Raw genomic sequence first — 121,896 nt, 5'->3', positions numbered from 1 at the left:
TCTGCAGAGCTAATCAAAACATTTACAAGTTGTTTTCAGTACAAAATGGTCATTACTGTTTCAAATTTACAATCCTGCCGACCTAAGCGGCAAAATAGGGTAGACACCCTAGTTCCTCTGAGAACTCCTTGGCCGTGGTGGCAAGCGGCCGCATATGTACACAACACCACCTAAGCTCTCCACTCAAGGCTAGGTGAGATTTTCTTTCTCTTTACCTGCACCACATAGCACCCATGAGCCAAGGCCCAGCAAGAAAACACAATATAACATGATATGATATCAACAATGATCATAATAATCATTCAGGACTATCAGTCCAAAACAGATAGGTGACAGTCGCAGAAGTCACTGAAATGGGTACAGCCCCCTCTAGCCATGTGACGATAGGGTCACCAGGGCTTAACAGATAATAAACCTTTCATAGATTAAATAGGATAGGTGCATGGTGATTAGTCACCAACATAACCTTCCTCATGACCATAGAGTCATAACCCTGGAACATCGTTCCCTATCCATGTGACAAGCAGTCACCGGGGCCCTGTGCCCTGGCTCTGAGTAACTAGTCATAGACTAGCCATGCGCTTATAAGTTTCATCGACCTTAGGGTCGGTCCAACATTAATGCCATAGAGCCATTCAATGCCGATATCGATTAGATTTAATCTTCATTTGGCCCTGCGTTCATGACGCTATGCCATCTCTGACTCTTAGGTCAGTAACCCTGACTAATCAGTACATATACAAGTATACAACATTCACTAGCATATAATATGCAATCCATGTCCACATTTATCAACCAACATGCCTCAATAACAATCGTGCATGTCATATACATATACAGGGTGCAGTTGCATTCATACACTGTTTGTTTACCTCATATTCGAGCTAGAATGATAAAAAGAACGACCCTTGAGAGCGATCAACCTTTAGTCCTTTAACGGTCACCTAATCATAACCAAACATGGGACATAATTAATAATAATGATCAATATAGGTTTCCAAACCAATATCTAGCCTCCGAGAGATCAATCCAAACTAATCCAAGTAGTAGGGACACTCCCGAGGCCCATAACTAAGTTCTCGGGGTCAAAACGAGCAAACGGGGCAAAAACTGGGCAAGGGCTGCGGCCCTAGAACCTTGGGCCGCGGCCCCCAGAGTTCCCTGAAGCAAGGGCTGCGACACTCTCCATCTAGGGCCGCGGCGCCCAACAGGAACAACACCTACACTTGCTTCTTCAAAGCAGGGCGGCAACACCCCAAGAACAGGGCCGCGACCCTCAACTCTGGGCCACTCCCCAACGTATTTTTAACATTCCAAAGCCTCCAAAATCATACGTAAACATTCCCCAATCATCAAAACAAAGTTCCCAAGCTTCCCAATACTTCACAACCCTCAAAACCCAAGGTTCAAACGAACTGAAAACTCAACGATTCACAAAATCAATTCAAAGCTTAGAAACTCGGAAAAACTCAAAACTCAAACTTCGATTACCATCGATTGGGTTGTTTTCTGTCAAATCCTTCGGTTAAGAAGCTTCTAATCTTTCCTAGGATCGCTATGCCTCAATCCTCGCTTGATTCCGACTCCTAGAACTCAAGATTTCTTCAAAAAGGCTTAAACTGTAAAACGGGCTATCGAAAGGGAGAACGAGAGGTTTTCTAATCGTACGTTATATCTGACAACTACTTCAAGCTTAAGTAACCTCAAATAAAACCTAATGCTCGGGGTCCCAAAAATACCCCTGGGGACATTATAGTCAAAACCTCCGAAATTTCACCACGATCTCAAATATTCCCAATTTATCATCAAATAAACATTTCTATTACCCCAAAATTGACCCCGTTATGACAAAACCGCTAATCCACTCTATATGACCGTCTCATGCCGAATAGCTCAAATATATCTCCATAATAATGGAATCTCATTCACAAATCAAGTTATGCACCCAAATACGCATATTCACCCTCAATGGGCCAAATTAACAAAACAACATAATTATTCAAATATGGACCCGCATGCACGCATATAACATCATATCATAATATAATTCACATATACATGCATATTATCAATTAATGGCATAATTAAACAAGTATGGCCCTCCCGGCCTACTATTCCCGCCATTAAACCATATCGGAGAATTCGGGGCATTACAACTATCCCCTCCTTACATAAATTTTGTCATCGAAATTTACCTGAACAGCTCAGAAAACTGATTCTGCATGTCTGACTCCAGCTCCCAGGTCGCTTCCTCGACCTTGCTGTTCCTTCACAATACCTTAACCAAAGGTATCGTCATGCTCCTGAGGACTTTATCTTTTCTGTCAAGTATCTGGACAGGCTGTTCCTCATAGGAAAGATCTGCCTCAAGCTCCAGATCTTCATAGCTCAAAATATGATTAACATCAGACACATACCTCCGAGAACTAAAACATGAAACACATTATGCACGGCCGATAACGCCGGTGGCAAAGCCAACCTGTAAGCCACCTGACCAATCCTCTCCAGGATCTTAAATGGACCTACAAATCTGGGGCTCAGCTTGCCCTTCTTCCTAAACCTTCTCACCCCTTTCCATGGTGAGACTCTAAGGAAGACATAGTCTCCTACCTGGAACTCCACGTTCATGCGTTTGGGATCTGCATAGCTCTTCTGTCTACTTTGAGAAGAAAGCATTCTAGCTCTAATCTTCTCTATGGCCTCACTGGTCCTCTGAACTGCCTTAGGACCTAAGTATCTCCTTTCACCTGTCTCATCCCAATGAATGGGAGACCTACATTTCCTACCATACAGCATCTCATAAGGTGCAACCCCAATGGTAGACTGGTAACTGTTGTTGTAGGAGAATTCTATCAAAGGCAGATACTTACTCCAAGATCCACCAAAGTCCAGCACACATGCCCTAAGCATGTCCTCTAATATCTGGATCGTCCTCTCAGATTGTCCATCTGTCTGAGGATGATAAGCAGTACTGAACTTCAACTGTGTTTTTTATTTGTTATTTTAAATTATTTCTTTATTTGTTTTTCTTTTTGTTTTTATGTGTTTTTCATTTGTTATAAAATTAAAAAAAAATTATTTTCTTTGATTTGTTTGAAAAAAAAAATATTGGTGATTTTCATAATAAGAATTTTAATTGAAATTGTTCTTAGTTCTTAGAAAAATATAAATAATTAGTAAGCTTTACTTTTAATTTCTAAGTTAGTTTTGTTTAAATATATATTTTTCATAATATGTCACTTTTCTATTCTATTCGAATTTGTGATATTTGGATATAGTTTATTTAAACAGTAAATTCCTTAAATCTCTAAAAAAAAATTTTTTTTTGAAAAATCCTAGAATTTGCTTGATTATCTCTTGAGATTTAATTTATTTTTGTTTGCATAAGCTTGTCTAAATGTTCACATGATAATTTGATGTTTTTGTGTTAAATATCTATTTTGAAAACAATTTTAACTTTTCAAATTAATTACATAAGCTTTACTTTTATTTGTGATTTTCTTTGAACTATTTCCATTATGTAATTTTTTAGTTAAGCATTTGATATCACCAATTAAAAAAAAAATGTGTGTTTTTAATTTTTCTTTTGCTCGAGGACTAGCAAAATATTAAGTTTGAGGGTGTGATAACTCTACAAAATAGAGTTATTTTACCACTTTTTATGTGCTAATTGTTGCTTAATTCTTGAGTTTTTAATTGATTTATTAAGTTTTTAAGTAATTTTGCATTTATTAGTCTTATTGTAATTTTCTATATTTTTATATGTTTTTATAGATATTTTATTGTGTTATGTTATAGTTTAATTATTTAAAATTAATATTGTTAAGTAATGAGTAAAAATATGCAATTTTGAGCTTAAATGTTATGTAAATTAAATTTTAATTAATGTTTTCATGGAATTTATATGGTATATTTTATTAATGAAAATATTTAATTTTAATTTAGCTTATAATTTATTTTGTAGGAAAATTATTTCATTTGTGGCTCTTGAAAAGCAAGGGAATCAAAGAAATTGTGGTAGTTTTGAAAGAAAATAACAAAAAAGTGGCACATAAGCCTCAAAGGCCCAAGCTTATGGCCCAAGCTCCAATCCTTCCTCTTCAATCAATTCACTCAACATGCACTCTTCTCTCCAGCCAAAGACCAATTCACAGCGTGACTCCCCCATGCGCCAACAACAGTGTTCCTCCTCAGCAAAGCTCCATGGGCTTATTCCACTCCTTTGGCCCAAGGCTAATCCAATTGAAGCACCACATAGCTAGCCTTCATTTCCACGCCTGCTGCTTTCCCTGCCACCAGCCGAAGCCACCAAGACCAAAGCAGCTGCCATTTCATTTTGAGCCCACAAAAAATGCTTTTGTACCATTTGTCCCCTATGACAAAAATACCACTTTTTACCATACTTTTTACCTATAATTTATCCTTATTTGCCATATTATAATTAATTAAATTAATTTAATCAATTTAATTATTTTAAATTGATTATTTTAATAATCTCATTTTGGCTATAAATATGGTATGTCAAGACCATTTAGGGTGTCATATTTGAGGAGAGGTTACCATACCAAAAACTCTACACATTTCAAACCTCTCTATTCTCTTCATCCTCTTCTTCTTTTTATTTTTTTCTATGTATTTTTAGAGGAAAAATTTGGGGGTTTCTCCTCCAAATTTTCCTATTTATGTTTGTAATTTTTAGTTTGTATTTGTTATTCTAGTTATGTGTTTCTAATCTTTTTAAGATTATTAAGGTGATGATGAAACAATATGTAACTAGATAGTGTTTATTTTGTATGTTGATTTCCCATTTTATACAACAAAGTTTATGGATTTTTCTTCTACATATATTTCTTTCATCTTAAATACCTTATATTTTAGATTGTTAGAACATATTTACAATTTGTTCTTCATTAGTGCATAAACATAATATTCTTTGTGTAAGATGTGCCATTAAATTGTACACATCCATGCTTAGAACAAAAATATTATGTTTTGCCTTATAAATAATGTTCATTGATTTATTTGTTATTTCATTAGATTGATTTACACTAAATGCTTTGAAATTATAATTTTGAAAAGTGAAGAAAAATCCTATCTTTTTATAAGAAATTTGTGCTTAAAATTATAAATCTTATTGGAAAATAAAGGTTTAAATTATTTTAATTATCACTAAAACTTGGGAATCAATGTACTTTTAAATATTATTAAACTTATATTTTGTGGATTCTAATCCTTAATAATTTTATTTTACTATCTTGATTTCTACTTTTAATTTATGTTATATATGTTGTCTTTAATTTCTTTATTATTATCTTTTATTTCATTTTTATTATACAAAAATCCCATCAATCTTTGGAAATAGGTTAGAATTTATTAATTTTGATTTAAAATAGTTTTATTTTCAATTTTAGACAACTCCTTTGGGTTCGATCTCGTGCTTACACGAAAACTATTCTATAAATACGATTCGTGCGCTTGCGAGTATAAATATTTAAAACATACCCGTTTTGAGTCCATCACTCTGACTGAGAATATACCAGATTGTCATCAATAAAGACGATCACAAACTGGTCTAGAAAATCCTTGAACACTCTGTTCATCAGATCCATAAAATCAGCAGGGGCATGAGTCAATCCAAATGACATAACTAGAAACTCATAATGCCCATACCTGGTACGAAAAGCAGTCTTGGGTATGTCTCCCTCCTTGACCCTCAACTGATGATAACCAGAACGAAGATCAATCTTCAAGAATACCTTCTTACCCTGCAACTGATCGAACATATCATCTATCCTTGGTAAATGATACTTATTCTTAATTGTCAGCTTATTCAGTTTCCTGTAATCAATACACATTCTCAGAGAACTATCATTCTTCTTTACAAACAGAACTGGCACACCCCAAGGCGAAAAACTAGGTCTGATAAAACCCAAATCCAGCAGTTCTTGCAACTGCACCTTTAATTCTTTCAACTCAGCTAGGGCCATTCTGTAAGGCGCTCTAGACACTGGCTCCGTTCCTGGTGCCAGTTCTATCACGAACTCAATTTCTCTATGCGGTGGCAACCCAGGCAAATCCTCTGGAAACACATCCAGAAACTCATAAACTAACCTGGTATCCTCTGGTCTCACTGACACGACCTGGGTGGTATCAACCACACTGGCTAAGAATCCAATGCAACCTCCTTGAAATAAATCCCTAGCCCTTAATGCAGAAATCATAGGAATACGAGGTCCATGCACAACACCAACAAATACAAAAGGATCCTCACCTTCAGGCTCAAAGGTGACCATCTTCCTTCTGCAATCATTGGTTGCCCCATACTTTGCCAACCAATCCATACCTAGTATCTTATCAAAGTCAGTCATAACCAACTCTATCAAATCCACTGACAACTCTCTGCCCTCCACTGTCACTGGCAAAGATCTAACCCATCTCCTGGATACCACTAACTCTCCAGTGGGTAACAAAGTACCAAACCCCACAGCATAAAAATCATAAGGTCTACACAGTCTATCAATAACACTACTAGCAACAAAAGAATGTGTAGCACCAGAATCAATCAACACATTAGCACCAGAATCAATCAACACATTCTTAGCACCGGCGCTAAGAAGCTGACCTGTAACAACTGAGGGAGAAGCCTCAGCTTCTGCTTGTGTCAACGCGAACACTCGAGCTGGGGCCGAGCTATCCGGTTTCCTGGGTTCTTCTTTTCTTGCCTTAGGGGAATCCTTTCTAAGATGACCCACTGATCCACATGAGAAGCAGGCCTTTGCCCTACACTCTCCCAAGTGATGCCTCTTGCATCTAGGGCACTCAGGATAAGACCTCCAGGCTTCACTACCACCTGGAGGACCCAAGGAAATACCACGGGGCCTCCTGTCAGGACCTGGAGCTGGGAAGGTGTCAGGAACCTTCCTCTTCTGATCACTGGGGCCAACACCCCTACCAGAACTCACAAATGGAGGACCTGGCCTCCTGATATCCTTTCTGGCTGCACTGTCACGCCAGATCTTGATCTCTGCACTATCAGCTGTAAGTGCCTTCTCAACCACCTGTGCATAGGTAGTAACCCCTGCCACAGTGGTGATACGTACATCTCAGGCTAATCTAGGTTGTAACCCCAGCAAGAATCTCTCTCTCCTGGTCTCGTCAGTGGGCACCAGCTCCTTGGCAAACTTCGCCAAACGATCAAATTTCAAGGCGTACTCAGTGACTGATAAGTTCCCCTGCAGTAGCCAGATGAATTCCTCAGCTTTAGCCGCCCTGATGGCATCATTATAATACTTTTCATTGAATAGAGTCTGAAACTCTTCCCAAGTCAGGGCATTCACATTCTTGGTCTGGGTAATCACTTCCCACCAAGGCATCCTCCCGAAACATATAAGTGGCACATGCCACCCTCTCATTACCAATTACCCTCATAAAATCAAGGATAGTGGTAATCATGCTCATCCATTGTTCAGCCTTGGCAGGATCTACACTGCCCTCAAATATTGGAGGTTGTTGTTTCCTGAACCTTTCATAGAGAGGCTCTCATTTATTCCCAACCTCTGGCAGCTGCCCAGCTGCTGGCACCAACACAGGAGGTGTCTCTGATACATTGGCCACTGCAGGCCCTTGCTGTTGCTTCAGGAGATGAAGCTCTTCTCCCTGCCTTAATATAGTAGCCTGCAAATCACTGACTATTTGCTGCCAGTTAACAGGAGCTGGCTGTGGAATCTGTGACTGGTCATTTTCCTAACCCTGACTATTATCATTGTTATTCTGGTTGTTATCCCAAAAAATGGAGATTGATGACGTGGCAATAGAGGTGAAAAATGGCAGTACATGGTTCGTAAAAGACACATTAAATAGTCAATAAATACATTGACTCCTCAGAGTTGTGATAAAGTGACCCGGTAGACTGATGAAGAGTTTTGACTGCTTTAGAGTGTCACGTCCAAGCCAAGTACATCTGAGGAGCAGTCCAAGTGCCCGATCGGACCTTGGTCCGATGGAAAGCCAAGGACCTTGGTCCGAGGAAAGCTAAGGAGAGTGCATCCTAGGAGGCTAAGGAGAATGCATCCTAGGAGAGCTAAGGAGAGTGCATCCTAGGAGGCTAATGAGAATGCATCCTAGGAGAGCTAAGGGGAGTGCATCCTAGGAGAGCTAAGGAGAGTGCATCCTAGGAGACCCCAAGGATGTGGTCTGAGGAGAGCCCAAGGGACTTTGGTCCGAGGAGACCCCAAGAGAGTGGTCCTAGGAGACCCCAAGGATGTGGTCCTAGGAGACCCCAAGGATGTGGTTCGAGGAGAGCCCAAGAATTTGGTCTTTATACATATGTCCAACAAGTGCATGGTTGCCCAAATAAAAGAGTGCCATGTTAGAGGAGAGATATGGCATGCTAGAGGAGAGTGCCATGTTAGAGGAGAGGAGTGCATGTCCTACCACCATGCACTTGTCCTACCACCATGCACATGTCCGACCAGCACTTGCATGGGTGGTCAGTAGGAGGTGGATCAACTAGCAAGAGGAGGACTAAGTCAAGATTCCCATAAACAACTTCAACAAGATATGCGGAAATCTCTCATTCTTCCCACAAATGGGGGGTTTGTTACATTTTGAATTTTGAATGTTTCTTTGTAATTTAAATGTAATAAATATAATAAAATATCCCGGTTCTAGGGGATACCGTATGTATGACCCTAAGCCTATAAATAGAGGGCTTATGGGATGAGAGAGGGGCTTCTTCTGCTTCTTCTTTCTAGAGAGAGAAAATTTGGGTCTGAGTATTCTAGAGAGAGAAAGTGTTGATATTTGAAAGGATTCTTGTATTTTTGCAATCTGTACTGAAGAAACTCAGTTGGCTCAGTCCATCTGATCTTGAGTACATATCTATAATCACAACTCTAAGTGGATTAGGCTATTACCGACTGTCGGGGCTGAACCACTATAAAAATCTTGTGTGTTCTTTATTTTCTTTATTATACTGTCTGTGTTGTTTAAATTCTTTTGAAGATTTGTCGTATTTGACGTTCTCACATCGTTGGCTAAAAACACAGTCAACACTGGCCCTGACCACTTCGTCAGCCTTTGTCTCCCACGGCTGAATACCATTTTGCCCACTTTGCACCTATTTTGCAGCCATTTTTCCCACTATTTTGTACACGATTCTACACGTTTTTGAGTCCTATTTACACTATAAATAGAGTACCAAATGGAGTAAAAAATGAGCATAGTGTGGAAGGAAGAGTAGAGAGTGTTGGAGAGAAAAATACTTATTTTTCCTATTTTTCTTTTACATTTTTGTGAGTGAAAACAATGCCTATTTTATACTAAATTCTCTTGTGGAAAGGCTAGAGTGGAGTTCATGTTTAACATTATATTTTTTAATATATTGATTCTTTATTTTATTCTTCATTTCTATATATTTGTTACAATTAAATTTATTTTCTTCTAATTTTTATTCTAAATTTATTATTATCTTTTACATAAGTCTAGTCATGCTCTTCTTATGTAATTTAGGTTTTTAATTTAATTTATGATATTTGTTATATTATATGCTTTTTACTGCATTCTGCCATTGGTATTTTGTCGCTCTAAGGTATATAATATGATAGGTTTTAAAATTAGAAGTTAGTATAATTTAATTAAAGAACATATTTTAAGGTGAGCTTTATTATATATATTTTCCAACTATAATTAATGGTGTAGAATTATAGTTGAGTAAAATGAATCAATTTTATTAAAATATATATATGTTTGCATAAATGAAACTTATGCCTTCCATACTTTCTTTATGATTCTAATTCCTCGATTTTATTCATTTAATGTTTATATTCTTTTTCAAATTTACATTTTTCCAAAGTTTATTATTTTTAATTTACTAATCTTTCTTTTAATTTTGTATTTTACCTCTCTGTGAATACGACATAGCCTGATTACTACTGCGACCGCTTAGGAGTTATTGGGTGAAATCATCATAGGTTTCTAAACCAATATCTAGCCTCTGAGAGATCAATCCAAACTAATCCAAGTAGTAGGGACACTCCCGAGGCCCATAACTAAGTTCCCGGGGTCAAAACGAGCAAACGGGGCAAAAACTGGGCAAGGGCTGTGGCCCTAGAACCTTGGGCCGCGGCCCCCAGAGTTCCCTGAAGCAAGGGCCGCGACACTCTCCATCTAGGGCTGCGGCGCCCAACAGGAACAACACCTACACCTGCTTCTTCAGAGCAGGGCTGCAACACCCCAAGAACAGGGCCGCGACCCTCAACTCTGGGCCACTCCCCAACGTATTTTTAACATTCCAAAGCCTCCAAAATCATACATAAACATTCCCCAATCATCAAAACAAAGTTCCCAAGCTTCCCAATACTTCACAACCCTCAAAACCCAATGTTCAAACGAACTGAAAACTCAACGATTCACAAAATCAATTCAAAGCTAAGAAACTCGGAAAAACTCAAAACTCAAACTTCGATTACCTTCGATTGGGTTGTTTTCTGTCAAATCCTTCGGTTAAGAAGCTTCTAATATTTCCTAGGATCGCTATGCCTCAATCCTCGCTTGATTCCGACTCCTAGTACTCAAGATTTCTTCAAAAAGGCTTAAACGGTAAAACGGGCTATCGAAAGGGAGAACGAGAGGTTTTCTAATCGTACGTTCTATCTGACAACTACTTCAAGCTTAAGTAACCTCAAATAAAACCTAATGCTCGGGGTCCCAAAAATACCCCCGAGGACATTATAGTCAAAACTCCGAAATTTCACCCTGATCTCAAATATTCCCAATTTATCACAAATAAACATTTCTATTACCCAAAAATTAATCCCGTTATGACAAAACCGCTAATCCACTCTATATGACCATCTCATGCCGAATAGCTCGAATATATCTCCATAATAATGGAATCTCATTCACAAATCAAGTTATGCACCCAAATACACATATTCACCCTCAATGGGCCAAATTAACAAAACAACATAATTATTCAAATGTGGACCCGCATGCACACATATAACATCATATCATAATATAATTCACATATACATGCATATTATCAATTAATGGCATAATTAAACAAGTATGGCCCTCCCGACCTACTATTCCCGCCATTAAACCATATCGGAGAATTCGGGGCATTACAGTATCTGACAAAGTAGTCGGGAAAACTCTACGCCAATAATCGACACTTACTCCGAGCAATTCCATCTGGTCCTCAAACTTCCCAACATGTCTGATGGGATCTGCCTTTTCTGTATATATTGGCAGAACCGATGCTTTATATTTTGCCGGAGGATGGGCTGCTCTAATCCGGGCACAAAATGGGCTGCCACTCCGGTGGTCTATCACATCTATCTCGGAAGGTCGTTTTGACAAACCTTGCACTGCAGCTGTTAGCACGTCAAGTTGGGCTTGGATGGCTGGTGCAACTGACGAAGTTCCAAGGTCTTGACCGCCTGGTCGGGCATTACCATCTGGTGCACTGTTGAGTATTTCTACTTGACTGGCAGGGCGGTTCAGATTTTGCCTTTCGACTGGGACGGTCCTCCTCTTGTTGGTGATAACGTCCCTCAGATCTGTAATGCCCCGGATTCTCTATTATGGTTAATGGCTGGATTAGTAGGCCGGGAGGGCCATAACTATTTAATTATGCCATTAAATGTGTTTATGCATGTTTATGAGAATTATATTATAATATGATGTTAAATGCATGCATGTGAGTCCACATTTGCCTATAGGGGTATTTTGGTAATTTGGCCCGTTGAGGGTATACTTGAATATTTGTTTGCGTGATAATGATATATTGTGAGACCACATTATAATGTGGATTGGTTCGAGTATTTCGACATGAGACGATCTTTAAACATGATTTATCGGTTTGGTCATAACAGGTTTGAGCTCGGGGCTCGGGGTGAGTCTCGGGGTGATATTGGTGGTTATAGCGTTACCGGGGATTTTAGGGTAAAGGGATATGAACTGTTGGTGTTTGAGGATATTGAGATTAGCGGGAATTGGGAAGCGTTAATTATAATTAACGGGTTAAGCGGGAAGTACCAATTTTGCCCTTGGGGTGGCTTTAGAGGCTTAAGATGACACAAGGGGTATTTTGGTCTTTTTGGAAGGATATATATGACTTAAGTGGCTTAGAAAGCTGTGGAATAAACAGAGTAAAACAGGGGTTTGCTTCTTCTCTTCCCGTACCTTCTCCTAGCTTCATCTTCTCCATTGCCTTCTTTGAGAGTTTTGAGTTCTAGGTGGGATATCAAGCTAAGGAACTTCAAGGCTGAGTTGGTAGACTTGGTTCTGCTTGTGTGGGAAGTTCAAAACAGGTTTTGAGGTAAGTTTTGATCACTGAACTTAAGCTATGCTCTGTTTTCGTTTTAGCTTTTCAGTCATGAGTTTTGATGTGGAAAGTGTGAATCAAAGGGGGTTTTAATGTTAGTTTGATTGGGGTTTGATGTGAGTGAGCTAAGGGAGTTGTTTGGGGGTTTAATTGTGTGTTAGGAAGAGGTTCTATGAGGGTTTGAAGGACTGGTTTGAGAGAAAATTACACAGGGAGAAAAACTGGTTCGTGTGGCCGACTTAGCCATTCTGGGCTGAGCGCCGCGGTGCAGCAGGGGAGCGCCGTGGCTCTTGGCGTTTGGCAGGCAGGGAACCTCTCTGTTTGAAGGCGCGCCGCGGCGCAGCAGAGGGGGGCCGCGGCCCTTAAGGCCAATTTTGCCAAAATGTGGTTTTTAGCTTGGGGATTCAAGCCATAGTCCTCGGGGTTGAACCTAGAACCCGGTTGGGTAGTATTTGATTTCTCGGGGGCTGGGATTTGGTTTGGGAACCCTCGGTTATCATTTTTATTGATAAATTCTATAATTTGGTTATGACCAGGTGACCGTCAAGGATTTTAAAGGTTGATCGTTCTCAGGGGTCGTTCATATTATAATCCTCACTCGAACCAAAGGTAAGAAAACAGTGTATGAATATAGTTGCACCCTGTACAGGTATATGGCATGTATGATTTGATATTTGAGGCATGCATTGCATATTAAATGCTAGTGAATGTTGATTACCTGCTTGAGACACTGACTAGTCAGGGACCGACTCTAAAGTCGAGAATCATGCATTGAATGGCTCTATAGCATTAATGCCAGACCGACCCTAGGGTCGAGAAACTTATAAGCACTTGCCTGGTCTACGACCAGATGACTATAGCCAAGGTGTATGACCCCGGTGACTGTTTGTCACAAGGCTAAGGGACGTTGTCCATAGTTTCGACTCTAGAGTCGTGAGGAAGGTTATGTTGGTGACCAATCACCATGCACCTGTCCTGATCAAGCTTATGAAAGAAATCACCTATCAGTTAAGCCCTGGTGATCCTATCGTCACATGGCTAGAGGGAGCGATGCTCATTACTGTGACTTTTGGCTATTGTCACCTATTTGTGGGACTGATAGTCCTGAATGGTTATTATGGTCGTTGTTGATATTATATCATGTTTTATTATGTTTTCTTGCTGGGCCTTGGCTCATGAGTGCTATGTGGTGCAGGTAAAGGAAAGGAAAAGCTTGGCCAGCCTTGAGTGGAGAGCTTGGATGATGTAATGTACATACAAGGCCGCTTGATCGCCACGGTCAAGGAGTTCTCAGAGGGACTAGGGGTTTACCCTATTTTTGCCGCTTAGGCCAGCGGGGATTGTAAATTTGAAACTGTAGCAACTCTTTTGTATTACGAACTACTTGTAAACATTTTAAAAGGCTCATGAGCAGTTTATTTACTTAATGAAATGTACCATTTCCTTTTTACCGGTTTTCACCTTAACCTGATAATGATACTTAGATCACGTTTTTAACCAAAGGACTCGGGTAGCGAGTCAAATTTCCAGTTCACTGTTCACTGTAACTGTACTGGGGTAACCAGGGCGTTACAAGATCCTTCCGGGAAGCATGCTCTCCTGCCCGATCGAACACCGTACTTTTCAATTTTTCAGAGGGCTTACTACGCGGGATTTGCGCTCTCCCACTACGCCGCTGGCTGGGGTGCAGTGGAGGCCTTTCGGTACGCCCCGAGCAGTCTTTTCCTCCTTGTTGGTCGTTGCCCTCCTTTTCCTTTGACTGGTCGGTGTGATGACTATCAGCCTCATCACAACCATGCCCATCTTTGAATTGTAAAGTCCTTTTATCTCGAGGAGTCCTGGTCTGATCCTGCCTGGGTGAAGTTCTTTCACTGCCCGATCGGTGACTTCCTGATCTCAAAGTTTCTGATCGTTGGCTCCTAGAGGGAGTTCTAGAGTTCTCCCTCTGCATTGATGTAGTTCTAGAGCGGACCCCATCATCTTCTTGACCAGGGGGGTTACTCCTGCTTCTGTCCGGTCCACGAGAATTGGCTCTGTCAGTGGTCCTCCGATCAGCATTATTATTTCTTGCTCCTGGGAGGCTGCTCGTTCTGCGGCTTGAGCATTGGCTTGGGCCAATTGGGTAGCCGCTTCTAGAGCAAGTGCTGCTTCATAATGTCTCCGGTCGACTTCCTCCTGTCGCTGTCTGAGCTCTTCGCTTCTGGCCTCCATATTGCGCCTTTACTGCTTTAACACAGCTCTCTGCTTGGCCATCTCTTCAGCGAAAGACTCCTACCGAGCATTGAATTGCATCATCTCCTCTTGGAAAGCGCCTATTGCTTCCTGGAGTTGTTCAACTTCTGGAGTGGTCTCCTCGAGAAACACCCTGGGCTCAGTCTCTGGGTTCTGCGGTCCAGGCTCTTTTGACTTGCCTGACTTTTTAGATGCCATATTGGTATTCTTGGGCGCCATCTTGATACGATAGTCGTGTGTTTCTTCTCTTTAGGCTCTCAATGAAAGCACCAAAATGTTGACCACGATTTTGGCCAACGACAAGTAGACGTCAAAACTACAGTAAGCCTTGAAAAGAAAGTAAATAACACACGTAATTTTTATAGTGGTTCAGCCCCAATTTGTTGGTAATAGCCTAATCCACTTGGAGTTGTGATATATATCCTACACTTAAGATCGGATGAACTTGAGCCAACTGAGTTTCTTAAGTGTAAGTAGAAAAATACATAGTTTCCCTCTCTAAACTCTCTTAGAAAGTGCCCCAAGAATCCCCCAATTTACAGTCCCAAAGTCTCAAAACTAGAGAGTTTTTCTCAGTCCCCAAAAGATCAGATCCCCCAAAATGATGCCATGAGCCATTTATTTATAGGCTCATGGATCGTACATAAATATCTCCCTTTTACTGGGTCATTTGTTCTTCCAACAGATTTTAATTAATAAAATATAAATAAATCTAATATTACAACAATATGGCTATTATTCCGGGATATCTGAGAGATTCCTGCGGTAGTTGAGAATGATTCGGGTTGAAGCTGTTACTGAGGAAATAGGCAAGCACCTCTCATAGGCAAAGCACTCCTCTAGCACACCTCTGGTCTAGCAAAACACTCCACTGGTCGGGCAAAACAAATGACTGGTCGGCCATGCACTCCACCGGTCGGCCAAATACTTCACTGGTCGGCCAAACACTTAACTGGTCAGACAAACACCTCATTGGTCGGGCAAGCACATGACTGGGCAGACAAGCACATGACTGGTCGGTCATGACACTTGACTGGTCAGTCAAAAATCCTTATCGGTCTGACAGAATCTCTACCAGGTCGGTCAGATCACTTTATCATAACTCCGAAGAGCCAATACACTTATTGGCTATTAATGTGTCGTTTACGGACCATGTATTGCCACTTGTCACTTCTGATTGCCACGTCATCGAACTCCAATTTTTGGGGATAACACCAATGTTTAATTGGATGTTTATATAATTAAAATTAAGATTTATGAGTTACTTGGGTTTTGAAAACGTTCAAATTGAAAAAGAGAAAAATAGAATATGGTTGTCAACACCCCAGGTCGCTGCTGTGAGCCTCTAACTCCCAGGTCGAACCCTGAGATGCTCTTGGCTGCAGCCTGGAGGCTGTTACAGCCTCCAAATTTTACACATTTTCTCAAAACGTCACATACCTTTCCCACTTGATTTTGTAACCTTCATATACATAATGAGAGTTAAAAACGTATCTTCAACAACCATATCACATTATCGCTTATGAAATCCAATCTCAAAATGCGTAATTCTCAATCTACATATTATTGGGTGATTTTGGAAGTTACAAATTTGTAGCTGATTTTGTAACTCTCAATATTATTATGTTACAATATGTGACAAACACATTTGTCACATTATTTAATCTAAACGTTATATTATATAAAATAATATAACAGCTGTAACTATAACAAACACTGCCATGGAAAAAAATTAGAAAAAAAAATTATCCGACATATGTTTTTGAAAACTGAGGTTGACTAAGAGGTTGAAATAGGATGTTGACCATAACACTATCAAGATGTGAGGTGTCATTTCAACAATAACTCTTGTCATTAGTTCAAATGGCATATCACTATTTTTTTTTTTTGCACGGCCTAATAATAAGAGGCTATTAAGCCTGATATACGATAAATGAATATTTATCATTAGAGATACTACATTTGTTATATGTCTTTACATATGTTGTTTTTGGATTAGCCATTAAGTAAGTAATTTCGATAGTGATAAGTTCATTATTGGTGTTTTGTTATCAAAATGTACCTTCCTATCTTGTCCTCGTGTCGAGTAGCATATTTTTATGCATTTAATAAATACTGAATAGACTAACACGTGTCACATTATTATTATTATATGATGTCAATATGAAGATCGCTATTGTGCTTATCGTTTAGTGTTTATAATGTGTTGAGATCCAAGTGACTGCTATGCTCATTTCTTAGTGCCAAGGTTGAGATGGTTTTTATGCTACTTGTTCTAGTTTCTTCGATATTTATTCCTTATCTTAGAATCCCATCAATTCAACATTTCTTTTTAAGAGAAAATTACATTTTACACGGTAATTTAAAAAAATAATTGTTTTATACAGCAAATTAAATAAATTACAAAATTATGGTGCTTCACTGTGTATGGAATTTTTTGTTCTCCTTAGTTGATATCATTTTGTGTATTGGATCTGTAACTTTTAGTCAACATTTTGCTTTAGTCAAATCAACATTTTATATATATATAAATATATTTTTTTATCAAATCACTCTACATTTATTTATTTAATATTTCTATAAATTATTCTTTTTTATTGAGAAAAGTGAAATTAATCTAAAAGTTTCAAAATTATCACATGCTTTATTTAATTTATTTATTTTTGATATATATTGACAACATTAATTAGACATATCATTTTATATTATTAAAGACAAAATTTTAAGATATGCCTCCAATTATAAAAATGAAATAATTTTGTGCTTATTTGATGATGCCATGAACTTTTGTAATATATATTAATAGTAACAAAAAATATTATATTTTTTTGAATATCATAACTATTCAAATCTCAATACTTAATATTAAACCAAAACCATAATCTAGTCCAAATTTCAAGATTTGTTAGAAAAATATATATTAAAGTTAAAAAATTTAGTTTTGTAAATCTTTGTAACAATCATGTTAAATAAATTTATAAATATTTATGTAAATGTTAGTTACAAGAATAAACTTTTTGGTTGTGAAATTAATTTTGTAAACTATTGTTACAAAAATGCAAAATTTGTTTAAAAAATTATTGTATTTCACCACTCTGTAACTGCATTTTCATATAAATATATATTTAATAAAGTGTTTTATAAACAATGAATATCTTAAATTTATATTTTTTAGTTGTATAGCATAAATATGACGGTTCCTATAATTTTTTGGTACAATATTGTAATAATATAGAAAAATATAATATTTTTATGTATATTTTGGTTATGATTTATTAACTACAAAATATTTTTGTAAATTTTAGTTACAAAATATATTTCTTAGTTGTAAAACTAGATTTGTAAACTATTGTTACAAAAATTAAAAAAAAAAAGTTAGAAACTTGTTTGTAAGTTTTATCTAAAAAAAAATCTACAATTCTATAATTGATTTTTTTAAATATTATTTACAAACATGTAATAGATATTTACAATTTTGTAAGAGATATTTACAAGTTTGTAAACATTGATCACAAAAAATTGTATTTTACCACTGTTATTTACAAATTTACCACTCCATATTTACACTTTTGCCCCTTCTGTATTTTTGTAATGCACCATATTTTTTATATATATATTTTTTAACTTTTCGTGCATTTTTGTACATTCCTCTTCTTTCGATATATATATATATATAAATAATAGAAATGCCAATTCTTTTTAGTTATGTTTAATCTCTTAATCTCTACTATTTTCTGCCTGAACAAATATTATAGTTTTTTATTATAGAAACAATGGTTTGATCATATGTAAAACCAAACATTTTTACTTGGCGAAACATGTGGTTTCCTACAAAATAAAAAAGAAAAGTGGTATAAATCTATACACCCTTCACAGCCGTAGAGGCCACTTCGAAAGATGGGCCTCAATTGGGCTTTTAATAAAGAAACTACGTCGTTTGAATGAGCAAAAATTTCAACCAATTTTCTTCTTCGAACACAGACGCGCACACAGAGAAGAGAAGGAGCTCTCAGGTGCTTTCTTCGCAAACCCATTTCTGAAACTTGAAGCAACTACAATGTTCTACAGAGGGTATGTCTTTTTTCTTCTTCTTAGTATTCTTCAATGTCAACTGTACCCAGATTTGGATTTCTGACTTTTTTTTTTTATGGTTCTTTCAAGTTTTTCCGTATTAACCTCTTTTTTTAATAAGTTTTTGAAATAGATTTTAGGGTTAGCTAACAATCGATTTTGATTCCCCTTTTTTTATTTAAGTATTGGGAATATTGTATTCTATTAAATATTGAGCCTTTACAAGGTTTTTTTAGGGGGGTCTGATCTTGTTGAGGGTATGGTATTTAATTATCTTTTTGTTTCAGTTGGATTGGTGGTGTAATAATGATAATTTGGAACTAAGTATAACGCATATAGCCATGAGAATTGGGAGGTATTTTTATGTTTAATTATGAAAAGAGAAAAGTAAAGAAGAGTAATGAAATATTCTATGAACTTTTAGTAAGTGGATGTAGAATCTATCTGTTTTTCAACATCTAAATTTGCTTTAGGGCCAAAGCCAACTTTTCTAGTAACCAAACCAAACCGTGAATCATCTCTAATATCTTCTGTGTTATTTGTGGTGGTGGTGGTGGTTGTTGCTTATATGATTAGTCCTCTTGCTTTCTTGTCCACATCCGCATGTTCAATAGAATTAAAGCTTTTCTTCAGGTAAAGCTATCATTAAGTTCATGTATAATCGTTTTAAAGTGATATGAGGGGGGCCTGAATAATCTATTTTGAAATTTATGTGAGTATCAGTGTCATCTGCTTTTAAAAGTATCTTTTAAATTGATTAGATTTCTAGAAAAGTTTGTTGTTTATTTGGGAATACCTTGTATTCCTTCACTTGTTTTTTGAGTGATGGAAAAAAGAACAACTTGTATCGATATAATTCAGTGTAAAGGATTTCCATTTTATTGATCTCTTTAGAGTAGCACTATTTATTGATGCTTTCCATTGTTTTTCTGATGTTGATTGATGATTAATGGAACATAAAGTAAATATGCGGACGGTGGGGATGGGCGTGAAATGGGTGCAAAGCGTCAGCGGGTAGTTGAACAGGGCTCTTCATTTTATGGGACTTCCCCTGGTCCAAGTTTTATGTACAACCCAACTCCTTTTGCTTATGTAGGACAACCTCCACCTTTCCCAGTAGTCAAACTTCGTGGTCTTCCATTTGATTGTACAGAAGTTCATGTGGCTGAGTTCTTCCATGGTCTGGACATAGTTGATGTTCTGTTTGTCCACAAGAATGGAAAGTTCTCAGGAGAAGCTTTTTGTGTTTTTGGGTATCCTCTTCAAGTTGACTTTGCACTTCAAAGGAATAGGCAGAACATGGGCAGGAGATATGTTGAAGTGTTCAGAAGTAAGAGGCAGGAATATTACAAGGCAATTGCTAGTGAAGTTTTAGATTCTCGTGGTGGTGGCTCCCCTCGCCGGAGCATCCCAAGGTCTAAATCTTATGATGAAGGGAAGGATACCGCCGAACATACAGGGATATTAAGGCTGAGGGGATTGCCATTTTCTGCTGTCAAGGATGATATTATTGAGTTTTTTAAGGATTTTATGTTGATAGAAGACTCGATTCATTTCACCTTGAATTCAGAAGGGAGGCCTACTGGGGAAGCATTTGTGGAGTTTGCAACAGCTGAAGATTCTAAAGCAGCAATGGCGAAGGATAGGATGACTCTTGGTAGTCGATATATTGAATTGTTTCCTTCATCACATGAGGAGTTGGACGAAGCTCCTTTAAGAAGACGATGACTCCTTGTTGGTAGTCGATACAAAAATGTTTCTTGGTGCCGATATTTAATTTCAATCAAGATGTGGGGTGTCATTTGGACAATGGCTCTTGTCATTAGTTCAAATATGTCACTAAGAAAGTTTTGCACTGCTTAATAATATGAGGCTATTAAGCCTAATGTTTGCTTAATGAATCTTTATCATTTGAGATATTGACATATTGCACTTGTTATCCATTTTTTTGGATTAGCCCTTAAGCATGTACTTACTTTCAATAGATGATGGGTTTACTTGGTTAGAAGGAATTCTACCACGTGTTTGAGACCAATGTATTACAAGAATATTTTTATATATGAAATTCGTCTTTTGTCAAAAACAAAAAGATGTACCCTACATGTTTTTGTGACGAGTAGCATATAGTGCTCATATTTTTTTTTTATGAGAAAAGTATTTAAATATATCAAAATAGTGCAACTATCACCACCCTATTTTTTTGACTTTGTTAAATGCTGATTAGATTGCCACATTGTTATATGGTGTCAAAATCGGGTTGAGATGGTTGTTATGCTCGTCGTTCAAGTTTCCTCGATATTTATTTTTTAGAGTAATGCTAGGGATAATGATGTGACATGTATCCTAAACTTGAAAAAAAATGTTTTAAGATTCATGTCACATAATTGTGTGCATTTTAAGTGTGTAACATGAATGTGTCTTAATCATTATTCATTATCCTTATCTCAGTATCCACTAAATTCATCATTTATTTCAATATTCTCTAGATCATTTCCTATTTTTGAGGCACTCTACTATTTCATGCCTCAACAAATATTATAGTTAATTATAGAAAGAAACAATGGTTGGATTGGATCATTTGTAAAACCAAACATTTTTACTTGGTGAAACACGTGATTTCCTACTAAAGAAAAAAAAAGTGGTATAAATCTATACATCCTTTACATTCGTAGAGCCCACTCAAAAGATGGGCCTTCATTGGGCTTTGAGTAAAGAAACTACGTCGTTTGAATGACCGAAAAGCCATAGATGAGCAATAGTGTTCGACTAAATTTCTCTCTTTTTTCTTCTTCGAACACGGACGCATACAGACAGAGAAAGGAGCTCTCAGGTGCTTTCGTCGCAAACCCGTTTCTAAAACTTGAAACCACTTCAATGTTCCATAGAGGGTATGTCTTTTTTTTCCTTGGTATTCTTCAATGTTAACTGTACCCAGATTTGGATTTCTGACTTTTTTTATGGTTCTTGCTAGTTTTTCCGAATTAACCCCTTTTTTAATAAGTATTTGAAATAGATTTTAGGGTTGAGTTGGAATTAATTACCCTGAAATGAATGAAGTTGAAGTTAAGTTCATGTCTTGTTGTTAATTTTTGGGTTAGCTCATAATCGATTTTGATTACCCTTTTTTTTTTTTTAAAGTATTGGGAATATGGTATTCTATTAAAGATTGAGCCTTAACAAGTTTTTACTGGGGGTTCTGATCTTGTTGAGGGATAACAGCTTTGTACAAGTATTATATACTCATAATTTTTTTGTGGGTATTTAATTATCTTTTTGTTCCAGTTGGATTAGTGGTGTAATAATGATAATTTGGAACTAAGTATAACGCATATAGCCATGGGAATTGGGAGGTATTTTTCTGTTTTTAATTATGAAAAAAGAAAAGAAAAGAAAAGAAGAGTAATGAAATATTCTATGAACTTTTAGTAAGTGGATGTAGAATCTATCTGTTTTTCAACATCTAAATTTGCTTTAGAGCCAAAGCCAACTTCTCCAGTAACCAAACCAAACCAAACCGTGAAATATCTCTAATACCTTCTGTAATTTGTGGTTGTGGTAGTGGTTGTTGTTTAGATGATTAGTCTTCTTGTTTTCTTGTCCACATCCGCATGTTCAATAGAATTAAAGCTTTTCTTCAGGTAAAGCTATCAATAAGTTCATGTATAATCGTTTTAAAGTGATATGAGGGGGGACGGAATAATCTATTTTGAAATTTATGTGAGTATCAGTGTCATCTGGTTTTAAAATTATCTTTTAAATTGATTAGATTTCTAGAAAATTTTGTTGTTTATTTGGGAATACCTTATATTCCTTCACTTGTTTTTTGAGTTTTAGATGTTTCTTAATGGAAAAAAGAAGAACGTGTATCTCGATATAATTCAGTGCAAAGCATTTCCATTTTATTGATCTCTTTAGAATAGCACTATTTATTGATGCTTTCCATTGTTTTTTGCTGTTGATTGATGATTAATGGAACATAAAGTAAATATGCCGATGGTGGGGATGGGCGTGAAATGGGTGCAAAGCGTCAGCGGGTAGTTGAACAGGGCTCTTCATTTTATGGGACTTCCCCTGGTCCAAGTTTTATGTACAACCCAACTCCTTTTGCTTATGTAGGACAACCTCCACCTTTCCCAGTAGTCAAACTTCGTGGTCTGCCATTTGATTGTACAGAAGTTCATGTGGCTGAGTTCTTCCATGGTCTGGACATAGTTGATGTTCTGTTTGTCCACAAGAATGGAAAGTTCTCAGGAGAAGCTTTTTGTGTTTTTGGGTATCCCCTTCAAGTTGACTTTGCACTTCAAAGGAATAGGCAGAACATGGGCAGGAGATATGTTGAAGTATTCAGAAGTAAGAGGCAGGAATATTACAAGGCAATTGCTAGTGAAGTTTTAGATTCTCGTGGTGGTGGCTCCCCTCGCCGGAGCATCCCAAGGTCTAAATCTTATGATGAAGGGAAGGATACCGCCGAACATACAGGGATATTAAGGTTGAGGGGATTGCCATTTTCTGCTGGCAAAGATGATATTATTGAGTTTTTTAAGGATTTTATGTTGATAGAAGACTCGATTCATTTCACCTTGAATTCAGAAGGGAGGCCAACTGGGGAAGCATTTGTGGAGTTTGCAACAGCTGAAGATTCTAAAGCAGCAATGGCAAAGGATAGAATGACTCTTGGTAGTCGATATATTGAATTGTTTCCATCGTCGCATGAGGAGTTGGACGAAGCTCTTTTAAGAGGACGGTGACTCCTTGTTGGAGTTCTGCTTCCATTTTTTCCCCTGTTCGTACTTGTTGTGTCTTTAGTTTCATTTTCTTTGTTTGGAATTTTGCGTAATATCCTGATTTGGAAGTAGTATGTTTTCATATAGTATTAATTTTTTTCTTCTCTTTTATTGTTTGTAATGTTTTTTTTTTTTGCTGGAAGTTTACTTTTAGACTTTTAGTTATTGAGGATATGTAGGATTGATGTTTAGAATTATACAACAGAAGCTATTGCATTCAGTTTGATTGTATTGCATTGCTCCAGTTTCAAAGTGGTGCATTTAGTTTGATTGTATGACAATTGATTAGCCTTATCTTATGTTAAATAGGGTTCTAAAAAATTGGTACAAATTGGTTATGAACAAACTGATGTCGGTTTTGATTTTTTAATTTGAATTTAAGATGCTGAACAAGATTTGGTATGGATTTACTGTATGCAATTTCGAATATTTGTTGCTTAGCATTGTGTGTTTTGTTTGGATTCTCTTTTTAGTCATATACTATTTATATTTAGGCACACAGGCAAAAGTTGGTTTTATTTTGGTGAAGGTATCAAGTTTGCAACTGCTGATTGAGTTTAGTTAGATTCTACATGCCATTTTTTTTTTGAAGTTTACTTTTAATCATTGAAGAGCTGTACGGTTGATGTTTATAATTGCACCACAAAAACTACTTTCGGCTAATCTCTTGCTTTTTGCTATGGCTTGACTAAGTTGAAGTATCTTCTCACATATCAAGTAAAGTACTTGAATTTGTTACTTAGTTGAGATTAATTTGACGTGGGGTTTATTTATTTATTATATATTTGTACCTTATTCCGAGATTAAGCTGCTAAACAGGTTGGCATAGATTTACACTTAGCTGTTTCAAATAGAAAAGCGTTATGGTTTATGTGTGGTTTGTTTAGATATATTTTTGCTACATTCATTTCATGCTGATATATTATTGTATAATTTTCATTCTGCATTTCCATCAGTGAGGCATGACTCATGCATGTGAAGGAGTTGTTCAGCTTCTCTTCTCAGTGTTAGTGGTGAGTGGTGATGAACTCTGCTGATTTTCTTTCAACTCAAGAAAGAAAGGAACCGAAATATATAAGCTTGTCTTGTTTGTTGTATTCAAACTCCGATCTGTGATTCCCCAGAGTGTCTGTTTTTGTTAAAATTTAGAGTGAAAACAATTGTCTCTATATGTTTCACCTCATTGGCCATAACAACTTCATGGGGCCTTATCAAAGCTTGTGATGTACTAATTATCATATACCAATTTAATCATAATTATTGTTTAAAATCCCAAGAACAGATATATCATATTGATTATGCCTTGGAAGTTCTGATGGGTTTTGGAATTTTAAGATGAAAGAAGTGTGGTTTTATTAGTTTTGCTAATTACTTTTGGGAATCTCAAGAACTTTGGTAACTTTGATTAGTTTGCTCTAAAACTGTGCATGGCATTCATGTATGACCAGCCATTAATCCGGCCAGGTGTTATTATTTACTTGGGTTAATAAACACAGCTTGTTATTGTGCAGCTTTCTCGAGTAATTCTTGTGAAAAAAGTCAACCTTGTCCTTAACTTTCCATGCAAAAACTTCTACCACTCTCAGTAAGTTTTGCATGTCTTATAAACAAAAACTATATAATAATACTAACAAAAAGATGTCCTACGTAGAAAACTTTATAATTCTTTAGAAGAAGATTACTAATATATATATATATGATAATTTTTCTATTGGGTATCACTTTTAAGCCTTCTCGGGTCCGTGAATAGTTTTCGGCACGATTTTTTTATGTCCGTGTATATTGTAGATATTTAGACCATTCTGTAAATTTGAAAATTCTGAATAGTTTACAGTACCGAAAATTAGATTCAAACATGTTGCTTTCCACGCGCATAAAAAAAATTAGTCACGCGTGCAACAACATATTTAAATTTAATTTTCAGTACTGCAAACTATTTGAAATTTTTTGAAAATTTGCAGGATTCTCTAAATAGCTACAATATACACAGTTAAAAAAATTGTGCAGAAAACTGTTTACGGGTCGAGAACACTGAGAGCTTCACCGGTAGGGCTTAAAGTAAAGCCCCGATAAAAAAAAATCCCATATATATTTATAGTGAATGAAAAAATTCTTATCCAAAATGAACCAACAATATCATCTAGCACACAACTATTGTCTAAATCAAATACAAAAAAGAATTTTGTTCTGCTATTTGCTATTGGGGTCCTAAAAGTTCTTGTTTCAACCATTTAGAAAAGAAAAAAAAAATTGTGGCATAAAGAATTAGGAATAATATATAAAAACCATTATAAAATTGTGTACAATTTTTTTTAAAATAATTATCTTTCTAAATATTTACATAAGATAGTAGTACTAGCTATAGTGTAAAATTTTCTTATCCAAATACTTGAACCTCTTTTGGGTCTTAAAGATTACTTGTAGAAGAGTGGCATGTGAAACAATTTTGTTTTTTCTTTAATTATTTGGTTGGATGAAAAGAAGAAAACCATTGAAATTAATGCTTATAAAGAAGAAAAAGAAATGCAACTCACTGTCACTCTTCTACAAAGTCTTAAAAGGGTCTTGTCAGAATATGAATTTAATCGAAAAAAAGGTCACAAATTCATTCGACACATCATCTAGAAAAAACTTAGGTTCTATCAAACTAAAATTAATATAAAGTTTAGTAAACCATGCACAAGAGTTGAAAATCAGCAGCCACGTGTTGGTTTCTCATTTTTCACATTTTAAAAAAAATAATTATTATAAATAAGACAATTCAAATTTGTAGTGAAATAAAAAATCAGCCATGCAAAAGTTTAAATTTTTTTGCATTTGCATGTAATGAATTTGTATTTGTTGATCCAAATCTTTGGAAAATGTTTTAGCTAAACTCACTTTTAGGATACTCTGTGGTGAGCAGAAATTGTTCAAAGAAAAGGTCAAAAAAGAAACAAGAAAACAAAAATAAAATAAAAACAAAAACAGCAGAGAAGAGAGATTGTTATTTGTTTATGCATTAAAGTAAAATATTTGTTAATGTAAATGTCTACCAAGGGGATTAATAATACAGACAATTTTTCAACTTTTAAATAGAAAAAATATATTATATATATTTATTTATATAATAAAAGCTAATATAGATAACTATGAATGAGAATCTTAACTATTAACTGTTCCTCGGGCATGTGGCCATCCTTTTGTGATTTCCCCAAAGTATTCTATACATAATCCCTATGTATGTATATAATATACATATGTATCAAATCTCCCAATTTTTGAAATTTATTTTTTCCCTCTTTTTTTTTAATTTTTTAATTATTTAATTGATCACCTAAACTCTGCTCAGGTATTCCCACTTATTAATTAGTTGGTTATTTAAATAAAAAATAATAAACCCAAGGGAACAAGTGGGGTTTTGAAAAAAGAAAAGAAAAGAAAAAAAAACACAATTTTTAGTCTTATAAATAAACCTATACTTACACCAAATAAACAAATAAAAATCACAACTTTTTCACCTATACTTTTGAGACTATTATGGGTAATGAATCAAGTTGATGTCTTTATTATTTTAATCAATATCTTTAATGGAATGTACCAAAAATTTGAACTCTCAACACGGGCAGCGGTCAGTCTGCCCGTATTTATCCCCATATAAACAGCTTTCATACCTAGAATTCCGAAATCTTGGTTTATTATCTCTCTCTGTTTCACCTCGATAGGGTTTTAACATTTCTAATTAGGGCTTTTCAATTTCAAGTGAGCTAAGCTTACACACAACAAGGGTTTTGGGGATTTTTTTTTCTTCAGTTTCAAAGTCATGATTTTGTCAAGGTTTTTGAGTAGTGTTCTGTTCTGCTAAGGTTTAAAGTAGTGACCTTTGTTAGCTTTAACACATATATATATAGAGTCTGATCATCGTCATGATTATGATCTCCAATATGGGTTTGTTCTAAAGTCTCGATTTTTACAGAAGAAGAAGCCTCGAAAGTATATATATATACACATATATATATATAGTCATACATACTATACATAGTACAAGCTTGAGTTTTTTCTGTCTTGGGTTTCTCTCTGTTTTTCTTTTCCTTGCTGTAAAACTAGTCATCTCAAATGGGTCCTTCTGGAAGAACACGAACAAGAACAAGAACAGCCAGAAAGAGCAGCAGCAGCAAGAGAAAAAGTCAGTTGATCAAGAAGAGTGTGGTCGAACGACAAGAGAAAGAAGAAACGACAACAAGTTTTATCCAATCGTCGCCGTCGTTGTCGTCTTCTTCAAACGACGAGTTGCCGAAAACAGAAGGCATTGAGTTCGAAGCAGTGGACGACGTCGTTTCGACAAGCGGTTGCTCAACGCCAAAAGGTCAGAGATATCGAATACCAGATGTGGTGACGTGTCCACCAGCCCCAAAAAAACAAAGGGTTATCTCCAATAATTTCTCCATTCAAAGAACTCCCATTGCTTTCTTTGCTCCACCAGATTTAGAGCTCTTCTTCTGCTTAGCAGTTCGCGGTATTTCAGTTTAAATTAAAATAAAAAATAAAAAAAAAATAGTATATTATTACTATTAATAAAGTGTGTGACTACTCTTCTTAATTTATATATATATCTATATAAATATAATGGTCCATTTATGATGATGATGATGATGATGACTTTAATTAGTCTTTATTTTGATTGATCAAAGTGTTTGAATGTTTTTCTCAAGAGAGAGAGAAATTACTACTACTATTAGCTTTTGCTTTTTTTTTAAATAAATATTAGTTAATTTGAGTAATTGGGTTTTCAAATTTGTAGGGTATACTAATGATCAAGTATATATTATTATTATTATTATTATTATCATTTTCTAATATGTATGGCTGACTATGGTGGTGGGAGTGAGGAAGTGTTTGAGTTTGATTTTTCTTTCTTTTTTTTTTTAGAGCAGAGAGTGGTTTTTTATTAATTGTAATCATATGTTTTTTGGTTTGTTTAATATTAAGACAACATGAAAAAAAAAAAAAAAAAAGCATAGACAGCTTCTTTTTGTGTGTGTACAATATTCTCTTCTTCTTCTTCTTCTTCTTCCTCTCAAGTAGTTAAATTTTTATGATTTATATATATATATTTGTACATAACGTAAGAATATATATAGCAGAATATTTATGATTTAGAGACAAGTCATTGAATATAGGACTGGTACAAGAGTGTTTATACAATTATAAGGGTACTAATAATGTACTTATATATATATAAATATTCTTATCAGATACCCCACCAATAATCATATGATATCATCATATATATATATATATAAATATATATATATATACAGTTTCAATTAGTTTGCATTTGCATTGCATATATATTGCCTCAAATTAATAAGTAAATATCTCAGAGCATTAAGTAGTTATGTATGGTGATGAAGAGGGTTCCACCATAAGAAAGGTGCACCCCACCACACCACACCCACCCCATTGTGTGATGTGTAACTCTGTTGTCTTCTTCTTCTTCTTTCTCTGCAAAAGATTTGCAGAGAAAAAAGGGTTTAGCCATTTTCTGCTTTTTGGTCTCAAATATATCAGAGACAGAGAAAGAGAAAGATAAGGCTAAAAATAGAAAAGAAAAACAGTAGTGAAATTTCTTAAGAATGTCCCAACTTTTGAGTCGAAACAATAGAGAGATCTCAGCTCAAAGTTTTATTTATTTATTTTATCAAATAGAAATGGGAAACACTAAAGGGATCACAATAATATTGACAACTACGACACCTACAACTTCCAATTTAGTATCGGGTCTCATAATTATGATTATTTATCATCTTAAATAAATATAATTGATCGAAGTAATTTTTTATATGGAATAGTGCAAAATTGTCATGTATTTTAATTACAGTATATTTCATCATATGGTGTATGTTATATAAATTTGGTGAGTTTTTGGTTAAATTTATATATATATCTATGTGTTGACTGTGAATTTAGCCAACGACGTAAGAACGTCAATTACGACAAACCTTCAAGAGAATTATAAACGACAACAGATAGTTTTTATCAATGAAAGTAAATAACACGAGATTTTATAGTGGTTCAGCCCCGATGATCAGTAATAGCCTAATCCACTTAGAGATTTTATTATGTATTCATGCTCAAGATCAGATGAACCGTGCCAACTGAGTTTCTTCAGTGTGAAATATTCCAGAATACAAAAAGGGGTTCTCTCAGGGAAAACACTTTCTCTCTCTAGAACACAAGTTAACTCTTGATTTTTCCAAAAGTCCCTTTACGACCCTCCCAACTCTCTATTTATAGACCTGAGATTCTCAACTGATATCCCCTTTAGATAGAGATATTTCATTATTTTCCTAATATTTATATTACAAAATAAATATTCAAAATACAACTGATCCCTAAATTCAAATGAGGATTGAGAGATTCCCGGGTGCTTGGACCAATTCTCACTGAAGTAGTTTCGGGCAGTTTGACGTAGTCTCTCATGCATGTTGACTACTCTTCAAGCTTTACGTAGGTCAAAGGTGGTATGTGCATGGCTCTCCTCGGACCAAGGTCGTCCGAAGGTACTTACTTTGCTTCTTACTTCGGGCAAATTCGAGGCATCCTCCTTCATTGTGCCCGATCGGACACAATGGTTCTCTCCTTGGCTTAAGGTGGTTCAAACCACCCTCTTTGGCTCCTTCAGTCAAGGTCCGATCGGACCTTGCACTCTCCTCCTCAGACCAAGGTGGTCCGAGCCATGTCTTCTTAGCATTTCCTCGGACCAAAATGGTCCAAAGCACCCCATAAGCATCATGTCCGATCGGACACAACTTTCTTCTCCTCGGACCAACATGGTCCGAGCCTTTCTTCGTTCAACCAAGGTCCGATCGGACCTTGGACTCTTCTCCTCGGACCAGAAGGGTCCAAGCCTTCTTTTACACACCATCACCTTGGACCCAAATAACCCAAGGTAGCTCTCCTATGGGTACCTCCGATCGGGCACAATGCTCCTTTCCTCGGACCAAAATGGTCCGAGCCTCCTTTGTTCAACCAAGGTCCGATCGGACCTTGGACCTTTCTCCTTGGACCAAGGTGGTTCGAGCCTCCTTTTACATATCACCTCCTTGGACCAAAATGGTCCAAGGTACCTCTTCTATGAGTATGTCCGATCGGACTCCAACATCTCCTTTTCAACCAAAGCTCGATCAGACTTCAATATCTTCTCCTCGGACCAAAGTGGTCCGAGGTATACTTTTCCTCACCTCATTCAAGCCCAAGTGTACCTCTTCCACATCATACCCGATCGGCCATTGTGTGGCTTTCCCCTTGAGTAAAACTTGAGCCTTGGTCATTCTCTTTGAACTCATTCGAGCCAAACTTAACAAGAGGTCCCCTAAGCTTAGGTCCGATCGGACCTATTGCTTTTATACTTTGAACCAAAATTCAAACCTCCCCTTCAACTTCTTGGACTTGGCTCCAATTTAATTATAAGGGTCTTCAAACTGAGGTCTGAGCCAAGCAACCCCCAGTCCAAATATTCTTTTCGATCGGGCGTATTTGGCTTGACTATCTGTCCAATTCCTTAACTGATGTATTAGGCCATTACTAAGCCAGATCACCCCACTAACTCATGCCATGTGTCAATTTTACTGCCACGTCATTCTTTTCAAATTTTTGGGATAACACTATGTATAAACTTAGTAAATTGAGTGTTGCTTTTCACTTTCTCATAATACTTATTAAATTCAAATATATGAGATCTGATATTAAATTATAGAATTATAACAGGAAAATTATAGTAAATGACCAAAAATAATAGTATGAATAAGTTAATGTCCTCATTTTTAAAATTATAGAGAAATAACTATTTTATATTATTGATTACCTAAAGCTAAAGATGTTAAAGATAGTAAGGGTAAATGTAAAATTTCGCTATATTAATTTGTTGTATTAAGCCGTTTATTGATTTTTTTTTAAAATTGTTATATTTATTGAAATAATAATTGTTTTGGGAACTATTTTGCTCGATACTCCTTAACTTTGTTCCTAGTTGGGCTTTAGCAATTCCCTGGTAAATTAATTAATGAAATTTATTCCTAGTGTAGGTTTCTGGTAAATTAATAATATATGTTCCTAGTATAGGTTTTTTATTTTATGAATATAGAGTGAGTGTAGTAATTAATTAAATGAAAAATGAAGATAAAAAAGAAAAGAAAAGAAAGAGATGAGGTGTTAGTCAGAAATGTGGGTGTCAGTGTGTCTAAGGTTAGGGTGGCATAAGTAAGGGAATCCAATGAAGAGACTCGTGCGGGTTTTGTGTCCATAATTGTCACCTTAGGGAATCTCAAGAAATTTCTCATCATTTTCTTTAATCTCTCTATACATATCTATATCTATATATCTCTATATATTATTATTATTATTGATTTGGGCACTCATTGTATTTTATGTGTGGCTGCCCAAAATGCCATCATTGGTCATATAAACATATCTATATCTTTATATTTAAGTTTCTATGATTATCAAATGTGAAAGAATAATATTTAAACATATATATATATATATATGATTGTGCTTATATATTTTTGTATTATTTGGTGGTTGGATTGGAATTTAATGATCTAGGGAAAATGAGTACCACTTCTCTCTTTCTTTCTTTTTTTTTTGTGTTTTTTTTAAATGGATATATTTTTTATTATTATTATTAACAATCAAATAATTGTCTTACAATCATTTTCAGGAACCTCCAGCCAATGCTTTATATTTTGACACATCATTTTTATTGTGAAAAAAATAAAAAAAATATAAACTCTATCTTCTTCCTTTTAATGATTTAAAATAATGCATCGAAATGTAAATGATTGGAGACCAAATGAAATAATTAAAAAATTGAACATGTAATTGTGTGTTAAATAATTTTGGTCGGGTGACTATATGTAAAAAAAAATAAAAATTTATTGAAAATATAAATTTGAGAAGTTATTTGTTATTTTATATATAAAAAATGTGTTATTTAGAAAGAATTTTTTCATTTAAATGTGTGTTATTTGAAAAAAGAAAAAAAAACAGAGAAATTGCTAATTAAAAAATAAAAAAATCCCCATTATTAAACTCAATGCACAATATTCAATTTCAATCTAATAAATAATATACTATTAAATAAAACAATATAAATCTTATAATTTTTTTTTACAAAATGTAACATACAACTTTAAGTGATCTATTATTGTGTACAAACTTTTGTGATTATTTTCCAAAAAAAACATGATCTAAGGTATATACACCTTATATTCAAAGCCAAATTCAACCTTATATAATTTATGCTAAAAGTATAGTATATACTATTCTATATTCTAAATAAAAATTAAAGAAGTATATACTAGAGTACTAATATATATATATACCCACTCATGTGCCTTAAATGTACATTTAGTTAGAAAGTATAGTATCGATCAAAATTCAAAAGTGAATCACACTCTAATAAATATATATTTATTTATTTAGTGGCAGAAGCATTAGCTTTGAATATCTCATTGATAAATAGAAGCTTTTTTTTTGGAGAATATATAAAATGAAAAAAAAAAGAAAAAGAAAATGTTAGAAGGAATAATATGGTGAAAGAGGGTTCTCTCATTTCATTATATCCTTTAAATGATGTGATTCCTTTTCCCTTATATAAACCTTTTTTTTTCTTCACATTATTGTGGTCCCTTCTTTGTTGGGTATGATCATCATTATAGGCATGTCAATAAATATATATATATATATTTATATATCATTTTTGATTCACGGTTCCTTGACAAAATCCTCTATTTTGTAAAGTTATTTTGCATTATAGTCTAGTTTTAATAATTATTTGCAAAAACCTTTCATAATTTAGACAGCTGGTCAAAAAATTTAAACAGTCGGTCGAAAATTTTAGACAGCTAGTTAAAAAATTTAAACAACTCAGTCAAAATTTAGACATATGTCATTTTGCAAAAAATTATTAAAAGTAGGTCATGGTATAAAATCACTTAAAAAAGAAACAATTTTCACAATTTTCTCGTATATTTATGATTAATATTTGATATTAGGGTACTTGCATTGCATGGCCATTTTTTCTTCCTTGATGATAATTATCATAAAGTAATGATAGTACATGATAGTGATCTAAATTATATATACGTATATGTAATGTTGTATACATCTATATATATAGACCTTTTTCTTATAATAAAGTGTTATATATATGAAGAGACATTATATATCAATTTGTCTGTTTTATATTTCAATCCGACATAAAACATGGGTTGTTGAGTGTATGTTTGTATTTATTGAATTAATTCAATTTGAAATGATAAGTTAGTCCCAATATGTTATATATATTTGGATAAGAATATCTACACATTGACTCAGATAAACTTTTTTCTGACTAATATAACATTATCAGATACATGTATTATATGAACAAATAATTAATTAATTATCTTAAGTATGTGTATATTATTAAATCAAAATGACTAATAATATTCCCTAAAAATCGTTGGAAAAGCATTTGATAAATGAAAGTTAAATATACACTACTAAGAGCACTTCCAATAGAAGAGCTAAAATATTCAATTATTTATAATATAGATAATAAATAGTTAATTAGTTTTCCGATTGGTGATGTAAATTTATATTTTTTTTACCTAAATGAATAATATTTGTCTATATGTAGTGAAACACTATTTTTAAAATTATAAATATTTTATTATTTTTTTATAAACTTTTGTATATATATATATATGAGTGTGATATTATTATATTTAATTATTTTATTTCTTAATATGAATAAAATATTTTTTTTAAAATATAATATTTAAATGATGTAGAGAAAAAATAAAGATGCTGGTGTATGATATAATGTAAAAGTTTGAGGTAAATTATAAAAAAATATATTTTGATGATGTATTTTGTAATGCACTTTCTCTATAATATTTAGCTAAAACTCACAAAAACATATATACATATATTTATAATAGCTATGCACAAATTCCAATTAATTTATATCTACATTTACAAAATATTTACATATTCTTTATATAATATTTTAATATTATTATTTTTCTTTATAAGTTTTCTCTCTTTCATTTAGTATATATTTATTATTTCTTTTTCAATTATTTTATTTTACTTTAATTAATAAAATATGTTTAAAGATATAATATTTAAATAATGTAGAGAAATATATAGAGAAGCTGATGTATGGTATAATATAAAATTTAAAAATAAAATAAAAAAAATGTGTATTTTAAAAAAATATTTTGAAAAATGGAGTTATACATATATTTTTAATTAACTACTTAAAGTAAAAAAGTAAATTTTCGAATTTTTTTATTTGTTTTTAGTTCAAAGATAATTATTTAAAAGTAAAAAAAAATAAAAATAAACTGATGATAGCACAGTGCGTGCGTGTGAAAACTTTTTGTATTTTATTGACTTTCAAAACAAAATTATGAATAATATATGTTAAATATATGTATACATATATATATAGAGAGAGAGTAACATTGGAATGAGGAATGGAAAATAGGGATCTAATAATAATTAATTAATTAATAATAAACGAATAAATCTCATTTTGATTGATGTACCTGATGATCACATCTCTCTCTCCTTAAAGGTGAGAGTTTCTTTATCAATTCCAATGATGGAATATATCTCATCACAAACACAAAACACAAAACACAGACTTTGGTTCATTAATTATTATTATAAAAAGTTAATCTTTTTTTATATCAAAAAAAAAAAAAATTAAAAATTATAATGAACATGCATGGCCATTTGTAACTTTTCTAGAATCCGAGGTTATATATACCCTCTTCTTTTACAATTAGGGAGGTTAATTAATAAAGCCTACTTCTTTAACTTTAGGGTCAAAACTAGTTACTGCCACAGTAATTAATTAAGCCATCTCTTAATCTTTTCCTTAATTTGTTTATTTCTTTTTTCTCTTATTTCTATTTCTTTTTTATGATCTGCACTGGGTGACTTTTAGAAAGGATTTAAAAGAAGTGTCAAATTCAGGGACTTAAATGAGATTAGGGTTATAATTTGGGGACTAAAATTAATAATATATATATGATAATCTAATACATATTTATTTATTTTTGTTTTTCATGCATGGGCCTATTATAAGAATTTTACAATATAAATCAGTAGCTTTCTTGACCATGAACTTTAGCCCTTTCTCTCTTTAATTAAAGGAAATTTACTACTGTCTTGAATTGAAATATATATACAAAAAAAAATAAAATAGAAAAAACTAGATTTATTAACTTAATAGAACATCATGATTAAAATTGCTATTAATCTTAAGTAGTGTACTTAATTAATGTCTTTGATGATTTGAGCTGAGTTGGAGAGCTAGTTTTTGTGGGGCTTTTTTAAAAAAAAAAGTTAATTTTAAAAAAGCAAATGTACAAATCAAACATTTTTAATGTCATTAATTATGAGATGGGAATATATGATTATGTAGAAAAAGACATGTATTATTTGAAATGCATTAATAAATTAATTAATGTAATTATAATAACTTTTTTTTTCAAAGTCTTTAGAGGAGAAGGATGAGGTGGGTATGGTATTAAAAGAATATATTTAAAGAGAATCCTAGGCTTTTGTTAAAAGGGTGTTATAACATGTATACAAATAAATAAATATATATATATATAAATATAAATATAAATATATTATTAAAAGGCTCAAATTCACCCAATTATGTTGATTGATCAGACCTCTACAAGAATCTGCTTTGGACTACAAAATTCATTTTTTTTTGACAAACTTTTATTACTATGTATGATCATAATAGTAATTTGGATATTATAATTATTAAAATGGGGAATTTTGTTTCACCAACTCATCATCAATTACGAACTATATATGTATCTTTTATATTCAAAGTTTGATTATTGTATAATAATTGAAAATCAATAGATATTTGTGTCCATTTTATTTTGTGAAAAAATATTGATAAAAGGAAACAATAATAATAAATACATAAATACAGTATTCAAGTTTCATATAAGTGTGTGTCTATATATATATTTCATTGTTTTTTTTTTATATTTTATTTTTGGATTTTTTTATTAAATTACATCATCAATATATATTTATATACATACTATATATAATATGGGGTGGGGTAAGGATTCAACCTAAGACTAGAATATATAAGTGAAGTACCATTTAGGATAGGCCTACGATCCTAATTTTTTGCAAAATGAATATATTATTCATTTATATATACATATATTATATTATTCATCGATATATATATATAATTTTTTTTTTCTTTTCCTCTCTAATAAAGGGGTGGAGGTTTTTTAAACAGTCAACCTCAATATTGGAAAAGTGATCTCTGTATTCTGTGCTACCGATCAAACTAATTAAATTATATTATCAATCTTCATTTTTTAGAATATTTATATATATATATAATATAGGGGAGACTTAATATTTTGGGTACTTAAATATTTATTTTTAAATTTTTTTTTGTGACGAGGTATATTATAATCATTTAAGATATCTTACAAATTGTCAAGAAATTTAGAATAGTAGTTTACAATACTGAAAACAAAGTTCAAATAGTTGAATTTTATACGAGCATATAAAAAAAATAAACAAGCGTGCAACAAACTATTTAAATTTTATTTTTGACATTGTAAATTATTTCAAATTTATTGAAAATTTACAGTATATCTTAAATGACTCCAATATACACTATATTTAAGTGTTAAAAAAAGCCACTTGACTGCACCCATACAATAAAAAAAAAGTAAGTGCACCGAAATTAACTCCCAATATATATATATATAAAACTCCTAGATTTATCAATATATATATATATGCTACTATTGAGTTCTGATAAAAAAGAGACCATTTAACACAATCGTTATATATATATATATGAAATCATGTCCTTTTCAGCCTATGATTCTCTAACGATATTTTCTCACTTAATAAATCTAGTAATACAATAACTACTTTTCGCAAATTGTTTAATATTATTATTATTCATAATTCTGTTATACTCTAAATTGAATCTGAAATAAGATACCTAGTCTCTGTCAATATACATATTTAATATCCAAATTTTATATGTAAATATATATACAATCTCAAATTATTATTTCCTTTTATTGAAACTAAAGTATATATATATATTATCTCGACCAACTGATCATCATCTTTCTATCACTTTTTTTTCAGCAAATTTATATATACTAACCATAACTATATAGAATCCGTGTGTGTCGGTGTGTATATACATTATACATTTTTTTTTCCTTTTGTGATATAATTTTAATTTATGTATGGATATGTATATAAATGTTGGTCGTTATCAAAAGAGGTCAATAGAGACAGATCAGAGCTTTATTATTTATAATGACTTTTTGGGTGGAACAAATATCAACACTTCCATTTTGCCTACCTTATTAGGGCATGGACGAAACATCAAAAAGTCTCTAACACCCCAAGTACTACTGCATGCACTCTATTTTATTTTTACCACACAAGCTTTATAATTATTCCCTGCACCTACAACCAGTAGTCTCTTTCAATATATATATATATATATATTTATGTATACACGAGAATTTTACTATAGAGGTTTCATTTTAAGCTTTATTAGTGTGCTCTCAGTATTTTCGACCCGTGAACAGTTTTCAGTACGATTTTTTTTATGACAGTGTATATTGTAGCTATTTAGAGTATCCTGCAAATTTTCAGAAAATTCCAAATAATTTACAGTACTGAAAACTAAGTTCAAACATGTTGTTGCACATGTGACTAATTTTTTTTATGCGCGTGGAAAACAACATGTTTGAACCTAGTTTTCGGTACTGTAAACTATTCAGAATTTTCTGAAAATTTGCAGGATGCTCCAAATAGCTACAATATATACGATCATAAAAAAAACGCGCCGAAAACTGTTCACAGGTCGAGAACACTTTGAGCTTCACCGATAGGACTTAAAGGGAAGCCCCTATAAAAAAAAAATTATCCTATACATATATCTATATAGTAAGCTTGTGGTTATGGAGATAGCTATATATATAGTGCATATATGTGTGTATATATATATATATACACTCATTACATATACATATATCGATATATGTAACTAGCATATATATATATATAATATTTTTGTGTAAATTAATTGTTTTTAATTCATGCAAAATATACTATAATATAATATATCTGTTATTGTTGAGAGTTTGATTTTGATAAAATAAGGATATATTCTCAATAATTGAATCAATACAAAACATAAATTCGGCTCTTTCCTTAAAATCCGTTATTGGTGCTACTAGCTACCTAGGTTATTAGTGATTACATATTAATTATTAAAAATTTGAAGTATTCTAAATATATATATATTTTTAAAAATATTTATAGTTGATAATATATAACCTGCTTGGTTTTTCTGAAAAAGAAAATAATATTTATTACAATATACCGTACTATATAGTTTGGAGTAGTGGATATATATGACCAAAAGATGATTAATATTAATTAATACAAAGATTTATGTATATATATATATATATATATAAGAAAGACATTGCTTGAAATTTTCAAGGAGAGAATCTAACTAAAGGTTTGCTTTTGTTTATATCGAAATCTTTTTTCATTTTATGGGAAAAGCTTAATAAATCAGCCTAAGACAACGAGAGAACTTTTTCAAAAATAAGATTCTTTCGAAACTAGCTAACCAATCTTATTCTTTATTATATATATATACACATATATTGGTTTGCTACAACAGAACAAATGGATCATACAGATAAAAAGGAACAATAATGAACAAATTATAAGACCTAAATATATATATAAAAAACTAAGTTTGATCCCCAAAGTTGATCGTTTTAATGAAATCGGTGCCAGCTTTATATATATATATATATATTTATAAGGTTTTTTCTGCTTTGTGCAAAGCAAAGCAAGGAAAGAGAGGGGTAAGGCGATTTGCTTTGTGACAACAAATTGTCTATTTCATGTTAGGAAAAGAGATTTTCTTTGGAAACCTTTAGACCAAGATTACATCTCTCTCTCTCTATATATATATAGTAACATCAATTTCTGGATTCAACTTTTTATTTATATATATATACCAATAATCAACTTCCATGCATGTCTGTTGATATCTTTTTTATTTATTTATTTAAAAAATAATAATTATAATATATGTATATATATTGAAGAAGAATGAATGACTGTTATATATTAAAGAAACTGATTTGGTTTAATTAAATATATAAGAGAGAGAGATCGTACTTATTAATTTTGGGATTTATTGGAATGTGGACTAAGTTGTGATCGATGTTGCATGTAGTACCATGTTGTTATCTTTTCCTTTGACTACTTTATATGTGGCTTTCATAATAAGACAATATAACAATATTCAGTCATGATTAATTAGGTTTTTGGTACTTAATTTGATATAATAACCATAGTTTCCAAATATTTTGTTTTGATGAAGTGAGAAATTGGGTGAATTGGAAGAGTATGTGTGTATATATATAGGGAAATTTAATAGTATGGGGGTACTAATTTAGCTTCTATCGGTAGGGACATTTTTGTTTTTGGCACGTAGATAAATTATAACCTAATTTTTTTTATATGAACGGTGTATATTGTAGTCATATCAGGTATCCCACCAGTTTTCAAGAAATTCTGAATAATTTACGATGTCAAAAATAGAGTTCAAACAATCAATTGCACTTGTGTTTTTTTTTATATACGTGTGCAACTCATTTTAAACTTTATTTTTCGGCATTGTAAAGTTTTTAGAATTGTTTGAAAACTGATAAGGTGACTACTATAACTATAACTAGAATATACATCATCATATAAAAAAATTAGGTTATAATTTTTATACATACATAAAACATAATTGACCCTAGTAGGGGCTAAAGTCATACTCCTAGATAAAATTTCTCTATATATATATATATATATATATGAATGAGTAATGATTGAGACATATTATTAGTGTAGATATGTTAATATTATTAACCACCCATGATGAGTCACACGGGCCCCTTGTGGTTAAAAAAATTGACACATTATTTGGTGTACAAATAATGTGTATCTAGCATCATCACTATATATATGTTTTATACGGCAACCGATTTTGTCTCTTTCTTAAAAAAAAATAAAATATGTTAAAGAATTTTTTTCATGTATTTTTTTTTATAACGGTGAGGGGGAATTTGGACTTGGGACCTTCTTTTTGTGAAGAGAAATATAGTATTATTAGGCTACGACTATGACCACCTCTTTCATGTACTTGAATTAGGGTTTAATATAATCTAAGATTGATTTGATGTATTTAGACTTTCAATAATTAATAACTGTCCAATTAATCTAATAATTATAGAGTGAGCCAGATACATTTTTTATCCGGACATAATCTGCTCCCATGTATACATATATATGAATTATTATGACATCAATTGTTAGGGTTTGAGTAACTACAAATTCAATTCATGTTTACAAATGATATATGAAGACAATTCATTATTCTAAGAAAGCCTACCAAGCTCCCTATTCAATCGAGGAAGAAGAAGAAAATGAAGGTAGTACGTAGACACAAGCCTCTAGTTTTGATCTTTAGTTGTGGGCTGGGCTTCTCTTTATTGAAGGGTTAATTTGGACTTACAAGCCCATCTTGGCCCATGTTTAATTTTTGGATCCATACTAATCGGTTAGTTAGTGGGGAGCTTTTTAAAGCCCATATTGGGGTTTAAAGCAAGGCCCAATTTTTTTCCATGAGTTCCAGCCAAAAAAATTGTTTTCCACGAAATTAGCAGAGAAATCTTATTAATACAGATATGTATGTAAAATCAGTACTTATTATTATTTTCGTTTTTTTTTTTCCTTCAATAAATTCTGATTAGAAAAACTTTGGAAATAAGTAACGAGAAAGAATAAACACATAAAAAGGAAATGTGTTTAGTTATTATTATTTGTAATTCAATAGAATAATGTGTATATATATATGTGTGTGTCTACTATATATGATCATAAATTAAAAATAGAAAATCATATGCCAGCAATATATTATAAGATGAGTCCTAATACAGATACATTTACTAATATTGACCATAATAAATAAGGAAATATAAATTTGAAGATAATATATGTCTACCCATATTGTTAGCAAACAGACAATCAATAATGACTTGTTTATTTATCTATATAATATTAATGATCCTCCTAGGAATATAAATACATTTTTTTTAAAAGGGAAAGGTAATTTCATTAACTTATTTTATTTCAAAAATTTGAAAAAATTAGATTAATTAATTAAATTATTAAATTAAGTGTGAATTAGGTTAACTTACTCTCAAAGACCTTTTTAATTGTGATTTTGATAACTTAATCTATGAAGTCATGCCTAAATATTAAACTTATCGATAGAGATTTAACAAGCAACATACAAACACTAATTCAACAATAAAACAGTCGATTTATGTGACTTTGTGCACCTAAACTCTATTTACGCCAATAATTTAATTTTAAAAAAAATCATCTAAATAGTTTGATTTTAAAAAATAGATATTTGCGGTATAAATATCCAATATATTACATTTGTTATAGTTAAATACTTAATCTTTTATTTTTACGACAAAAATACTCCATATTCAATATGTTAAAGATAAATACCTAATTATTCTTCTTTGCGACAAAAATACCTAAATTTTTTAAAACATTACATTTTTCAATACCTTATCTGTTGGAGCTGTTAAGTATTGACTAGATATGTATAACTCTGTAATTTAGATATTTTTGTTATCAAAATATGTATTAATTTAAAATGTCTTTTCAATTAATTTTTCTAATTTAAAATATATATTTTTTAAAATAAATATGAAATGAACCGAGTGATAAATGCCTGCTTAGTCAATATGCTTAACAGTTTCAACACAGGAGTTATTGACAAAATTAATGTTTTAGCAACTTTAGATATTTTTGCCACAAATAAAAATAATTAGGTATTTATTTTTAACATTGGGTATTTATGCCACAAATACCCTAATACTCATTTAGTTCTCGAAATTTGCCAATTAAAAAACCTTGCAAACTATTTTTTCTTTTATTTTTTTTTGTTTCCATAAAACATTAAGAAATTACTCTTTATTTTAGGTGAGGAGAATCATCTTGACTTAATAAGAATTATACGTGCAATTTACACAGCTGGTTGTTAATAACATGCATAACATACTCAAAAAGATAGACCAACGTGGTTTCCTATTATATATAATTCCTCATAATGCATAATAATTATAATAAATAATAATAATTATTATTATAAATAAATAAAATAAAATAAAATAAAATAAAACGTGGCCTCCAATATTAATAAGAGAATGACGAGAGTCAGAGCTGTTTCTAAAAATTCAGAGATTCTTATTTCATCCAAGACCGAGTCTCCTGCCTCCAACTTCCCCACCAAACAAACCAACAAAAATTATTAAAATTAAAATTAAATTTTTTTAAAAAAAGTCAGACAAAAACATACAATAATTAAAATTATAATATCGAAAAAGAAATTTTATTGTACATTTTTCTTTTCTTGCATTTTCTGCCTTAAGACACAAGAAAAGAAAAAAAATGTCATGTTCTGTTCTCTTACACAACAATTTAAAACAGAGACATAAATTTCTTGCATTCGTTCGTATAATTTTCTGGGGTTAGTTGTTTCTGAAGATTTTTGTGCCAAAAAGTTTTGACTTTTATGGTTGTTTGCATTGACAAAAACCAGAGATATATATATATAGATATATAGATATAGTGTATTGGTGTATATCTCATTCCCCTTAAAAGGGGTCTTGAAAGAGTTGATAACAGGAATGGGAGACATCTCGCCGGAGAGGAAAATTGGGTGTGGCCTCATAAATGCAGTTTTCGGAAGAAAAAGTTTCTGGGCCAAGAAAACGACAACACCCAGTTCTATTCCTTCATCAAACGACAACAACAATGAATTTGCCAAAACGACAGCCACCCCGGACTCTAAACGACGCCGTGGTACCTCCGACGAGATTTCGTTCCTACCTTCCACCGCTCAACAACCCCATCACCCCAAACCCGCCGCCATTGTAAACAGCAGACATTCGACGACGAACAACCAGAGACCGCAACAGATTGTTGCAGCTCAAAACGACAATAGAAAGCAGGAGACTTCTTGTCAAACGCAGAACAAAACGTCGTCGTATCCGTACGTTAACCAAGGTAGAAAGGTCCCTAAAGAAGCCATTGGTATATCTGGGGAGCTTGAGAGTATGATCATTGATTATCAGAAGAACAAAGGTAGCAGTACCCTCGTTCGAGCTTCGTCTAGCAATGTCATGCTTTTTGGGAATTTGGGTAATCTCAGGCAGCAGCCTGGGAATGGAGCTGCTCTCGATCACCATAATCATAATCATAATCATGTTTCGAAGCAGAAGTCGAGAGAGGAGAATCCAGTAATGGCGAATGGGAAGAAATACACGAATGTTAGTACTACTACCATTACTACTGCTGCGCCATCTGAACCAGCGGCTACTGGGTCTTTGTGCCGAGCTATATCGACTAGAATGGACCCTGAAACGTTGAAGATAATGGGGAATGAAGATTACAAGGTTGGGAGATTTGCTGAGGCTTTGGCTCTGTATGATGCTGCTATTTCGATTGACCCCAATAAGGCTTCGTATAGGAGTAATAAAAGTGCTGCCTTGACTGCTCTTGGTAGGCTTCTAGAGGCAGTTTTGGAGTGTAGAGAGGCTATAAGGATTGAACCCCATTATCATAGAGCTCATCATCGTTTGGCCACCTTATATCTTAGGTATATATACTATCTGTTTTTCTGTCAAAATACCATCTTTTTATAGTCTCTGCATTGTAGCACCTTGCCCAGAAAGTCATTAAAATAGTCTATTTTCACTTATTATTTTCTGGGTTTTTGTTGGTTTTTTTCTTTCTGGTTAATGATTGTGTATATTTATATATGTGTGTGTGCGTAATAATAGATTAGGGGAACCAGAAAAAGCTACGTATCATTACAAACACGCAGGGCAAGAGGCTGATAGAGATGACCTTGCTAAGGTGAAATCAATTCAGATACATCTGAACAAGTGCACTGAGGCTCGTAGATCAAGAGACTGGAACACATTGATTAAGGAAACAGATTTGGCCATATCAGCTGGTGCAGATTCAGCCCCACAGGTTAGAACCAAATTTACTTACTTATCGTCAAAGTATTCAAAAATCCCATCTCAACATAATGTTGTGTGTGTGTGAACTACTTAACAATTAGCTGAAGACTTGTCTTGTCTTGGTTGTGATTTTGTTGTTGTGAAGATTTATGCCCTACAAGCAGAGGCTTTGTTGAAACTCCACAGACACCAAGAGGCAGACACAGCACTGTTGAGAGGTCCAAAGTTTGATGTCGACGAATGTACTAAAGTTCTTGGCCCTATTGGCAGTGCTAGCTTGTTAGTGATACGAGCTCTGGTTGATTTGGCTTCAGGCAGGTAAAACTCAATACTTAGTACTGATATACAATGCTGCTGGTTTATCACCAAATGTGAGAAAATATGATCCAAATTGCTGAATAAACAAACTAAATGGATCGAAAACCAGGCTCTTCTAAGCTTTAAAACACTCTAAACAACCGACAATGTAGCTGTCTGAATCAAGCGAATGAACCTAGTATTCGAAATGTGAGATTCACTATGAATTAGTGAAATATATTTGTAGAATTTAATATCAATATGCTCAAAATAGTGAGATTTATTTACTTTTCTAACACATAAACCAAAAACACTATTTATAACCGAACTTCCATAAAATTTTGGTTTTACCAAAACTTAAGATTATTTAGAGTTTAGAACTTAATTAAACATGTTTTGAATTGGTTTTACAGATTTGATGATGCTGTGGAAGCAGCTCAAAGGGCTGCTAGGCTGGATTTGAACAACAGAGAAGCAAATGGGGTGGTTAGAAAGGCCAAAGCCATTGCCACAGCTCGGTCCAAAGGTAATGAGCTGTTCAAGGCATCAAGATTTTCAGAGGCGTGCGTGGCTTATGGGGAGGGACTAGAGCACGATCCTTACAGCTCAGTGTTGCTGTGCAACCGTGCGGCTTGTCGCTCCAAGCTCGGCCATTTCGACAAGGCAATCAATGACTGCACGGTTGCTCTCAACGTTCGACCCTCCTATGCCAAGGCTAGGCTAAGAAGAGCTGATTGCAATGCCAAGGTGACTACTCTCTCCACTTGATCACTTTTCCTTGTTAGATATCATCATTTTGATTAACAAAGAGTTTATCATGTTTATTATATATTCTAATCCAAAATTTTCAATTTACGTATTGTAAATAGTATTATGGGGTACCGCCACTACCATATCGAGATTAATATAAGTAGGTTCTATAATATTAAGATTGTATTAATATATAAATAGGTTCTATAATATTAAAGTCACATATAAGAATTTTATTTTTAGGAGAAATTCATATGTGATTGCTCTATAATATTAAATTCTTATATAAGTTAATTTCTTATAGAATTTTTAAATTTAGCATTTTTCACATATCAAAATGGACGATTCCATCGTCTATAGTCGAAAAGAATAGTTACAAGGAGTTTTTATAATTCAAACTTAAGGAGATGCTTTTTTTCGTTCAATATTTCTACCTTCAAATTTTCTTGATTCTGATCTACTTTTGTTTTTTCCAATCCATTCATTCGTATCTCTTCCGTTTCATTGATTTTGTCCGAATCCTCTTGTTTTTCCGAAAAAATAGTAGGAGAAGGATCTTCTTCTTCAGTGGATCCCTTGTTCCTGTGTATTAATAGTAACAATTAGTAATAACACTGCCAAAATTTCATTATTGTTTTATTTTCAAAATTCTACACTAAACTAATATGGTTGACCCCAAATCGCTATGTGAGTCCAGCTCATGTAGGATTTTGTCCTATTGGTAAAGACAATACTAAGTAATAGAGGGAAGAAAAAGTTGGTAAATAATTAAGATACTTTAATGTTTGAATTGTGTGGTGTGCAGTTGGGAAAATGGGAAGCTTCAATACAAGATTATGAGTCTTTGCTAGAAGAGACACCAGAGGATGAGGAGGTTAAGGCAGCCTTATCTGAGGCTCAAGCACAACTTAGGAGAAGAATAGCTAAGAAGATGGAGAATGGTGGAGGAGCCCTTTGAATCCATTGAAACTACTTATTTAGTTCTTATACAAAACACAATTAATGCCAATTTGGATTGATATTAGTTTGGAAATATTGTTAATCACATTCTTTTTCTTATACAATACCAATTTGATAACATTAATTCATTTTTATTCTAAGTTATTATCATAGTTTACACTTGTGAGATGAGGTTATGAAATGAATGAAAATGTAAAAAGAAAAGTGTGCATTTAGCATAGGAGGGAGTGAATTTAATTTAATTCTTTGGAGGAAGAAATTGAAGGTTTTTTATTTTTTTATTGTGTTAGAGTATAGTTACATTTTGTAGTGGTTTTATACCTAATATACTATGTATTATCCTTTCAATAAATCATTAATTAATTTTCTTTGAATTGTGTGCCAAATCCCCTTTTGTCTTCAATTTATCTAACTTTATTAATTCTTAATTTGGTATGTGCTGTACTTTGTTGTTACTTTGGATCACTATACAATCCATGTGACACTAGACTATTATTAACTATAATCAAACAAAAAATAGTAACTCAAAAAAAAAAAAAATTGACCAGTGTTTTGATTCATTATCTTATTAGATTTTATATTTTGATAAATTAATTTTTAAACCATATATTTTGTAAAATGATTTAAATAGACCTCTAAACTTGATTTTGATGAACAAAAAATTAAATATAACAACATAGTTTTTAGGCAGAATGATTGTATTTTTGTTCTGAGTTGTTAGTTTGATGAATTATTTGTGATTTTAGTTCAAAATTTTTTGATCAAAATCGGGTTTAGAGGTCTATTTGTACTATTTTAGAAAAGACAAAGTCCAAAAAATAATTTCTCAAAATACAAGATCCAAACAAATAATGAGTCAAAACACAGGTTCTAAAAAAATATAAACCCAAAAAATAATAAAGATAGTACAATTGCTAGTTTAGTGATAGTTAAATATTCATTTTATGTCTATCTAATTATAATTAATATTTACTTCGGTTCATCTTGTTATAAATTATATTATTCCACCAAAAATGAGTCTCAACACTATTATATGAGATTCCATACATTACTATACATATAATCATTAATAATAATTAAAAAAATTATTCGACCATGGTCATCATTACAATATATACTAATATATTATCACACAATATATTTAAGTTAGTATTGATCTCTCAACATAGTTTATTGATTAAGTAAACTTGCATTATTTCATAAGGTTTTAATTAATTAAATAACAAAAATATAAACAATTAGAAGGTCGTACATATTAGTTGTTATAAAAACTAGTGCCATGATTAATAAAAACAACAATTTTCTTCTTCTAGTTCGTTCATCTTCCCAACCAAGTAAAGTCAAAATTCATTTCCAATAAATAATCATGAGATAAGATTTTGTTTTATTAGGTAATGCATCTGTTCAATTCACAATTGTTAAATATAATAATTAGATTAATTAGCTCAAATTATGATATATTAATCTAAGTAGGTATAATAAAATCGGTAAAATATAGGTATAAAGTACATTATATCTTAACGAGAAAATACTATTTTGGCATCTATATATATTTTTTCAAATATACAATTAGATTTTTGTATTTGTTAAATTGACAATTCGAACTATATTTATTATAAAATAGATCAAAATAATATTATAGACCTAATATTTATTAAAATATTTTTAATTATAAAATTAATTCTTGAGTAATTGACCATGTAACGACTTCAAATAAGTAAAAAAGTCGATCTATAAACTGAAAATAAAAAATTATATTTGAAAAATATTTTGATTAAAATTATATTTATAATATTATTTTGATTTATTTTATAAAGTACTAAATCTAAATTATTATTTAACAAAATACAAAAAAAAAAAAAAAACAATCGCCATCAAAACACAAATGCAAAATTATTATTTTCTCAGTCTTAATCTAATTACATAAAACAAAATTTATAAAATATAATAGGAAGATGCATTCTTTCCTCACAAAAAAAAACTTAGTTTAATGTACTAATTTTTAATAATTAATATCCATCTTATCAATCAAGAATTAATCAAATCAGATTTAGAAATGAGATTTAGGAGAAGAAGTGCATCTAATAGGACAAAATTCTAAAGCTCTTATATGAATTGTCAAATACAACTGACACGTGGCCTATGATGCTGTCATGAACCTACTGGAGTGGTCCCCACAAAAGAGCCACGCGTTTGCCGGATTTTGCCCGTCAAGTGCGTGTCACGTGGCCCTTCAAAATTATCTTTATTTTCAATTATTTTAAAATTTATTATGTTTTCTTAATAAATAAAAAAATAAATAAAATGGGCCCCGATAAAGTCACCCCGACGAGCACTCCTTCAGAACCGGTAACCCGTACTAACCGGTTCGGATCGGTCCTCACTCTCTCAGACCCTCCAACCACTCGAGACGACACCGGTCGAGGCAGTTGCCGGTTGACTAAGCATCCACGTGTCGAGTAACGTGACGAAAGTGGGTCCCACGGTGGGTGACGCAATCATGGGAATTTATATAGGCAAAGACCCAAAGGTTTCTCCTTTAGAACAGTCATAATAATATGTGTGTGATGATGTTTAGTAAAATGAGACTTAGACTGATTGAGAGTGAGAGGGAAATTGCAGAAAAATTTGATTGACCATTATTGAATCCTCTCGTAGATTCTCAAGCGCCCCCAAATTTTAGGGCTTTCTTTCTTATTGGTTTGTTTTCCTTGTCATCAAGTAAGTCTTGTTTTGCTTCCCTCTCTATAAATAATTTTTTTTTTTTTTTTTTGATTTTGTTAAAACGATTGACTTGACTTGACTTGAGGTTTTTGATTTCTAGGGTTTTCTAGAATTGGGTTTCTTGTTGTGGAGTTGATTGGTTATGTTGTTATGGATTTTGGGTTTTTGGGTTTTGTTGTTGCATGGGATTATGACGAGGGTTAGTATTTTTTTTTTGATGAGGGAATTGAATATTTTTGGAGTGGGGAGTTGAATCCTAAGTTGGCTTTTGTATGGAATAATTTTGTTTGGTGTTTGGTTTCCGGGAAAACGCGAGAAAGAAGAGGATACTAGGGTTTTGAGTTGAGAGTTTCGTTTTTATCTGATTTAAACTATTTGGAGTGATCTTATGGGAAGTGAATGGTGTAAAGTATCAAGTTGGAGTTAATATTGAGGCTTAATTTCAAGAAATTCTGAACTTTTGTGGTAGTGAATTGTAGATTCAATGAGCTTTTTTTTAAGTGTGTAAAGTATTTCCTTAGTTGGTTTTCAATAGAAGGTATAATTCTGAATCTTGATCAGTAGCTGACTTGATTGAGCTGCATTAGAGCTCACTCAGGTTCTGGAATTGGTGCAAATCGAGTTTTCTGAACTTTCCATGATTTTGTTTGAAGTATTCAAGCTCGAGTTGCAACAACTGATGTGATGATAAGCTTTGTATAACTAGAAGCCAAATGTCTTCTACTTTGCTTAATCAATTGGAGGTAGAGGACCAGTTGATTTTTTTAGTAATTATTGTTTGGTAATTTACAAACTGGCCATTAATTGTTTGAGCTTTATCTGTTTGATTGCTTTTAATTTGATATATTTTGAGTAATTACTCAAGTCATCGCTTAATTGAAAATTTGGGCAAGATAAGCAATTTGTAGTCTAGCTTGGTCCTTCCTGGGGGGGGGGGATCGAATGGAAAGCACACAAACTCTAGAAGAGAAAGTTTTGATATCAAAGTCCATTAAATAAAAAGATAAATAAAGAGAATGTTCTTTTGGGTATTTTATTGACTTTTCTATTTAATGGTTTCTTTATTTTATCTTGCATTTGGGGTGTGGCAATATATCCAGACCAGCCCTTTTAGGAAACTTGGGCCATTTAATATTTTGTTTATTTTTCTTTAATCTCACATATAGAAATCTGCCCTTTTCAAACTAGCTTCTCTTACTTCGGTTACAATGGTCAAATTTTTCTTGTTCATAATGCAAAGGGCTTCTATGAACCCTTGGCCTGACCTTGGTTATTATGTCTCTTACTCATAAGGTAATTAAGGGATTTGTGGCTATCTGAAGGAAAGCAACAGTATGCGGTCGAAGTCTAAGAATACAGATCGACTAGGACTTGATTCTCATGCCATTCCGCCATCCAGTGTTTGTGGCGAGCCATGGTGGCGTAATGTTAGCTATATGCCTGCCCCTATGCCCGTGACTAGGGGTAATGCATCCAATTCTTCTTCCGTAGAATGCCCAAATGGTGCTTCAGAATCCAACGAGGACCAGTCTTTGTCAAATGAAGGACCGTACGAGGAAGATGACGACGCCACTAAAGATTCACATGTTAGTGCATCTCCACAGTCAGGTAGCATATAGATTGTTTCCCAAGTTAGTCATTATGTAGTTTTACAGTTGAAAGTATAAGAAATTTGTTTGAATATTTTTATGGTAAATAAATAACTCAGTGTTTGTTCAAGTGAACTAATGGATTGAACTTTTGATAGCTCTTTTGGGATGGGAAATAATAGTTTGAATTGAAATCTTGGTAGGCAACTGTGGGCAAGAATACCAAATTATGCAGCATGTTTCATCTACTACACCACCAGTCCATGGTGGGTGCCTCACACAGCCTACACAACTTGAACTTGTTGGTCACTCCATTGTAAGTGTCTTATTTGTCCCTCTTAAGAATGCATAATTCATGGCATCGTGTGGGTGATATATGGTATGAATACCAAGCATCATGGATGGGATTAAAATTAAAAAAAAAACTTAAAAGACTCAATACTTGAATGGTTTTGTACGCTGTAATAAAAGGATTCCCTGTTTTCTTGCAATTTTGTAGCAGTCATGTGCATCAAATCCATATCAAGATGTATATTTTGGAGGAATGATGGCAGCTTATGGGCATCAGCCAATGGTAAGTGTTGCATTATATTTCTTTTTTCTGTGAACTGTTTGGTCACACTAACAATAGTATGATGTTTCTTTTTCACTTAACAACTTTTCTTAAAACAGTTTGTGGTGTTCCAAGGAGCAGATTGTACATAGCAACTTGGTTTTGTAGTGTCCTCAAATAGATTGCAATTTTATCTTCTTGCATTAGGATGTGTTGATTGAGGAAAATGTGCCTTTTTGTTTTTACTTTTCACTCGTGATATTGTTACATGATTGTATTTCTATCTCTTGATTGAAGCTGGGTTTGGTGCTTGTTCATGCATCTTCAAAAATATGATAGTTGTGAATCCATTAATATATGCTTGGACTGATATGAGAATTCATATGTGATCATATTTCCAATAAATAGGGTTATCCTCCTTTTTATGGAATGCCGCAAGCTCGAATGCCGTTGCCACTTGAGATGGCTCAAGAGCCTGTGTATGTAAATGCCAAACAGTACCAAGGGATCCTGAGGCGAAGACAGGCTCGTGCCAAAGCAGAGCTAGAAAAGAAGCTGATAAAAAGTAGAAAGGTAGAAGAACTCTTTCAGCAATGTTTTTTCATGTATTAGTTAGTAGTTAAATAACTGTCTGGAAGTGTTTGGCTAAAACTTTGTCATAATAGACAAGGAGGTGAGCAATTAAAGGCTTGTATTTTGCGGGTTGGTGATAGAAAGTATTCAACTTAAGTATTTCATCTTTTAACAACACTTTTCTGCTACTGTATTCTGTATTGGAGCTAAATTCTCTATGCATACTGTTTGGTTTGGGATTTTCTACAGCCATATCTTCACGAATCTCGGCACCAGCATGCTATGAGAAGGGCAAGGGGTAGCGGAGGCCGTTTTGCAAAGAAAACTAATGATGAAAACTCTTCAAGCTGCACTGAAAAGGAAAGAGGTTCGGGTTTGGGTCAAGCCCACTCATCACTCTCTGCATGTTCATCAGGATCAGAACCACTGGTTTCAGACTCTAATGAAACCTGGAATTCCTCCAATGCTCAGCAAGAAGCATACACAGGACACAATTACATTAACACCAATGGCTGCTTCCAGAACCATGGTGGCATGCAGGATACCAAGTATCAGTTGTGCCCAAGTGAGAGAGCAGAGGAAGGGGACTGTTCGGGCCAGCAGCGGGGAAGCCTATCAAGCAATCAGGCTTCGCATCGGCGTCTTGCCATACAGTGAGCTCCTTTGGAATATGGGGGTTGGGTGTTTTAGATGGAGGATTATTCTTTAGTCACATCCCCCAGTTATCTGTCGAAAACACTTGGCAATTTATTCGCCAGGCGGCAAATCATTCTTGGCTTAGTGGTGCTTTGTAGCATGGATGAGAGGGAGGGATGCAGTGTTGAGTTTTGAGCTAAGTTTGCCTGAGCCTCCATTACCTTCTCCTCGTTTATGTCTTCTGTACAGAGAGTTTCAACTCAACTCAACTCAACTACTCGAGTAGAAAGTGGACAGTCTTTTGGGAAAACGTTTAAACAAACATTCATTAACTTTGTTGTAATGTACAAACCTACTTTGATGGAGGGTTTGATCTCTTGCTTTCTTGATATTATTCTTACCCTTTGTGCTTCTTATTAGGATTTTTCTTTTGAATGAAAACAAAACCGATAAGGAGACATTCAATGTTTCAAGTATCCTACGCTTTTAATAATGTTAAACTCGGAAGGTGGCCGTTAACTAATTAAAGTTGACAGCAGTTTAATATAAATTATTGGTTGCCTTTTTTCTATAGCTGAAAATACAGGAAAATTTTCTTCTGTTTTTAATTTTTATTTCTTTTTCTGATAAATAATTGTTAAATCTCTAGTAAATTTTACAGTGAGAAAATTCATTTAACAACGCAAAAGCTATTTGTTTCATCGTAAATTTTGTGTCTTTAAGTTATTATTTTTACTTTTATATTGTTTTGAAATTATTTGTCTCAATTTTAGTGACTTGTAATACTATTTAAAATAAAGTTATTATTTTTATTACTATTGAGCAGAGGCCACTGGCTACCACTTATTAGTTAATACCTGCCACTGTTATCTTCTTCACACAGTTCTCATTGCCGCCAATTGTAAAGGGTTCCTTATTCATGGATATACCTTCAGCTCGAAGCTTTAAAAAATTCTCTCTCGTGCCCATTAACCAGTTCCAAATCGCCGACCAGAAAGACTGGAACTTGATCATCAAGAATCATACCAAGTCCAACAATGACCATGCAATTCTCACTACGTATACCCATATGGAATCTCTCGGCATATCACCTGATAAAGCTACTCTACCTCTTGTTCTCAAGGCCTGTGCCAGGCTGAAAGCGGTTGAGAAAGGCAGGAAATTACATTTTCGTATTAGGGACACGAGTTTGATTCGAGATGTTCGAGTTGGAACCGCAATTGTTGACTTCTATGGTAAGTGCGGGCTCGTTGATGATGCCCGTGAGGTGTTCGACCAAATGGGTGTGAAAGATGTTGTTTTGTGGAATGCTATGATATATGGGTATGTTGGGTGCTGTTGTTTTGAGAGGGCAATTATGTTGTTTATGCAGATGCAGAAGGAGGGCCTAAAACCCAATTCACGTACGGTTGTAGGGTTGCTTTCAGCATGTAGAGAGGTTTGTGAATTGAGATTGGGACAGGAGATACATGGCTACTGTTTGAGAAACGGACTGTTTGATTTGGACCCCCATGTGGGAACTGCTTTGATTGGATTCTATCTTAGATTTGATGTAAGAATTTCACGTTATGTGTTTGATTTAATGGCTGCGAGAAATACTGTTAGTTGGAATGCAATAATTACCGGATACCTTGACATGGAAGAGCACTTGGAAGCTTGTAATCTTTTTGTGCTTTTGCTTGTTGAAGGTGTTGAGTTTGATCCGGTTACAGTAGTAGCTGTAGTTCAAGCCTCTGCTGAGCTAGGTTTTCTCAAATTGGGTGCTCAAATCCATCAAATGGCTGTTAAGTCTGGTTACAGAAATGATATGTTCATAGTAAATGCTTTGCTTAACATGTACAGAAATTGTGGAAGTTTAGATTCATCGTATAGGTTATTTGAAAATGTCTCCAAACGTGATGTTGCTTTGTGGAATTCTATGATGAAGGCATACATTGAATATGGCCTTTACGATGAAGCTGTGAGTTTATTCACCGCTATGCGGATGGAAGGCATCAGAGAAGATAAGAGAACTATTGCTATATTGTTGTCTTCATGTTCAAATTTAGCTGATGGGATGAGAATTGGTAAGAGTTTACTTGGTCGTGTGATCAAAAGTGATATGGAAATAGATACTTCTCTTGGAAATGCACTCTTAGGTATGTATGCTGAATTAAATTGTGTCAAAGCTGCCCAAAATGTTTTCATGGAGATGACAGGTCGAGATGTTGTCTCATGGAACACTTTAATTATGACATTGGCTTGCAACAGATTGAGAGGTGAAGCTTGGAACCTATTTGAGGCGATGCGAGCATCGGAAATCACACTCAACTCACACACAATGATATCTATCCTGACTGCTTGTGATGATGAAACCTATCTGAATATTGGGAGAGCAATTCATGGTTTTGTTATAAAACATGGTATTGAAAACGACCTATCTCTGAACACTGCATTAACAGATATGTACATGAATTGTGGTAATGAATCAACAGCTATGAATCTATTTGAGAGTTATCCTAATAGGGATGTGATCTCATGGAATGCCTTAATTGCTAGCTTTGTGAAAAATAGCCAAGGTGATAAAGCTCAATTACTTTTCAGCCATATGATTTCAGAAGTGGAACCTAACCATGTCACCATTATAAACATGCTTTCGTCATTTACACATCTTGCGGCTCTCACTAAAGGCCAAAGCTTGCATGCTTATGCAATGAGGAGACAGTTCAATTTTGACAACAATTTGTCTCTTGCAAATGCATTTGTGACAATGTATGCAAGATGTGGCAGTATGCAAAATGCTGAGAAAGTCTTCAAAATTTTACCAAGGAGAAATATCATCACATGGAATGCCTTGATAGCTGGCTATGCTATGCATGGTCGTGGACATGATGCTATTCTTGCGTTCTTACAGACGATAGAAGACGGTTTGAGCCCAAATGCTGCAACTTTCATTGCTGTTCTATCTGCTTGCAGACATTGTGGATTTGTAGAGAAGGGATTGCTGCTTTTTCACTCAATGGTTCATGATTTCAAGATAAAACCTGAGCTTGTTCACTATGGTTGTGTGGTTGATCTTCTTTGCCGTGGAGGTCGGTTAAGTGAAGCTAGAGAATTTATCGAATCCATGCCTATTGAACCAGATGCATCACTGTGGAGGGCTTTGCTTAGTGCTTGTCGGCTTAATTCCGACATAAAGTTAGCTGCAACTGTCTTTGAGAAACTCGTTGAATTAGAACCCACGAATGCTGGAAATTACATATTGCTATCTAATATCTATGCCGCAGTTGGTCTTTGGCTAGAAGTGAGGAAGATAAGGTCGTTGCTCCAAGAAAAGGGATTAAAAAAGTCCCCGGGATTAAGTTGGATTGTTGTTCAGAATCAAGTGCACTCTTTTGCTGCCGGCGACACATCACATCCTCTTTCAGAAAAAATCTATGCAAATCTGTATTCTTTAACGGACTTAATCAGAGAAAGTGGATATACTCCTGATTTCAGATGGGTTTTATATGAAGAAGAGGATTAGTTTAACAATCTCCATTTAGGCCTAACTCAAAGCTGGAGCAAATGAGATTAAAGCCTTTCTAATTGTTTGAGATTTCATGCCTGTGAGATGTTTAAGGAACAAGAAACAACTACCCCCAAATAGTGTTTTCATACCATTGACGATAAACATGAGACTTGGGGAACTGGGTAAGTACCAGAAGATGATTCTAGTTTCTAACTCCACATACGTATAAATATTGATATTGATCATGTACAGTGTTGTTTCTTTATATTCATTCTTCAATATACAGGACTGTCAAAGATATAACCAAACATATTTTCATCAGCCCCTATATATTTTAAACTTGAAGTTAGGTTCTTAAGTCCTTTCGAGGGAATTTATCCATAGCTCTTCCTTTACAAAATAAGATAGTACACCACATTGAAAACAAAGTGGTCTGTATAATCAATAGATCGGGGGTTGATTTGGGGAAGATTTTTGGTTACTAAAACCTCACTATAAAAGCTCTGAAATCGTCTTACATACATGAATTCTTCTCGGGAAAAATAATCCATAGATTTGTATTGTAAACAAATAAAAAGAAACATGGATTTATAAACTGGATTATCTTCATCGTCTGCTACATGGTTTACACTCGATATTTAAGACAGAAAATGAGGTCTATAGTCCGCTAAGGTTGAAAGTCTATAATCACATATCCTCGTGATGTTTATGTTGTTCTGTGTCCTCTTTGTTATCAGTAACTTCTGCCTCGTGTTGCTCAGAGGCCGAGCCAGCACCCGTTTCATCAACGGGAGCTGCCCCTTCCGGGTTTGTTTGGCTCTTACCTGCAAAACTACTATCAGGCTCAGTGTCGTTAACCATAGTTGGCTGCTTATCCATCATCCCAGATAGAGCCAATGTTGGAGACCACTCAAGAACATCATCAATAATGTTTGACACCCGTTTTTGATACCTGCAAAATTGAATCAAAACTGATGTAAGTAAAAGGCAAGGGTGGAAACACAGGTCAGAATTGGGCACGTCTGTAAGAGAGAATCCATTCCGGTTCACAATATTAAAAAATTTAGTCTTAAATGATCATCATCTTGTTTTTCTTTTCCATAATGTCTAGGCTAGTATGACGTGAACCGATTCTGAGTGCTTCGTTGAGTAGAATTAGACAAGAACCCCTACTAGAGCGTTGATTAACAGTATGGTGTAAAACTGACCTGGCCCTAGCAGCCTCATCAGGTGCATGGTGCCTCAGCAGCAATATGACAAGAACCCCTGCTAGAGCGTAGAAAAGCCTTGTTGTCCACTTCGGTCGTTCCTCTTCATCTTTCTTAGGACAGAAACGGAATAATTCTCGCAATGTTGCTTCTTCGGCAAGAATGTTGGGGAAGAACCAAACACGTTTTCCAATAACGATATACAAAAGACCAAATGCTGTAGCCCTCACTACAATTTAGTAACAGATCTTCCGTCAGCCTCTTAAGAAAAATCATAAAATATAACGAATGGTACAAGAAAAAAAAACAAAACATAAAATATAACGAAGTGTTAAACAAAAAAACAACCACGTATGCCAATAAACGCCATCGCTTGTTTATGTAACTAAAAAAAAAATTGCTGATTTAATATTATTTATAGAAAAGAAAAAATAGATTGCTATGAACAGCCATGACTATAAATCAAGACAGCATCTAATCCGTTTACCAACGTACTTGCCAGCAAATGAGGATCTAGTGAAGTAGGATCACACATACATGGAGAATATAAATAAAATTATCAGCACAGCAGTCAGTCATAGAAATAGAAAACTTACAAAAGAGCAGTGACATGAAAAGCAGAAGGAGCCCTGCACACGAGTATAGTATTATTAACTTGCACCGATGGGGGTATATAGGAAACAAGCAAATTGCCAGAGTCAACACAGGCCAGAAAAACGAGAGCAGTGTCTGCCAAAGAGGCCGCCTTTTAACGAATGTCCAGGCGAAGAAAGCATCATTTTCAGAAAATACTTGGTCCTGCAAAAGATGATCACAGCATTAATAACTTTGGTCCGGTGTTTAGTAAAGCATGCTCCTAATTACAAGTGCCAATAACATAAACAACCCATGGGAACTGTTTACTCAATAAGTTTGTACATACACAGGAAATACTCTCTACGCAAGTATCATATGCCATGGGTACAAAAAAAAAAACACTTTCCACCTTTACAAAAGCAAGCATGATCATTTCAACAGAACCAGGAGGAACCCAATTTTTTGTCCTCAATATAATTTTAATAATATGGGGAAACTTTAAACTTACAGGGAAGATCTCCAAGTGGGCAGGCCAGGTAGACAATTTCTTCTTGCCAGGACGAAGAGTTTTGACGACTCGATCACAACGCACAAGAAGATTCTTTCTCAATAAAGCATTGCCAATATCTTCAGGCTCAGCATTCTTATCTGATTCCAGAATATCTTTAAGCTCAGGATGATTCCTCAAAAACCCACCAAAATCTTTCCCTCTAAAGTACTCCACTCGGGTCTCCTGTAAAACAGCCCATCTAGATACCAAATCCTTGTGGTCCCTCACTTTCTCCGAAAATAACTGATACACATCCTTTTTCGCAGCTTGTTTCTGGTTCAATTGAATACATTCCAACAACATGGGAAATTAGTAAAACACCACAAAAACATAACATTGAGTAAGAAAAAACTCGACGCCAAATTTGTTATTCTAGTTAGAACTTTGATCGAATCACCGAAACAAAATCAATGAGAAGCAAAGTAATGAGTAATTGGGTAACAAATTCAATTCAAAAACCAAATTGAATTGGCTCATCAATGTAGCCGAAACCCTAGATCAGAAGATAAAGAACAAACCCTAGGAGGGGTGTCAGAGTTTGGATCTCTGCCACCATTTTGGACAGCCGCCGACGACCTCCGAACCCTCTTCTTCTCTGCACCACCCGATTTCTTCATCTCCTTCTTCTTCGATTCTCTGTCGTAAATCAAAGAAAGAAAAAAAAAAGTTTGACACTTTTTCACAGTTCCATTCGCGCTTCTCTAAACATTTTTCTTCATTTTGCTTTTGCCAAATATTTTTTTTTCTTATAACAAAAAAAATAAAAAATAATTGAATAAATTGCTCGGCTTATTTTGGTGACTGAGCCGAGCTATGTCATTACAAGCAATCAAAATATGCCACGTGTCATGAACCACTAACTCGTGGCTGGGGATTCGTGTCCGTGTATTATTGAGATCGCTGTGTTTAGATTGACTGTTTTTACATGTCATATTTACTATTACCAATGTATAATTATAATTATAGTATATTAATTAAAAAAAAAAAAAGAGTTTTTAGCATATCTTTTATTTTTTTTTTACAGTAAATAAGTTTTTATAAATTTTATTTTAAAAAATTAACATTAAAATAATACTAGACATACTCCACTTTAAAATATTAGTTATTATGTGCATATAGTTTTACTCATAAAAATATATATATAAAAAAAACTAATTTTATTTATTAAAAATTAACATTAAAGACTTAATTATTATTATTTTAAATTCAAAGACAAAAAGACTAAACTTTTAATAAAAAATAAATTAAAAAGTTTTTATGCTTAAAAAATATTTTAGTATTGTAATAAATTATTTCTTACCAATCATATTTCTTATTTAATAAAGTTGATATGAATTGAGTGGTATATATACATAAATATTATTTTTTTGGTTGTTGGTGTGTTTTGTACACGTCAATGACACAATACTGTCAATAATTCATAGGAATTTTAACAGCAAAAAATTATTGGCACAATTTTTTTTATAGGATAAAAATCATAAATAACCATACATAAATATCTTTGACAGTAGAAGACATAGCATATATATAGGATAATTTTTTTTAACAGGGAAGCTTGGTGGGGCTATCAGTGTTTATCGACTCGTGAATAGTTTTCGGCCTAATTTTTTTTTATAATTGTATATATTGTAGATGTTTAGAGTATCTGCAAATTTTTAGAAAATTCTAAATAATTTACTTATCAAAAAGTAGGTTTAAACATGTTATTTTTCACTCGCATAAAAAATATTAATCACGCGTGCAACAACATGTTTGAACTTAGTTTTCGATATTGTAAATTATTCAAAATTTTCTAAAAATTTGCAGGATGCTCTAAATAGCTACAATATATATGGTCATAAAAAAAATTACGTTCAAAACTATTCACGAGTCGAGAAACACTAAGAACCACACCAATATATAAGTGAAAATTACACCTAGTACCCAATTTAAGTTAACCTCTTTAATTTTTACTCACTTTTTAAAACTTTTTGATTAATACCCAAACTATTAATGACCATACTCATTATACAATGGTCTAGTGGAACTGACAGTAGAATATTATTTAAAGAGGAAAGTAAATAATACGACAGAGGTAAAAATTGAGATTTTTACATTGGACTTCTAATAGTGTTTTAAATATAATATGAGAAATATGCTTAAAATAGTGGGTAATATTCAACTAAATATTATTAGTAGCTATTTTTAGTTAACTAATCTAAAACTGTATATTTTTCAAGTTATACCCGATATAACTTAAAGTGAACTCTATGTGAAAAAAAAATTGTAATATATATATATATATTTATATATTTAAGTGTATGGTTACTTATTGGAGTCGTATTATATAGTTGTCGACAACCTTACCAAATATGCCTAAGTGACGTACACGTGTAGTTTTGCCCGGTACTAAACATTGTCTTTTTTCGGGTTTTTTTATAAAAAAAAAAAACAAATAAAATAAAGAAAAATCTGAAAAAAAAAATCTGAAGTGAGAGGCTTTATCGTTTAATATTGAGGTGGTTGTTTGTTGTGTGTGGTCTCTACTCGTTCCTCTGGTTTTATAGTTTGTTCAGTAGAGAGAGAAAGATCAGCCCCAACAACAACACTTCGACCTTGACTTGACCCATCAAATTTCATATATATATACATATCGATCGAAGGAATCAATGGATACGGGCGCCGAATCTCCGGAGTCCTTAAGCGAATGGGAGCAAATCGACTCACCTTTTTCTCCTCCTCACGTGGCCGGAACCCATGTTCATCTACAACAAGACCACTCTCCTGATTCGCCATCTTCTTCTTCTTCGTCTTCTTCGCCGACGCCGGCAGTGTCGTCGTCCTCCTCGACCAATTTGAGGCCTAACGAGGAGGAAGCTCGACGGCGGCCTGAATCTGACTCTCGGCTTGCGGCGGTGAAGGAATTCAAGAAGCAATTGAGGTTGCGATTTGGGATTCTGAAGACCGATGTGCTTGGTGTGGCTGCCAAGGTTTGTAATTACAGGTTGGTCGCCGTGTGGAGATTCTGGTCGATTGTGTCCGTGGCCGGAGCGATTACGGCGGTGTTGCTCTCTTTTATATACGCAAAGCTATGGCGGCCGCGATGGAGACCGAGAGTCCTTCCCCGCCGCCGCCGCGAAAATAACGAACCTCTGCTTCTTCTACTCAAAGAGAAAGATGAGGTTAGTTACAGTAGCTTTTTTAGTATTGAATATACAATATTAATAACAATTTAGGCAAATTATAAATATTACTTTAAAAAGAAAAGAAAAAATCAAGCAAGAGTATAAATGTAAAAGGTTATATCAAAAGGACTAAAATATAAACTAATTATTTTAGGGTGTGTTTGGAATGAAATGTATAATAATTAGTACGTAGTAATTACATATTCTAGGGAATAAAATAAATACAATGTGTGTTTGGATGTCAAATGTTAATTATTTGTGAATTCAGGTTGTTGTTGGGCAAAATAGTCAATAATTAGACTGAAAAATAATATTATGTAATAAATACTATTTAAAATTGATAATATTTAGTAATTATATAGTCTAATTACACTTAATTTTTATTGGTTATGATAATTGAATAGTGTAATTGGTACCTTCGGTTACTTTCAATTACTCAATTATATAAGAGCATCAGCCGTGTAAACAACCTTGTTTGTTGCCAAAAGTACTTAAATTGGTATAAAATATTATTAATTTTTCAAAGAAAGAATAGGCAACGTTACCTGAAAGTGGCAACTTCTCTAGCCACAACAAATAAAAATCTTACTTGGCATTGACAAGATGACATTTTATCTGACAAATATGCTCAAGCCACCTATGTGGCTACAAGCCTTGGGATGCTCTAAATACATGGTCAAACAAATATGTCAAATTGAATAATTACTCTGAATTATATTAAATTGTAATAATTTTAATTAAATAATGGTTTTCCAAACACACTTGAATTACATAAGCCCTGTTTGGTATTGTTTTCTGTTTTTTGTTTTCGAAATTGTGTTTTCGGAAATGAGAACAGAATATTGTTTTTGTAGTTTTCAAAAAACAAGAGGTGTTTGGTTAATATTTTCTAAAAACATTTTTTTAGTTTTATTTTTTTAAAATCTTAAATAAAAAATTAACAAATATATTTACAAAGAGAAAAATATTTTAAAAGTTTGTAATAAATAATGAGATAAAATAATTTGAAAGAAAAAATGATGAAAAATAAGAAGTGAGAAAATTTGAGAACAACAGAAAACAACTTTTTCTTGTTCTCAAAATTTTATGTTTTTTGTAACTTTGTTTTTAAAAATTGTTTTCTAAAAACAATGTCAAACACCTTCATTTGTTTTCAAAAGACTGTTTTTAGCTTTTAAAAACAAAAAACAGTTTTTTAGTTAAGGTGTCAACACTCTTATAATAACCATATAATTTGAGTTAATTGGAGAGCTTTAATTACACTATCTAATTCTTATAGACCATGAAAAATATCTAATATCCTCTTTTGTTGGTTTGTTAAAATTGGTTTCCTCTTTCCAATGCCATGATTGTCGTTTTACTCGTTGAATATAATTTGATTGTCGTTTGTTCTGATTGAGCTGTAGAAAATCAGCCAGTTGTTAGTTCAGATTGCGCAAATGAACGAAGCATTATCGGCACGGCGCAGGGTTCCTGTAATTCGAGTTGGTTGAGCAGCCATAGTCGTACGTGTGTGTATATATATATATATATATATTTGTATGTATTTTCTTCTTATACCGATTGAAGAGCTAAGTTGGCATAAAAAGAAGTGTTGCTGATCACTACTATTTTTTTGTAGTTATATAAGCTTAGTTTGATACTATTATTAAATTCAAGAAAAAGACTTGGTTTGGTGTATCTATCACTTAAAAATTCATATACAGTATATATAATGATCTCTTTCTTTAGGTAGGTTGAACCATTTGGAGGTATGAAAGTGATGAGCATTAATAGAAGCAGTTTGTCTGTCCATTCAAAAGAAAATTATTCTATATTATAGGCTTGGATTTTTTCCTTTTTCGAGGTAGTTTTACAAAGAAGAAGAAGAAGAAAGCCACTAATGTGTGATGATAATTGGTTTGACAAAATCATATTTGATGGATCTTGAAAAAATCAAATAAAAATTATTACAACCAAACACAGCAAGAGAATGGGCAATGAAGATCTCTGTCAATGTTTTAAGAAACTAGTGATTTAGTACCTAAGTTTTTTGTGTGGGTATAATATCATTGTCCACTTCTGTTGGTATCCGTCAGTATCCAATTCAATTCCATCTTATTTTGTCTACATATACAATGGAGGTTAATTCACTTTTTAGATTTTTAAAAATCAAAATTTGAAATAAAAAAACGTTTTATTTAATAACAAACTTTGAAAACTAAAAACAAAACAAAACTTCATGAACGACTGAAGAAGACGAGTAGCAGTGGAGGAAAATGGAGGGTGAAAGTTCGTATTTTTTCAGTGGATCGAATGCAATGGCACGAAGAAGTAGGGGTGGAAGTCGATTGCGACCGCGACAACAGTGTGATTGTGGCTTGGAAAGTGTAGTAAGAACCTCTTGGACTGAAGCAAATCCTAGGAGAAGATTTCGAACTTGTCGCTTAATGAAATTAAGTGTGGATAAATTTTTTTTTTTTTTTTTTTTTTGTATCTGAGCTTTCTTCATCTAGGTTGTCTTCTTGCTTTATGTCAGTCAGAAGGGGTTGTGATTTTTTCTGGTGGGTGGATCCAGAAATGGCTGGAAGTGGAAGGGTTGTCATTCCAAACTGGAGAAAAAGAATTGAGGGAGAAACTTGGAACGCTGAAGATCTCTTGGAGTCTAAAATACTAAGTCTAAACCGTGGGAACAAGCCAGTTATGGGTGAGGATCATGTGTTGTAGTGCTTGTGGTCACCTCCTTAAGAAATATTGGATTGGTAAAAGTTGGGGGAAGTTTGTTTTCATTGTATCTGTAATTGTACTAGTCTGGTGTGTGAAATATTAAACATTGTGTGATTTTGGTTGATAAAAGTACCCAGTACAAGGCAATGATGTTTGTTTCGGATGTCAAAATGCTAGCTTCATTGTATCTGTAATGCAACAAGTCTAAAACGAATGAATGTATTTTGACAATTGTGCTTGTTTTGGTTAAATTCTAGTCATGTTAGTTTAAGTTCAGTATACTTAATTTCACAGATACAAATGATAATTCTGACTACATGGTATCTTGTGGAAATATCATACAAGATGCAAGGTCATAATTGACACCCAATATGGTGGATACAAAACATAATTGACACCCAAATTGATAGACAGATGCAAGTCATAATTCATAGACAAAAAAGTTATATCAGTTTGCTAAATAAACAAGCTACACAAAATACTTGGCCAAATCACAAGGTCCACACCTTATACATTTGTACACAAAATTAGGCAAAAGATGCCTGAAAACAAAGGTCATAAATGACCCAAAACAGTATTAACAACAAAAGATGACAGACACACTATAACTTAGATTCTAAGATGGTATTGGCTGAGATGAGGAAAATGTTGTTGCTGGTCCACTTTGTCTTCCTCTTCTCCTTTCTGTGTGTTTTTTCTTGAGATGTGATGGCTTGTTGAGAGGGTGGTGGCTGGGATGAGGAAGTTGTAGTTGCTGGTTGTCTTCCACGGGGTCTTCCACTTCTCCTATGCGTGTGTTGCTCTTGAGATGCAATGGCTTGTTGAGAGGGTGGTGGCTGAGATGATGAAGTTGTTGTTGCTGCTACTGCTACTGCATCTCTTGCATTCTTTTTGGCTCTTATCTTTTGTCTTTTCACAGTGTCAGGATGTGGATTCTTTAGAGGTGGTCTGCCCATTTTCTTGGCAACAACAGACTGCAATCAATAAATAAAAGGCAAATTAACTAAAACATTTATAAAATCATAATTGAAAAGCAAACTAACTAAAAATAACTGAAGATTGAATACATGTGTCACTGCTGGATTCTTGCAAGTGACTCTTGAATGCTTTGTTTGTTTACAATTGCTGCAATTGTTTGGTTGACTAAACCTAATTTTTTTGGTTGCATTGGTGTCATCTTCATCAGGTGCCTTTTTTTTTTGTCTTATTTGGTCTCCCAAGCAAGTTTGATTCAGTTGGGAGATAAATTGGATTCAAACCAGGATTTGGCCACTTATTAGGACTTGGCATTGGTCCAATAATTGCATCATATTGTGATTGAAAATCTTCTCTTTTGTAGGCATCAATTATAAAATCATAAACATTAAGGTTGGAACTCCATATACAGGCCAATGCATGCCAACATGGTACCCCGCTCAATTCAAAAGCTCTACAAGTGCATGTCCGAGTAGCTAGGTTGCATGAGAAGCTCTCACTGCCAAGATAAGTAACTTAAAACATGTTTACATCTGCTCTAATACATGAACAATGCCTGCCCACTTGCTTGTTCTTCTCTATGATATCAGGAATTTTCTTCCCCACTGGTTGCAACCACTTTGCCACACTTTCCATTTTTTTACATTATATAGACATCAACTGGAACCGAATTTTCTCCAACAAAGTTATGATGGGCTTGTCCCTTGCATCCAATATGGCAGAGTTGAAACTCTCACGCAAATTGTTCAAGAACATGTCACATTTGACATGCAATCTAAAGTGTGACTTGTTCCATTAAGTTGGAGCCTTCTTCATTAACCAATCATATGCCCTCTCATTCACCTCCTTCATTTCAGCCATCCTCCTCTTGAAATCTTCTAGTGTTGTGGCTTTTGCACCAGCCCACAACTTTTGTTTTAAAAGAAGACTTGGAAACTCCTTTTTAAAGTTGAGATGTAAATGTCTCACACAAAATCTTATCTCAGCACCATCAAACAGGGAACCTAAAGAATTTTCTAACCCATTTTTTTGTCTATCACTAATCAATGTATATCTCCTAGTGTCAATAACTTCCAAATCCTCCTTCAACAATTTTAAAAACCAGTTCCATGTGTTTGTATTTTCCTTCTCGCAAATAGCATATGCATTTGGAAACATGCAATTATTTGCATCAATACCCACAACAGCCAGCAACATACCTTTGAAATACCCTTTTAGGAAACATCCATACAAGCCGATAAGTGGTCTGCAAGCCTTGAATCCCTCCTTGCAAGCTTTGAGACAGATATAAACTCTTTCAAACAACCTCTTGTCATTGACAGTGCTACTTTTGATAATGGTTGTGCCCCCAGGATTGTGGTGTAGGAGTTGTTTGTAATAATCATCCATAACTCTATACTGCTCCTTCACAAAGCCTTCCAACATTTCTTTGGCCTTGTTTCTGGTGTTGTAGATTACACAGGAGGATGTGTTCGAGAAATTTGTTTCTGCAGTCAAGGTGTTGAAGTTGTTGTAAGTCATATTTGTGTTCATTCTAAAGTATTCGATGAAATATTTGGCCAACCAAGTAGTAGTCACTTTCTTGTTGTCAAATACAATGCCACAATTATGCACATCCACCAGTGTCTGTTCTTCCTCACTGTCAGTATCTACCAAATTAACTATCTCTATCTCGAGTCACTTTCATACTCACCCTCATAATCTTCACTCAAATTATCAGCCTCAACATCATGATTCCACTCATCTTGTATGCGTATAATGAACTCTTCAGAGCCTTGTGAGTCATCTTCACTAGTTGGCATTTGAAAGTCATTTGCCTCCAACTCCATTATCTCCTCTTTGCTCATCACATAGTCATCTGATTTGACCCAAACCCTCACATCTACCTCCACTTCGACATCATTAGAAATCTCCTCAATACAACATTTCTTAAGTGGAGGTGGAACTTCATCATTGACCTTATTGGTATCACCACTACTACCAATTTGAGGCACAGAGCCTTGCAGGACAACATACACATCAATTAAATACCTTATTTGAATATGTCAAAACAAAAACAGAATATCCAATGCAAACATTCCCATGCGGGTCAGCCAAAACACCCTACTTTATAGTCTAGGTCTTTCACTTTCACTAGATAAATTTGGCAAAAGTACAAAATTGATAGTACAAATACAATGGAAAAGAGAACAAAACCCATTAAACAATTCAACAAACAACCATATACATTTAATACCCATTTACCAGTTATTCAGCTAAACCCACCCCAAGCTTCAACAAACAAGAAAAGGCCACAATAAACCCATTTACTTAACCTATTAATTCAAAAAATAAATAATAAGCTCAAGAAAACACTTACCGTAAATTGGAACTAGTTCGTTTGGTTTCCGAAACGACAACATTCCTTAGGGCATAATCGTCATCTTCCCTCTCTTCGAAAATGGAAATGCAAAACTAATTCTTCGTTTTCGCAGCAAATGGTGGCTGGGTTGAGATTTATTTGGGTTTGGTTTTCGAAATGGGGTGTTTTCTGGGTTTGTTCTTCCTCAGTCGTTCATGAAGTTTAGTCGTTCATGAAGTTTTGTTTTGTTTTTTATTTTCAAAATTTGTTTTTATTTTGTTTTTAAATAAAACATTTTTTTATTTCAAATTTAAGTTTTTAGAATACTAAATGACGAATTAATCTCCACTATACACGTGGACAAAATAAGACGGAATTGGGCTGTGTACTGACAGATACCAACAGAAGTGGACAATGGGTACTATTCCCACAAAAAAAAAAAGATTGGGTACTAAAGCACTACTTTATTAAAACATTGGGTACTTTTGCCACTATTTCCCCTATAGTAAAATGCTTCTTACTCGGACTGAAGAGCCGAGTTGGCATAGAGAGAAGTGTGGCTGATCACTACTATTTTTTTGTAGTTATATAAGATACTATTATTAAATTCAAGAAAAAGCCTTGGTTTGGTGTATCTATCACTTAAAAATTCATATACAGTATATATAATGATCTCTTTCTTCAGTGAGGTTGAACCATTTGGAGGTATGAAACTTTATGAGCATTAATAGAAGCAGTTTGTCTGTCCATTCAAAAGAAAATTATTCTATATATAGGCTTGGATTTTTTTCTTTTTCGAGGTAGTTTTACAAAGAAGAAGAAGAAAGCCACTAATGTGTGATGATAATTGGTTTGACAAATTCATATTAAATGGATCTTGAAAAAATCAACTAAAAATTATTACAACCAAACACAGCAAGAGAATGGGCCAATGAAGATCTATGTCAATTTCGAATGTCAAACTGATTTAGAAACTACTATTATATAAGAGAATTGTTACGGTTGTCCAACAACACAAAGATGTGATATACGGTTATTGGTACAATTCAGATTCCACACATTTGAATTTAATAATTATAATGGAATATCGCTAAACAATTATAAGATGTCATTTTATGTGGTGTTGACACCTTAAGATCATTATAGTATATTAATTTAAAAAGAAAAAAAAAGTTTATAACATATATCTGTTATGATTTTAAATTTTTTTATTTTATACTATAATATGTTTAAAATATTTAAAAGAATATAATGGAAAGTAATGATATGTATGTAGTGATGATGTGGTCAAGACACATCAGTAAGCAAAGAGTTACGTCAGTATGTCGTTAGTCATATTGGACAAAATTGGAAGAAAATCTCACTTTACAATATTGTGAATAGTTCAAGAAGAATTTCTAACAGCCCAAAAAAATCATATATAGATCATAATTCAAGGGCAAAAATCTTAAATAGCATAAAATTTACATAAAAACATGTATAATAATTTTAACTATATATAATAATATGATTCGAGCTAAAAATGTTAGTAACTTAAAATAACAACACATGTATTATTACCTATATTTATGTATATTTAGTGATTTAGTGTTACTCATAAAGTATATAAGAAAAAACTTATTTTTATATATTAACATTAAAGACTTAATTATTATTGTTTTAAGTTTAAAGACCAAAAAGACTATCAAACTAAAAAGAAGTGTTTATGCTGAAGAATATATGGTAACATTCAAAACATAATTTTTTATTTTATTTTTTGCATTTATTAATAATTTAAGGATTATATTTTTTTATTTAGTAAATATTTATATGGATAAGGTGGTATATATATATATATCTTTAGGAGTACAAAATACTGGAGCCTTGTAAGTGTATCATTATTATTGAAAGTTATATTATACAGTTGTCCACAACCTTATCCAATATACATGAGCTATTTTCACTTGTATATTTTTTTTTCCCAGTTCAAAACAGTTTATTTTATTTATTTTTGGATTTATCTAAATTTAAAAAGTCTAAGGCTTTATCGTTTAATTTTGAGGTGTGTGGTCTCTACTGGTCCGAAACTCAAATGATTTCTTCTCACCATTGCTCATGGCTAAAGCCAGTTTCTTTCTCCTCTTATAGCCCATTCTGGGAAAAGAAAGGTCAGCCTTCTTCTTCTTCTTCTTCTTCTTCTTCATATTCTTCTGGTTATATTGTCTGTTCATTAGAGAAAGATCAGTCCCAACAACACTTTGAGGTTGACCAAGAAAAGGCCAGAGAAGCCCTTAAAAAGCTTGACCAACAGCTTCAATCTCTCTCCCAAAAACAACTTCGTTCTCCTAAAATCAAAGGTAAGAATTATTACAAGAAGCTATTTTGATTTCAATTTTATGGATATATGTATTTTGGTTATGTTTGTCTCAATGTTCACAGATATAAATAGAATTGAATTGAACTCAGCTATATGACAATACCATAGTTTGCATTTACAACTTTTAGGGTGTCATTTATGATGGGAATGAAAGTTCAATGAAGTGTAGTAAATGTTTAATTAAGTGGAAAAACAAACTAGTATGCTAGTGAGTTTTGGAAATTTGATGAAGATAGTTCAATTTAGTAGAATTCCAGACCTATACATACAAATACACTTTTGTGTGTGGTAAATGGTAATTTCGTTTTGGGATGAATTTAGTTCCACTTACTAATTCGATGAAGATAGTTAAATTAGGTAGGATTAAAAGATCTGTACACAAATATATATGGGACGATTACATTATGCATTTTGCCCCCACAGGTAGGTGTGTCTCAGTTTTTGGTTCGTAGAAAAATTATAATCAATTTTTTTTATATGACTGTATACATTATAGTTATTTATGATTTTCCACCAATTTTTAAAAAATTATGAATAATTTACAATATTGAAAACAAGCTTCAAACAACCTATTTCTTACTTTCATCACTTTAAATTATTTAGAATTTCTAAAAAATTTATGGGGATCCTAAATAACTATATTGTACATCATCATATAAAAAAATTTGAATTGTAATCTATCCATATAACGAAAACATGTTGTTTTGAAGCCTGTTTTATAAGCATGTGAAATAAATTATTTTGAAGTATTTTTTGGCACCGTAAATTATTCAGAATTTCTTAAAAATTGACAAGATGCCTATTATAATTACAGTGTACACAATCATATACAAAAATTTTGGTTATAATTTATTCACGCACTAAAAACAAAAAACGCCCTCACCGGTGGGGACAAAAGACATGCCCCTATTGTAAATTTTTCATATATATAAGAAGTTTTTTGGATAGGGGCATTTTCTATTTTCGACATCTTGAGAAGTTATAAGTTATTTATTTTATTTGACGGCGTATATGACAATTATAGCAGACATCCCATCAGTTTAAAAAAATTATGAATAATTTACGGTAACAAAATCAGGGTTCAAATAGTTTGTTTTACACTCGTATAAAAAATTAGGCACACGTACAACAGACTGTTTGAACCATAGTTCGACACCATAAATTATTAGAATTATTAAAAAACTAGTAAGACATCTGTTATAACTATAATGCACATCATCATATAAAAAAAAATTAGATTATAATCTCTCCACGTACCAAAAACGAAAATACTCTTACGATAGGGGCAGAAATGAAGTCACTATCTAAAAAATTTCTCATATATTTGTGTGGTTATTTTATTATGGCATAAATTTGGATTGTTTTATTATAATTGTGATGAGAGGATTGTTTAAATTAAAAACTTAAATGTGTTGCAGCCTCAGATGTGAAGCTTACAAGAAGAGTAGAATATGAAGAGAGCGAAGTAGAAGTAGTGAGTGAGTTTTCAGCTTCGTTTCTTGCATCCACAGCTGGTCTTCTCTTTCTTCTCACCATTTTCTATAACATTTTCTTTATTACTGTTGTAAAACCATCCATTGATATACCGGACCAACCTCCAACCACAGCTATACAAAGAGATAATATGAGCTAGTATTTTTCTTCTTTTAGTACTTGTTAAATTAAGTTTGTAATTATATATTATTATTATTGGAAAATACTAACAAAAAACACAAGCAAGTTTTGGCTGTATATTTGCTTATCCAACTTCAAATTTTCAAGGACATCACAGCAATAATGTGAATTCTTATTATTATTATTATTTATAAAAAAACAATGTGATTGGTTATACATGTAAGTAACACTATTGGTGTACAACATCATCATTATAAGTTGTCGTACTGTTGTTGTTTTAATTTAATATCGGCTCTCATATATTTCAATTTAATAACTATTATAAAAAATAACTGTTATCCCTATTTTCTGCATGGGCTCGGGGCCTTCGTCTAGGCCCATTGTCAGGGGCCATGTAAGCATGCGGGCTCGGCCCAAGGCCTCTTGGTACGGAGAGTGTCCAAGGGGAGGGGTATGGACCGGGGATGCATGTCTCGACCCATTAGAGGGGTCCGGCATGTCCCTCCGGGTCCGTCCTCCGGGACGATAGTCCGGGCGATGTACAGAGCGTTCGGACCCCCGCGGCCTACGCGTCCAGGTCCATGACCCTGATACGGTCCGGGCCTGTGGTAAACAAAGCGAGACAAAGGTAAACGGACCCGGATCACCTCACCCCCAGTTGAAGGGGTCAAGCGTCCAGGACCCTGAAGCCGTCTCACTCCGCGTGGGCGTTGTCCCCACTTTTCACCTGCAGAAAAGGGCACATCGGGATTGCATGCCGTTATTTCAGGTCCGCGCTGTCAATTACTCTGACTGGTCTTGTCTCCTGAATCTGCCTCGTAACTTGAAGTGTCCAGACCAAAAGCACCGTTTTGTCGGGCGAGATATAGCTCTAAGGTCAACCTGTTGGGCCTTAGCTGGTTTGGAATTCATGTATTTTGTACCTTTTGTATTGGGCCTCCACTAGAAAGGCCAGGAATATCCCTATCTCCGATGGGCTCGGGTCGTACCCGGCCCAGACCCGGTGTTCCCATAAGCCTATAAATATAAGCTATAGAACAATGTAAAAGGGGTCTCTCTTAAAAAAAAAAAAAATACAGTAACTCTGTCAAAATATAGAGAGAAACTCCATTGTAAAAGGTTCTTCAAACTCTAATAATATAGACTTGTGGACTAAGGCTAGTTAACGCCCCAACCACGTAAAAACCCCGTGTTAATCTTCTGCTTTCATTATAATTATCATATAGATAATAGATATTAATATAGTTGCCGAAAATCTCGGTTAACAATCACTAATCACTCGTGAGACGCTACCTCATGATGATGTTGAGCACCACTGATACCTAATAACAATGCTCCAGCACGACCAAATGAGAGGCACCAAAATCATTAACAAAAATCCATTATTACAAATGGTTAAACACAAACAAAATGTAAGATATTTGTCATTTTTAACTTATTTTTAAAAAAATCTACATTTTTGATAAACTTCCTTTTAGAAAAAAAACCAAGTCAAACATGATGTAAAAGTTTACCAACATAATTTTTTCTAATTAAAATAGACTATCATTATTATAAATTTATTGTCTAGCTTAAGTGTACCTTAACAACTTAAGGGCATGATTGATTTGCGATTAGAAAATTGTATTTTCATAAAGTGTGTTTCTAAAATAAAAATATGAATTTATAGTCTGAAAACATGTTTTTGAAAATGTGATTGGTTCATTATCTAAAAACTGTTTTTGAAATTTAAAAAATTGAATATGTGATTGGTAGTGAATCTAAAAATATAAAAAAAATGATAGATTTGTAGGATTTTAGGATACAATAATTTAAAATCAGAGAAAACATGATTTTTTTTTATTTTTGATTTTAGAACACAAAATTAGAATATTGATTTGAATTTTATTTTTAAAACCATCTTACATTACCAATCACTTATTTTTGTAGATCTCACTATTTTCAAAATTTTAAAATGATAAAATTAAGTTCAGATATTATACCAATCAGACCAAAGCTTATTGTCAATTTAGATAAACTTATTTATTATTGTGAAGTCTTAGTATTTCTTACATTTAATAAAATTTGAGACTATAAATATTTTGTTTTTGTTTTGGCAATATTGGTAGGTGTTTATTAGATTAGTGCGTGTGGAAAAGGGTAAAAATAAATAGAGCCATTAAGAGAGGCCAAACCAAAGTAAATGTAATATTCTCTCTTTTTTCATACAAATCCCATTTTGCCTCATTCTTCTAGTTAATGCTCCCCACTTAATTATCCAACTTGTCTTAAAATTAAAATTAAAATTAAACTTTCTATTTTAATAAAATAAATAAAAAATAGACAAAGGTAAATTTGTCCCTAGATTTTTTTTTTTTTGTACTATGTGTGTGTGATATTAAAAATTACCAAAGTAAAGTATAATTTTTTATTTAATTTATAATAAAAACAAAAAGGAAAAAAGAAAAAGTGGAGCTTTATTTTTTATTTTGAGTAAAAAGTGGAGCTTTATTAAATTAATAATAATAGTAATTATTATTATTATTATTACATTATTTGTTTTTTTTAGGGAGATAATAGAGAAAGAAGGTTGTTATGTGTCTCCTTCATCATTGAATCGCAGAGAAAGTAAATTTGGATTTAGAGAGAGAAAATAAGGAAGAAGAAGAAGAAAAGGGGTTAGGACTTAGGAGAGAGAAAGAAAGCTCTCTGTAAAAAGAGCTTTTTGACTCCTCTCTCTCTCTCTCTCTATATCCAAACCAAATCCATGGCTCATTCATGCTCTGCTTCTTTCTTTTTGAATTCCTTACCTTCTTTTCATTAAAGGAAGAAACTTTCATTTTCTGTTTGTTTTGGTTCTTTTTGAATTCCTTACCTTCTTTTCATTAAAGGAAGAAACTTTCATTTTCTGTTTGTTTTGGTGTTCGTTCAAGTCCAACCTCATCTTCTCCACAATCGTATCTAGGTTTTCTTCAATCAACAAATCTCAGGTGCGTTTTGCTTAAGCAACATTGAACATTTCACTCTTTCAGGTTATGATTTTGTTTCATTTCTATTTTCGCAAAGTAAGTATTTTTATTGGAAAACAACAAGTTTTCTCTTTTTCTTTATTCTCTCACTTTTGGTATCTCTCTTTGCTTTTTTTTTTTCCTTTTTAATTTTATTATTTTTTTGAATTCAACGTTTATTTTATAGATTCTTTTTATATGCTAGTATTTTGTAAATTAGTACAGTTTGGAAATCTGAATCTTAAAGGGAAAATCCCAATTTTTTTCAGTTTTGTGAAAAATCCCACTTTTCCATAACGGAAAGGAAAGCTTACGCATCTCATTATTTGAATTTTCTGATAGGAGAGATTTGAATGAGTCCCTGGATTTAATTTTTAATTGCTTAAAATTGTCCAGATTTGAATATATTCCATTCCAGCTGCTATATTGGGTGTTGGTGTAATCTTAAAGACAAAGTAGTAGATTTTTTTGTTGTGAAAGGTTTTGATTGAGAGGGTTTTGCACAATGGGGAATTGTTGTGCAACGCCTGGTACACCTTCCCAAAACAACCGGAAGCATAAGAAGAAATCCAATCCATTTACTGGTGATTATACCGTGACTAATGGTGATGGAGGTGGGAACAACACCTGGGTCTTGAAAGAACCAACAGGTCGAGACATTACAGCCCATTATGATCTGGGTCGAGAGCTTGGCCGTGGCGAATTCGGGGTTACTTATTTGTGCACAGAGCTTTCTTGTGGTGACAAATTTGCCTGCAAATCAATATCAAAGAAGAAGCTGAAGACTGCTGTGGATATTGACGATGTGCGGCGAGAGGTTGAGATTATGAAGCATTTAAGGAACCACCCGAATATTGTGACGTTGAAAGACAGTTATGAGGATGATAATGCAGTTCATATTGTGATGGAATTGTGTGAAGGAGGGGAGTTATTTGATCGAATTGTTGCGAGAGGGCATTACACAGAACGAGCTGCTGCAGCCGTTATGCGGACCATTGTTGAAGTTGTTCAGGTTGAACTTTGTTTTGGTTATGTTCCAGTTCTTGTTTACAGATGTTCTATTTAGTCTAGCTCTTTCTTGACGTTTTATTATAAAGATGGTGATCACGCTTTTGTTTCTTTAGTCTTGTTTGTTTACGGGAGTTATGGTTTGCAGAATTGTCATAAACATGGAGTGATGCATCGTGATCTCAAACCAGAGAACTTTCTGTTTGCAAATAAGAAAGAAACATCCCCCTTAAAGGCAATTGATTTCGGTTTGTCAATGTTCTTTAAACCGGGTATGGAGATTAATTGCTAGTCCAATTTATACTCTGTTCTGCCACATGAAATTTGTACTTGACATTTATTTCATCTTTTAAGTTTTGTTTGCATTATGTAAAATGTTTCTACTTTTAACTGTATTTTACAGGTGAACGATTTAATGAGATAGTGGGAAGTCCTTATTACATGGCTCCTGAGGTACTGAAACGGAATTATGGCCCCGAAGTGGACGTCTGGAGTGCTGGAGTTATTCTGTATATTTTACTCTGTGGTGTTCCACCATTTTGGGCAGGTTTGTGTTCATTTTGAGAATGCTATACTTTAATTTTATGAATACTATGACAGTTATAAACAATATTATACTTTTATACCAGTATTTTTGTGAAATTTAGGGTATATAAACAATATCCTATGGATTCTTAGCAGAACATTATGCAAATATCAGTTCATGCCAGTATACTTTCTTAATTGTTACTATTATATTTTTAGATTTCTTGTCATAATTGTCCACATGTTTTTGCCTGTAGAAACTGAACAAGGGGTAGCACAGGCAATTATTCGCTCGGTGATCGATTTTAAGAGGGACCCGTGGCCAAGAGTTTCTGATAATGCAAAGGACCTTGTTAAGAAAATGCTTGATCCTGATCCAAAGCTGCGACTTACCGCTCAGGAAGTACTTGGTAATGTTCAGTTTTGATAACCTGTATAGTATGCATTATACTGATGTTGAAGGTTTATCTTTTGTATAACAATTCCTCTTACACTTTTTTTTTTGGCAGAGCATCCATGGATACAAAATGCCAAGAAAGCTCCAAATGTTCCATTGGGCGAGACTGTGAGAGCAAGGCTAAAACAATTTTCTGTCATGAACAAACTCAAAAAAAGAGCTTTAGGGGTAATCCTTTGAATCCTTATCCAACATTAGTTATTTAGTTTCCAATACAATGGAAGGCATCATAGAACGAGCTGCTTGTAAGCTTGGCTGAATGTTGGCCCCCATAAATTGGACGTCCGTAAATTGGTCTATGAACTTTTAATCTGTTATCTATAGGTTATAGCTGAACATTTGTCTGTCGAAGAGGTGGCTGGAATAAAGGAGGCATTTGAAATGATGGACAATGGAAATAAAGGCAAGGTTGTCCTTGAGGAGCTTCGAATTGGCTTGCAAAAGCTTGGACAGCAGATTCCCGAACCAGATCTTCAAATACTAATGGAAGCGGTAATCATCAAATTGTCTCTATCTTTACTTATTTATCATTTATATTCATTCCTCTTTGAAATTGATCGGTGATTGTTTTACTCTATTTCCTTAGTGTTGCAATTTCTAAAAGCTTAAAAACTTGTTTTTTACACCAGAATACTTGAGGAGATATTGAATTCCATTACTTTTTGGAAGTTGTAGGGAATTTGGTATTCCAATGGTCTGTTCAGCTGGCAAAAACATTTTGTTCACTATCCCACAAGATGAAAAGAATTAGAAACAGAGAGAGGAGACATTAAACATTTTTTTTTTCTTTCTCACATCTTATATTTGTTGTTTTTTAGTAAATTTTAAACATATATATGATGATTCCCACAGGCTGACGTTGACGGTGATGGCGCTCTAAATTATGGAGAGTTTGTTGCGGTTTCAGTTCATTTGAGAAGAATGGCTAATGACGAGCACTTACATAAAGCATTTTCATTCTTCGATCAAAATGGGAGTGGTTATATTGAAATTGAAGAGCTTCGGAATGCTTTAAATGATGAAGTTGACGCCAATAGTGAGGAAGTCATTAGTGCTATAATGCATGACGTGGACACCGACAAGGTTAGTATTATGGTTTTCGCTTGGACCTCACTTTCAATGCTTGTTATTAAGCACAATATCATTAACACAGAACTTTAGAATAGCCTATCCATTACAGCTCAGCTGTATCACTCTAACGAATAATGGATTCCATCTTTGTTCCATCATTTATTTGAGTTTGTTTAGCCTTCTTGTTAATTTTGAAGAGCAATCCTGTTCTTGTGTCATTTTGCAGGACGGGCGCATAAGTTACGAGGAGTTTGCTGCAATGATGAAAGCTGGTACAGATTGGAGAAAAGCATCAAGGCAGTATTCGCGGGAAAGATTTAACAGCCTGAGCTTGAAATTGATGAGGGAAGGCTCCTTACAGTTAACCAACGAGGGTAAATGAATCAATACTAATCAAATATCAAATGACACGAGTGATTAAAAATGGAAGAATTCCTTTATTTTTGCTGAGTTTAAGAAATCTCTAATATTTTTTCATTTCATTTCCTCTGATAGACATTGCAATAGGTAGTAGGATCATCAGAGTTTGAGGGGTCTTCTTAGTATCTTTTGAAAATAGCAAGCAGCTTATGTTTAGATCATCTGTATTGTTTTTGGGGTTAGTTGCAGAAGAAAAAGAAAAGAAAGGTCATTAAGTCAATGTTGTTTAATAGAGAAGTTGACCGTATTGTTATTTTCGACCTCAATTGTTTTGTGGGTTGTAAATATATCAACGAAATGGCCTAGTGGGCACTGGCCCTTTTAATTTGATTACAAAAAAAGAGGATATTATGTCTAATTTGATCTCTGCATCATGTGCTCTCAAGAACTTGTTCCTTGAGAGTATAACATGTTTGATTCAGTCTTTTAAATCTGTAAAAACAATTGGTTATATGATCCAAATGGTGGTAACCAAAAGGAAAGAAAAGGAAAAGGCATTGATCTCTTTTATTTTTATTATTATTTTTTTTGCTCAAGATTATTACTATTATTATTATTATATTTCTTAGTATTTGGAGTGGTCCCTTCCAAAATTCCATTGCCATGTTAGCATAGTGAAGTGCCCCCTCAGCAGCTTGTGGAGTGTCGACTATTTTGTATGATAGAATAGATCACATGAAGGATGAGAATGTCAGCCTCATCACCATCTTTTCTTTTATGAACAAAATTATTTAACCTTTCAGTATCATCAATTTGTCTTTGTATAATATTCCATTTATGATCTTTGATTTCTCTTCTTATTTTTTATTTTTATGGTGACCTATTTTCTCACATATGTACTAATTTTAGCAGTATTATTTACTTGGTTTCAAATAAAAAGAAATGGCTGACCCAAAAACTTGTTGAAAACATTTTCCTTTAAGTAATCTTTAGAAAAAGATAAATGTTCCCTTATTTGATCAACTGTTTATATCACTCAGAAAAAGTACAAAAGAATATGTAATTATCAACTGTTAAGAAATTCATAGATATGGAAAGCTGTGAATGGACACTGAATTCTTTGCCTAACTCTAGAAAAGAAACTGGTCAATAGCTAGGATATTTAGCATAAATAGTTGTGTTTTTCTCTGTTGGTAATCTATTTCTTAAGAAGAAAAATTTAACAACCAAGTCTTTGATTTTAAAAACAATAGCAATTAAATTCACATTGTTAATTTTTTTTTTATATGTATCATACATATATTTTTTTTAAAATTATGGTAAGGATTAAATTGTAATTACATTTAAAACTCAAATACGTCTTACCAAAAAAAATTATTTTTTTAAGAATTAAACTACCAAACAACACATGAGGGTATTTATACTAAAAAAAACTTGACATGTATGAACAAAATTATTCTTGGAATAACTTTTTTAGTGAACTTTTCAACAAACAAATGCTTGACTCTCATTTAAAGATGCTTTGCCCACTAATAATATTAAAAATTAAAACAATATTATTTAATTATAAAAATAAAATAAAGTGTAGATTTAGAAGCCACTCCACTCTCTCTCTCTCACCCTGCCACTGCTTCTACTTAAGTTATTATACATAGCAAAAGGAGCGTGTTAACAAATCTCTTATATATAATTATTTTTATTATTCCCTTTAAATTTAAGGATAATTCTATGGTACATAATTTTTTGTGTTTTTCAGCTTGTAAATAGTTTTCGACATGAATTTTTTTTAAGCTCGTGTATATTGTAGTTATTTAAAGTATTTTATAAATTTTCAAGAAATTCTGAATAATTTACAATGCCAAAAATTAAGTTCAAACATATTGTTTTCTACGTGTATAAAAAAAATTAGTCATGAGTGCAACAACATATTTGAATACAGTTTTCAGTACTGTAAATTATTCAGAATTTCTTAAAATTTACAGTATGTTCTAAATAACTATAATAAACACGATTATAAAAAAAATCACGTTGAAAATTATTAACGACCTGTAAACACAAAAAGTATACACCAGTGCACACCTTAAAAAAATAAAAAAAAATCTTTTTAAGGTATACATCGTATCCTTTAATTGTATAAGTATAATGTATTTTAGTAGATTCTAAGTGGTATTGGTATAAAGAAAAGTAGAATAAGAAGGACCGTGACAAATAAATTGTAAAATAAAATAAGAAGAGGGGAAGTTTTTCTTTGGCACTTTTAGTTTTATATTTATTTAGTGTACAATCTCCAAGAAATAAATATATTAAAATTGAATTTAATTAGTTAATTAATTAGACTACTAAATATATTGTGATGGTCGAAATAGAGTCCAGGTGCAATGAACTGAGCTACTCAATTTTGCTTTGGCTGCCCCAAATACTTCACGCGCTCCACCCACTCCCCTCTCTACTCTTTATTTTTAAATCATATTTTTTCAAAAGAAAGACCAATGTAATCATTATACACATATATTTACATTACTATATACAATTAATATGACACTGATTTTATAGCCAATTTTATGGATATAATACTCTCACAATATACTTATAATAAATTGAAAAGATGACTATATTTATATAATTCCTCAAAATAGATAACCTTATTATTGTCTAGAATATTATTTTAAAAATAATATTATGCAAGATAATTATACAAAATAAGACTGTTTTGCCAAATATATGTATATATATGATTTTTCTTAAATTAAATAAATTTATTATTATTTTTCAGTCTTTTTTTTTCCTCATCACACATCTTTATATCTCTCTTGAAAATATATAAAATTTTCTTACACTTTTAATTTTTGCCTATTTTTTTAAAAAATATATAAAAAAAAATCTTCATAATTATTACAATTTTTTAATTTAATATCTTTTAAAAAATTTAATTATCAGATTTATTATAAATAGGAAAAATATTATTTTGACTCTTGTATTTTTCTCGAATATGCATTGGCCTCTATGTTTTGTTAAATTACAATTTAGACTCTGTGTTTTATAAAATAGATAAAAATAGTATATTAGACTCAATTTTAGTCAAAATATTTTCAATTATAAGATCAATTCTTGAATCGTTAGTGATACGATGAGTTCAAAAAAATAAAGAAATAGTTGAGAAATTGAGAATAAAAAATTATATTTAAATTTCTTTTAACTAAAATTAAGTATAAAATATAGAGTGTGAATTACCATTTAGTAAATTACATAAACAATCTCGAAAAAATACAGGTATAAATATGAATTATAACAATAAAAATTCCACAAATTCAATAATAAAATAATAATATTAATAGCGCAAGCAATGATGAATGATGGCAGCACTTTCTTGAGCGCGTACACATTGCGCGTGGGAATAATTTCATCTCCCTTATTATAATAACCAAAACTCGCTCGTGTGTCAGGCACATGAGAGCAAATATACCATAGTTTTTTTACAATGAAAAATATATAAATACGATAAAATAAAAAAGCAAACTTTTTATATATTTTTAAAAAAATTATAATTTTGAAGAGCTCTCATCTCATCACCACCATCAATATCATCCATTGCAGATCTTTTCAGCTTCACTCACTTCAGCAAAGTCCTTATTTAGGGTTTTCCAGCTGAGTTTTTGAGAGCTGCAAAAGGAGAAAGCTTTGACAGAAATTCTTGGTGGGTTATGACGACGTCGTTTGGAGCTACGACCACTCCCGTGTTCAATGACCCCAAGGGTCAGATTGGGAGCTTTCAGGGTCTCAAGTCCGCTAACTCCTTCGCTTTGAGCTTTCCGACTAGACCGGTTCATGTGTTTTCGGGTTCGAACCGTACGCTTATCAGAGCCGTTTCTACGGTTCGTTTTGATCTCTTTCTCTTTTCTCTTCTTCTGGGTTTGTTTATTTATTGCTCTGTTTTTATGCCAAGAGGTCAAGCAAAGTTTTTTATGTCGTTTGTCTTCTTTTCTAGGTTCGAAAGAGCCCATGTTATGTTTGTTTATCAAGAATCCCAATTTTTTTCTTTTTTTCCATTTCTATAATTTTTTTGTTTGGATGGTTATGTAATGTAGATTTGTTAAACTAGTTTGTTTTGCTAATATATCTATGTAAGTCTATGGAATGGTGAGAGACTGTAGTTTGTTTTAAGGGATTTTGGGAGCTGAAAGGTGTAGAAAGTGAAGAAGGGTCATCAAATGTTGATGATTTTTCTGTAATGAATTCGTTTTAGTGAGAAAAGCTTGTGATTATTGATACTTTTTTTTTCCATGCAGCCGGCAAAGCCAGAGACTGTAACCGAGCCTAAGCGTAGTAAAGTTGAAATATTCAAAGAACAAAGTAATTTCATAAGGTACCCTCTTAACGAGGAGATATTAACAGATGCCCCAAATATCAACGAGGCTGCTACACAATTGATCAAGTTCCATGGAAGCTATCAACAGTATAATAGAGATGAACGTGGCCAAAAGTCTTACTCATTTATGCTTCGTACGAAGAACCCTTGTGGGAAAGTTCCTAACCAACTTTACTTGACCATGGATGATCTTGCTGATCAGTTTGGAATTGGGACACTAAGATTAACAACCAGACAGACATTTCAGCTACATGGGGTTCTAAAGAAGGACCTCAAGACAGTAATGAGTAGCATTATTAAAAACATGGGCTCAACTCTGGGTGCCTGTGGTGATCTCAATAGGAATGTACTTGCTCCAGCTGCCCCACTAGTTAGAAAAGATTATCTCTTTGCACAACAAACAGCGGATAACATCGCAGCCCTGTTAACTCCTCAGTCTGGTTTTTACTATGATGTGTGGGTGGATGGTGAGCAATTCATGACGGTAGAACCTCCTGAAGTAACAAAGGCTCGCAATGATAATTCTCATGGAACAAATTTCCCTGATTCACCTGAACCTATCTATGGAACACAGTTCTTGCCCAGGAAATTCAAAATTGCAGTTACTGTGCCAACAGATAACTCTGTGGATCTTCTGACAAATGACATTGGTGTTGTTGTTGTCACTGATGATAAGGGGGAGCCACAAGGTTTCAATTTATATGTAAGATCAACATGTCTTGATTATTGTTTTTGATTTCTCTTGCTTATATGATGTTAGTATCTTATAATTTTTCTCACAGGTTGGTGGTGGTATGGGAAGAACTCACAGGGTGGAAACCACTTTTCCCCAACTGGCAGTACCTTTGGGATATGTCCCAAAAGAGGATATTTTGTATGCAGTGAAAGCTATTGTTGTTACACAGAGAGAAAATGGCAGAAGAGATGATCGTAGATACAGTAGGCTGAAGTATTTAGTAAGCTCTTGGGGGATTGAGAAGTTTAGAAGTGTTGTTGAGCAATATTATGGAAGGAAATTTGAGCCTAACCGTGAATTACCTGAGTGGGAATTTAAAAGCTACTTAGGATGGCATGATCAGGTTTGTTTAATTGATCTTGACATGAAGTTTACGATTTCTCATCAGGAGTTCTATGTTTGAAATACTAATTCCCCCGTGCTTTGTATACAATACAGTTGTTAATCTGTCATAGTTATTATTCTCACACTTTCTCTCTAGTTGACTCTGTTACCTCACCATTTGTCTTATGATATGTTTGCAGGGAGATGGCAATCTATTTTGTGGACTCCATGTTGATAGTGGTCGTGTAGCAGGGAAGATGAAGAAGGCACTGAGGGAGGTCATTGAAAAATATGGTTTGAGCGTGCGGCTAACACCAAATCAGAACATCATCTTGTGTGATATCCGAAAATCATGGAGGCGTCCCATCACTACAATACTTGCCCAAGCTGGTCTGCTGGTAAATTTCTCTTTTTTCACTCTTTTAGTTTTTTTTCCCTCTCAATTAACTAAGTAGAGTAATGCATTTGACTAGATGTGCTATCTATGAGTCTACACAACTGACTGCTGAGTGATGAAACTTAAACCACAGAACAATAGCCAACACTTCTGTCGTTGGTTCATTTGTGAATCTATAAATTCTCGTCCGAAATTTTGGAGTGTCATACTTGATTGTGCTATATGTTTTAATCACGGGAAAAAATATATTTTATACCAATGCTTATTTTGGATCAAGGTCACGTAATATAAATTACTTTTGGTTGTGTCCAGCATCCTAGATATGTAGATCCCCTTAATGTAACTGCAATGGCCTGCCCTGCAATGCCACTTTGCCCATTGGCAATAACTGAAGCAGAGCGAGGAATCCCTGACATCCTTAAGCGGGTTCGAGCAGTTTTTGAGAAGGTATTGCTACAATCTTCCAGTAATTCAACAAAAAAAGAAAAGGAACGAATCAAATCTCAATAATAATGTGCAAATAACATGTACTGTCATGATATTTCAGGTTGGTCTGAGGTACAGTGAGTCCGTGGTCATAAGGATAACTGGTTGTCCTAATGGTTGCGCCAGACCATATATGGCAGAACTTGGATTGGTTGGGGATGGTCCCAATAGCTACCAGGTATTTTGAGCACAATTTCTCAAAGATGTTAGGCTTTTTTAATAGGAAGAAATATTATGAAACCACTGGATAGACATACAATAATATCATTCTTACGTCTTTTAACTAAATATAGTTGTGGCTTGGAGGAACACCCAATCAAACCTCACTTGCAAGAACCTTCATGAACAAGGTTAAGATTCACGACCTTGAAAAAGTTTTGGAACCATTGTTTTATCACTGGAAACGCAAACGCCATTCTAAAGAGTCATTTGGAGCCTTTACAAATCGCTTGGTGAGTGGTAACATTATTAATCTGCAAGCTGTTTGTTTCTACTTATATTTGTGATCTTGAAGGAAGAAATTGACTTTGGAAGTCAACAATTGGCAATGCTTAGTGATGTGGGCTTTTGCTTGTTTTTTTGCTCTTCAGGGATTTGAAAAACTTCAAGAATTGGTTGACAAATGGGAAGGTCCAGTGGTGGCTTCATCACGCCATAACCTGAAGCTTTTTGCAGACAAGGAGACATACGAAGCCATAGATAAACTGGCGAAAGTGCAGGATAAGAGCGCGCATCAGTTAGCTATAGAAGTCATTCGCGATTTTGTTGCTTCCCAGTCAAATGGGAAAAGTGAATGAGTTCTTTGCATTTATGTTCTTGCTTAGCAAAACACAGCCGAGGCAAACTAGGAATAATAGCTGTTATATGTCTCTTTTTAAGTTGTTATCCTTCAGTAACAGCTGGAAGGGATATACTCTCTGGATTAGGTATTATCTTGTATTGAGATTGCATTTTCAAGTCTTCGTTGGCCAGGATTTGTAAAATAACGTGGGTCTTGTTTTTTTGTATCCCTTTGTAAGAGTAATGAATGTGATCCTTCCTCATCTGTGATTTTTGTAATAAGATCAGTTTTGTCCACATTTCCATTACTAAAAAGTGTTATAAGAGGCATATGTGTTATTATGCAAAAGCTGTTCAAGATATTGGACCATTGATTCCACAGGAAATCTTATCTAGAATTTGCAAGAACTCAGATTATCGAGGGTGTCCAACCTATAAAGTTTGCCTAGACTTGAGTTATGACCATATATATTTACAGTTTACATTATTGTTGAGAGGGTAGTTGCTCTTCCTTGGAAGTATGGATTTTTGAGTGTTCTTTCGTTACCAGTACAATGTTGAACCAAATATGTCACTGCCTAGACTTATGACCTATATATACACTATTGTTTTGAAGATCTTATAACATTCTATTGGTAAGAGGGTAGTTGCTCTTCCTTGCATATAAGGCTCTAAAAGGGTAGTTGCTGTGTACTCAGTAACAGCAAGAAACAGTTTAAGATCTAACACCCCCCTAAGGATTAATCACTGTATTCCAATAAAAAACATAACTTTACCTCACAAAAAGCTAATAGGGATGATTAGATAAGGAATAAAAGAGGAAGAAGCAGCCAGATAGAAGAACTGGATTGTTCAAATAAAAAGGATATGAGAGCAATACAAATTTTACAATTATACAGCACCACCACCACCAATCAACATTTTAACAAGTGGATCAAGAAAAACAACTAGTGCTACTTCCTCACTTGCGGCAGATACGAGCTGTTGGCATTGTGACACAAACAGGAGCATACTTCTTCTTGGCTTCTGGGGTTCCCCTTGGTGGCTCATCAGCCATGGCAACCTTGGCAATGGAGCAGACAGCCGCCGCTGCCACGGCCATCATCAAGTCTCTCCTCCCACTGCTGCTCTCTTCCTTGTTCTTCTTCATTTGCAAGCTCACCTTCTCACCCTCTGAGGCTGCTGCTGCTGAGGCCTTGGCAGCCACCATGACACCCCGGCGGCTTGTTGTTGTGGTGGGCTTGGCCATGGTCATGGCTGAGCCACTTGCGAATGAGGAGGCTGTCATAACCATAGAAGCCATATCTCAACTCAATCTCTCTACTCTGTTTTCTATTCTTATCTTTTTTATGTTTTGTCTCTTGAGTAGTTTTGCATGCACTAGTGAATATGTCAATTGTTGGTGCTAAGTATAAAAGTGTTGAATGACATTAACATGTGCTCCTCATAATAACATAATCCTTTTCCTTATCTCCAAGGATTTTACAACTAATGGATTTTTGCCACGTGTTTGTTTATCCAAATGAGAGACACTTGGCTCTTTCTATGGATGGTTTTGTGGAGGATATGGAAATAATGAATTTCTTTACTCTTTCATTCTCAGCCTCAGAATTTTTTGTCACAAGTATAAGCTCGAATTAAACCTCACTACATCAGTTTAGTCTTAGAGTAAATCTAGTAAGTATTACCTCTGCAAATGTTTAATGGTTTAACCATATTTTTGAAACACCAAGCATAATTAACTTTGTCAAATTTTGAAAATACCATATTGCATGGAGATAATTTTGTATATTATTCTTCTCAATCTAATGTATTTAGGTAGAAATATTGGCCACTTTTTTGGGTTTTTATCTTTTACATCTAATTAATAAAAAAAAATGTAAAATCTCCCTAATTTTATTATTATTATGTTATAATTCATTATTCAATATGAACTCAAAGTTTATCGTTCAATTCGTACAATTTAAATTCAAAACTTATCATTTGTCCCGAGTTTTTTTCTAAAATTATTTTCGTTAAATGACATACAACAACTATTCGACTATAGTGCCATGTCACTCAGAAAAATTTCTTACTATACAATATTTTATATCAATATGCACAATATCCTCAACCCTACTTATTTGTTTTAATTTCTCATCTCTTCTCTTCTCTCACACTACATATAAATAAAAATTCCCATAATAAAAATACATGAGCAAAATGAACTTTATTAAATTTATTTTTTCAAGAAGTTAATAATTTTAAAGAAAAAATATATAATTTTTGTTTTACTCTTTTACATAATAAATTTTTTCATAAAAAAAAATTTACTTGTAGAAAATAATTAATAGAGAATTTATTTTGTTTATATATTTTTACATTTGATTTTTTTTCTCTTCACCTTATAATATATACAATATACATTTAAGTTTTTATATTTTAAAATATTTAAAAAAAAAATAAGATGTTAATATTTAAATTTATTTGTTTAATATATGAAAGAAAATAACCTTTTGAAAATTTTACGTGTTTTAAAAATAAAAATATACAATTTTATACAATGGGTAATATTATAATTTTATAATTAATTCTCCATCCATCCTTTCAATTCTCCTTCTCATACCAAATAAATGATTGCTACTCTCCTTCCTTCCCATCTTCTTCTCCATCTTTCATTCTCCCCATCCTTCTTAAGGGGTATTTGTGATGAAAATATGTAAGTTTTTCAAATTGTAGCTTAAATACATTTTTTTTTGCATCTAAAATACCTTCCATCACAGGTAGCTATAGATACCTCACAATTAACTGTCATGTGAGTGCATACGTGGTAGCACATAATTGTTTTACATCATTTAATTTTTTATATTTTATTTAAAAATTTTCAAAAAATACAAAAAATAATTATGATAATATTGAGAAGATTTTTTAAAGCTAAATAAAGTATAAGAAATGTGTCTAGTACCCAGAAATAATGGATATAGAGAGTTTTATAGTGGTTCAGCCCCAAAAAGATGACCTACATCCACTTAGTCACTGTCATTGATTTTGCAAGCCATGGATTACATTTGTATTTAATTTTTAGCTATTTGACTCCATTGAAGATGGAGATAACTCTCTCTGTGAAAAAGTTGTCGCTCCCCTTTTCCTCTCCCCTCTCCTATTATTTATATTGAAGAGTTGAGATTACATTTTAGTGTGGACTTAAGTTATTAGGCTTGGCCCAATAATTATACAAAGTTACAATTGACTAGGCTCTAGGCATGATCTGGGCTAATGGGTAGTGATACTAAAAAAATGGGCATAACAATTGCCCCCCAAGTCATTCTTCATGTTTGCATAAGGTTGACTTATCGTGTGAACTCTATTCAGGTTTCTCTTCACGAAGACTAGACCTTTAGGCCTTGGACGTATCATTACTTGACTTCGTCTGTAGCACCCACATTATTTTGATATAATATAGCCAATAATCACATGATTGCATTGCATTACATATCATACAATGTGTATAATTTGAACATATGCATATTCTTATAAGTGTTTTCATGTATAAGTATAAAAGTTGTGTATATAATGTCTATGTGTATGTTCAATATTATTAACCTTGTGGCGTTTGAGTTATCTTTTATGGGTGTTTGATGTGCTCAAGATATAAGAAATGATGAAATATATGAACAAGGCATGAAATCAAGTGAGAAAAGTGAGTTATAGAAAGCAAAAGATGTTAAGCGGTGAAAAATAGTACAATGTCGATTACTAGTATTTCAGTGTAAAATTGAGTATTAGTGGAATTTACCACATATAAATGAGGTATGATTAAGGTCTCATTGATGAAGTAAAAGTGGATTTAGAACCATTAGATCAAGTCTTGATGGGAAGTATACATAATCAGTGGTGTTGACGCAAAGTCAAAACGAGCTTAGCATAAGTGCGCTACGCTGAATCGGGTAAGCATAACTATTGGGTATAAACTCATATGGACCTAAGGTTTGGTGTGAGTGTTTCACACATAAGGATAATAGGCCTAGCAGATGATTAAGTCAAAATTATTGAAGTGATAAGGTTTTCATAAGTCAAAAAGTGAAATGATAAGGTGAAATGTGTCAAATTTTGATACATTAAGGCCAAATCATTGAAAATAAAGGATTGTCATCAACCTTATCACTTTCCACGACCAAAGACTCTAAAAAATAGAGAGAAAAGAAAACCAAAAACATTTATTGGCTGGCTTGAAGAGATTCTAAGGAGATCCAAGTTAAATCAAATCCAAAGAAGTGGATTAAGCTTAGTTTTGGCCTTTTTATGGTAAGTTCTTGTACTTGGAAGTTAAACTATATTTTTTTAATTTTGCTGAGAGCTTATCTATGGTGTTTTATTTTTTTTTAAAAATATTTCTTGGTGGTTTCCAAGTGGTTTGAGGTTTAGAAAAGCTAGAAGAGATTGTTTTCGCTGAAAAGTTGCTCGGTAAGTGAAATTTTGTGTTTTATGAGGTTTTTGTGGTTCTTGGAGTACAAACTGATTTATGGTTATTTGATTGAGTTTATAAGAGGGTAGATATGTTTATAAATGTTTGAATAGATGTGGATACTCATTTAATTTGGGTGATGATCTTGGAAATTAGAATTTTATCAAAATCGATATATGATAACTTTGTAATGAATTCTGTTGGTATTTGGGATATGTGGTTATGGTAGGTTATTTGATATTGATTACTGATTGATTTTGATATTTGAGGATAGCTAAAATTAAGGGGAAACTCTGTCAAAATTTCTCAAAGTGTCTAAGATAAATCTAACGCTTGATCTAAGTGGTTTAAGGTAATTTAGGCATGATTTGGATATGATGTTTTATGGATATTTTTTAAATGATAGTTCAATGCCTTACTGCCATCATTATGATGTGAGATTCATGCCATTATCAGGATAAGCACATCAACACCTAAGACACCACTTGTTACACGGTGAAATATCTTTTGGACAGAAGGTAAGTAAAGTATTCAATTGCAACACAAAAATTACATATTATGTTAAAGTATGCATTATATGAATATGTTGTGAGTAAGTGGTATTAACATATATTGACACTTCATCATAAATTTGTATGCATGACATAATAGTGATGTGGTGAATTATTATATGATATAAGACCATGCATGATATTATGATGATTAATTATATGATGCTTTTGCAAGTTTTGTGCAACCTAAAGGTAAGTTGTAATAATAAGTTTAAGTTCAGTGCCACTGTTTTGAAAAGGCAAATGAGAATGTAAGTAAGTGTAAATGGAGACCTATAGTTAGGCTCATAGTGGCAACCCAATAATTTGGGATAGGATTTAATGAACCAATTATATTGCTTGCCATGTTCCCGTTTTTATTTCTCCTCCATATGAATTATTGTTATATGTATTGACACCACAATGTGTGGCCGCTTTAACTTTTGAGCCCGACGGGGCAACGATGGAATAAGGTTTTTAATGGGCCCTACTATGGTGATGGCTATCCAGAGGAGAACCCATGAAATTTTATATTATATGTGTAACAAGCCCTGCAGGCATTTTCCTAATCAAACAGTGTGCACAATATTAAGAGGCCCAAAATTTAAAAAGAAGTTGTGTATGTCCATTGACATTGGATAATCATTAGCATTGCATGCATTACTTTGCTTACTGAGCTTTAGGCTCACAATTTTCTTGTGTTGCAGGTAGAGAAAGAAATGAGTGAATGACAAAGGAGAACTAAAGCATGGTCCTGACCCTGATTTGTACATATGAACATATCGACCTTTTGTGAGTTATTTTAGTTTATCAGTGTGTATGTTTGTAATAAAGTGTGAAGTTATGTTTTGAAAACAAATTGGGTTATTTAATACTTATGTATAATATGTTTGAGACACACTTTATGTTTAATGTACATAATGTGAAATAAGTTTTCTTTTTTTTTTTTAAAAAAAAGAAAAAATCTAGATTTTTGCTGAAAGTAATTATGATATAGTTTTAAAACGTAACACCTCATATATGATTTTAACTAATATAAGTGAGGGTGTTATATTGTCGATCTTTTAATAGTGATTTTGGTGCGCATAGCCTCACGAGTTGTCTTGTAAGCCATTCGAGATGCTTCAGACCTGAGCATGGAAAATAATGACAATAAAAAAATCTGAGCTGCTTGTAGACCTTATCCAATTCTTATGCTTGAAGATCCAAGTGACTCAAGGAGACAAATTCTTCTTGCGTGGTTCCTAGGACCTCCAAGAACCAAACAAAATGAATGCTCAAGGTTCTGAGGACCTCTAGGAACCAAGCAAGATGAATGCTCTAGGTTCCGAAGACCTCTAGGAATCGAGCAAGATGAATGCTCCAGGTTCCGAGGTTCTCCAGGAATCGAGCAAGATGAATGCTCAAAGGTTTTGAGGACCTCAAGTGTAATGCCCCAAACTCCAGGGACCGTTACGGTGTGCCTTGTAAATAGTGCTAAACTCGCTAGTAGAGTCATTTGGCCAAAAACGTGTACTAAGTATGATTAGCAATTTAGGGATTAAAAACTTTGGTTAGGATGTAACGTTTCACTAGAACGTTTAATATATACATTGGGATCCCGAAAATATAACTTCAGAGTTTATTACAGAAAATATTTACAACAAGCCGTTCTAAGCGGCAAAACAGGGTTCAACCCTAGTTCCACTTTAAACCTCGGTCGTGGAGGACGAGCAGCTGCATATGTACACATCATCACCTAAGCTCTCCAACTCACGGATGGTCTAGCTTCCTCTTACCTTTACCTGCACCACGTAGCACCCGTGAGCCAAAGCCTAGCAAGAAAACACAATAAAGCATGATATAATATCAACAACGATCATAATAACCATTCAGGGCTATCAGTCCAAGCAAATAGGTGACAATAGCCAAAAGTTACAATAATGAGCATTGCTCCCTCTAGCCATGTGACGATAGGGTCACCAGGGCTTAACTGATAAGTGATTCTTTCATAAGTTTAATCAAGACAGGTGCATGGTGAATGGTCACTAACATAACCTTCCTCCCGACTCTAGAGTCGTGCTATGGACAACGTCCCCTAGCCATGTGACAAACAGTCACCGGGGTCATATACCTTGGCTATAAACATCTCGTCATAGACCAGGCAAGCGCTTATAAGTTCTTCGACCTTAGGGTCTGTAACGCCCCAAACCCCAGGGACCGTTACGGTGTGCCTTGTAAACAGTGCTAAACTCGCTAACCGAGTCATTTGGCCAAAATCGTGAACTAAGTATGATTAGCGGTTTATGGATTAAAACTTTGGTTAAGATGTAACGTTTCACTAGAACGTTTAATTTATACATTGGGATCCCAAAAATAAAGTTTCAGAGTTTATTACAGAAAATATTTACAACAGGCCGTTCTAAGCGGCAAAACAGGGTTCAACCCTAGTTCCACTTTAAACCTCGGCCGTGGCGGACGAGCAGCTGCATATGTACACATCATCACCTAAGCTCTTCAACTCAAGGATGATCCAACTTCCTCTTGCCTTTACCTGCACCACGTAGCACCCGTGAGCCGAAGCCCAGCAAGAAAACACAATATAACATGATATAATATCAACTATAACCATAGTAGCCATTTGAAACCAATGATCCATCCAGATAGGTGACAGTAGCCAAAAGTCACAATAATGAGCATCGCTCCCTCTAGCCACGTGACGATAGGGTCAACATGGCTCAACTGATAAGTGTTCCCTTTATAAGATTGGTTAGGATAGGTGCATGGTGATTAGTCACCAACATAACCTTCCTCACGACTTTAGAGTCGAAACTATGGACAACGTCCCTTAGCCATGTGACAAACAGTCACCGGGGTTCTATACCTTGGCTATAGTCATCTGGTTGTAAACCAGGCAAGCGCTTATAGTTCTCATTGACCTTCCGGTCGGTCTAGCATTAATACCCCATATGAGTCATTCAATGCCGACCTTGATTAGATCCAATCTTTAATCGGCCTGGCGCTCACAACGCACTGCCATTTCTGACCCTTGGGTCGGTAAAACACGACCAGTGCTCAGCCCGTGGTGGACTCAACTAATAAGTCACAGCTTCACAGACGGATCTGACACCATTGTCGATTCTGACTAATAAGTCAGCGCCATACACAGGTAAGCCATGCCACTACACATATATCACATGTCCAGTATCCACAAACAAGGTATTTAGCATGCTTACTAACAGATACCAGTACAATTAGGACTATGCACAACCACAAAGACTCAAGCTTTGAACAATATCATACCCAGTATACAAAGCATGTCCTAATCACATGTTTCTCATGCATCACACTCATCATACTTAACAATCCAACATGCATCAATAGCAGCCATGCATGTCACGTTTAACAGTTAACTAACATGCGTCAAGAATAGCCATGCATGTCATACTCAATAATCAACCATCATGCATCAATGATAGCCATGCATGTCACATATACACATGGTGCAATTTTCTTACCTCCGGTTCGAGTGAGAGTTAGAGTAAGAACGACCCCTGAGAACGATCGATCCTTAATCCTTTAACGGTCACCTAGTCATAACCAAAACAATCTCCAATTAATGAAAATTACCAAAGACATGGTCTTAACCTAAACCCCACTCTCGGGACCTCAAAACACGCCCACACAGTGAGTAGATTCGATCCCGGGCCTTAAAGATTGAAACCCCAAGTCAAAAACCCTTAAAAACACCCGAAACAGGGTTCTGAAGGAACAGGGTAGCGCTACAGCGCTGCCCTTCTAGCGCCCCAGCGCTCAAGGCAGAACCACAAACCGCCCAGCCACCCTACAGGTAGCGCTGTAGCGCCCTATACCGGGCGCTGTAGCGCTACCTTCAGCCAGCCCACTCCCAGTTTTTTCCTCTTCGATTCTACCATTTCTAACCCAATCCAAAAGCTTCCAAACATCAAATTAACTCCCAAATGAACCCAAATACCATCTCCCCATGTCCTAGGGACCACAACCCCAAGAACCCTAGCCAAAACTCCAAACTCCAAACAATTCCCAAGTTTCCAACCCAAAAACCAGTTGAAACTTAGCTTAGAAAACAGAGCAAAACCAAGAGTTCTAGTGGCTAAAAACTCACCTTAATCTCAGCAACACACCCTCTTCAATGATGGAGCACAACCCTGGCTTAGCTAAGCTTGGTTCCTTGGCTCGATTCCTCAAACTGAGCTCGAAAAACCAAAGAGAAAAGAGGAAGAAAATCTATCGGGAGTGAAGGAGGAGAGGCTCTGTTTTTGTTACTCTTCAACAGCCTCAATGGCTGGTATATATCTCTTAAGGTAAAAAGACCTAAATACCCTTAGGTCTAAAATAAAACCTTAATAGCCACCAAGGGCAAAACCGTCCTTTCGCACCTATTTCATTAATCACATTTAACACCCTCTAATTACCGCTATTCTCAATATTCCCAAATACCAATAACTCACATCCCATTACCCTTTAATTCCCGGTAATGCTCTAATCATTAAATTCACCCCGAGACTCACCCCGAGCCCCGAACTTATACCCGTTATGACTAGACCGAACTCTCGCATCTCATGATCGTCTCATGTCGACTAGCTCAAACCAATCCACCTTATAATGTGGCTATATTAATTAATCACAACCATGTACCCAAAATATACAATTACGCCCACAGTGGCCAAATTACCAAAATACTATCACAATAATAAATTTTCCCATATGCATGCATCCACCATCATATAATAATATAATAAACGTAAGCATGCATATAATCATTAAATACTATAATAAATCAATTATGGCCCTCCCGGCCTCCTAATCAAGGTCCTAAATCTTATTAGGAAATTTAGGGCATTACAGGGTTGGTCCCGCATTAATGCCATGGAGCTATTCAATGCGTGATCATCGACCTTAGGGTCGGTCTGGCATTAGTGCCTTAGAGCCACTCAATGCACGATTCTCGACTTTAGAGTCGGTCCAGCATTAATGCCACGGAGCCATTCAATGCATGATTCTCGACTTTAGAGTCGGTCCCTGACTAGTCAGTGTCAAACACAAGTAAGTCATGCCACCAATCATATATCACATGTTCCATATCCATAAACAGGGTATTCAACATGCTTACTAAACAGGTATTAGTACAATTAGGACCATGCATAAACACAGAGGCTCAAGCTCTGAACGGTATCATACTCAGTATACAAAGCATGTTCTAATCACATGTTTCTCATGCATCATATGCAATATATCCAATAATCCAACATGCACTTATAACAGCCATGCATGTCACGTTTAACAGTCAACCAACATGCATCAAGAATAGCCATGCATGTCACACATAATAATCAACTGACACGCATCAATAATAACCATGCATGTCATACTCATAATAATCAGCCAACATGCATCGATAATAGCCATGCATGTCACATATACACAGGGTGCAGTTTTCTTACCTCAAAGTTGAGCTAGAACGATTAAAAAAATGACCCTTGAGAACGATCAACTTTTAGTCCTTTAGCGGTCACCTAGTCATAACCAAATATAAGGTATCATCAATAAAAATGATCAACATAAGTTCCCAAACCAATATCTAGCCTCCGAGACATCAATCCACACTTAACCAAGTAGTAGGATTAACCCCGAGGCCTATGGTAAGCATCCCTAAGCTAAAAACACAATTTCAGCCAAAAATGCCCTGATGGGCCGCGGCTCACCACAGCCATGCCGCGGCTCATCACCCTGACAGAGGCATATTTGCCTCTGAAGCCACCTTAGGCCGCGGCACACAAAAGCCAGGCCGCGACTCATTACCCAGATCAGCTAAAAATCAACAACGCACCAGCTCGACCTCCCCTGCATATTCCCCTAGAACCAAGCCTTCAAACCAGTTCCAAACCTTCTCCAAACACACAATTAAAACTCTAAACATCACCCATAACTCCCCCTCATCAAAACCCAAAGAAATCATCAGCCAAACTTCTATTAATCCAAGCTTTCTACAAGAGATTCACAAGCTGAAAACCAAAGCTTAAAAACAGAGCACACCATCAAATTCATAACTGGAACTCACCTCAAACACGGTTTTGAATCCCCTTTAATGGCTAAAACAAGTTCCCTAACTCCCACCTTTGATCTCCTAGCTTAACTCCTCAATTTGGGCTCTCAAAAATCAAAGAAAAGTGAAGGAAGAAGCTTGTACGGGAGAGAGAGGAAGAGAGGATGAGGATAGGCTCTATTTTAGTTCTGTATTTTCTACAGCCTTCACGTCATATATGTCCTTAGGGTTAAAAGACCATAATGCCCTTAAGCCAAATAAACCCCTTTAAAAGCTTCCAAGGGTAAAACCGTCCTTTCCCGCCTATCTCGTTAATTATAATTAACGCTCTCCAATTCCCGCTATTCTCAATATTCCCAAATACCAATTAATCATATCCCATTACCCTTTAATTCCCGGTAATGCTCTAATCATTAAATTTCACCCCGAGACTCACCCCGAGCCCCGAACTTAAGCCCGTTATGACTAGACCGAACACTTACATCTCATGATCGTCTCATGTCGAATAGCTCGAACCAACCCACCTTATAATGTGGCTATATTAATTAATCACAACCATGCACCCAAAATATACAATTACGCCCACAGTGGCCAAATTACCAAAATACCCTCACAATAATAAATTCTCCCATATGCATGCATCCACCATCATATAATAATATAATTCATGTAAACATGCATATAATCATTAAATACTATAATAAATCAATTATGGCCCTCCCGGCCTCCTAATCAAGGTCCTAAACCTTATTAGGAAATTTGGGGCATTACATCAAGGAACCAAGCAAGACAAATTCTCCAGGTTCTGAGGGCCTCTAGGAACCAAACAAGAAGAATGATCAAGGTTCCAAGGACCTCAAGGAATCGAGCAAGATGGATGCTCAAAGGTTCCGAGGTTCTTTAGGAACTGAGCAAGATGAATGCTCCAGGTTCCGAGGTTCTCCAGGAACTGAGCAAGATGAATGCTCAAAGGTTCCGAGGACCTCTAGGAACCAAGAAAAATGAATGCTCAAGGTTCTAAAGACGTCTAGGAACCAAGCAAGAAGAATGCTCCAGGTTCTGAGGACCTCGAGGAACCAAGAAAAATGAATGCTCTAGGTTCTGAGGTTCTCTGGGAACCGAGCAAGATGAATGCTCCAGGTTCTGAGGACCTCTAGGAACCAAGCAAGAAGAATGCTCAAGGTTCTGAGGATCTCAAGGAACCAAGCAAGATGAATGCTCCAGGTTCCGAGGTTCTCCAAGAACCGAGCAAGATGAATGCTCAAAGATTCCAAGGACCTCTAGGAACCAAGAAAAATAAATGCTCAAGGTTCTGAGGACCTTTAGGAACCAAGCAAGAAGAATGCTCCAAGTTCCGAGGACCTCTAGGAACCAAGCAAAATGAATGCTTCACGTTCCAAGGTTCTCTAGGAACTGAGCAAGATTAATGCTCCAAATTCTAAGGACCTCTAGGAACCAAGCAAGAAGAATGCTCAAGGTTCCGAGGATCTGAAGGAACTGAGCAAGATGAATACTCAAAGGTTTTGAGGTTCTCTAGGAACCGAGCAAGATGAATGCTCTAGGTTCTGAGGTTCTTCAGGAACCGAGCAAGATGAATGCTCAAATGTTCCAAGGGCCTCAAGGAACCGAACAAGAAGAATGCTCAAGGTTCCGAGGACCTCAAGGATCCAAGCAAGATGAATGCTCAAAGATTTTGAGGTTCTCTAGGAACCGAGCAAGATGAATGCTCCAGGTTCCGAGGTTCTCTAGGAACCGTACAAGATGAATGCTTAAAGGTTCTGATGACCTCTGGGAACCAAGCAAGAAGAATGCTCAAAGTTCCTAGGACCTCTAGGAACCAAGCAAGAAGAATGCTCAAAGTTCCTAGGACCTCAAGAAACCGAGCAAGATGAATGCTCAAAGGCTCCGAGGTTCTCTAGGAACCGAGCAAGATGAATGCTCCAGGTTCCGAGGTTCTCCAGGAACTGAGCAAGATGAATGCTCAAAGGTTTCGAGGACTTCTGGGAACCAAGTAAAATGAATGCTCAAGGTTCTGAGGACCTCTAGGAACCAAGCAAGAAGAATACTCTAGGTTCTGAGGACCTCAAGGAACCGAGCAAGATGAATGCTCAAAGGTTCCGAGGTTCTCTAGGAACCGAGCAAGATGAATGCTCAAAAGTTCCGTGGGCCTTAAGGAACCAAACAAGAAGAATGCTCAAGGTTCCGAGGACCTCAAGGAACCAAGCAAGATGAATGCTCCAGATTCTGAGGGCCTCAAGGAACCAAGCAAGATGAATGCTCCAGGATTTGAGGTCCTCTAGGAACCGAACAAGAAGAATGCTTAAGGTTCCGAGGACCTCAAGGAACTGAGCAAGATGAATGCTCAAAGGTTCCGAGGTTCTCTAGGAACCGAGCAAGCTCCATGTTCTGAGGTTCTCCAAGAACCGAGCAAGAAGAATGCTCAAGATTCTGAGGACCTCAAGGAACCGAGCAAGATGTATGCTCAAAGATTCTGAGGTTCTCTAGGAACCAAGAAAGCTCCACGTTCTGAGGTTCTCCAAAAACCAAGCAAGAAGAATGCTCTCAAGGTTCTAAGGACCTCAAAGAACCGAGCAAGATGAATGCTCAAAGGTTTCGAGGTTCTCTAGGAACCGAGCAAGATGAATGCTCCAGGTTCCGAGGTCCTCTAGGAACTGAGCAAGATGAATGCTCAAAGGTTCCGAGGACCTCTAGGAACCAAGCAAGAAGAATGCTCAAGGTTCTGAGGATTTCAAGGAACCGAGCAAGAGGAATGCTCAAAGGTTCTGAGGTTCTTCAGGGTCGGGCTGTCCAAGGTCCTCCAAGCTAAGGTCCTCTAGGCCCGAGGTCATCCTCAAAGCCTGAGGTTGTCCTCCAAGCCTGAGGTGGTCCTCCATGCGAGAGGTCCTCCGGGCGAGAGGTCCTCTGGGGCCGGGGTCCTCCAGGCGAGAGGTCCTTTGGGTGAGAGGTCCTCTGAGGCCGGGGTCCTCCAGGCGAGAGGTCCTCCACGCGCGAGAGGTCCTCCGGGGCCAAGGTCCTCCAGGCAAGAGGTCCTCCGGGGCCGAGGTCCTCCAGGTGAGAGGTCCTCCGGGCGAGAGGTCCTCCAAGTGAAGGGACATTTAGGAACCCAAGAAAAGCAATGCTCCAAAGTAACTCCTCCCTTCAAGCACTCCCAAGCGACCCCAGACATGTTGATCTTCCAGCTACTGTTCATATATGTCTGAAATATTGTTGAACAGAGATGGTTTGGTGCAGCCTGTTGTTGGGATGAATTTCAATGACATCAACGTCTTTTTCCTTGTGTTCAGCTCTCAATGAAAGCACCAAAATGTTGACTCGTTTTTTCGTTAACTCGTCTAACACCCAAAAAATAATATTGAGAATATTTTTTAGAGCTAAATAAAGTATAAGAAATGTGTCTAGTGCCCATAAATAATGGATATAGAGAGTTTTATAGTAGTTCAGCCCCAAAAAGATGGCCTACATTCACTTAGTCACTGTCATTGATCTTGCAAGCCTTGGATTACATTTGTATTGAACTTTTAGCTATTTAACTCCATTGAAGATGGAGATAACTCTCTTTGTGAAAAATTTGTCGCTCCCATTTTCCTCTCCCCTCTCCTGTTATTTATATTGAAAAGTTAGGGTTACATTTGAGTGTGGGCTTAAGTTATTGGGCTTGACCCAAGAATTATACAAAGTTACAATTGACTAGGCTCTAGGCATGATCTGGGCTGATGGATAATGATGCTCCAAAAATGGGTATAACAAATCTATATAGTAATTTGTTATATTTTATTGTAACTCATTAGTTTCTAAGATAACTTCAAAATGATTAATTAGTTTCTTAAGATAAAAAAATTCCAAAAAATAGGTATTTGAGATAACCAAAATGTATGTAAAATAATAAACTATAAAAATAATTTTTTTTCATGAAAAAAGTAACTAATTGGTAACTTATTAACATTTTAAGTAACAAAAATATTACTTTTTTAAACTCAGAAAAACAAGAAAATCGAGATTTCGAGAAAGTTTCAAATTAAGGTATATTATTTTTAGAATCCAGTATTTTTTAATGACGTGGCAAGATATTTTCGTAAATAAAATTTTGTTGGTAATTTTTGTAATTATTTTATATTATAAGTATATAATTGTAAAGATCCCTTAAGATTTTTAATGATTTATGTAATTGGGCCGAAAAGAAGGGCTAGGTAAAAATATGAGAACATTAATCTTCTGTCTCTTAAGAACTCTTTTTCATCGTAGACGTAGAGTCATCACATTCAACGGCGTACGCCGGTGGCGGTGGAAGGAACGGTCAGTCTCTCGGCTTTTCGACAATATTGTAGACTCTTCGACAATATTGTTCTACGATAGTTTTCTTCTCTGTGTGTGTGTGTATATATATATATATATATATAACAGTACCTAACAAGAACAAGATACAGACTTATCTGCTTACGTAGAAATACTCACTTAAGAACTCTTTTCATCAAAGAGTAACCAAGAACAAGATACAGACACTATTGCAAAAAAGGCGTTTCTCTGCAATTTTTTTACTTAATACACTGCGGTTTTCGAGAGTATTGAAAAGCATAGTGTATTCGACCGTAGAGAAAAGTGGTATGCCAACTGCGGAGAAAGATGTACTTTTCTACGCGATTTTATTAAAAAAACTGCAGAGGAAAGTACTGTAATTTTTCAAAAAATTGACGAAGCATAACTTTGTGCTCGGTTGTTCGTTTTTGGTGATTTTTTTTAAACTTTGGTATTTTTTTGAGATCTATCTATCTACATACAAAGAAAATCTGAAAACCTGAAGAAAAAAAAAACCATTTTTTTAGGTTTGGTCACCGAAAAATCTGAAGAAAAAAAATTCAGCAACCAAATTAATGATTTATGAAAAACCTTTCAAAAATTTGATTTCTATTTGTCTATTTCACACAAAATAAACTCTAAAAATAATGATGAAAAAAAAAACAAAAAATTATGCAAACAAAGATTTATAGATCATTACCTATTTTGAAGCTCAAAAACATAATGTATGGCCAAAAATACGGTGAAAATGGACAATTTTTCGACCAAATTCTTACCATTTTTACTACTAAAAACCTGAAAATAGACAAATATCAAGCATCTACTTCAATTTTTAACTAAGATTTAGCTAAAAATGATGAAAAAAATACTAAGATTAAGGTTGAAAGACATATCGCCGCTGCTGAAGAAGTTTTTCGCGAAATGAAGTAGGTTTGCGAACCTTGTGGGGAAGAATGAGTATATATATAGGTTTGCGAACCGCAGATGAAAGTATTGTAATTTTTTAAAACTTTTACCAAGCATAACTTTGTGCTCGGTTGTCCGTTTACAAATCGAGCACAAAGTTATGCTTGGTAAATTCCCACATTTCCTACTTTACAAACCGCAGTAACATAGATCGTAAGAGTCATTTATTCTTTTTCTCTACGCTTTTTATTTTAGATTAAAAAAAAATACAGAGAAAGTCTATATTTGTAGTAGTGAGAATACAATCAAGAAGAGTCTCTTAAGAACCACAAAAAAAAAAAATTTATTTTCCACCAATTTAATATTAGAAAGAAAAAAATAAATGAATTTTTTAATATTAGAAAAAAGAAAGTATTGAATTGTTAAAAAAAATTATTTGTTTAAACAAAATATAATTATGTATTTAGATTCTAATATACAACAACATGCCATTTCCATGTGGGAATTTATTTGCATAGTTAACATCTTCTATCATTGATTCAATTCAATCATTTGCATAGGAAAGAATACCTTTTCCATTCATGAATTTATTTGAAATGCATTTATTTATTTGCTCAATTTAAGTGTAAAGTGGATGTGGGAATTTATTTGCATAGTTAGCATTTTCTATCATGTATTCAGTTCAATCGTTTGCTCAATATAATTATGTATTTAGATTCTACTAAACAAATACAAATTGATAATATTTTTATAGTTATGAATATACAGCAACCTGCCATTTCCAGTCGATGTGGGAATTTATTTGCATAGTTAGCATCTTCTATCATGGATTCAATTCAATCCTTTGCTTGGGAAAGAATACCTTTTCCATTCATGAATTTATTTGAAATGCATTTATTTATTTGCTCAATTTAAGTGTAACTAGTTATACCGTGAATTAGAATTTAGACTATCTTTAAATATATCAACACACATTTCTAATTTGGGTAACAATCTCAAGTTTAAGACTTTCTATATATATATATATATATTTATTATATGATCTCAGAAAATAAATATAAATAAATCAAATCAAATTAAACATTATATTGAACTCCCTTCCCAGTCCAATACTTTTATCATAATTTAAAATTATTTTAATTTTTTTTTAATTTATAATGATATATATGAAATGAAGATATATATATATAAATATAATTTTGTTACAAAATTATAATTTCTGTACCAATTGAATTATTAAATTTCATGCGATTAAAACAGATTACAATTTATTAAATCTGAATTATTTTTATTTTCTTTTTTTAAATTTAAATTTATAATAATATATTTGAAACGTAGATATTTTTGTTACAAAATTATATAATTTCCCATTTTTATATATATAGATTATTATTGTCATAATGGATTAAATTTGAATAGTTTAAATTTTATATTATAAAACATTTGAAGTTTATAATATATTTTAAATGAAGAGATATTTTCGTTATTAGTATTATATATTATCTTATAAATATATATATTTGGAACGATTACAACACTTTTTTTTTTTTTGCAACACCGGTGCATCATTTTTCTATTTCGGCACTTGGATAGATATAATCCCAAATTTTTTTATGTGACGGTGTACATTGTAGGTATTTAGAATATCCTGTAAATTTTCAAGAAATTCCGAATAGTTTACGAAGCCGAATACAGAGTTCAAACTGTTAAATTTTACACGCGTACACAAAAAAACAGGCACGCGTACAACAGACAGTTTAGACTATGTTTCGGTACCATAATTTATTCAGAATTTTTTGAAAATTTGTAGGATGTTTTAGATAGTTATAATGTACGCCATCATATAAAAAAAATTGGATTATAACTATTCAGGTGCCAAAATAAAAAAAAGATGCATCAGTATTGCAAAAAAAAAAAAATACATTATAGTCGCTCCTTATAAATATATATATTTTGGTAACCTATTTGTGTACTAGTATTATTATTAACTTTGTTATTCCACTACAGGACAATATGGAGATTCATAGAAGGCCTCTCCACCATTATGGAGATGAATCAGATGAAGAAGAAGATGAAGCAAATTTCATCAAATATATAATTTTTTTTTGTTAATCCATTTTCAAATATTTTAGTATTTTAATTATTACTATTTTTTATTTCAGGGATTTGATCTGGGCGGACTGGATTTTGACATTAATTTTATGGGTGGGATAAGACCTTGTCTTTACATCAAAACTTTGGTAGAAGGAGCTGCAAAATTTGCTATTGAAGAATACAATAAAATTACGGTACATATATATTTATAATATATTTTCTTTTTAAGCTAAAATCTAATAATAATAATAATAATAATTAATATTTTGTGATATATTCTAGGATCATAAAGTAGAATTAGGTCAGGTAATTAAAGCTAATATCCAGTTTCAATTCTATCCAGTATATTTTATAACTTCATTATCCTCCTCTCTAGGTAATTATTATTTTTTATATATAAAAAAAAATTAATTGCTCATATGTGATAATGATGATCATTCATTACTAATTACTTTTTTTTTTCTTTTTCAGGTAGATTACCAACTTCATCAACCTAAGCCCGAAGTTATATTTTTTTAGGCATTTATGTTCTCTCAGTATTTTAGCAGTTTTATCTCGTGAATTTTTTAGTTGATTTATTTAGTATTTTTTGTATGTCAGACTTTTGGTCTTTTGCTAGATTTATATATTATATATAGTGATTTTAATTTTAAAATTTAATTTTTTAATATTCTTTTAGGAAAAATAATTAATAAAATATTAAGAAATTTTAAATTAAAAGTATGTAATTAAAATATTTCTTTGATCAAATTTTAATTATTTAATTAAATTTTTGTAAAGTGAACACATTTATATATAAATAGATGGTAAGACTACGGTGTTGACAGTGTTTTGTCAATATCGGTGTTGACAAAAGTTGGTTTAGGTATATGGATAATTATAAATTCTAATTTTTTATTATCACAGTGTATATTGTAGTCATTTAGAACATCCCACAAATTTTTAAGAAATTCCGAATAATTTACGATGCTGAAAATAAGGTTTAAACAGTTGAATTTTCCACGCATGTTTGTTTTTAAGTGCACGCTGCAACAAGTTGTTTGATCATGACAGTATTTAAACATGTGTATTGCATTTTTTAAATAATGAAATATATTGAAATTCTAGTAATTAAAAGTTGTGAAAATTGGACTTTAAAAGGGCTTAAAATTTGGAGTTTCTTGCAAGAACCTACAAAATATCAATAGAACAAAGAAGAAAACAGTAATGCAAAAACACAATATCCGACTATACGATCTGAGTGATTAGTTATGTTGGGCCCAAAATATTCGGCCCAAAGACTTTCTCCATTTTTAGTATGCTCAAAACGAGTCATTTTGATCTGCAGAGGCTCCGAAGACAGAAGCTGCAGGTCAGAGGCGGTCTCTGATGGACCCAAAGCATGTATGTTTTAAAAATTTATACTCGCAAGCGCACGAATCGTATATGGAATATAGTGTTCGTGTAAGCACGAGATCGAACGCAAATGAGTTGTCTAAAATCGAAAATAAAACTATTTTAAACCAAAATTAATAAATTCAAACCTAGTTCCAAAGATTGAAGAGATTTTTGAATAATGAAAATAAAATAAAAGACAATATATATTACTAAATTAATAATTGTAAACAAGATGGTAAAATAAGATTATTAAGGATTAGAAACTCATAACTAAAATAGCCAATACAAACTAAAAATTACAAACATAAATAGGAAAATTTGCCCTAAAATTTTCCTCTAAAAACACATAGAAAATTTACAACAAAGAAGAAGAAAATGGAGAGGTCTTGAAAGTGTAGAATGTGTAGTGTGGTAACCTCCTTCAAAATTGACACCCCTAAATGGTCTTCAAAACTCCCTATTTATAGCCAAAATGAGTATATTAAAATAATCAATTTAAATTAATTAAATTAATAATAATATGTCAAATAGGGGCAAATTATAGGGTGTAATGATGATGTTTTGGGATAAAATGTGTAGAAAAGTTTGGGTAAAAAAAATGACATTTTTGGCAAGGGAACAAAGATACATTGTTGGGCTCAAGACACATATTTTGTTCTTTTGTTTGTTGGGCTGGCAGTGGCTAGGCGTGATGGATGGGAAGTTGGCATGCGGGCCTTTGTGTGATGGCTGAGGTGTGGAGGCTTGTTGCTGGGAGGCTGAAGAAGAAAGATGGGTCAGGCACTTGGGAAGGCAGGCTAGGAGGACTTCGGTGGCCAGGGAGCTTGAACGTGGTTGATGGCTGGAGCATCAAATGGCTTCATGGGCCTGGAGTTGAAACCGTGGGCTTCGAGTGAGGCTTGGGCCAGAAGCTTGGGCCTTTAGCTTTTTAGAAATGCCATATTGTCCTTATTTCTTTCAGCTTTAATTCTTGAAAATGCCATATTTCCTTCATTTTTCTTTCTTTTCAAGAGCAAAAATATCATAAATTCCCTACAAAATAAATATAAAAGAAATCATAATAAAATATTTTCAATTATAAAATAAATTAATTTAATTCTTTGAAAATATTAATTATAACTTAATTTTATTTAACATTTAGTTTTAATAAAACACAAATTTTTTTACTTCTAACTAAACACAAATAATTCAAATAATTAACTACAACATTTTACAGCAAAATAACTATAAAAACACACAAAAATATATAAAATAAAAATAAACCCAATAAATTCAAAATTACTTAAAAACTTAACAAATCAATTAAAAACTCAAGAATTAAGCAACAATTAGCACATAAAAAGTGGTAAAATAACTCTATTTTGTAGAGTTATCAGTCTGCGCCTCTGACCTCTGTGTATTTAATTGAAATCAATGCATCTTGGGGGGAAATTCAGTTATTTCCCCCGCCAATCAGGGGTTCAGTTTAACTAACTAACAACCTCACATTTATGTTCTATAAATACTGAACTCTTATTCAAATAAAGGGATCGAAAAATCTAACTTAGGTATTGGAGTGTCTTTCTTGTAGGTACCCCAGACGAAGCAACAATTGTCAAAATGATCATCGCCATTGGAAAAGGATTGGAAGATTAGCATTCGTCGGCAGAAACCTCTAGATATAGAAAGGCAAAGTTGTTGCTTCAACAAATTGGCGTTGTCTATGGGAACTTGTTCCCTTTTCAACCACATCGTCCAATCAAGAACTCTTTTCTTGTAATCGTGATCTACTTGAAACCTTGGAGCCATGCCACCTAAGAACAACGGACCACCGGGCATCGTCGCCCAGGTCATCCCACCGACGGATGTGGGCGACCAAATCGACAGGATGTATCGCTTGCTGGAGGCTAGCCAGCAGCGATTTGACGAAACCATTAGGATGCTGACCGAAGCTCAGGCCAGGCTCGAAGCAGAGATTGCCGAATTGTGAAAGTCCAACGAAGCTACGCGCAGGACCCAAGACAACGAGAATCTCGACCTTGGTAGACCTGAAGCTCCGATCGTTCAGATCGAATCCCCTTCGAGAAGTACACACCACGTCAGAGAATGGTCCCAGGGTCCCCTACCATCCTCCCCGACCCGACTTCACCAGGGGGCCGAGGAGAGACGGACGGTACACTGTGAGACACATGCGCGAGCCGGTGCAAAGCCCACAAGAACAACCCAACCAGCCGCCGAGAGTGGGCCCCAGCAGACCCCACAACGGGCTGCGCAAGACTCACCAGCCGAGGACCGTACCCCCTCCATCCGGTTCTTGGACAATTGGAAAGAAGAGATGATGCGAGAAATGATACATAAGTTTTTGGATGGAAGGTCCGCTCACGCTAGTGAGCACATGGATTTGGTATCAAGAACCACTGAGAGGTTGCCCTTTGAAGAGTGGATTCAGAACGAGCCTAAACTGCGGGACTTCATAATCCCTCCTCTACCCGCGTTTAATGGAAAAGGAGACCCTCTCAACAACCTATTCCAATTTCAACAGAAGATGGCCCTAGAAGCCAACAATGAAGCTATACAGTGCAAAGTTTTCTCCACGACTTTCTCTGGGCCAGCCCTGCTGTGGTTCAGGCAGTTGAAACCTGGTTCTGTCAACAGTTTTGGTGATCTCCGCAGAGCCTTTCTCCAACAGTATAATGCTAACCGCGAGGTACCAAGAATGATGGCAGATCTTTACCGAATTGAGCAAGGGGAAAATGAACATCCAAAATCATACCTGCAATGTTTCTTCGACCTCGTACATCAGATCCAAGATGTCGAACCAGTCACCGCGGCTAAGCTCTTCGTCAAAAGCTTACAGGTGAGATCTCTCTTACATGAAAACCACACCATGACACCACCTTATGACATGGCTGAGATTCAGATCCGTGCCGAGGGCGTCTTTAGGCTCCTGGAATTTCGAGAGCGTGCGCAGAAGAAATCTGCACTTATCTCTGCTCCACCAGCAAATAACTGTTAGGAAAAATAATATTGCCTCAATGGAAATGGTAAGATAATATTACAACTCTAGACAATATATTACAAATAAATATTGATTGATTAAAAAGTGTTACAACTCTATGACAAAAGATACATGTAAATATAAAGAAAGAGGTAAAAGATGATAGAAATAGAAAATACAACTCTAAAACAAAATATACAAATAAACTAGAAGTAGTATAATGAAAAGATATAGATGAGATTACAACTCTAAAACAAAAGATACATGTAAAAGAGTGAATAATAGAAGAAAAGAAAAGCAATAGAATAAAAGAACAAGAATAAGAACAATGAACAAAGAACTCTCACTCACACAACCAAAGTGAAGAGTATTGGGGATCACCAACTTGAACAAGGTTTGAAACTTTTGTCCAAAAGCTTATTTCCCCCTAACTCAAGCACTAAGGGATCTCTCACAGATTTTGGAAATGCTTTCTGGAATAATCAAGCCTCAAGGTGTTTCTAGCCAAGTGCTATAGTGGATAGAAATGGTGTGTCTTACAAGTGAGCATTAGGCTCCTATTTATAGAGTTTAGAGACACCCTTTGAATTTCAAATTCCACCAACCCCCATGGCTGTTACCAATGATTAATTGGGTGTTTTATGGAATTAAAATAGAGATTTGGGAGTTACTTAGCTGTTGGAATCATTCAAAGTTGGATAAAAAACCGAAATTATAGAAGCTATCAGCCATTAGGGCCGCGGCGCTAGTTCCAGGCGCCGCGGCCCTCAGTCAATTTCAGCAACACATTTTTTCAGTTTTTTCCAAAACGTTCCAATTTATTCCCACTTGATTTTGTAACTTCCATACACAATATGGGAGTTAAAATCACATCTCTATCAGCCATTTCTCATACGGCTTTAAGAAATTCATCTCAATATTGTGTAACAACAAATCTACACAATAATGGGTGATATTTAGGAGTTACAAATTTGTGATGAATTTGTAACACCAAATATGTTACATGTTTGGATATTTCACATATATCCAAATAATGTAACTCTCTATTATATGTTACAATATGTGACACTCCATGTCACATTTATTTAATCTAAAACATTATATTATAAAATAATATAACAATAACGTCCTCCCCCACCTGCAAGGGACGAAAAGAGGAAGAGACAGGAGACGGATCACACGAAAGGAGGGAAAAAGGCCAAAACCAAATCGAGACCCACCACGATACCCCTCTTTCGAATACACCATCCCCCAGGAAGTCATTACGAAGAAAATAAAGACATGCCCATCTGGTGTGAACTGTAACGACCCGAATTTGTTAATAGGGCTTAGGGCCTTGATTGGTGTGCCTGGAGGGCAATAAATGAATTAATATGCTAATATATGAATTTATGTGAATATATGATAATGATGCATGTTTAGTTGAGTTAAATGAGCATGTGGGCCCCGTTTGGATATTAGGGGGTATATATGTGATAAATGCTATATATATGTGATATGTCTGTGCAGCACGATCCGAGACAGTCCTGGGGAGCGGTTAGCCAGGAAGTCACAACGGGGTTGAGAATCCGACTCGGGGCGAGTCGAGGAGTAATTTAGGCATTAGTTACTTTATGGGGTTATCGAGTTATGAAAATAAATATTTGGAGATATATTCGAGGATCGAATGTCTAGGAGGGAATATTGGAGAAATTTACCATTTTGCCCTCGGGGACATTTTGGTACCCCGAGCCTTGAGGTAACCACATAGACTAAGTTAAATAAAACAAAGGGAAGAACCATTTAGAGGCTTGTAGAAACCGACACCTACTTTCCTTTCCAGCTAAAGATAGTTCTCATCTCCTTCTCTCTCTCACTCTCTAAGACAAAACTCAAGGAAAATTCTGGTGGAAGCTAGTTAAAACAAGAAATTGGGTTGGGAAATCTTAGGAGCTAAAAGCTTGAGGATTAAGGATCAAACATAGAGACTAAACTCAGCAAAGGTAAGCTCTAACCATGGGGATTAAGCTTGAATTTCTGCTATGCTTTTAGGATATGCATGTGATTGGAACTTGATCTGCTCTTGGGTATTTTAGTTGAGTTTTGGAGCAGGTTTTGATGTTGAAAATGGGCTAGAATATTGGTGTTGATTGTCTGGAACTGTTAGCTTGATTATAGGATGAGTTGGTCTGAAGAAAATGCAGGAGAAAGGTGAAGAATTCTGGGTTTGGAGAGGAAGGCCGCAGCCCTAGGAGAGGCGCGCCGCGACCCGTGTGCGTGCGCGGTCATGGGAGGCCGAGATGCTTGAGGTGCGCTGCGGTGCTTGGTGATGCGTGCCGCGGCTCGTGTGGATTACAGAGAGGTGCTAGCCTTTATTTCGAGGCTAGCCGCGGCGCTTGCGGGTAGGGCCGCGACTCTTAGCGTCAGTTTGCATTTTTAAGGGTGTTTAGGCTTGGGAACTTAATGGTTAAGGCTCGGGATGGATTTTATCACCCGGATTGATAGAATTCAATGTCTCGGAGGTTAGAGATATGGCTCAAAGTTATTTAGTGGATTAGAACTTGATGGATGGATATTGTTAATGTGTTGTGACTAGGGTTTCGGCGAGGCTCAAGTTAGAGGACTGTGCTCGGGATATCGGTGCTTGGAGAGCTCGGGACTCAGGTAAGAAAACCCTTGTTCCCATAGAGCTTGTATGCAGGGCTGAGCCCGATATGTTTGAATTGCAGGGTGTATCCCTTTGGTTGGATTTGTTAGTATCCAGTATTTGTTTATTATGTTATGAATGCTATTGTGTAAATGATCGGCGAGGGCCGGGAACGGTGTAGGCCGAGGACGGCGGGGGGCCGGGAACGGCATTGGGCACGTAGAGTGCAAGGCCGAGAACGACAAGGGGCCGGGAGCAGTGTTGGGCACGTGGAGTGCGAGCTGCCAAGGCGGGACCCTAAAGGATACCTGGGATATCCTCACGGTGTGGACCGCGAACCCAGGGCCCGGTAAAGCGCCTGGGACGGCTTGGCCGTATGTGTTTAGCCTATTGATGGCTTATTTATATGCTTGGTGTATGTTTTGCATATGTTATATGTTTGTGGGTTTTCTTGCTGGGCTTCGGCTCACAGATGCTCTATGGTGCAGGTAAGGGCAAGGAGAAAGCCAACCAACCATGAGTGTAGCAGGCATGAAGCGGCGTGTACATGTTTGGCCTGCCTGGCTGCCACAGCCAGTGGTTTTTGGGAGATGATTGTAAATAAACCTAGATTTTGTCGTTTAGTCGACTTGGTTCAATTTATACGTTGTAGATATTTCTAAACTGTATTTTGGGGATCCCAAGTGTTAAACTTTTATGATTTTCAAGGAAATGGAATTATTTATAAAGTTTCTACTCTGTTTATGGCTTAATTACACTATTTGACCTCAAACCTCGATTAGCGAGTTGAATGCACGTTTTTAAACTCACTTAGTAATGACTCTAAGGAAGTAGGGCGTTACATGAACCATACAAAATTACCACTTTTCCTGAAAGAAGAGATAAAAACAGGTTCTGCCTCTTCCACAAGGATCATGGCCATACAATCGCCGAGTGCCACAACCTCCACAATCAGATCCAGACCCTCATGAGGAGTGGACGGTTAACCCAGTATATTAAAGGGACAAGCAGACCTGGCATCTCATAGCCCAACACTGCTTCTGTCCCAACACCACCAGTAGCCGACTCCCTGCATATGGCCACCACGAGCTCACAAGAGCCTCTCAAGCAAATCCCCATGATACACGGGATCGTGGAGCTCACTGAGGAACAAGAGCAAGCAACCAAAATTCATAGGAGGATGGAAGAACGGGTGAAGCGATACAGATCATTAGGCCACGCAGTCAACCTTGTCACTTCGGAGGACAAACACTATCTAGCCTCTGTAATCACCTTCACCGAAGATGACTTGCGGGGAGTGCACCTGCCCCATGACGACCCTCTAGTCATTTTGCTACAGGTCGACCATTTCCAGCTGGGAAGAGAATCTTAGTCAATGGGGGCAGTGCGGTTGATATTCTCTTTTGGGAAGACTTTCATAAAATGGGACTTGAAGAAAATCAGATCAGGACCTCTGCTGCACAAATTTTGGGATTTAACAGCCAGAGGGTATACCCGAAGGGTGTTGTTCGATTAAACGTGGTAGCCGCAGAATGCACCTTGCCTGTGGACTTCCTCATCATGGACTCTGTCACAAGCTACAACGCCATCATGGGAAGAAGTTGGATCCACAGAATGCAGGGAGTGGTCTTAACTTTACACCAAGTTATGTGGTGCCACTCACCCAACGGGCGGTATACAATCGACATAAAAAGGTGTCAGAAGTAGGCCAAGAAATGCTTCCTTACCCTGAAAGAAATAAATGATTCTGGCACCTCCTCTCCTGACGACAACCCCAACAAATAGCAATCACAACATGACTTACCAGCATGTCTCAAAGGCATAGATCTAGAGGAAGATCGCGAAAAGCCCAAGATCACCCTCGATGATCTAGAGGAAATCTGTATAGATGATGTTGACCCATCCAAAATAGTGCTGGTAAGTACCAAACTTCCTGAAAAATAAAAGCAGACCCTAATCAAAATCCTCAAAACCAGAATTGGAACCTTCGCCTAGTCTCCACATGATATACCAGGAATAGACCCCTCTGTCATGAATCACAGCCTCAGCATATCGAACAGCTTCCCACCCGTCAAGTAGAGGCAGAGGAGGTTTGCTCCCAAAATCAACCAGGCCATCCAAGAAGAGGTACAACGACTTCTGAGCATATGAGCAATCGAAGAATGCCTGTATCCTAGTTGGCTAGCCAACCCTATAGTGGTCCCAAAGAAAAATGGGGAAAAGAGAGTGTACATAGACTACACCAACTTAAGCAAAGCATGTCCTAAGGATAGCTACCCTCTCCCGAAGATTGATCAGATGATAGACGCCACGACATGTTTCAAAAGAATGAGCTTCCTCGATGCCTACTGTAGAGTCCAAGAACTTTACTTAGCTAGTTAGATAGTAGTATAATAGTAATAGTAGTATTATTGTTATGACTGTGGATTTTTGGTTCAGACCGGGATTTATTTGGACACTCATAGTAATACTTGTAGATTTTCTAAGTTTAACCTATAGTTTAATAATATTAATTTTAACCTAAGGTTTGATTAATATGACTGATATTGAGGGTAATATTTATTATATTATAAGGTTTAGATAAGACCTGATATCGCCCAATAATTCCTAAGCGGTCGCAGTAGTAATCAGGCTATGTCGTATCCACAGAGAGGTAAAATACAAAATTAAAAGAAAGATTAGTAAATTAAAAATAATAAACTTTGGAAAAATGTAAATTTGAAAAAGAATATAAACATTAAATGAATAAAATTGAGGAATTAGAATAAGAAAGAAAGTATGGAAGGCATAAGTTTCTGTTATCCCAAAAATTTGAAAAGAATGACGTGGCAGTAAAATTGGCACATGGCATGAGTTAGTGGGGCGATCTGGCTTAGTAATGGCCCAATACTTCAGTTAAGGAATTGGACAGATAGTCAAACCAGATACATCCGACCGAAGAGAATATTTGGTCTAAGGGTTGCTTGGCTCAGGCCTTAGTTTAAGGACCCTAATAATTGAATTGGAGCCATGTAATGACCCACTAATCTAGACTAATTGGACCATTATCGAAACTATACATAAAACTTACATTTTTACGAAAATACCATAATTTATTGAGTAACTTGAAAATAAGAGTTATTTACAAATAAACAGAATACTAAGAAGGATTTTGGGATCCCATTGTCTTTAAAACAAAATAAGATTTAAAATAAAAGACATTACATAATAATGCGGAAAATACACATAAAAAACCATAAAAAACATAAAAGGAGACTATATCCTCGAATCGAATAACGCTCGGCCCCTTGACTCCATTCATCATTGATACACATTCTCCAAGCGTCACGAATCTTACCGCCTCTAAACTTATTTTCCTGCACATAAACAGAAAGGAGTGAGCCTAATGCCCAGCAAGGAAAACCTAACACATAGTCATATACATAATTTCATAATAAAATATAAAGACATATCATAACACATAATTCACTTATTATAATGCCCATTATTACTTGGGGTCCCATAGACTAAACAAGCTTATGCCCATGAGATTAGTGGGGTCCTACCAGCTAAATAGGCTTATGCCCACAATCCTTTTGGGGTCTTGTTAGTCAAATAGGCATATGCCCAAGCCTACAACATACACATCAATAACATATAACATATGAAAACATAACACATAAAATAGCATAATCATAAACATGTAGATTCTAGCCTATTTTCCTTACCAAAGTTACCGAGATTATGGACTGAGTTGGGATTGTTGGAACACTCCTAAAACCATAAGAAAGAGTAAGTCTAAAGAAAGGAGATGAAATGAAAGAGATGGAAAGACTAAACCATAGAAAACATACTTACCAACTTATATGCTTAAAAGCTTGGATTCCCTAACCAAAATAAGAATAAGGTTAGGGGACTGAGTAGAAGGTTTTGAGAAAGGAAATAACATAAAAATACAGAAAAGAACTAGAGTTTTGGGTTTACCTCAAAGATTGCAAGATCAATCTAACATCCACCGAAATACTATAGCACTCACTTACTTCCCAAAGTGTTTGATAAGCTTATGATGTTTAAGCTTATAGTTTTTCCCCAAACCAAGTGTTTACACTCTCACACTCACTTAACACTAGCAGCCTCTGAACTTAGAGCAAATGGTGAATAATGGCTGGGTACTAGGTCCTATTTATAGAGTTTGGGAATGAAAATATCTTGATTTTACTTGAATAAAAATAATGGCTTTTTAGGTGAAAATCATTTGAATAATCGTTCAGCAGAGGCTGAAGACTCGTTCAGAAGATGCTGGACTGTTGAAGGAGTTTGAATGGCTGAAGGGAAAAGAATTCAAATGTATTTGAATTCATGCTGGTGGAGGCGATATATCGCCCCCTATAGGCGATATATCGCCTGGACCTTTGTTCCCGAGGCGACCGTGCATCGATTCGTGTTTTCCGTATCTACGTGCTGCGACATATCGCCCCCTATAGCTGCGATATATCGGCATACGCTGAATATTTAAACACGAATTTACACATTTTTAGCTGAGTTTGAATGGAGTAAACAACCTTGACTAAGCCCTCAACGTGCTCAAAGCTGCTGACTGACCCTATACATTCAAACTTTTACCCTTATTTAATTTAATCCTCAAAAATACTTAATCCTTAATTACCATTCAAAACATGTGCTTAAAAATCCTATTGGTTGTTGTCTAAACCTTATAATATAATAATATAATCCTTAATATCAGACACATTAATCAAACCTTAGGTTATACTTAATATTCTTAAACTATAGGTTAAACTTAGAAAATCTATAAGTACTACTATGAGTGTCCAAATAACTCCCGGTCTGAACCAAAAATCCAAAGTAACAATGATAACACTAAACATACTATAATACTACTAAACAATTAGCTAAGTAAAGTTCTTGGACTCTACAAGCCAAGTCCAAGAAGTTGAAGAGGAGGTTTGGATTTTGGTTCAAAGGATAAAAGCATTAGGTCCGATCGGACCTAAGCTTAGGAGACCTCTTGTTAAGAATGGCTCGAATGTGTTCAAAGAGAATGACCAAGGCTCAAGTTTTAGTCAAGGAGGAAGCCACATACTAGCCGATCGGGTATGCCATGGAAGGAGTGTACTTGGGCTTGAATGAGGTGAGGAGGAAAGTATACCTCGGACCACCTTGGTCCGAGGAGAATATGTTGAAGTCCGATCGGGCTTTGGTTGAAAAGGAGAGGCTCGGACCATTTTGGTCCGAGGAGAAGGAGACTATGTCCGATCGGACACACTCATAGGAGAGGTACCTTGGACCATTTGGGTCCAAGGAGATGATATGTAAAAGGTGGCTCGGACCACCTTGGTCCGAGGAGAAAGGTCCAAGGTCCGATCGGACCTTGGTTGAACAAAGGAGGCCCGGACCATTTTGGTCCGAGGAGAGGAACATTGTGTTCGATCGGACATGATGCCTATGGGGGGTGCCTTGGACCATCTTGGTTCGAGGAGGTGTCATGAACATACCACCTTTGACCTGCGAAAGGCTTGAAGAGTAATCAGCATGCATGAGAAACTACGTCAAACTGCCCGAAACTACTTCAGTGAGAATTGGTCATAGCATCCGGGAATCTCTCACTCTTCACTCGAATTTAGGGATCAGTTGTATTTTAAACATTTATTTTGTAATATAAATATAAGGTAAATAATGAAATATCCCTATCTAAAGGGGATATCAGTTGAGAATCCCAGGTCTATAAATAGAGAGTTGGGAGGATCGTAAAAGCACTTTTGGCAAAATCAAGAGTTAACCTGTGTTCTAGAGAGAGAAAGTGTTTTCCCTGAGAGAACCCCTTTTTGTATTCTGGAATATTTTACACTGAAGAAACTCAGTTGACACTGTTCATCTGATCTTGAGTGTGAATACAGTAATAAAATCTCTAAGTGGATTAGGCTATTACCGATCATCGGGGCTGAACCACTATAAAATCTCGTGTTATTTACTTTCATTAAAAACTGTCTGTTGTCGTTTATAATTCTCTTAAAGGCTTGTCGTAGTTGACGTTCTTACGTCGTTGGCTAAATTCACAGTCAACAGTTTCATTCATGCAACATATATATATTTTAATAAAATTGATTCATTATACTCAACTATAATTCTACACCATTAATTATAGTTGGAAAATATATATAATAAAGCTCACCTTAAAATATGTTCTTTAATTAAATTATACTAACTTCTAATTTCAAAAACCTATCATATTATATACTTTAGAGCGACAAAATACCAATGGCAGAATGCAGTAAAAAGTATATAATATAACAAATATTCTAAATTAAATTAAAAACCTAAATTACATAAGAAGAGCATGACTAGACTTATGTAAAAGATAATAATAAATTTAGAATAAAAATTAGAAGAAAATAAATTTAATTGTAACAAATATATAGAAATGAAGAACAAAATAAAGAATCAATATATTAAAAATATAATATTAAACATGAACTCCACTCTAGCCTTTCCACAAGAAAATTTAGCCTAAAATAGGCATTGTTTTCACTCACAAAAATGTAAAAGAAAAATAGAAAAAATAAATATTTTTATCTCCAACAATACTCTACTCTCCTTACACAATCTGATGAAATTTTACCCCATTTGGTACTCTATTTATAGTGTAAATAAGACTAAAAAACGTGTAAAACCATGTACAAAATAGTGGGAAAGTGGCATAAAAAACTGGTGGAAGTGGGGAAAATGTGTTGAGCCGTGGGGAACAAGGAGGCCACGTGACAGGCGACTAGTCGGGGCGTGGGGAGCAGCAGGCGACGTGGCGTGCAATGGTTGGCTCGGTTGGTTGGCAGAAAGTGGCAGCGTCAAGCGCGTCAGGCGCAGATGTCAAACGTGGCAGCGCATCAAAACGTGGCAGGGGCGGCTGGCGGCTTGGCTGGCGGCTTGGCTTGGCCGAATGGGAATCTGCCACGTGGCAGCATGGAGAATAGCCATAGGCTGGGTTTGGGCTCCATTTTAGGCTTGATTTTGGGCCTATTTCTCCTTCAAAAATACAATTTTCTTCATGATTTCTTCAATTTTAATTCTTTCATTCTCATTTCTTTTTCTTTGTGTCAAAAATATATTTTATTTCCTGAAAATTAAACACAAATTAAATTAAAATTAATATTTTCAAATATAAAATATATGACAATAAATCCGTGAAAATATTAATTAAAACTTAATTAATTTTACACTTTAAGATTAATAAAATGATATTTTTGAGCACTAATCAAGACCCAATAAGATAATAGCACATGTCATGTGTATGTTCAAAAATGATTAAGTATTTTGAGGAATAAACTAATTAAGGTTAAAATTTGAATATCCTAGGGTCAGTCAGCAGCTTTGAAAACGTTAGAGGGCTTAGTCAAGGTTGTTTACTTAATTCAAATTAAGCTAAAAATGTGTAATTTCGTGTTTAAATATTCAGCGTATGCCGATATATCGCAGCTATAGGGGGCGATGTATCGCAGTACGGGGATACGAAAAACATGAAACGTCGCACGATTGCCTTGGGCATACTGGCCCAGGCGATATATCGCCTCCTTCAAGGCATTTTGAAACATTTTGAAAATGTTCCCCATTCAAATCTTTAACATCTTGATAAGTCGAGCATCTTTCTGAACGAGTCTTCAGCCTTTGCTGAACGATAATTCAAATGTTTTTCACTTAAAAAACCATTATTTTTATTCAAGTTAAATGAAGATCTTTTCATTCCTAAACTCTATAAATAGGACCTAGTACCCAGCCATTTATTCATCTATTAAGCTAAGTTCAGAGGCTGCAAGTTGCTAGGTTATCATATTGAGAGTGTAAACACTTGGGTTGGGAATTATAAGCTTAATCACTATAAGCTTACCAAACACTTGGGAAGTAAGGTTTTATAGCATTTTGGTTCAAGGTTTAGATTGACTATAGAAGCATTCAAGGTATTCCACACTCTAGTTCATTTGGTATTATTTTCTTTAAGTTCTTATAGTCTTCTACTCAGCATTTTAACCTTATTCTTTATTGTTGGTTAGGAAGTCTAAGAACTTGCACATAAGTTTTGGTAAGTATATTCTCAATGGTATAGTTCTTCCATTCTTTTCATCTCATTCTCTTTGGTATACTCACCCTTCCATTTATGGTTTTTAGGAGTGTTCCAAAGTCCCAACTCTGTTCTCATATCCTGGTAATTTTGGTAAGGAAAATAGGATAGGATTTATGTGTTATATGATTTTATATGCTATCTTATAATTATGTGTTATGTAATATGCTATGTTAAGTATGTTTGTAGACTTGGGCATATGACCCGTACAACTAACAAGCCCCAAATAGATTATGGGCATATGATTTGCTTAGCTAGTAAGCCCCACTAATCTAATGGGCATATGACTTGTTTAGTTTATGGGACCCCAAGTAATAATGGCCATTATAGTATGTATGTGACATAAGTGTTATAATATGTTTTATGTTACATTATGAATTTTATGTATATGGTTTATATGTTAGATTTTTCTTGCTAGGCATTAGGCTCACTCCTTTTATGTTATATGTGCAGGAAAATAGCTCTAGTGGCGGGAAAGGTTCTTGGAAGTTTTGGGCATGTGTATTGAGGCGGAATGGATTCAAAGAGCCGAGAGTTTCGATTCAAGGATGAAGTCTTTACATATGGTTTTATGTGTATTTTTCCGCACTTATTTATGTAATATCTTTTAATTACAATTATGTTATGTTTTGATTTTAAAACAATGGGATCCCATATCCTACTTTGAGTTTTATGTAAGTTCAACATTTATTTTTACAAGTATTTTTAATAAAGTTATGATCATTTCACTTGTAAGTGTTATTAAGGATTAATGTCTATGTATAGTTTTCGTTAATTGTCCAAAGTCTAGAGTAGTTGGGTCTCAGGATACAATTAGATCCCAATGAAGGCAGAAGATCAAATCCATACAACTTTCATAACAGAATGCGGCTTGCATTGTTACAAAGTTATGCCCTTCAGACTAAAGAATGTAGGAGCAACATACCAAAGGCAGATGCACAAACTGTTTTCCTCATTGCTTGGGAGATATATGGAAGTATATATAGATGACATGGTCATCAAATCTCGACAAAGTTCTTCACATTTGGATGATTTAATCGAATGCTTCGACATCCTCGACACCTATAAAATGAAACTAAATCCAACTAAGTGTGCTTTTGGGGTGTCCTCTAGCCAGTTCTTAGGATATGTGGTCAGCCAGAGGGGAATCAAGGCCAATCCAACCCAGATTGCATCGCTCTCAGAGGTCAAGGAACCCAGAATCGTCGGGGACATCCAGGCTCCGATCGTTGCCAGCCTTTCCTGCAATGCATCAAGAAGTCTACCAACACCACCTGGGGGACAGAACAAAATAAAGTGCTCGAAGAATTGAAAGCCTATCTGAGCTCTCCCCCTATACTGAGTTCTCCCATCCCCAACGAAGACCTGTTCCTGTACCTGTCTGTTTTGCACTTTGTCGTGAGTTCTGTGCTCTTTCAGGAAGACGCGAGCCGACAGAAGCCAGTGTTCTACTACAGTAAGATGCTACTAGACACTGAAACTCGCTACAGCATGATGGAAAAATTGGCACTCGCACTCATTACGGCAAAGAAGAAGCTACAACAATATTTTGAAAGTCATACCATCATTGTATATACGGACTACCCACTGAAGCAGGTCTTGAACAAATCCGATCTCTCCGGTAGATTATCCAAATGGGAAATTGAACTCGGGATGTATGTGATGAGTCTGTTTTTAGCATAGTTTTAACATGTGTTTAGGATCAGTTTGAGTCATTTTTGGTGGAGTGTGTTGCGGTATTATGCTTGTTTTGGTATGTTTTCAGGAAATAGGAGAGGAAATCGTGAAGTTTGGAAAATGACTGAAAAATCAGTTGAAATTGAGCAATTTGTGCTAAAAGTTGATAAAAAGGAAGCTGAAGACTCATTCGCGGAGATAATGGGTAGATTTGCAGTTTGGAATCGAGATTTTGGAAGAATTTTAGGGGCCGCGGCGCTTGAATGGAGAGCTGCGGCGCAAGGGAGAAACAGAAAGTTGCCTAAATTCTGGAATTTTGAAGGGCCGCGGCACCTGGGGGACGCGCCGCGGCGCTTGCTGAAGTCAGAGAGGATGCGCTGAAGCATGGATGCGCGCCGCGGCGCTTGGATGATAGCGCCGCGGCGCATGTGGCTGCACGTGATTTTCAGAATTTTCGAATTTGTTAGTTTTTTTTTTAGGGTTTTGGTTTAAATACGTTTTTAGAGTTAATTTTAGGGATTATGCAGAATTAGAGAGAGATAAGTCTTTGGAGGCAGAAGAAAAACATTGAGGATCTAAAAGTTTGAATTCTTCTTCTCTTCTGTAATCTCTCTACTGATGTTTATGTTTATATTTAATTTGATTGATGTCATTATGTCTGCTTTGAACTAATCTTGTTATTAGGGTTTTAGTGGATTTTTCTTGAAACTATGATTTCTTAATGAAATGTTTATGAATTTCTTTCTTCTGCTGTGGATTATTTATCGTACACTTAATGCTTGTGAATGTTTGATCGTCATTTACATGTCCATATATGATTTTAACCTAAACTCTGAAAAGAAAAGGATAATTATGCTATAGATAAATAATCACAATTTCATATTAGACGAAAGTACTTTTATGAGTTGTGTAGTTTAGGAATTATGTACTTAAAACCTGCAATATATTGATTTACCACAGAGATGTAAGGAATAGTATATTGTAGAGAATTATAGATCCTAACAAGACTATAATATATAATTATAATCTGCTACCACAACAGAATTAAGAAATCTTGAGAATTGAGTAGAAATCATAAGTGGAAAGTTGATGAAACTAAAGCCCTAACTTTTGCATCTATTAAATTAAATCAACTCTTATTACTGCATTTATTTAAGTGTTAGTAGTTTCCTAGTAAGTATTTTAATTGTAATATAAAATTATTAAGCAAATCAATTAGAATTAGGAATTAATTGTTGGTGATTAGTATCAGTCTTCGTGGGATCGACACTTAACTTATCATATATTACTTGATTAGACCACGTATACTTGCGTGTTACATTTTTGCGATCAGTATGATATACGGTTCTTGCCACGAAAAGAAAAGAAAGGCCAAGTACTATGTGATTTCCTAGTCGAGATACAATCTTTTACCCCAGATACCTTACTTGAACTGCTGGAATCAGAAGCTGAATGGGTGTGGACAATGCATATGGACGGAGCCTCCAATTCTCAAGAAGCTGGGATTGGCATCGTATTGGAAGCACCCTCCAGACTAAAAATTGAGGAAGCCATTCAGTTAAAACAATTTGCCACGAATAACGAGGCTGAGTATGAGGCTCTGATTTACGGC

The 121,896-nt window shown here is 34.6% G+C and overlaps 13 protein-coding genes and 1 long non-coding RNA gene across 22 annotated transcripts; 12 read left to right on the top strand and 2 right to left on the bottom strand.

Annotated features, from left to right (window-relative positions):
• The first annotated feature begins 18,508 nt into the window (after positions 1–18,508).
• LOC133790436 (uncharacterized) lies at positions 18,509–20,553 on the top strand. Of its 2 annotated transcripts, none has more exons than XM_062228076.1 (2): positions 18,509–18,634; positions 19,597–20,553. In XM_062228076.1, exons 1-2 carry the CDS (start codon positions 18,621–18,623, stop codon positions 20,360–20,362), a joined length of 780 nt encoding a protein of 259 aa, XP_062084060.1. In that variant the 5' UTR covers positions 18,509–18,620; the 3' UTR covers positions 20,363–20,553. The 2 variants fall into 2 exon arrangements, with proteins under 2 accessions (XP_062084060.1, XP_062084061.1); XM_062228077.1 differs by having other exon boundaries at positions 18,556–18,576.
• LOC133790435 (uncharacterized) lies at positions 18,529–24,731 on the top strand. Of its 3 annotated transcripts, XM_062228074.1 has the most exons (3): positions 21,366–21,522; positions 22,617–23,417; positions 24,375–24,731. In XM_062228074.1, exons 1-2 carry the CDS (start codon positions 21,383–21,385, stop codon positions 23,380–23,382), a joined length of 906 nt encoding a protein of 301 aa, XP_062084058.1. In that variant the 5' UTR covers positions 21,366–21,382; the 3' UTR covers positions 23,383–23,417; positions 24,375–24,731. The 3 variants fall into 3 exon arrangements, with proteins under 3 accessions (XP_062084059.1, XP_062084058.1, XP_062084057.1); XM_062228075.1 differs by lacking the exons at positions 21,366–21,522; positions 24,375–24,731 and adding an exon at positions 18,529–18,634 and having other exon boundaries at positions 22,617–23,717; XM_062228073.1 differs by lacking the exon at positions 24,375–24,731 and having other exon boundaries at positions 22,617–23,717.
• A 2,193-nt stretch (positions 24,732–26,924) lies between these two features.
• Positions 26,925–28,129, top strand: LOC133790434 (cyclin-dependent protein kinase inhibitor SMR13-like). The gene has a single exon (XM_062228071.1). It carries the CDS (start codon positions 27,514–27,516, stop codon positions 27,925–27,927), a length of 414 nt encoding a protein of 137 aa, XP_062084055.1. The 5' UTR covers positions 26,925–27,513; the 3' UTR covers positions 27,928–28,129.
• Positions 28,130–42,995: 14,866 nt separating this feature from the next.
• LOC133789380 (inactive TPR repeat-containing thioredoxin TTL3-like) lies at positions 42,996–47,000 on the top strand. Its single transcript, XM_062227223.1, has 5 exons — positions 42,996–44,239; positions 44,424–44,619; positions 44,755–44,927; positions 45,320–45,653; positions 46,462–47,000. The coding sequence occupies exons 1-5, from the start codon at positions 43,269–43,271 to the stop codon at positions 46,612–46,614; spliced, it is 1,827 nt and encodes a 608-aa protein (XP_062083207.1). The 5' UTR covers positions 42,996–43,268; the 3' UTR covers positions 46,615–47,000.
• A 2,148-nt stretch (positions 47,001–49,148) lies between these two features.
• On the top strand, positions 49,149–53,262 carry LOC133790432 (nuclear transcription factor Y subunit A-1-like). Of its 5 annotated transcripts, none has more exons than XM_062228067.1 (7): positions 49,152–49,337; positions 49,994–50,083; positions 50,663–50,948; positions 51,133–51,245; positions 51,432–51,503; positions 51,891–52,055; positions 52,305–53,262. In XM_062228067.1, the coding sequence occupies exons 2-7, from the start codon at positions 50,054–50,056 to the stop codon at positions 52,710–52,712; spliced, it is 1,074 nt and encodes a 357-aa protein (XP_062084051.1). In that variant the 5' UTR covers positions 49,152–49,337; positions 49,994–50,053; the 3' UTR covers positions 52,713–53,262. The 5 variants fall into 5 exon arrangements, with proteins under 5 accessions (XP_062084052.1, XP_062084051.1, XP_062084050.1 ...); XM_062228066.1 differs by having other exon boundaries at positions 51,429–51,503; XM_062228069.1 differs by having other exon boundaries at positions 49,153–49,337; positions 50,634–50,948; positions 51,429–51,503.
• Positions 53,263–53,522: 260 nt separating this feature from the next.
• On the top strand, positions 53,523–56,518 carry LOC133790430 (pentatricopeptide repeat-containing protein At3g57430, chloroplastic-like). Of its 2 annotated transcripts, XM_062228064.1 has the most exons (2): positions 53,726–53,926; positions 54,064–56,518. In XM_062228064.1, the coding sequence occupies exons 1-2, from the start codon at positions 53,891–53,893 to the stop codon at positions 56,194–56,196; spliced, it is 2,169 nt and encodes a 722-aa protein (XP_062084048.1). In that variant the 5' UTR covers positions 53,726–53,890; the 3' UTR covers positions 56,197–56,518. The 2 variants fall into 2 exon arrangements, with proteins under 2 accessions (XP_062084047.1, XP_062084048.1); XM_062228063.1 differs by having other exon boundaries at positions 53,523–56,518.
• Positions 56,519–56,752: 234 nt separating this feature from the next.
• LOC133790431 (uncharacterized) lies at positions 56,753–59,236 on the bottom strand. The gene is made up of 5 exons (XM_062228065.1): positions 59,034–59,236; positions 58,474–58,788; positions 57,986–58,187; positions 57,390–57,618; positions 56,753–57,133 (listed from the first exon to the last, which is right to left on the bottom strand). Exons 1-5 carry the CDS (start codon positions 59,130–59,132, stop codon positions 56,869–56,871), a joined length of 1,110 nt encoding a protein of 369 aa, XP_062084049.1. The 5' UTR covers positions 59,133–59,236; the 3' UTR covers positions 56,753–56,868.
• A 1,659-nt stretch (positions 59,237–60,895) lies between these two features.
• On the top strand, positions 60,896–63,409 carry LOC133790429 (uncharacterized). The gene is made up of 2 exons (XM_062228062.1): positions 60,896–61,676; positions 63,086–63,409. Exons 1-2 carry the CDS (start codon positions 61,164–61,166, stop codon positions 63,170–63,172), a joined length of 600 nt encoding a protein of 199 aa, XP_062084046.1. The 5' UTR covers positions 60,896–61,163; the 3' UTR covers positions 63,173–63,409.
• A 6,232-nt stretch (positions 63,410–69,641) lies between these two features.
• On the top strand, positions 69,642–71,788 carry LOC133790428 (uncharacterized). Its single transcript, XM_062228061.1, has 2 exons — positions 69,642–70,037; positions 71,476–71,788. Exons 1-2 carry the CDS (start codon positions 69,773–69,775, stop codon positions 71,688–71,690), a joined length of 480 nt encoding a protein of 159 aa, XP_062084045.1. The 5' UTR covers positions 69,642–69,772; the 3' UTR covers positions 71,691–71,788.
• A 2,554-nt stretch (positions 71,789–74,342) lies between these two features.
• On the top strand, positions 74,343–78,655 carry LOC133790427 (calcium-dependent protein kinase 8-like). Its single transcript, XM_062228060.1, has 9 exons — positions 74,343–74,640; positions 75,055–75,670; positions 75,815–75,938; positions 76,070–76,213; positions 76,449–76,601; positions 76,701–76,816; positions 76,973–77,140; positions 77,501–77,731; positions 77,946–78,655. Exons 2-9 carry the CDS (start codon positions 75,164–75,166, stop codon positions 78,099–78,101), a joined length of 1,599 nt encoding a protein of 532 aa, XP_062084044.1. The 5' UTR covers positions 74,343–74,640; positions 75,055–75,163; the 3' UTR covers positions 78,102–78,655.
• Positions 78,656–81,619: 2,964 nt separating this feature from the next.
• On the top strand, positions 81,620–85,433 carry LOC133790425 (sulfite reductase [ferredoxin], chloroplastic). Its single transcript, XM_062228057.1, has 8 exons — positions 81,620–81,951; positions 82,366–83,148; positions 83,228–83,524; positions 83,706–83,903; positions 84,215–84,349; positions 84,450–84,566; positions 84,682–84,840; positions 84,979–85,433. The coding sequence occupies exons 1-8, from the start codon at positions 81,781–81,783 to the stop codon at positions 85,183–85,185; spliced, it is 2,067 nt and encodes a 688-aa protein (XP_062084041.1). The 5' UTR covers positions 81,620–81,780; the 3' UTR covers positions 85,186–85,433.
• A 570-nt stretch (positions 85,434–86,003) lies between these two features.
• Positions 86,004–86,577, bottom strand: LOC133790426 (photosystem II 5 kDa protein, chloroplastic). The gene has a single exon (XM_062228058.1). The coding sequence runs from the start codon at positions 86,469–86,471 to the stop codon at positions 86,130–86,132; it is 342 nt and encodes a 113-aa protein (XP_062084042.1). The 5' UTR covers positions 86,472–86,577; the 3' UTR covers positions 86,004–86,129.
• Positions 86,578–89,155: 2,578 nt separating this feature from the next.
• On the top strand, positions 89,156–91,083 carry LOC133789379 (uncharacterized). The gene is made up of 3 exons (XR_009873547.1): positions 89,156–89,452; positions 90,069–90,130; positions 90,850–91,083. It is a non-coding gene; the product is annotated as an uncharacterized LOC133789379 (long non-coding RNA).
• A 16,140-nt stretch (positions 91,084–107,223) lies between these two features.
• Positions 107,224–107,892, top strand: LOC133791267 (uncharacterized). Its single transcript, XM_062229198.1, has one exon. The coding sequence runs from the start codon at positions 107,224–107,226 to the stop codon at positions 107,890–107,892; it is 669 nt and encodes a 222-aa protein (XP_062085182.1).
• The last annotated feature ends 14,004 nt before the right edge of the window (positions 107,893–121,896 follow it).

The sequence above is a fragment of the Humulus lupulus genome, chromosome 7 (assembly GCF_963169125.1).
Source record: "Humulus lupulus chromosome 7, drHumLupu1.1, whole genome shotgun sequence".
NCBI classification, from domain to species: domain Eukaryota; kingdom Viridiplantae; phylum Streptophyta; class Magnoliopsida; order Rosales; family Cannabaceae; genus Humulus; species Humulus lupulus.
This window is presented reverse-complemented; position numbering and strand designations above follow the sequence as displayed.

Excerpts from the sequence above, each read along its gene's own strand:
- LOC133789380 (XM_062227223.1), top strand. The coding sequence starts at position 43,269 with ATGGGAGACATCTCGCCGGAGAGGAAAATTGGGTGTGGCCTCATAAAT. Across the intron at positions 44,240-44,423 it reads TTGGCCACCTTATATCTTAG|ATTAGGGGAACCAGAAAAAG; the intron begins GTATATATACTA and ends GCGTAATAATAG. Across the intron at positions 44,620-44,754 it reads GTGCAGATTCAGCCCCACAG|ATTTATGCCCTACAAGCAGA; the intron begins GTTAGAACCAAA and ends GTTGTTGTGAAG.
- LOC133790435 (XM_062228074.1), top strand. The coding sequence starts at position 21,383 with ATGAGCAATAGTGTTCGACTAAATTTCTCTCTTTTTTCTTCTTCGAAC. Across the intron at positions 21,523-22,616 it reads ACTTCAATGTTCCATAGAGG|TAAATATGCCGATGGTGGGG; the intron begins GTATGTCTTTTT and ends TGGAACATAAAG.
- LOC133790429 (XM_062228062.1), top strand. The coding sequence starts at position 61,164 with ATGGATACGGGCGCCGAATCTCCGGAGTCCTTAAGCGAATGGGAGCAA. Across the intron at positions 61,677-63,085 it reads TACTCAAAGAGAAAGATGAG|AAAATCAGCCAGTTGTTAGT; the intron begins GTTAGTTACAGT and ends ATTGAGCTGTAG.
- LOC133790432 (XM_062228066.1), top strand. The coding sequence starts at position 50,054 with ATGTCTTCTACTTTGCTTAATCAATTGGAG. Across the intron at positions 50,084-50,662 it reads CTTTGCTTAATCAATTGGAG|GAAAGCAACAGTATGCGGTC; the intron begins GTAGAGGACCAG and ends GGCTATCTGAAG. Across the intron at positions 52,056-52,304 it reads AGCTGATAAAAAGTAGAAAG|CCATATCTTCACGAATCTCG; the intron begins GTAGAAGAACTC and ends GATTTTCTACAG.
- LOC133790431 (XM_062228065.1), bottom strand. The coding sequence starts at position 59,132 with ATGAAGAAATCGGGTGGTGCAGAGAAGAAGAGGGTTCGGAGGTCGTCG. Across the intron at positions 58,789-59,033 it reads ACTCTGACACCCCTCCTAGG|AAACAAGCTGCGAAAAAGGA; the intron begins GTTTGTTCTTTA and ends CAATTGAACCAG. Across the intron at positions 57,134-57,389 it reads GATGAGGCTGCTAGGGCCAG|GTATCAAAAACGGGTGTCAA; the intron begins GTCAGTTTTACA and ends TCAATTTTGCAG.
- LOC133790427 (XM_062228060.1), top strand. The coding sequence starts at position 75,164 with ATGGGGAATTGTTGTGCAACGCCTGGTACACCTTCCCAAAACAACCGG. Across the intron at positions 75,671-75,814 it reads CCATTGTTGAAGTTGTTCAG|AATTGTCATAAACATGGAGT; the intron begins GTTGAACTTTGT and ends TATGGTTTGCAG. Across the intron at positions 77,141-77,500 it reads TTCAAATACTAATGGAAGCG|GCTGACGTTGACGGTGATGG; the intron begins GTAATCATCAAA and ends TGATTCCCACAG.
- LOC133790428 (XM_062228061.1), top strand. The coding sequence starts at position 69,773 with ATGATTTCTTCTCACCATTGCTCATGGCTAAAGCCAGTTTCTTTCTCC. Across the intron at positions 70,038-71,475 it reads TCGTTCTCCTAAAATCAAAG|CCTCAGATGTGAAGCTTACA; the intron begins GTAAGAATTATT and ends AATGTGTTGCAG.
- LOC133790434 (XM_062228071.1), top strand. The coding sequence starts at position 27,514 with ATGGGTCCTTCTGGAAGAACACGAACAAGAACAAGAACAGCCAGAAAG.
- LOC133790430 (XM_062228063.1), top strand. The coding sequence starts at position 53,611 with ATGGATATACCTTCAGCTCGAAGCTTTAAAAAATTCTCTCTCGTGCCC.
- LOC133791267 (XM_062229198.1), top strand. The coding sequence starts at position 107,224 with ATGATACATAAGTTTTTGGATGGAAGGTCCGCTCACGCTAGTGAGCAC.
- LOC133790425 (XM_062228057.1), top strand. The coding sequence starts at position 81,781 with ATGACGACGTCGTTTGGAGCTACGACCACTCCCGTGTTCAATGACCCC. Across the intron at positions 81,952-82,365 it reads TTATCAGAGCCGTTTCTACG|CCGGCAAAGCCAGAGACTGT; the intron begins GTTCGTTTTGAT and ends TTTTCCATGCAG. Across the intron at positions 83,904-84,214 it reads TTGCCCAAGCTGGTCTGCTG|CATCCTAGATATGTAGATCC; the intron begins GTAAATTTCTCT and ends GGTTGTGTCCAG.
- LOC133790426 (XM_062228058.1), bottom strand. The coding sequence starts at position 86,471 with ATGGCTTCTATGGTTATGACAGCCTCCTCATTCGCAAGTGGCTCAGCC.